The following is a 116,341-nucleotide window of genomic DNA, read 5'->3' as shown; positions in this document are numbered from 1 at the left end:
CTGCCCTATATATTCTCAGACTTTGGTTCATTTCATTACAGTGAAATTCTCTCTATACAAATTCCAGAGACAGACCGCACCCTGCTGAAAAGAAGTATCTGAAGACCTCTGTAAAAAAGATGGTCTACCTTTCTTAGATAGATACCTATCAGCTTGGCAAAAGTTACTAAATTATTTCTGAAGCTTGGGTTTCTCTAATCTATATAGTCATGATTTGGGACAACAGTGAATTTTCCCTAGTGCAGCTGTCCTGTCAAAGTCACACCAACAGCATAACATCAAATAGTGCGGGAAATCACAAAGGACCACAGAAGAACAGAAGGGATTTTCAGGCCCCTCTCACCTTGGATAATATTGGTGTTCATGACCCTACCATGAGTAAAGCACTGGGTAAAAATGGAATTCATGAGAAAATAGCAAGACATAAGCCACGGATCACTAAGAACATGGCTTGTAAATTTAAAAAACATCCTCAATATATGACATTAATTTAGCTAATGAAATTGTAGGTGGTCTAGTTTTCCCCATAAATTTCATCAATAATTTATCCAAAGAAAATATTTATTTGGGATTAACATTGGGATACATCCTAATACATAAATTAATCATGGAGCGATACTCATTTTAATAACAATTTTACCCCACAAATTTAATAGAATTTTGAACTGTCTATTAATATCTAAAACAGTGTTCTCTAAAACTTTTAACATATTTAGTTCCATGTATTTAGAAATATTTTTAGAAATATAAAGTCCTAGATACTAAATACTGTATAATCTGTAGCAATATAAAACCTAAGTCTTTGCATTGGGCTATTGCAGCATAAAGGAAGTAAAAAAGATGTATTCCAATTAATTGTATAACCTGAATACTTACCAAAATGTTGAATCACCTATATAAAATTTGGCAGTGAGTTAGTGTAATTACCTAAATTGCTAAAATATCAACAGCATATAAAGATACAGTGGTGCTTAAAAGTTTGTGAATCTTTTTGAATTTTCAGTATTTCTGCATAAACATGACCTAAAACATGATCTGTTTTCCACACAAGTCCTAAAACTAAAGAAAACCTAATTAAACAAATGAGTAAAAAAACATTATACTTGTTCATTTATTTATTGAGAAAAATTATCCAAAGCTACATATTTGTGTGTGACAAAAGTATGTGAACTTTTTACATTATCAGTTCATTTGAAGGGGAAATTAGAGTCAGGTGTTTCAGTCAATGGGATGATAATCAGGTGTGAGTGGGAGGTCCTGCCTTACTTAAAGAACAGAATTCTAGGCATCCACTACAGTCTGCTTTATATCTGCTAGTACAGATATAAAAATGTAATACCAATACCATTAAAATTATATATAAAATTAGGATTTCAAAATCAACTATGAATGCTGTGCTATATTATGTCTTCAAGTCAGTTTTGATTCCTGGCAACTGCCTGGACAAGTCCATACACTTTTCTTGGCAAGATTTTTGGAAATGGTTTGCAATGGCTTCCTTCCCAAGGCTGAGAGAGAGGGACTGGCCTAAAGTCACCCAGCTGCCTTCATGCCTAAGGAGAGACTAGAACTCACGGTCTTCTAGTCTGGTGCCTTAAGTACTACATCATACTGGTTCTCATGTAATTGGTATATTACTATATAAAACTCTATATAATTCTAACAATGACTAAATCAAAGTACATATGGCTAGCACAGAATATAAAATCACTAAAATCTACAGTATTTCAAAACAGAATACTAATGGTATGACTATGGGGCAGAACTTTAGGTGGAGCACAGAAAGGGATGGTGAAGAATTTAAAGACTAAAACCTAAAATAGCCAAAAACAAAAAATGTATGGTCACTGTCTTAGTCATTCTAATGGCTCCAATGCCTAAGAGTGTTAATTATGGTGAATAGAGGTAACAAACTGAATAAAATAAAATTAGCACCTAACTTCATTAATGACTGTTACTGACCATTTATGGCTGAAGTTTACAGATAGTATAATAGTTTTGCTACTTTTAAGGAGATAAAATATAGGGATCAAAATTTGGTATAAATATGAAGCTCATTTGGAAACTAAAATTCTATGATAATATTTATAAATATATCCCATGAGAGGGCAGCAGATTCTGTTTGACCTTCTATGTCTAAAATCCTTTGCCTTAAGGTTAATTTAGCTTGATCTGGCTCTAATAGTAGATTAGCACAACTGGAAAAGCCATAATAACTTAATTTCCTTTGGATTGCTTTTTCCCAGGAGGATTTGAAATTATCTGCCAGCGTTAGGTGGACTAATCCCACACAGTCGTGAAGTAGTTTCATCCACTAAGTAAAAATAGTTATCCAAAGACTGGTTTCAAGTTTACTGACTCATGCTTCCTGCCAAAGATGCAGCAGGTACAGTGGTACCTCGGTTCATGAACTTAATTCGTCCCACAATTCTGGTCGCGAGCCTAATTGGTCGCGAACCGAATCAAATTTCCCCATAAGGTTCAATGTAAATAAGGTTAATCTGTTCTGAACCATATGTATTATTTTTTTAACCACAAAAATGTGAAACAAAGTACAGTACAGTACAGTATGAAGAGAGAACACTAACCCTGCTTGAGGCGACACCAAAAAGCTTCACAGCAAGTGTCTGTCTGCAACCGCGATCTCACCTAGAGGAAGCCACGACCACGTGTCAGAGCAGGGAAGATGGCCGCAGGTCGTGTTCGTCACCCAATGCAGAGTTCATGAACAGAAGCAAAATTTTGCGAACGCTGCGGTTCGCAAACTGAATTGTTCGTAAACAGAAGCGTTTGTGAACCGAGGTATTACTGTACCATGGAAAATTAGTTTGGACTCTCTCTAGGGTAGCCATGTTGTTATATGGTCCTAGTTGAGCTCTGTATAGCAACTGTGCTCAAGCTTTAGCTGCAAACAATTTAACTGCAGCAGATATAAACTCTGCTCCTTGAGCAAAATCATCATCAACATCAAGCTAATGCTGATTTCTGTGCATTTATGGCTCAAGGATTAAAGAACTGGAACAACGCTAATGGAACAACAATGGTTGCGGGTCTTAACAATATTAAATACAGATGTGGCCCAAAGTATTGGTACCCCTCCACTTTTCCCCAAAGAATCCCAATAAGTTGAAACTGACACAAGTAAATGACATCTACTATTCTTTATTCCATAGTCCACAGAGCAGACACCTTGCTTTTGATGTATGACTTAATATATTCATATAAACAATAAAACAAATGAACTTAGTTCTTGGATAGGACGTCACCAGGGAATTTTAGAGTGGTAGACTGGGCTTAGAAATGGAAAAAGTATTCCAGAAAAGGCAATGGCTTGCTGTCAATACATGGAAGTGTCTATGAAGCACCAAGAATCCAGTTTGACTTTACCTTTTAAACGAAGGCTGTTGAGAGCTTGTATTATTTAGATGATATATTCTGCTGTACAAAAATGGTACAGTGGATGAGCAGAAATGGCACATCTTCCTATCACTACCACCACCATTACCAGACTCAGAGAGTGGGAAACCAATGAACAAGTCTGCAGTTTTATAGTGAGAACAAGAGATACAGGTGGAAAAGGGGGAAATCTATGGAATTATATTGCTGTGGGGTTTGATTTATGCTCAGCATGTTTGTGTAACAAAATCATATACTACAAATCCCACCCCCATTAAACCTCCAGTGATCTCATTCCATGAAAAAAGAAGTAATATCTGAATCTGAACATTCTCAAGAAATTAACAATTCCAAATTGTATTTTACAGACAAAGCCAATGGTTTTTGCACTTCTATTATCCCTCTAGTCTCCTTTCAGTCTAGGATTCCAGGTTTGATGTCAATGGGCAGATTATAAGACATCACTTAATATTTAGTAATTTATGGGTTCTGTATAAGACAACTTTAACTCCCCCTTAAAAAATAAATACAAATACAAAAAACTTTCCACATATCATTTAACTTAAGCTTCTTAAGTTAAAAGTTCCCTCTTTGAGAAGCTTCTTATGTTAAAAGAAGCAGACTAGTAACCAGAAGAGCCAGTTCAAACAAGATAGTAATCTCCAGGTTGAGGTCAACATCTGCTTCCAAATTCTAGTTGCAGGGGAACCAATGGTGGGAGAGAGATATCCGGTTGGCCATTGTAAGAAATAAAATGCTGGATTAAAATTAGCCTTAGCCTGTTCCAGCGGGGTTGTTCCTATATTCTTATGAACTGCATGCAGATAAAAGAAATGGAAGTTTTCAGCGCACTTGATAAGGGATTTGAGGTCCCAAACACATTGAGCTACAAATAAATGTTACTCAGCCACTTTAAGGATCATCTCTCCATCTTTCTTTAATTATTTGTACTACCTTCTTGCAATTGTGGGAAATCATTGTTAATGTCAGTTCACTCATTGTTTCATACACATGATAGACCAGCTCCATCAGGATACTAAGCACATATCCTAATTATCAGAAGGAAAAGGGAAATTATACAACATTTCTGCTGATACTGAAGCAACTCAACACTACGCAGACTACTTAAAAAACAAGTCCAATGGAGGTGATTATTCTCTTCTTTAATTAGGGCTTTCCAAACCATCTTTCCCAGCACTGGATCAGGGATCAAACTAGATGTAGTGACAGCAGAGCTGTTTGTTTAATCTCAGATTTTGTTGCCTATAATTATATAGAAACCAGGAGTCCAGTTATGGAAGCAGAAAGGCTGTGTAGGTGACAAGAGCAGAATTCAGCTCCCAATTCTACCTGGGGTGGAGGAATGTTGGGCTTTTATCAGAACCAGCTGATCAACCAGCTCCCTATTAGCTACAAACTGTTTTGCATCTCAATTCAAAATGTGGCATTTACATACCTAAACTGATTTGTAACTTAATTGGTAATTTGCCTGGCTGTTATGATGGGCCATAGAGACTCTGCTGAGGTGCGTCATTTCCTAGTAAGATCCCTCAGAGTAGCAGGAAGGACAATTTCTTGCTTGTAGCCAGTGACTGTGGAAATTCATCCCCCAAGAACAGGAGCTTATACTCCAATAATTAAAAAAAACAGTTTGTGGACTAGTTGACGTTGGTCTGTAATTTAACGTATGTCAATTATTTCTGCTCTCCTGGTATTAAACGTGTGGTAGCTTACTTCCACACAAATACACATGGTACTTTAATCTCTAATAGCTTATATTTTTTAATGTTATCATCTGTTTTGAATGGCCTTTATCACCCAGAAAGACAGAATATATAACATCAATAAATAAATGCAACTTCAAAATTGCTGGGGCAATGACAAGACACTGTACAGAAAGTGACTTCATTTTTTGGGGAGTGCCTTCCTGTCAGTGTTGATTCCTGACATCTCCTTGGATTAGTCCCTGCAGTTTTCTTGGCAAGGTGTTTCGGAAGTGGTTTGCCCTTGCCTCCTTCCCAGGGCTGAGAGGGAGGAATAGAGTTCATGGTCTCTTGGTTTCTAGCCTGATGCCTTAACCACTACACCGAACTGGCTCTCAACTTAAATCATCATCATCATCAGTTTGGAAATCCCAATGCTATACTGTCTGGGGAAAGGATAGCAGTTATAGTCCCGGATATTTAGAGGGGACCAACTGGGTAAGACTTTCCGACTGCTGGGAGCCACGCTGCCCAACATTTAGTGGAAAAGTCAGCACCATGTTTTCACTTGACCCGCCGCCTTTTTCCAGGGGGGCTCCGTATCCCAGTTGTGGAGAAAAAGGTTGGGAATTCCAGCGGGTGCCCTAACCGAGGCCACGTGGGTGCGCCCCGAGAGAGAGCGGGCTAACGAGAAGCGCCTCTGGAGTGGCAACCGCAGATTTAGCTCCTTCGTAACTGCGGAGGATTGAGCCCCGCCAAGCGTCACAATGGAACCCTTCAAAGACGCGGCCGTGACGTATCTCGGCTTGCCGAAGAAAAGGACTCGGTTGTATTCGCGTTCTTTTCCCCCGCCGTTCAAAAAGGGTTGGTGTGTTTTGTCCTAACAAACCAAGAGCGTTAAAACATGTCAAGGTTTCCCTCAAGGAGAAAAGGCCACCCAATCCTCTTTTTCTACATCGCCCAAAGGATGCTGCTGGCTTCCACTATAGCACCACGGCAGTCTGCAAACCCTTTTAAGTTTAGGCAGGCAGCGTTTATTTACATCTTTTCAATATGAGTCTTGGAAGGGAGGAGAAGAATGTATTTCAGAGTTGGCGACAACGTGTACATAGCAACCCAAGTTTGTCTTTTCCGCGCAGGGAAGCATCTTGCTACCGTCTTTAACTTCTCCGCCCTTCAAACTATCTTGCGAAACCAAGACAAGCAATACGCCAGAAAGGGGCGTGACTTCCACTCGGCCCCTCCCCTCCCCTTTCGCGCGCGCCTTTTGCTCTCGGCTGAGTTGCCATCTTCTCCCCGCTCGATCGCGGGCATGGGTGGGAGTGTAACACCGGCGCCCACGTGACCGGCGTGTTTGTGCAAAATGGCGGCGCCCAGGGGTGGTGTTGGTATGCTGCGGCTGTTCACGGGTAAGTGCATTCTGTGGCTGTCTCAGAACCGGCTGTGAGGAGCGATTCCAAGCGCGAGGAAAGTGAGTGCCTCGTATGCACGCCTGGAAGCTGACTTCCGTCCTGAGTGTTTCTGTCTAGCAGGAAGGACCCCTATTAAGTCTTTCTCCTTTATTTAGTAATGCTATTATTTTAAAGACACTCAGGTTAGAATTTCCAAGTTTATTGACTGCCAGGGAAAAAAAATCAAAGCGTTACAACAAAAGCAACAGTGATTACAATGTCCTCTTCTCCCCACTATGAAAGTTCTGCTTTAAATTTGCTGCTGTAATTATGTCGTCTGAAACATGCTTTCTTGTTACTTGTATTCCATCCTGGTGTAGAAATTATTCTGAATGAATTAACGATTCCTGTATCTTCATAAATTGAATGTATGCTTTATTCTGAATCAGAAAGGTGGTCTATTCACCAATCTTGATCAGTGCCTAGTTATCTAAAGTCTGGGTGATTGGTGGGATATACCTGAAATACTTTAGCCCCAGTTTGTACAAAGTTGATCCTATATCATGTTGAATCAACAGGATTTATATTCAGTTTAATAGCTGATTTTGGAAATTTAAGCAGGATTGCAGCTGGTTAGTAGAGACCCATTTGGTCTAGTGGTGAAGGCACCAGGCTAGAAACCAGGAGGCTGTGAGTTCTACTCCTGCCTTAGGCACGAAAGCTGACTGGGTGGGGCCAGTCACTCTCTCTCAGCCCAACTCACCTCACAGGGTTGTTGTGGGGAAAATAGGAGGAGGAAGGAATATTAGGTATGTTCGCCACCTTGAGTTATTGATTAAAAAAAAACTAATAAGTACTACTACTTGGAGGGACCACCAGGGAAGAAGGTAGTGGCAAACTGCTTCCATATTGCTGCCAAAAAAACCCACATGGAATATCTATGAAATCACCAGGAGTCAGATTTGACTTGTAGGAGACTTTGCCTTTGTAGTCTTGTGTATTTCATTCTTGGACTTCCATTAAAGAGTCTTATTGTTAGATAAGTAAGATAGGTTTGCAATGGCAATTGCAACAAATGTGTCTCTTTGATTGCAAAGGGCTATTTTATTGGATTGAAGGCTCTCTATTAGGAGTAGTTTGAAAGTTAGAAGAGACTTCTGATGGACTTAGATATTTTTTCTTTAAGAAAGGAAATGTGAATATAAATTTAAAGCAATATGTAAGTTGTCTGTTTAAGCTCTGGCATAGTCTATCTACAAGAATATGATTGATTGTGCTATTGGAGTAGATTGTAAATGTTCTAATTATGCATTGGAACAGTTTTCAAGGATTAATTGCATTAGAATATTATTCTAATTTTCTAATAACAAAAATCAGGATAACACCTTTTGAAATACATCTTAAAGGGGCATGAGAGACTGCAGTATCCTTATGTGTGCTGATTTGCTGATTTTGAAAAGCTAAATCATTACAAAGTAGGCACTCTTTGCATCTTCTTATAAGTGGCTCTCAATCTTTTGAAATATTCAGTTCTCAGATAAAAGCTTGATTTATGTTTGAAATCCAAAAACAAATAGGAAGGCTATAATTTATTTTATTTGTGTCTTCTTGAAAGAACAGATGTTGACCTGTAAGAAAACAATTGTGTTTACAAGAAGTAGTCATTTAATAGGTCACTTCTTGCTTCTATCTTCATGTTAGTAAAGTATGTTCATTTCTACTGCTAAGAGAAAAAAATAATTTTAATGTACTGCCAAGTGATAGTTAATATGGCCTTCCTAGTATGTATTTCCAGCTTGTGTTGACTAGTTGAGTGCCTGCATTATTATATATAGAATTTCTGTCACACCTCAGAATGTAAATGTAAGGCAAAACTTAACTTTTGACAACTTATACATATATACCCATAGGTATATATACATACATTGCATTTTTTCTTACGCATCCTGTACTTTTGCACTGGGAAAATAGAATCCCTCTGATGAATTGCTAATTGAATAAATAAGATAAGAAAATAGGAATATTGACCTAACTGTGAAAAAGGTGAACACCTCATCATGCCCTACAACATTAAAAGAGATCAGAAATAAAGTTGCAATACCATCACAGTGTATTTATACAAATAAAATTGGGTGTTCCACCCAATTCCCCCCCCCCCAAAATCCCACTCAGCCATAACCCTACGCATATTATGTTCAAGATACTACACTTCTGGTTCTCATGAGGAGATACGTTCCTAGTTAACCCTTCATTTCATTTTGTTTCCCCTAGCTTTTCAATTCTTATACGTTTGTTCAAGGCAATCGCTGAAGATCCTGTTGGTGTCTTCATAGTCCTAAAGACAGGAGAACTTAGCTCTGTGGCAAATATTCGAAACATATCCCTTGTTCAGTTTTAGGTATCTCGAGGTGAACTGTGATGGCGTTCTGAATTAACCACAAATGATGGGGTTCTGACTTATAGAGGCAGAATAGTGAGTTTTAGGTTGGTTTAATGGAAGTATTTTAGCATAATTTACTTCGTTGTTGAAATAAGGAAAGCCTGTAGGGAACTTTGATCTTGGACAAAGTTTTATTCATTTGCCATCCCCTGATTCCTTCTGTTTCCTTCTTCCTCCCTCTTTAAAGCAATTGTATCTGTTCCTGCAAGAGAGTCTCTTCAGAGTAGATTTACTCTATTCATATATTCAAGAGCAGTCCTAATCTTGCCCAATAGATGTAATTCAAGGATTGCATCATGCACATAATCCTGTACATATCTACTCTGAAGCCAATCCTGTTGAACTCAATGGGGCTTCCTCCCATGTAAGTGTCAATATGACTAGAGCCTGAAAAGATATATATTTGCATATGAATGAAACAATGGTGTCTGATTTGTGGGATTTCTGTTAACACTTTTTTGGGGGGGGGGCAACTGGATAAATTTGCCCTCTTCAAACTCTCATAATTTTCTATGCTGCAGTAAGGAGATGGAATGTTCTGATATTTTGGAAAAGAGAGGTGAAGAAACAGACACACTGCGTGATCATAAATTGATTGCAATCAGTATTAAGTCTGTATTCTCCCATGCATTGAAATGTGCTGAAGAGTGAAGCGTAAAACAATGAGAAAGGAAATCTCACTGAAATCAGCTCAAACTCCGCTATAGATGCTGAAGACCATGTGTTATAGCATTTTATAATTTTATTTTCCTATATTTATGGCCTCTTTTAGTTTAGTTTAGAATATCATCTTGGTATTCATTAAAATGAAAAGTAGTTAATAAATAGTGCACTGAAGATTTCCCTTATTACAGGATATTATGTGATAATAACCCATTCCTTTGTCTGCTAGTATCATTACTGTAGGTTAATACCAAGGCTGAAAATAGCCTTCCAGAACCCTGTACCCTCCAGATATGTTGCAGTGGAAGCCTGAAAGTTGTAGTTCAACTTCCCACCAATACAGAAATTCTGAATAATCTTTCTACATAAAATATAAATTAAATTCAGGGTCTGCTACTTTCTTTATTTCACTTTTTATATGTTTTATTCTTATGTTTTGATATCATAAAGAGTTAGAAGGCAACAAATAGGAATTCTAGTTAATTTAAAAGATCTGATCCTCCTTTTAAAGAGGGCTGTAGTCATGGAGTAATCAAGATTGACATTTCTTTCAACTGTGCTACAAACTTCTGAATAAGATCAGGCTACAAGTGGATAGACTTCAAATCTGCCCCAATAATTTGCTTTTTTAGTAGAAACCCAGGATCTACAAAAGCAGCTGTTCTCAACCTTTTTACTCTGGAGGAACCCTTGAAATAATTTTCAGGTCTCAGGGAACCCCTGCAAAAAAAGTATGAAAACTTCACAAAATAATTTACTTCTAACCTACATACTGTTTTACAACTTTTACAACAATAGCAAAGCAGTGATTAATATTACTGATTATCTTCAGTTCATTAATAAAACTTAGATTAGGCAGAAGGAGTCATTTTGTTGCTGCTGATATTAAACAATTTGGAATTTTAAAAAAACCTTTTTGATTTGCTAAAAATCATAAAGATCTACCAGCAGTTGTAGATCTACCTTCTGCTCACTATGTCGTAATCAAAAATTATAAATCGGTCATCCTCTGGGGGTATTCAGTTGGTGCTAACCTTGATATTTGCTACAGTCCACATTATGTGTTTGTGAGAAAGATGAAAGAAAGTCTGCTCAGACTTCACAGGATGATTTGTCTATGAGGTTCTTTCTTATTTAAGCAAGTGGAATAAGTTTCAAAATTCGAACATGCTATTCCTGATTATTTAAATATTGCAGTACCATGTTATGTTTGATATTTTATAAATAAAAATATATTTATATCTATCTCTACATCTCTATCTTCTCCATGATTTTTCTTTTTCAACAGTCGTTCTCCAATCTACTAATTTTCTCTGTTTTCATTCTGTTAATGAAGGGAGGTTTAGCGCATGGTTTGGCAACCTGTGGGCCACACGCAGCCTGCAGGTGGCTTGTCCAATTTTCCCTAATCAGCTGGGAGTGAACAGGCATCTGCTTCCCTTCCACTAATGGGAGCAAAGAAGCAGCAGTCTTAAGCAGAATCGCTAGGATGAAGGGCAGCAAGGCTTTTCCCTAGTTTTTCCATGACCCTTAGGCTGGGTTTCCTCATCACTCTAGGCCATGGTTTGTTGAACAAGCCATAATATCTCAGTTAAAACAACACTGAGCCACAGACATTGGTTAAGGTTCATGAACACAATAGCTGGGTTTACAGTTTGTGCTGAGAAAACCAACGCAAACTTGGCATGATGTGTGGGAAGGCCACAGGGTTGCTTATTCCTTGCTCTTGTTAGTTGCGATTGATTAGCAATCTTGAGAGAGGCTGTTAAGAGGACAGAAAAAGTCTCACTGCTTGTCCAATCATCCTGCACCATAGCACTATTTCCATTAACCTTAGAAACAGTGAACCAGCATTATGGAGCAGGAGAAAGCAGTGAGAATTTCCCATTGCATCCCTGCGTGCCTGCTGCTTATAACAGAGACAAAGCAGGATCCTGAGCAAGGTCTCTTGGAGAGATAAGCAGGGGACCCATGTGCCAGATACTGCTCATGACCTAGGACAGGGTTAGGCAACCCTCAGTTTTCTCCTGGCCACAGTGTCCCTCAGCAATACGTTGTTGGAATTTGGTGGCAAACAACAGAATTACCATGGAGCAATTTTCTGTTTTTCCTTGAAAGATAAAATAGTGGTAAGCCTCTGGTAGATTTAACAGATTAATTTTAATTGAATTAAAAAAAGAAGATCAAAAATTCAGAAAAAAGAATAGGCGTGTGTGTGAGAAAATCCCATCCCTGTTTCTCTGGTGACATCACTACCATACTTGCTGCCCTTAGTAGCCAAAAAATGGAATAGAAAAAAATATAGTAAAACCAAAGGGGGTGTGACCCATAACTTCAGAATAAATACCCTGTACTAATCTAAGGGAAAGTGGATTTTAGTTTGGGGAAATGATTTTTTTCATTTTGAAATGAACCGAGATGGCCTTTAATTACCATTATGGTTTGTTTTGTTTTTAATAAACGAGTTGTGCATGGGTTTTGTATACATGCTGGATATTCCATTCATTTGCCAACATCACCAAGTTGTAATTGAAACATGCATTTCACAAAATCAAGAAGAGGAACAGGTGGTAATGTTTGACTTTCAGCTCCATGGTCTGTATCTTGCAGTTATTGCATGCTGTGGAAAGAAGGCCTTCAGTTAAAGCAGTGTACTAATTTATTTGTTATCAGTTACGAGCTTCTGGCAGGCTTTCTGACCACCATTGTTATCTGGTGGCGCCGATTTTTCATCAGTATTAGACAGGCAGACTAGCTGGACCTAGGCCCAAATTTACCATTGTAAGTGGTGAACGTGATCCCTTGTGTTAAGGAATGCAAGGGTTAATACTGGAATTCACAAGGGAGTTGAAAGAAAACTCTGTTCAAGGCTCAGCTCCCATTTTCATCCTTCTCTTTGTGGTTGTTATACATTATGTTACGATCCTGAGTCATGGTACATCATGGGATGAAATCCTTTTTCAGGTGTCAGTAAGTCTCTCTTATGTAAAATAAATATCAACCATCAAAGATACACAGAGTCTTGATTGCTGTTTACAGATGATCTGACAACAGTGTCTAAAGAAAGAGCTTATATCAAAAACAATTAATGATATCAGAATAATTTTGTTCTAGCCATTTACATGACTCTTGTTCCCTTTGAAATCCTGTTTCTTAAGCTGGCCTGTTTGTAAGTAAAAGACAATCATTGTAGCTATGTATATTTCAGATTTGAGGAGCAGTTGTTTGGGGTTTTTAAATTACATGTTGAGCAATGGGGCTAAGTAAGATCATCTATAATCCAGGACAAAGTGCGTGCATTTGGATGCATATCATCCGAGGCCTTCATACATGATTATTACATTTATATTGCTGTAGTTGCTTTTTCTTGGTCAAAAGAAGTTGTCTGAAATATGTTATGAAAAACAGCAGAAACAACAACTAGATATCTAAAATAGAAATAATAGCAGAAACAACATCAAAAATGGCAACAAAGAATGAACAACCTCCCTCCACCCAACTTTATTCGTCACTGCAAATAATGGATATCCATTATCTATTATGGGTGGTAGTTGTGTAGCGTCCAGCAATTTTTGTGGCTGACCATATCTGTTAGTAGAGAGCAGATTATTATGCCATGTCTAGATGCTGCTGTTGTTCAGTCGTGTCCGACTCTTCGTGACCCCATGAACCATATCGCGCCAGGCCTTCCTGTCCTTCACTGCCTCCCAGAGTTTGCTCAGTTTCATGCTCATTGCTTCAGTGATGCTATCTAACCATCTCATCCTCTGCCGTCCTCTTCTCCTTTTGCCTTCAATCTTTCCCAGCATCAGGGTCTTTTCCAAAGATGTCTAGATGCACTTGAGGAAAAAATGCTGCATTGCATGGCTCAGTCAACAGGTCCAGTAAAGTGCAGCTGCATCCAGGTTCACAAAGTGGTAATGAGATAGGAAAATCTTAATTAGCATTAGGTTTTGTTTTTGGCAAGGTATTAATATATGACTTGTGTTGAGCTTCCTTGAGAGAGAATATGCCAGTAGGTTTATTTAATGAGCAAGAAATGTAAGATTCAATACGAAGAAGCTCTTCTGTAAGCAGAAATCTAACCTGTAATTCAAACCTACATTCCTGTAAAAAGTGAGTATGGAAACAAATATTTTCTATTTCCAGTCTTAAAAAAATCTGAAGAAGTGGCTGAACTCAGTAAATATATATATTTTGATTCTTTTTTGTTTCTGCCTCTCTATTTATTCTCATCAAGGAATGTAAAGTTGTCTGTTCTTGTGTCATAACATAACAATGAAGGATCAGATGAATGAAAGTATTTTTGTTTGTGAACTTCAACCACTTATTAATAACAGTGATCCCATATCTCTTCTCTGTGTTTTCCAGAATCTTGCCTAACTAGATAGAAAAGATTTCTCATCTTTTTAGTAGTTATTTTCTTTATAAAATAACTGTATGTTTGGGTTGCAGTTTGTATCTATTACATTCTGGACTTTAATTATTTAAAAATTCCTTTAATTAAACTAACTAAATGGGAAATTGGCATGCTGCAAAATATAGTACCAGGCTCTAATAGCATCTTTATTTCCAACAACACCTTTCAGCCACATGTAGACTTCATAGACTTTCTTAAGAATTAAAAATGATGTGTGGCTGCAGTCCAAAGTGCTTTGTTTGCAAGAAAACCCACCTACCCAGAAAAAAGTGCAAATAAATTGTAAATTGGTGTGGTCAAGAGGGTTATCCTGGAGGGTTAAAGTGTGTGGCAAGGAGCTTCTGAGGCAGCCCCATGTAGAGCAAATTGCAGTAATCTAGCTGGCAGGTGACAAAGGTGTTTGTCACTTTGCCAGGGCTTTCTTCTCCAGGAAAAGGTACAAAAGCCTCAGAAACTGAAGCTGAGTGAAGCTCCTCTAGGCACAGTAGTAGCCATAGATCTAGGAGGACCCCCAAGTTGGAGATCTATTGCTTCAGGGCTAGTATTACCCTTCCAGAGCTATCACTAGAGCAGAGAGTTGGACAGTTTCAATTCAACATCAATTTGTTTTTGTTTTTGTTTTCCCCAAATCTTTATAGCCTCCAGATACCAGGTTAGGACTTCTGCTCCATCAAGGCTTGACCTGGGTAGAGATGTATATTTGGATATCCTCGTCAAACTGATGATATCTCCTCCTGAACTGATGGATGACTTTTTTCAGTGGCTTCATATGAATATTAAATAGCAGGGAAGACCCAGAAGAGACCTGTGGCACTCCACACTGCAGCAGCCAGTTACTCTCCCACTACCACTGACTGGAACCATCTACTCAGGAAGGAGTGGAACCACTGCAAAACAGTGTTCCCAGTTCTCAGCCTCTGTGCGGGGCCTGGAGGGATACCATTGTTGATAGTACTGAATATCACTGAAAGATGTCACAGAAACAGGAGGGATGGACTTCCCCTATGGAGGCTTTGCTTCAGCCATCCACTAGTGCAACCAATGCAGGTTCTGTGCCATGCCCAGATCTGAACCCTGACTGAAAGGAACCCAGATAATCCACTTCCAGGGTGCTTTGCAGTTGAAGAGTAATCACTTTTTTCACAACCTTCCTTGGAGAAGGAAGGTTGGTTATTGAATGGTAATTGTTGAACATGACTGGTCCAAAAAGGCTTCTTCAGGAGGGGATGACCCCACCACCCTGAAGGAACCAGGGAGGGCAGGGGTCCAGTTCACAATTGGTGGCACTCATACTACCCAACACCCTATCCATTTCCTTAGAATCTGCAGAATGAAAGAAATCCCAGCAATATCACAGGATTCTCTCTATTCTCTCCATTGATTCTGCCTATCTAGAATCAAGAGTTGAGTTATTTTATCAGCAAAAAACTGATGCCAGGTCTTGCTGGTTCTAACCCCTTACAAGGGGGTGGTACATTTATTATTCTTGAAATAATATTTTTTCCAAGAATGTATTTGCTTGAAAAAATTCACAAGTGTGAAATTAAGAACGAGAGACCTCTACTTTATGCTTCTGAAATGTGACTTGTAGCACCTTAACAATGGATCACAGAAAATGAATTAAAACAATTAGCATAGGAAAGTGAGACTTAAGGATTTTTTTTCCTACCTCTAAAATCTAAGAGCTAGGATATAAAAGCTAAGCTATCTTTTGTGCTGTGCACAGTAAATGTATAAACTTCATAAAGAGATGAATGACATTTATTAAATGTTTAGAATATATGTGCTCTAAATCAGTATGCCTCTCAACTTTTTCTGTGACATCATTTATTTTTTACAGAAAGTTATTACTGTACCTCTCTCTTGCGGAAATAACCTGAGTTTGTAAAAATTAAAGCAGCGGTGCACAATACAGGTAGGTCTCAATTAGCGTGGTTAATGAATCCCACAAAATGGTTGCATTATTCGAATTCACTCTGTTCAAAGTGATATTTCTATGGGAAATAGGGTAATTGGTTCCAGCTCAGTGGAAATAGGCAATTAAAATTTTTAAACATACATTTGTATATGTTTATTAATGAAATACTGCATAACAGTAAAAGAGGATAAGCCTATATCCCAAGCGCGCCTGCTATCTCCTGTATTCTGCTGTAGTTCTTCAAAATGAGCCTCTCCTTTTTTGAGCTTTCCTTGAACGGCACCTTCCTTTTCTCCAATTTGCACACACGACGATTAGCGTCTAAAGCCCCAACAGCAACTGTGCATGCACTAGCCTCGCATTAACTGAATTTTTGGCTCATATTAAACATGACCTGGTATCAATTTATAATTCACACTAAATTGAATATTGTGTTACTCGAACTCACACTAATTGCAACCTACTGTACGTTGATGGAGCAGCCAGTGAATCCAGCACGTGTGGATAGTTTCTGGAAAGGGCCTAGACTCTCTGTTGTTAAATTGACTGTCATAATTATCTGTTTTGAAATGACCTTCTTCCAAATGTATTGTTTCCATAAATAATGGGTGATTTATATCACCCACATGTGCAAGGAACTGCCACTATTCTCCCTCTAACAAGTGTGCCTAAATCTCATTTAGTTAAGTGGCACTTACATCAGCAAGCAGCCTTTGCATGTTACACTGACCTTCCTAGGAGCAAAGTACAAGATGTTAGGACAACTGACTTTGAACTGGAACTCAAGAGAAAATAAGATTGTATTTCACGAATAATATATTAATTGAAAAACACATGCAATGAAGAATATGCTGGAATATTGTGGAAGTAGCATTGTGATTATTACTTACTGCAACTCCCATGTACGGCAATATCTTGTTTGAGTTCATGTCTCTTGGGATTTAGGGGATGGCTGTGAAGTTGATATCCATGACAATAATGACATTATGGCTAATATTCTCAGACAGATGTTTGCATTAAGTTACTGGCATTTTTACTGATGTATTTCAGACAAAACTGAAATTTTCCATCAAAATTGTTGTGGATTAAAATCATACTGAAGAAAAAAACTTGCTACATGTTTCAGCTGCTCATTAATACATTTACTATTAAAGATACAGTAGTTTCAGATTTAACCAAGTCAAAGGCACACTGGCTGGGATTGTATATGTTTTATTTATTTAGATTTATATTCTGCCTTTATTTTGTGGAACTCAAGTACATAGTGTACCTAGTGTTCAGAACTTCCAAGAAGCACCAGGTTGGGGAAGAATACACTATCCCTCATACTTAGCATAATCTACACAAGCCTAGGCTTTGTTTGGGAGTTGTGCCTGCTCCCCTAACCTGTGGCTACTAATAGGGATAGACATTGTTAATTCTCCATGATGATACTACACTCTGAGAATTCAACTCATATAAGTGGGTATTTCTGCAGAAAGCTGATCTTGCTTGATATGATCCATTTATTAGTAAATTTGAAACAAAGCTGTAGCCCTTGAATTACACCAAAAACTAGTTAGTTCGCCACCCAGTCCTTCAAAGGTGAGTTCAGCCTTCCCCAACCTGATCTTGTCAAGTTGTGTTCTGCCCCAAGTGCCATGTGTTGTGTTGTCATTCCAGTCCTTTTAATCTGTTCTCCTATACCTAGCATTGGTTGCCCTATTTATGTTAATGGCTGTAACCACTCATCATAGCCACTTAAATCTCAAAATTCCCTAGTTCAACATAATCTAAGAGATCCCAGAGTTCCCCATAGGGACCTACCATCCAGGAAATCCTCCATTAGAAGATATGATTACCAGACATCAGCAGGCTGTTAGAGCAGCTGAAAATCCCAACCCTTTTTATCTTACTCCTTACCTTCCTTGCCATCACGTCATCCTCTGTAACCAACATTTCTTTTGAACAGAAAGGATCCTATATTAAGCATTGGCCGCAATACATTTTTTCTTTCTTACTGAAAGGGTCTCCATTTGTACTTCTGCTATATTGTGACTCAGTCCTTTTAGCTTGTCTTTGCTATAAAGCAATATTTATTTTGGACTGTAAGAAAACACTGGAATGAGTTAAGCTTCCCATAGAATAAAAATCAAATTATTATCTCATGAAAATACTTCAAGATAAGTTGGTCACAGGATGTTGGAAGTTTTAATCTAACATCTGAAAGCCACGACACTTGGAAAGGCTGGTATAACTTTAGATGTTCCATATATGTTACCTTACCAAGGACCAGCGTGGTGCAGTGATTAATGGGCTGGTCTAGGAGGAGGGAGATCCAGGTTCTAGTCCTTCTTAGGACAGGATCCAGGTGAGTGACCTTGGGCCAGTCATTCTCTCTCTGCCCTAATCAGCATCAAGCTCTCGGACAAACCAGCTGAAAAACAGACAAACCCTCTTCTCGCCTTTTGTATTGATAGGCTGCGCTGTAAGAAAAACAAGCGGGCCCTGCAACCAAGTGGGACAAATGCTAAGAACAACAAAGCAACATATGTAATTTTTGGTTAGAGTTTCAATTTATAATTGTACACCCTTAAATAGTAAATCTGAAAACCATGGTATTGACTTTGAAATTTACTGTATTTTTACGACAATAAGACGCCCCCATGTACAAGACGACCCCCACTTTTCCAGCCCAAAATTAAAAAATCAATATTTTAAAGATAGTGCAGAACACATTTTTATTTAGTAATTAGTTTACATTTACCTGATACACTTGGTGGGAGGAGGTCCAAACCGTCTCTCTGCAGCTCTATTACCAGGCTCTTTTGCATAACTGATTACATTCAAGCACGAGTGAAACTGCAGATAGCTTGTCTCTGCAAACAGCCTTCCTCTAATTGGTTTGTTCAGCATCAGCTGACATCAGTTACATCAGGCTCGTGATTGGAGGAAGTCTGTTTGGGAGACAAGCTATTTCACTCGTGATTGGAGGCTAGCAATAGGAGGAAGCCTCTCTGCAGAAACAAAGTTTGGCAGTTTTGCAACCGTGATTCTCGGCTGACTTCCTTGAATAAGACGCCCTTCAGTTTTTAGGGTAAGGATTTTAGAAAAAAATATCGTCTTATAGTCGGAAAAATACGGTACCATGCTGAAGGAAAATGTCCTGAGCGTTTACATAGGAAACTTTCTGTCAAGATGAACGAAGCACCCAGTAGTATTGTTATCTTTCCCGCTTCTATTCCATTCAGATTCAACAATACACCTTTCTGTGAAATGCACAAATTTGTTGAATAGGGAAACTTCTTTCCATAAGGATGCTATAACCTAGTTACTTAATTGCTGTTTGTGTCTCTCCCCCTGCTGTCCCACCAACCAGTGCATATATTGTGTTGATCAGCCTTCCTTTGTAGAATGTTCAGTGGCTATATTCTCAGGAAAGCAAATGGTAAAAACTTTCCCTAAGATCCAAAATCATATGATGCTAAACATCAGCTGCTGAAATCCCGATATACCACATTATATAGATTTCCTAAGGAAGGCGACCGGCAGCAAGGTGGATGGACTCAGTTACAGTGGCGATGAGTGCACCGTTGGGAGACTTGAAAGAACAGTTAGGGATAGATCGTCATGGAGAAAATCTATGTGGTTGCTAGGAGTCGAAAACAACTTGATGGCACATGATCAATCAGTCAATCAAGGAAGACAGCATTGCTTTCATAGCACTTGCAATAAAGACAAACTTTTAAAACCCCAGGCAAAGTTCCAGGTGGCTGCTTGCAGTCCAGGAAACATGTCAATTACTGTGCACAGAACTGAGTACTGTTGACTTAGAGCCTTGTATATGCAAACCTGCTGCAAAAGAACAACGTAATTAAGACCCAAGAACATTGTCACCTTCCTTTTAAATAATGTCAAACTGTAAAGCTGACCCTTTGTGACCACCTATGGCTTCCAGAGGGCTGTCTAATGCAGCAGGAGTTGAAAACTGTTTTTTAATTCTCTAACTGGTCAGCCTGTAAACTCTGAATAAAACTATAATGGCTGAATTCACAGATAAAACTAAATCAAAAGGTTTCTGGATTCTTCTAATGATGCTCCCTTTCTGCTTCTGTGCTGTTTTTTCCACATTATTCTCTTTCCTTTGGTGACCAACTATAAATTTGCTGGAAGGGGGGCTTGCATATATTGGGGGAGGAGAATGAGTGGAAACAAATGAGTTTTGCCTTCCTTAGTTTGTCTGCGTAACAAAGGTAAGTATCACAGCAATCATGCCCACTTTTGCTTCTAGCCATAACCCCTTTTCCCCTCTCATTTTCCTAGAGAAATACCTGTTCACAAAATGGATGCTATAATGGATGTAGCTACCATTTCATTCATCTAATGGGTTTGCACAGTGTGATGAACATGGTTTGTTTAACAATGCTTCACTGTTAAATAAATCACATTTGTCTGGGTTTAGTCTCCATGCTCATAGTAAACCTTTATTATTTCCATAAATACCTTCAAGCCTACATAGTTCCTGTAGATATTCTTAGATAAAGGTGATTGGATTCAGCCAGTGCTTTTTTCCTAGAAATATGGTCACCTGTTCAGGAAAAAAAGAAAAGACAAAGATGAGCTGGAGGGCTAGAGAGGATTCTGAGGGGTGGATGAAGGTGGGGTGGGTTATTTATTTATCTAAATGTAGAGGCCACCCAACTCCAAACAACTCTGGGCAGCTTACACTTAAAAAAGAGCAAGAAGAACAAAATCATGTGCAACTAGAGAAAACAGACACATCACACCAGAACAAACCAGGGCCTGGGAGAACATTTTCAGGATTGTCAGAACATCATCAGGGTGGGAGCCATACAGATCTCTGAGGGGATGCTGTTGTGATGGAGAAGGCACGCTTCTGAGGGTTGATAGATAAATTGTTTAGTTGAAGGGACCTGAAATGCATCCACTTTGCCTGCTTTTGTTGGGTAGGCAGAAACTGTTGGAGAAAAGCAGTTCTTCAAATAACTAGGCCCTATGCCATGAAGGGCTTTATAGGTAACCAGCACCTTGAATTGAATCCTGAAGCCAGTAACCAATGCAGTGCGTAGAGCAGTGGGGTCACATGGACATACCAAGGCATGCCCATCACTGCCTGTGCTGCTGCATTCTGGACCAGCTTTAGCTTCCAAATAGTCTTCAAGGACAGCCCTTTGTAGAACACGTTGCAGTAGTCCAGCCATAAGGTGACTAGGCCATGAGTGACTGTCTGAAGGGCTTCCTGTTTAGGAATGGGTGCAGCTGACATCTAGGTAGATCCATGCAAAGGCCCTCCTGGCTACAGCTGTCATCTGCTCTGAGTAGGAGCTGTGAATCCAGGATGACACTCAGGTTGTGCACCAGTCTTAAATAGGAAAGTGCAGCCCTATCTGAAACAGTAGATTAAAAATCAGGTCCAGAGGGATCTCAGAAAATATAAACTTTGAATTGGGATGAATGAACAATGCATATATCAGAATTGTTTTTCGTAAGTGAAGAAAATACCCCTCAGATAACAAACGGGGCAATATAAAAATTAAGAATTCTCTTACTGAATCATATAGAAGGACTATATAGTCTAGCATTGGGTTCCAGAGTGATCAACACTGGCCAGTGAACAACTACACAAACTATATACACTATGCTCTGCTCCAAATATTGTGCAAAACAGCATGCAGAGCCTAAGGAAGGATTCCAGGAGCTGCAACAAATGCAGAACCATGTTGACTGTTACTCTTGTTGATAAAGTCCATTCTGTGGCAGGAACAAGCTGCCTCTGTGACTGTTTCCCACTCGTTTCTTCTATGAAAATTAGTTTCATATTGTCTGTATTGAGTGGTAATAGATTCTCCCTCAAGTAACCCCCAGTCTCCTCCTAACACAGAAGAGAGACTTACTCTCTGAAGGGAGTGAGGAGGAGCATATTAAATACATGCTGTTAATGCTGCAGTCCAAGCACTTTACCTTTATTTTTTTATACACCTGTTTTGAATAGAAAAGAGTCACGGAATAGGGTCCCCAGAGAAGCCTGTTGAATAGATGATTAATTGCCTACCTGCTGATTAAAAAGATTGGAGCTGCTGAATTTATCCAAGCCACTTTCCAAGGTTGTCACAATACATGATAGCAAAACACCAGCTGGTTTTTTTCCCCTTTAAAGTATGAGCTCTGGACACCTGTTCTTTGAACATCCCATTGTTCAATCACTAGGTCCTTTTAGTGCTTCTGTCCTGGCACACAGAAGCTTTCTGCTTGCTCTAAAAACAAATTTACAATATAGATTTGCATGTGTATTGTAATAATCTGCAAGTGCTAATTTCAGAGATGCTTGCTCTGTCTCTATAGGTAAATCTGAGTAGTCTTCTTACTGGTTATCCTTGCCTTCTCTTCTTAAAGGGAAGGACGTACAACAGCATCAGAGCTGTCCCAGCTTAGAACTCCCTTCTCTTTTTCCTGGTGTTGAATAAGAATAGGCCGTCCCCAGTTTCTTGTTTTGGGGAAAAGCAGGTAGTGACTTGACCCCTGGGTAGACCCTCTCTGTAACTTAGAGGAGATTGGTGCTAAGGCAGCAGGTGAGGCTATGATTGCTGCAGATTTCTGAAGCAGTTGTATTTATTTTCCGCAAGTGATGGTTGGGCAAATGCCATAGCTCCTACATTATTTCAAGAATATGGTAATTTGGGTGCAACAGCCTCTCTTGTCCTCCTTTTTTGACTACTCCTATAGGAATCCAGTGGGTTCCAAGAAAGTATTGAAAGATATATATTTATACTCTTTGTCTTTTTGTAAGTCCACATTTATAAAAAGTTTTGTAACTCGATGTGACTCCACAGAAAAAAGAAACCAGTCTTCCACATATACCTGTTACTGTTTAACAAAGACCTTTCAGGCAGTTTGGGTTAAAGTGGCCAGTTTGCCATCTTAATCAAAAAAGTGAAATGTCACCAGGGGGTGATGCTTCTGATAAGGTTTGGACTAGCTTAACAGGTTTGTTGTATGACTGCAAAATAACAAGATCAGGACAGTTCATTCGCCTCTCTGCCAAAACAATATTCCATGGTGGCTTTTGAGTTTTAGCAATTGTGTGAAATCTCCCATCAGGATCCTCTGTGTGCTTTTATAGAGATGTAGGGTCTTCTATTTCTGCCTCATTTCTACCCAGGCAAGTGTCCTTCAACAGCTCCTTCATCACCAGTTAACCTAGCAGGGGTTGCGATCAAATGTCATCATTCCATGCCATTGCACCCAGTGATTTGATGCAATTTATTTTTTATGACTCTATGTGGAGTTTCAGGGCTGCTTCAGAGTAGGAAAAAACATGATGGGTGAGATAATCTTTCCGACTCATATCGTGGTAGCAAAATCCTTGTGCTGTGTTTCACAGAGGTTAGTGTGCACAGTTCTCTGCTCATCCCATCTCTGGTGCAGGGAATAGCATTCAGACAGTTGGAAGATGGCATATATCTTTCTATGGCCTCCGTTAATGCAGGAATATCCTATAGTTCAATATTACAGGATATGCTTAGTGAACAGAGATTCAGTTCCTAGCATCTCCAAGTTGAGGGATCAAGAAGCAGATGATAGCAAAGATCTTTGTCTGGGGCCCCAGAGAATTGCTGCCAGTCAAGGTAAATTAGTCTTTTCCTGCATGGGGCCCCTTGCAGTTCCCATGTCTTCATTCAGCATAGCCAATAGATGATGAAACTCAACATACCCAGAGGGACTAGGTTGAGAAAGGCTGGAGTAGACAATGGCAGTTTAGGTAGGCAAACAGGGTTGTCACACAGCTTGCCCATGGTTGAGCACATCTCTGGAGGCCGGGTTTACTGATTATTCTTGCCTGGTTTACACAAAATGTAAAACTATAAAGTATGGTTTACAAATTGCAGTGGCTGGGCTCACACGTTATGTTAGCCCTAAACCATACTATATTATGGCCTAACACATGAGTGATTAGGTGTGAGGCAGGTTCTTTATGCACCTGGGTTTGGGAGCCATTGCACAGAAACTGTGTTGCCCAGAACTTGTGAAGTGATGTGTATGTCTCTATGAATCAAGTAGTTCCCTTAGCTCAGTTGTAAAATTATGGTGATCAGTTAGCTCTGTTGTGAATTGAAATTTGTACCAAGCTGTGAAATGTGTGTGTTTCAATCAGTCGTGAAAATGAAAAAGTAAGAAGGTGGTATTAATGCTGGATAATTAAAAGTAGATAATTAAAGATGTGAGAGAGAGAGAGAGAGAGAGAGAGAGGAATGTGCATTGCTGCTTGTATGATTGTGAGGGGGAAAACAGAGACTCCATGTGTTTTGAACATAGCCTACTGGCTGGAATAAAATGTATGAAGTCCCTTGGACACCAAAGAAAAAAGAAAAAAAGCCAGCAATGGCTGGGATGGAGGCGGCCACTGACTGAAAGAGTCAGTGTGTGAGCACCGGACGCTTCTTATTTGCTTTCAGGGCTGTTTTTGTTTGCGTGGCCTAGTCCACGCTCCGTCCATGCTAAGAAGGCGTTCTTTTTTGCACACTAATACTTACTCATTGACAAATTACAATTTTCCTGACAATTTGCTACGTATTCTGAGAATGGAAACTGCAGCCTTGACACTTTCTGGGAACGGCTGATTGTAAATAACCCCAACCCTGTCTTATTTTCTTCAGTCACAACCTGACTGCTTATCCATAAATGCCTCTATCTGCTTTTCCCTATGCTAGGTTTGTCACTGAGGCAAGTTTCCTTTGCGGAAAAAAACGACCAGTGGACTTGTGCGTGAGTGTGTGCTGACAGTCAATTGATCCTACCAGTCATAGTGGAAATTTAGTTCCTCAAGTGTGGACACAAATGCCTCCTTTTTTATTTTTCATTTTGACTTTCCAGTGTTTATGTCTCTCAGAGATAAGGCCAAGGATTCACTAGTAGTATGTGTGAGTGGTGTTAAAAACAGTTTTCATCTTTATTTTTCAATACTTCTTTTACATTAACTATTTGAATGATTACTGTTAATAAGAAAATAGTGTTAACCCATTTAACATTGGACAACATCCAGCGTTCAGCTGAAAAATGAAATATACACCAAACATTAAATCTTAAGCTTTCAGGCCAGTGAACTACAAGTATGTTTTAAATTTTGAAATAATTATATAGCATTTAGCACTAATGGTAGTATAAAATATTACTCAACCATGCTTATTGTCAGTATCAAAGAGGACTATATGCTAAAAATACTATTATTAATTTAGCTACAATGGATAATTTACAGCACAATCCCATATGTGTCTCCTGAGAAATAAGTCCCTTAGCTTTTCTTTCTTTCCACCTCTGCATTTTATAAAAATTCCTTGTGATGAAAACCCATTTGTGATAAACCAGCACTTTGATGTTAATGTTTTATATATCATTTTGTGTTCCACTTTAACTTAGCAATATTAATTTGTGAGAATAAAACGTATTGATTTTTTTTTCACAGAACACAGTTTATCTTTAATTTTAAAAGGCAAATTATCAATAATTGAGATGGAAAAAATCATTTTCAGCAGCAGTTAGGAAACAAAGAAAACAATTGGAGGCTTTAAAATAAAACCCAAGAATTTTATAAAGAGGGACATAATTTGCAGCATTTTAAAATAAATGCAAACTTGAAGATGCTGAACTTATTCTGTGGGGTTTCTGTGGTTACCCACCTTCTGACAGTTTTGTAAGATGTGTAAATAGATCTGTGAGTGATTTATAATTATTTGTTTCTTGTATGTTACATCGGGGACCTTGTGTTCAGTTTGCATCTAATATAGTTCACTTCCCATGCTTGGGTTTATGTATATTTTAGTGTGTATGATTGACAGTGATTGAGCAATCTTTATGGAGTGCTTGCTTTTTATCTATCATAAATGATGCATGTTGATAGTGTTCAAAAAGTAAACAATTTTACTTGGATCACTATTTTTGATAAACATGGATTCTTTTATGCAAGAAAGAGGGAAAAAAGTATAGTTTGAACAAAAAAAGTCTGTTCTTTGATGTTTGTCTGCTTCAAGCAGGTTTGTAACCCTGTCTGTTAAATGTATTCATCTAATCAAATGCCACACACGTATGGATAAATATGCTAGATATGCAAAAACACAACACTTTAATGGCGGTATGACATGAAAACAAACATTGACAATAAAGGCACCAGACTTTAGTCCCAATTGGACTTTTGCCTGGTACATCTTCATTACACAGTATGTGGTTTGTGATACAAAAATATATTTTCAAAATCCATCTGCATCTTAAAAATGTCAGACAGCTTGTTGGTTTCTGTATTAATCAGAATATGTTTTGGAGGGAGGCCTCGCCCACCACATCCCAACCCACCCGCAGCCCTTTGGTTTGAACACACCAAAAGAAATGTGAATGTCTTTGTTTAAACTTTAGGGGGAAAAATACTTTAATTCTGCAGTGGAATCAAAGATACCTAAAATATACCCCTTTTCATAGGCATGCTGAGGAATTTATGCCTGTAACTTGCATTTGTAAATTCTTTCTCGATAGGAGGTTAACCCCCATAATGTATAAAATGGTGTTTTCTGATGCTTCAACTGCTGCTTATAAAACAAGATAATATAGGTAATTAACCAAACCTGACACAGAGGAGGAAACACTCCCTGCTAGATGTCATTTCCAAACAAGCAGCATTTTATTAAAAGCTTTCTTTCAGATTTCAACAACTGTTACTGCAGTTTCTCAGGTGTATTGAAGGTAGGATCATGAAGTTGTACTTGTGGGATTGTAATCTACTTTATTTGATGCAAGAATGCTAACGATAACTTCAGTATGGAAATTCAGAAAAATATTCATCCAAATCTTCAGCAGCCGCTTACAGTTTTGTTCCTCAGTGATTTCTGTAAAGGAAATAACGTACTCATTAATATGTTTAAGGAGAGTATACAGTTTTATGAACTAACCTTAAAACAACAGTGTTGAAGGGATTAATCCCTTTAAAAAAAAAAAAAAGGTTTACCTCCCCAATTTGTATGTTTTAGCATGTAGACTACAAGGCTAATGTGTACTTTACACACAGCACAGTTTTTGTGGTTATAACTCTTTTTCCTGTTTTCATTTTTATAAAGGATAATAGGAATGTTTCTAGGCAAACTGTATGGAGATCTGCAAACATGCATTAATATGTTCCCAGTGGGGTGTTAGAGTCCCTATCTTTTAACCATTACTTACCTTAACAGCAGTTCATTAGGAGGCTTAGGTACATATTTTAAAAATCTAAATATTAAGCCTGATGAGGACATGGTCCTTATAATTGACAGAGAGGTCTGTGGGTTTTCTGATAGTGACAGTGGACATTTTTGCTTGCTATCATGTCAGACAGACTTTAAATCCTTTAATGCATCAGATATAGGAACAATTTTACCTTCTCACAAACATGTTAAGGTTTTCCCATTTTAAGAGAAGTGCTGGCAGTTTAATAGGAATGTTTTAACTAGTTTTTTAAAAGTTGAAATTTGCCAGATGTCACTGGCTTGTTTGAGTCTTTATTCCCTTGGTAATAACCATGTGTGAAACTTTTTAAAAAAATGCTCTGTCCAGCCTTTGGATCCAGTGTTTCATTTATCAGTGCTGCTGCCTTATGCTGTACAAGACGAAAAATTGCTATTTATGTAATAGTGGCAGGGGAAAGGAGTACGGAGATGTAAATACTGGATTGTTCCTTTCTTAGTAATGTTTTTGCTATGCTGAGAGTAAAGATATATATCTTTCATCGAAGAAATACCAGTGGTGTTTTTACAACATGTTAAGAATCTCAGTTTTTAAAAATAGAAAGCTCATTACATCTAGTCATGCTTTTATTAACAGACAATGGAATCCCTTTGCTGGATATGTGAATGATGGAGGCTCATAAAGCTTTGAGATGGTTATTCTCCTCCCTGGCTGCTAGAGCATTTTGTTTAGTGAAGCATTAATTTGACTAATCTTACTGTCTTCTCTGAAAACAAACCACAAAATTCTGAACAACTGCTAGAGCAATCATCAGGGGAAGATTTCTGAATTTGTTTTTAAGGGTGTAAAATGAGATGTCTTCTGTCTTCCAGGCTTGTTAAAGTTGCACAGTATCAATTGCCATTGATAAAATGTGGCTCCAAGCCAACTTCCTGACGGGGCTCTGGGGAAGGGTCATAATTTGTCATGACCCAGGCACGATTACTTGAATGTTGTTATTATTGGAGTAGAGGACCCTTAGGCTGTCATCCTTCCTGTTCAGCAGCCTTCCCCAACCTAGTGCTCTCCAGATGTGTTGCTCCAGACTTCAACCCCCATCACCCACATGGCTTAGCTGGGAATGCAGAACTTTGCGTTCAACACATCTAGAGGGCACATAATTAGGGAAGCTGCTATGCATAATGGGAGTTTAATTCTCTAGCATGTTCCAACTTTCTGCCTTCTTACTTTTTGTTTTCTTTCGGCATGGTACAATGAGTTACAAAAAAAAAACATTATTCTCAGAGATCATGCTTTCTGAAGAATGTTAAACGATGGAGTGAAGAAATTAAAATACAGTAAGCTGTATCACAAGTGAAAATTTTGTACATTACTGATAAAGAAAGCCTAGCCTAGCTGCTTCTGAATATATTAACAAAATTATTTGTTCGCTGAGAAGAGTGTCTGTACAAACCTTGTTCAATTTGAGACTGTCATGGAGCTCTAATAAGTTCTGAATTAAACCTTGATAGCTCCATCAATTTGTGTGGTCATAAAAGTACTGCTAGATAAGATTAGTGGTCCATTATACACTGTGGGTGGTCAGCCGGCAGCATGAATGTCACGTGTGCTGCAGGAGCAGAAATATGTTGCATGCTTAGACTGGTGCAGGGAGGCTTATGTGCCTGACTTTGGGATCTCAAGTTCTGTGCTCCTGTATCCTCTCTAGTGCTTTTTGGCTTTGCCAAAAACATACAGTAACCTGGAGGAAGGGATCAGAACAGCATTCATGTCTATGCACTGAGTGCTAGTGAAATGCTTTTTCATACTTGGGATTTGCCCAACATTTGGCTGCAGTTAATCTGCCTACTCTAGAGGCCTTAATCAAATATTTGAAGAAATAGACAATATCTTGCCTATTTTCTGTATTGCCATGCTCTCCAAATGGGATAGGACGTAACTCCCCAAATTTCTCAGCCATAAGGCTCATTGGAGGTCATTTGACTGAGACTTGTTCATTGGTGTTGAAATAGTTTCACATTCCAGAGAACCATCAAGAAACTATCAATGTCCAGGATCAGGTATTAGGATACAATATTGATAGAGAATATCCTTTGGTCACCACATATCAAACAGCCGCACTCTTCCTAACCTTCTCAACCTGGTAGTCCCCAAGTATGTAAGATTGCATCCCATCTCCGGTGGGAGTTGTCATTCCACATATTTGGAGACACCAGGTTGGGGAAGTGTGCCCTAGGCCTTAAAACAATTTGCTTGAGAATTCTTATATGATGCATTGAATAGTGCTGGACCTAACAAACCCTCCTGTTTCAGTTGATATGAAAATAAACCTAGGCCAGACCATTTTTCCCACTTTCACTTGCATTTTAAATAATTTACTTTATTTAAACTATTTATTTATCATCACATCTTTAACCATGCTGTGCTTTCCTTTTTTTTTTTTTTTTTTAACTTAGATGTTAACACCAGAGCAATCCCCAAACCCTGTCTGCTAAGAAAATGATGCATGTCCACTCAGAATGGATGGGTTTAAACTTGCTTCAGTGTAGCAACACAATGACTAAGTGGTGTTTTCTTCTGTTACTTCTGTTAGAGGACCAGCAACGTTTTGTAGAAAAGGATAAAAAAGAAACTACACGCAGACCCAGCCATCTTCCCCCCGCTATAAAATCTATCTCTTCCCCACCACTAGGATGCTACAGTGAGTAGTGTCTGCCCCACTGGCACCCAGGATGCTCAAGTCCTGCTCTTGGGCCTGTTCACCCCTGCTCAGACGGCCAGCCATGCTCTGAGTCACCCCTTGGGAGCACTCAGGCCTCTTGGCAAAAAAGATCAAGACTGTTGGACCCAGAGCACCATTGCTTTTAAGGCATTTGCCAAGGTTCACATCCTTGAAGGAGGCCTGCTTCTGTGGGCTAGCCCTTCATGGCCCTTCTCCTCCTCCTCCTTCATTGCTCCTGATCCACCTGTGTGGGCAAGCAGCATGGGAAGACTGAAGAGATGGCAGCATAGCATTCTCCAGTTGCCTTGAGTTATTTCCTTCTGGACAGCTATAATTACAGTGACTATGACGTCCTTTATTATAAAGGACAGTCCTTTATTTCAGAAAGCTGCCCTTTAGATTTTTTTTTTAATTATTTATTTATTTATTTTCTTGGTTTTCCTCTTGAAATTTCCTTTGCAAAGCAGTGTTATAAACAATTTTTTAAAATCCTTATGAACCTCTTTCAGATTTGCCCCCTTTTCAGGTTTGTCCTTTATTTTTTCCAAGAAAACAGGGTCACTGTAGCTATAATGGTTGAGACCAAAGGGAAGGAGTAAGCAGATGAGCACCCGTTGGTAGTGACAAGGACATGGCCTAAATTCTCCTTTCTTTAAGGCTACGGGGACAGGTATTTGTAAGGCAAAGATGTGATTGGCATCTTGTCCAGCGGCCTCCCATTCAAAAGCCGATGACTTCAGAGATCTTTTTGACTAATGCATACGTTCTGTGTATATCTTCTGTTAAATTAAAAACTGAAGGCATGAAAGTGGTTTTAAATGATTCTGAATCATTTTTTCTTGGTAGCCTAATACAGATGCATGAAAGAAGTAGGGTAGGTGGGGAGGGTTCCTGCCTACTGGATCACTCCTCAGGGATTTTCTAAGGGAGGAGGAAGAGGAGAATTGTCTTCCTTGGGGGCTAAACATTTCTTCTAAAGGTCTGTCCATAGCTATGATTTCCGGCCATGGAGCAGAAGAGTAGAAAGCATCTGGAGAAAAGGAGATTTGCTTTACCAGCTTGTTTCCTGTAAGTTAAATTGGAAGACCTTGTCTGTGCAAATAGATTTCAAAATAGAGCCTGCCCTTTGACTGTATCTGTAATTGCACAGCTCACACAGTGTTTTATTTGGCTGCCAAAGTAGTTAACCCCTAGAACTTAAAGGCTATGGATGGCGTGACCAGCACGGGTGTGCAGACATGACCATGTGAATGCCTTGTTGTTTAAATAAACCTGCTTACGCCAGACTCTTCTTATAAACCTGGGGGTGGGCTGGGGGTGAGACACACACACACACACACACACACACACACAAATTTAATGTAAAGATACAGCTTTTGGGTGTGCAGATAATGAGATGGTAATAGCTAACTTTCAAGAAGGAAAAAAAAGTTGTTTCATTGCTTTGATGTAACCAACATCTGTCAACAGGGTAAATTTGCTTTTCTTTAATTTCAAGAGCTCTTGTCTTCCTTCTTTGTCCAATCAGTTTAAGCTTCTGCCTGAGGCACTCCCGGTGTTGTTCTTTTCTTCTACCAATGCACAGGTTATTGCATGTGAAATGTGAGCCTCACTCTCTTGCACAGGTTACATAGAGTTGCAAATAACCTTTAATCTTTCATGGAGTGGCTTTCAAGCACATGTGCATTAATCCCACTCTTCTATTTAACACAGATCTGGCAACTTCAGTGTGTCACTGAGCATTTTGGGACTTTCCTTCATAAAATTTGTATTTCTTATCTGTTGCAAGATTTAGTAACTCATTTTTTGAAAACTTGAATAACCAACCAACTTTGAAAAATCTGAAAAGTAAGACTAAAAATGCACATCTTTCAATTTAATTGGTTAGAGTCCATAGTCATTCTGCTTTCTTTTTCAAATTTAAACTGTCATACTTGTTGAAAATGATCTTATTTTTTATAAAGAGAGAATTAATGAAGAAACCAGATTAAACATCTGTGTGTAATGTTAACTATGTCAGCATGATAGTCTTGGATAAAGCAAGTAATTTTATGGTTCGCTGAGCAAAGTTTGTTCATCCAGTAATCAATTGCTTATCTATGATAGCTTGATAGCCATTGTTCTGAATATCATTTCAGTTATTTATTTGGGATTTGGTACATGGTTGATATTTGCAACTTGTATTAATACAGTTTAGTGTTTTGAATAATTCAATTCTTTGCATTTGAGTATATGTGGGTGGGTATGTATGGATAGATACTGATATGGATACATAAATTATATGAGATTTAGTTGCTGCCATTACACTGAGAATCTACTGTGGTAACTTTTTAGCATGTTGATTAAAGTTTTTTAAATAGCTTGATGAAACATGAGATAATTTGCACTAATATGTGTTGGAAATTATGTGGTTTTCTGGTTCTATTTCTTATAGCTCTCTAAAACATAAAGCAATTATTCTTGCTACTATTAAATCAAGTCTAATTCTTAGGGTGGGGTCAGAATGAATCTTGTTGACCACAAGAAAAGTCATGTGTGAATTACTAAAATCTCCTTAATTAAGGGTCATTATGGAAGTACACATAAAAATCCTTGCTACTAAATGAGTGAAATGGGAGCATTTAATTATATACTTTAACATGCGTGAACAGATAACAATTAAAATAAACCTACAGTAAAGAGGTTAATAAGTGTGAGGCCTGCTATAAAATTTATAGCCTACCTGCTATAAAATTTAAAAACTGTTTTTATTATCAGTCCATTTCTGTATACAGCCCCTTTAGTCAAATCAGAGAAATGATCATCTAGTATATTTTTCATGAACTGAACTGAGGGGGAGAGAAATACTGAGGGAGAAGCCTCCTAACTAAATATTGTTTAATACCACATAAAAATATACTAACAGCTATAGCATTTACAGAAGGCATACACACATTTTTCTCTGATCCATTATTTCAGCAGTAAAGAAATGCTGATGGGGTTTTTATTTTGAACACCAGTAATTTTTATTGCAAAACATTTTAAAGGTTTTATTTTATTCACCAGTGATACTGCCATGACTTGTGGTTCCTAAATTATCAACATTGCAGCACTTTTAGGGAAATTTTTTCAAAGGAAATATTAAACCTGGTGGAAATATTTTAAAACTAAAACTGTACCCAGTTACACAGTCTTTCTGAGAAATCAGGGAGTTTCTGAAAAAAAAACACATTCAATTTCTAAAACAGTGTTTCATCCACTTAGAGAAATATACTTAAAGCACTAAGTTGTTTAATGCGTGAGGAATTATCGGCTATCTAATAAGATAGAGTAAGCAAGAATTTGACAACTTAGGAGATAGAGTTTGTGAACTGGGCTGAAGAATGTAGTCACTGATTGATGAAGTTGGTGTAACAAATTGTTGTGACTGTTAGAAGCTTGGAAAGCAGATTTGAAGTTTTAAAACTACATTCTTCGTAAGGAAAAAAATTCTAATGCAATTAGGCTTTCAGTTACTCTGAAAAGCTCTGCTCAAGATGATTTTCCTCGATCAGTGTTTTAAATCATGTTTTCTAAGGCAACATTTTATGTTAACACAGTGAAAAAAATACTCATTTTATATAGTTTAGGATGCATCGTGCTTTCTTGTACAGGATGCCTTGTCGCCGACGTTCGTATTCTTTGGTTTAAATCATGCAAAGCAGGTTTCTTTTTGTGCCCAAACAGCTGCTGTAGAATCCTCTGAGAGAAAAAAGCCAGAGCTTTGTAAGATGTTTTCCACTTGCAATTAAAAGCAAAGAAAAATCCCTTGCTACAGCTTTTGGCAGTCGCAAGAGGGAGCTGGGGACTTGATCCACACGTAGAGCATAAGAAGCCCGTCTCTTATTGATACCCACCCCATCAGCTCTCCCAAAGCAAGCGGATGCAGCCCCTATGGCCACTCCTGATTATAATCCTGTTTTCTTCTACCTTTACACCGCAACTCATAGAATCTAGCTTTCTGTGCAATGTGTTTTAAATTCTGTCTTATCAATAACAGCTACAGTACAGGAATAGTTCCCTGTGTTCTGTGTCATTTGATTACTTGTTTTTAAAAACTGTATTTCTTGGGATTGAAATGAGAAATAGAAGAAAATGTGGTCATTGTCAAGAGGAGTGGGGGGGAACCTCTGGATTCTGCTAGACTCCAATTTCCATTAAATCCTACAGTTGGCACCACAATTAGATTCACATAGATCCTCTGGCACCCATTGAAGCTGCTGTCCCTCTCTATTTCAAAAAAATTGCTTTCTCCTGAAATCTTACCAAGCTTCCAGATCCTGTGTAGCACAGGGGCACTCTGAAGAAAAGAAGATGCTGGAAAGAAAGCAAGAAAGGGAGGGCAGGAAAAGTGACTGGATAAGAAATGGGGGCGGGAGTGTGCCGCCTGTAAAAATAAAAGGGTTTAATAAAAAGAGAGGGCGAGGAAATGGCAGAAGAGACAGGTGCAAAACATCATCAGCTTTCCACATGGTCCAGATTGCACACTGCACTGTTTTTGTGCATTTTCCTTTCCTTGTCTCCAAACGATTGTCCTACTTTTCCACTCTTGGAATCTGTCTCAGATGTTTTGTGGTAACAAAAACGATGGGGAAGGAGATGGAATCATCTGGGAGAATTACAAATAATAGGCATTTTTTGTCCTCAGCTCTCTCCCATAACATTCCATGAATGAAGAACGGTGGTTACCCAAGAAAAGACTGTTTTAGAATCTCCCAGAGGAAAAACCCATCTATTCACTTACGGAGAGAACAGGGCAACACTCCCAACAGTTTTTATTAGCTGTATGTTTCCCTGGTCCATGACAGGTTATTTTTAGTGGTGGGAAGTGTCTAAATGTGTTCATGGCCCCTAAAAAGCTGGAGGTTGCTGGGGATGGCATTGGAGTTCAACATCTAGAAAGATGCAGATTTTCTATCCTTAATCAAGAATCATCTTAGCCGGCTTGAGAAATAAAATTATAAACTCTGGGTTGCTTTACCATACTTAGTCATCTTTATAGCAAGTTAGGCCATGTAGGTCTACATCTGAGCACAGGTTTAAATCCTTACAATTTTGTACTGTGACGTCTCATGAAACTTCATGTCACTTAATTCAAAGGCGTGCTGGTTTACTTCCCCCCCCCCGTCCGTCCGTCCTTAAATATCTCTACCTAGTCAGTAAGGCTATTTTGGCAGAAAGTTACTTGTTGGATAAGGAGACTCCGAAATGCATTCTGGCGGTTGGTGGATTAGCTTAGCATGATTTACAGCACAATGTAATCTCATGTATGTTTTCATAGAAAGAAGTCCCATTATGTTCACTAGGCTTTATTCCATGTACACATTGTGTCATTGTTCACATGGTACTATGACCCTGGGTCCAGCGGACCTTGTTTAGCTTTTCCCTAATTTATCTTCTGCTGCTGTCGTATGGAGTAACTATAGCTCTTCGTATGGACCTCCAAAATATTTAGGAGGTACAATGAACAATTGGACTTTGCTGCATGTTCCAGTGATGGCCAGGATAGGTAGTTGAATCAGTTTGCCGTACCAGTTGCTTTTATGTTGATAATGAACTTTTGTCAGCATAACCCTTATGCTGCAGAAGCTTCATGGGATGCAGGGTGAAGCGTGTACAAAAGTCCTGAGCAATACCTCAGTATTGATCTCCTGGGGCCGCAGAACCTGATTACTAAGCAAATCTGGGTTACCTCTATTCCAAGAAATCCATAATAACTCACCACTTCTCCAATTTGTCTCCTGATCAATACTTTGGTATTGATCTCCTGAAGCCGGGAGAACCTGCCTACTAAGTATGCAGAAATGGTGAAGTTTATAAGCAAGCATTAGAAAGCAAAACTGTGTGCATTCCTATGTCCTGAGAATGTATTGTGCCAGGAAAGAGTCTGGTAATGAATAGAGCTTTCAGCATCCTGAGAATATTGACTTTTATTAAAGTCAAAGAAAGAAGAATAGATCTCAAACCATGTGAGGGATGTCTGATAAAATCTTAGATGCTAGGTGGGAGAGTGTAAGCAGGATTTCCATTTTTTTTTTTTTGAGGTGAGGTTCAGAGGTATAGCTTTACCCTACTTATAATTAGCAGAGTAAGATATGCCAAATGATCAGATACTGAAAAGTTTTGATTTTATAAAATGTATTTGCACTATTTAATTTTTTTTAATTCTTTAATTTTTATGTACTTGGTATTAGTTTACTTCAGTATTTTTATTTTAATGCTGTGGACCTGAGGATGGATGTAATTGTAAAGAGGAAGGAGAAAAGGAATGTGGTTGTAACAGCAAGAGTGAAAGATGGGCTTAGAAGAGGTGTGAAAGTCTGTCAGAGCTGGCTTCAGTAACCCATATGGGAGATAACCAAACAGTGCTTTTGGTATGAGTTTTATATAACTACGAGGATTAGATTTTTGGTTCTGGGGCATCTCAACCAGTAGGACTTGATAAATGGCTTGAATTTGCACAGAAAAGGAAAGTTGATCAAAGACTGTGTCTAAATTTGAGAGTTTAGGAGAACTGGAGAATTACCAGTATTTCGTACAATCACAGAAAAATCTATTGAGAAAGAAAGTTCAAGATATCCCTTATTTACAAATTAGAATTGAGATTTTAACAGGATTGCTGCAGCCAGGGGACCAAATAAGGCCACTTTACAAAGAAATATAAAGGAGAAGAATGGGGTTAATTTTGTGGCATTTACTGTATGTTACATAAGGTAGCGTGCACTGTGAAAGATGAAGAGAAGAAGTCAAAGAGGAAATAGAGAAGTGATGATGGCAAAAGATCGGAAAAAGCCACATTACTATAAAAATAATAAAAATGTATTTTTATCTGTGTGTGTGTGTGTGTGTGTGTGTGTAGGTAGGTAGGTAGGTGGTTAAAAAGCTTAAGACTTCCTTGAATCAAGCCTGGCTCCTGATATGTCCCTTATTTTGGGGCAACAGTATGTAACTGAGTTGTCATTGTCTTCTGTCAATCTTTAGTTAATTTGCTTTGTACTGTAGTTGACTGCTGTTTGAAAAAAATGTGTTGGGCTCAACCAAAATTGTGGCTCCTGCTGCAGGTGGCAGTGATCAAAGAATGCATCTCTACAGTTAGTCTGGCCATCTAATTGTCCAAGTGGGGGCCCCCAATAGAGTTGCTGCTCCAATCCACGCTTAGGACAAGAGACTTTATTTCCTTGTTGGGAGGAAAATACTGGCAGTCTGTACAAAGGGAAGATTAGAGAACCAACTCTGAAATGAAGGAGGAAGAAGAACCAAAGGATGCTAAGTTTGAATCTCCCTCTCCCTCCGATGCTTCTGCTATTTTCTCCATTGGAAGGAGCACACTGGGCTCAGGAGGTCATTGTACTTTCCATCCCTGTCATACTTTAGACTCATGAGATCAGTGGGAGAAAGTGTCACCTTGCAGCAGTACTTGTGCTACTCTGGACATCAAGGTTGTTCATATTGCTTGGGCTGATATATGCCACTTCCACAGCTGCAGAGTGTATCTACCAATGAGAGATTATATATATTCAACTGGTGCCCTCTGAAATGTTGGTCACACTCAAGGTGTACATTTTCATGAATCTGTTTAGGTATCTGTCACATAAACCTGTCACTTATATCTTTACAAACTTAGGAGTCATCCACTGACTTGTAGAATCCAAGGAGTAGTCCTCTTTCCTTTGTTACCATAGAATGTTCCCTGAATATTTCCATCTTGCTTGAAAGATCTGGGTTTAAGCTCCCCACGCTCCATTTCCTCCCCATCAGTCCATGTACTAGGCCCATGGAAAAATGGAGAAAAGAAAGTTGCCTGTAATATGTTGGTCCTTGGTCATCCCTTGAGGTGCTATACAAACCTAAGCCATTTTCATTTACTTGCCTTGCCAGGTGTCAAAGCCTGGAAAGAACATTATGAACCCTGCAGAAAGTCTTAAAATGGCAGCTCCTATTCAGCCTGGCCTTTTGTTCAGTATTTTTGGGCTCCTGAAAGAAGTGTCCCACTGCTCTAATTACAATAAATGGGTATATTTCATGTATTCTGTATTTCATGTGTTCTGTGGAATACTAGGAGGAGGGGGGAGTATAAAAGAAGCCAAATATTTTATAAATGCAAAGGGAAAATGTCTCTGCTATAGCTACAAAGGAGAAAAATTAGTAGGATTGAAAAGCTACTATCAGCAAAGAAATCCGTGTTTTTTATCAGCTCTCTAAAAATATATTTTGAAACATTTTAAGCAAATCACTGCATTAGACAAGAGGATGCAGATAAGACAACTCTGGTGTCTGGATCCTCAACATGGCAGCCGTGGAGCTTATGCAGTACAGACACATCCTTTGCTGTCTGCCAGGCTTCCTGCTCCATCCGATTTTATTTTGTGCTATTTCTATTACTTTAATTAGAAAAATAAAATAAAAATCCAGCATGTTTTGAAGCCAAGCTCCGGCCATGACAATAATCTTTATATTCAAGAATGTTTCTGTGTCCCTGTATCTAGTCCATAGGCAGTCTTCAAAAATAAAACAATATGGGCTACCACCACAATTTCTTTGGAATTGTGCCCTTCTGCCCAGAAGAAAAGGAGGAAAACTGAGGTGGTACACAGGGTGGCCAGGAAGGAACCTCATTTGTATGCCTTTCATAAATGTTTTGTAATTAGCCACACCATAAATGTTTTGTAATTAGCCACACCACAATTAGAGAGCCTATGACATGTGAGTGTGCTCTGTAATATGCTTGCTCAAAAAGGTTGGGGTTCCCTGTTGTAAAATTTAGCATGGATATAGTTATGCAGCAAATCATGACTTTTACCTTGTTTTTTACCAACTTCTCTGCCTTGACGAAATCCTGCAAACTGGAAAATTCAGGTTATTTTATACTGATTCTGCAAATTGCAATCCTCAAATATCCAAACTCAGTATTCTGCTTCAAATATGAATTCAGTGAGACTTGCTCCTTAATGAATGGGCTTAAGATAATTCACAGCTTTCAATAATGGTGATTATTTGACTTATTGATTAATTAGCTTATTATTATATTATTTTTATTAATAATTATTAGCTTATTATTTGGCTTGTTGATTAATTAGCTTATCTATGCCTGTATCTGTGTAGTTTTTCTTCTTCGTTTTGGCAACTAATCTTCTACTGTATGTGTTTCTTCTGGCATATCCAGAATCTGATTATTTTGCTTGGCACAGCTCACCTTACAGTTAGGCAGAAGGGGTGTTGATAGCTGCCTTTGACGCTATCATTATATAAGGTTTGTAGTTTTTAGAGCCAGTTTGGTGTAGTGGTTAAGGTACCAGGCTAGACACCAGGGAACTGAGTTCTAGTCTAGCCTTAGACACAAAGCCAGCTGGATGACTTTGGGCCAGACACTCTCTCTCAGCCCTGGGAAGGAGGCAAGGGCAAACCACTTCTGAAACCTTGCCAAGAAAATTGCAGGTACTTTTCCAGGCAGTCACCAGGAGTCAATGCTGACTCAGGCACAAAAAAAAAAAAAGAAAAGCATTTTTATCTTCAACATGGAGCAGCCCTGAGACCTTAGGAAGCAAAATTCCTGAAAGACTTTCGGTATGTTTCTTTGACTAAAGCATAGCGCCTCGGGCAGTAAAATATTTTGAGCTGCTCACTCCTGCTGTTCATTAGGACCTCTATTAGTTCCATCCTTGCTATCATTTTGCCAGGCTCCCCTCTTCATTTTTTTTCTACAGTATTGTATAATTTCTACCATCTTTATCATAGCAAACAGGGGCTTAGATTCAGGGATGTCTTCTGCTTGCACAAAGCAGCCTCACTAGATTCTTCTTACTTCCCTATCCTGTTGCAGCCCCCTTTGCTCCATTAATCTTCCTGCCAAGGATGTTTCATTGCACAAGCAGAATTCCACTTGTTTGTTTTGAAATCTAACTTACTATTGGTGTTCTTTTCTGTAATATTATATGCATATGCACGCTGTGCAGGCGTATTGGGAATGATGGCTAAATGAAGTGGAACTAATAATTACAAAAATACATCCAGAATGCCAGTAAAAAGAGTCTATCTCTTCTTTTTAGGGGTAAAATTTGGGTGAAATCTTTTTTAATCATCAGCATAGGAAAACCCCCCCTAATATATTTACTTTGATTGGCCTGGAAAAAAGAAGGAAGGAAGAGAGGGAGAATGGATGCCCAGGTTGTCCATTAAAAGATAAAGAGTTTCCTTTGAATTAAGCTTGGCTCCTGGTGTCTTCACAGGAGATTCTCCAAGTATCGTTTTTCAGCTTCTCAATCCTTGGATTTTCTGGTGATCTCCTCTCCAAGTGCTAACTGACCCTGCTTAGCATTTTGAGATCAGCCAACATTGCATAATTGATTTTCTTTGTTTAGAGAACAGGGGATACTTTTACTCAGGATATATGGTTGGTAATACTAGAAGGCATCTATTACCTCTTTTTTAGTACACTAAATAAGCTGATTTCCTTAAGCCTGCTGTATGTCGCTTTCTCAATTAGAAGAATGTGATATATCTTGGTTCCTCCCAATTTTTCACTGGAATTTAATATGATGTGGCTGATGGTAAGCCATGATCCTCTGTTGGATGTGTTAATTATAAAATATTTATAATTTAAATATTTGGTTAAAAATATTTGGCTAATCTTCTCTCGGGCCACACTAGAAGATCTCAGTGTCACATCGCGCAATCATGGTCTCTGATTGTGTATATGGTATATTTGCAAGGGTAAAATAAAGCCAAACTTTCTAAAAAGAATTGTTGTCATTAATGTGATTACAGTGTAGTTATATGGTAATAAAAGGTAATTTAACTATTCCATTGATGCAGATACTGTACCATATATATTTGTCCACAGGCTACGTGACTGGCTGTCAGCGTGTTTTCTTCTCATCAGTTAATCATATCTATTTACACCAGTCAAGCATTCATCAAAGAAGGTATCTTTTTTGCCACAGACAAAAAAATGCTTATAAGGTAGTTTGGCCGGCTGATGTGTCTCCTGCTCATCCAGTTCCTAAGGTACTGTAATTTCTAATGTTCTGTTGCTCCTTTCTCCAGTCAATATAGAGGTTGGTTTGATGAATGATCATCTAATTCCTTCTAATTAATTAATTAATCAATCAATCTAATTCATTCCCAAAGCTAGGAGTTTGAATCATGATTTTGTCACCAGGGCTGGGAGATGATACCGGAACATTGGTGTGCAAAGTGTTCTAGTCCCTGCTGTGCTAAAGTTCAGTCAATTTCTCAGTCAGTTTCAGTCTGATACTCCTGCTGCTGCTATCACCCAGATATGACTTTTTTTGTTAACCTCTTGTTTAAAAATTGGTGGAATTGGTTATAAATCATGTAAATAGGAATTGACCATCCATCAGCAATTCTTTTTATGTGCGTTTTTAAAATTGCAAATCTAAAAACAGTTATATCCACCATAAGCTTTATTGATTAGCACACTCCCAATGAAACAATGTTCATATTAAAAATGTTGTTCAACTGTCATGATAGGTATCTTAAGCTAATTTCAAACAACTGGTATATTTCATTGTTTGGATCTTGATTCAGAAAGATTCTTAGAAAATGCATGGTGATATTGCTGTTTTGTTGTTTCATATTCATTAAAAATACTTACTTGAGTTGTGATGGCTTTGATTATTGAGGTTGTTATTTGTGTGTGTATATCTCCTGAGTTATAAACTTCATTGAGTGGAGCTTGACCCCTGAGATCTACATGGATACGGTCTTGTTGTTTTCTTTCCAGTAAGCTGATGAAAGTGATTTATCACTGCCATCTTCTCACTTTTTTTTAACAATTTCTGAGACTAATCTAAAGCCTGGGATGGGAGATTTTTTTTCAGGTTTTGGGGGTTGTGAGACTGGGAATGGGAATGGCTTGCCTCTCAGAGGATTCTGGCTCCATTGCTCCTCCGTGCTGAATGATGGAGTGTAGCCCTGTCTTTTCCAGTGACATCACCAGAGAGCCTCATATGACCCTCTAGAAGGTTCAGAAGCTAAGTTGTAACCCCTGACCTCTCAGAAATGACCTGCCCACAATGGAAGAAATTTGATGGGTGTGGGTGTGTTACAGTGTGGATATGGATGTAAAAAGGATGTATTCTGTCCCCCATGGAGTCTGTGTCTAAGTACACAGCTGTACTTTCTCTGGTGATTAGGTACTGCTGAACTAGAAGAAAGAAGAATAGAACAGTGTCCTGCTCTCCAAGAAATTGAACACTGTGGTGCCATTGTGGTGTAGGCATTACACCTATCCTAGGGGTTGGACTAGGACAGGAGAGATCTAGGTTCATCCACAATCAGCCATGGAAGGTCCCAATTACTTTGGGCTTTGTTTGCCACCTTGAGCTCCTGGAGGAAAGGAAGGATAGAAATCTAACTCACAAATAAATAAATGAATAAAATACAGGCCATTGTTGAGGTCTAATATGTTTCATGTTAGAAACCTCACAGATCAGGAGTATTTGTGTTTATAAAATTCTATACACGCACTGTCATATGAAGACACATATCCATATACGTAGATCTATATACACGCTTTATGTTATACATGATATACATGTGCAAGGGTATAGAATAACTCGAGAAAAATCAACTGCTACATTGGTAGTTCTGTCCTACATGGATCCATTTTTATGGGATTAAGGATTTATGCAAAGAGGTTAGGATTTCTCCTTCTCAGTTCAGAACTCTGTGAAGTTAGCTGGGTTGTTTTGAAAATGTGGATTTTTTTTTTTAAAGGCAAACTAGAAGTGAGATGCCATTAGGTACCTTTGGTCTGAGTGAAAAGCTGCTGTGATATCCTGAATTTCAGTGCTGCAGGGCTAGTAGGCCCTGCAAGTTGCCAGTAACAAGCAACGTTAAGTTCAAAAGGGCAGTGGGACAAATACTGAGGCAGCCTTCAGGGTTTGCCCCGATGGCTTAGGAAGGTCACTCAGACAACCAAAAGGGCAGGCTGAAGCAGGGGGCTCTATCTGAGAAAATGATCCCATTGTCATGCTCTGTGTTCTGATCTTCGTTTCTGGTCCTTTTTTTCCAAGCACATAAAGCAGCCAGACTATGTGACGACAGGCGCTCCGCCTGAGTTGGGGGACGAAATAGACCTTAAGAACGAAGATCAGATTCAACTGCTTCGTCAGGCTTGTCAGCTGGCCCGTCAAGTCCTGCTTCTGGCTGTGAGGAGTGTAAAGGTAACACAAGCTTGGCAGCTCCTGGCTTTGCTTTTTGAAATTTAGTAATATTTTGCAGAGATTTTGTTTTTCAGTTTCTTTTACATATATGTATTTAATAGGTATTTAATGTACCTCATAAGCACTGCAGACTGATTACAATAGAGTACCTATCTTTAACATGCTTGATTCAACAAAACCAGCTTGATTATTCATAAGTTGACCTCCTTGGCCCATTCTTCCACTATCTGTATCTACACAAAAGAACCCAAATCTAATTTCAATATATACCATGAAAATTAAGCAGCTTTTCACATGTTTATTTTATTTTGCTTGTATGTTGGGAACATTTTAATTTCTGGCCTTCACACTGTGGAAGGCCAGAAAGAGCAACAGTTTGTGTCTATGAGAAATATGGAAATTCTGCTGCCTTGACTATTGGAAAAAAGGAGAATAAGAGCAAAAACTCTGGATTTGCTCTCAAATTCAGAGCTGAATAGAGTTTATTACATATCTGAAGCTTTGTAAAACTTTGTGGTTTTAATAATAGGGTTTTGTGTCCAATTCTTTTGAGTAAATATATCAGCAATTTGTTTTACTTATCTGTCTGTGAAGGCAGATGAGCATCTCTGTTCTTTGGCCACAAGCAGATTCTTTGTTCAGACTTGCTGATTTCCAGTTATATACATTGGATTGGTTTGTACAGTACAGTTTTTCTAGAAATTTTTCTGTCTTCCCCTTCTTCAAGACATATTCTGGATTTGTAACTTGTTTGTGAGGCATACCATGGCATAATGTCTGTACCATTTATTACATTAAATGTATAAGAAAAAATACAATCACAATGAAAAAACAATCACATTTAAAAACAACACATGTTTTTAAAAAGCATGGTTACTTATTGCATTTATATCCCAGATTTTTTCCCAGATTTTTCAAAGCAGCATATAGGAGGTCTTCTCTCATTTTACCCCGACAACAATCCTGTGGGGTAGGTTTGGATGAAAGAGCGGGACTAACCCAAATTCACCCAATGAGCCCCATGCCCTAGTGAAGAGCTGAACCTACCATTCCTTAACTACTATTCCACATATATTGTTGGTGATATTGTGGCAATATTTTAAAATGATGTGTTTTAGCTTTTTCAAAGAAGATTTGGGGGGAGAGAAATATAAGAAGCCCTACATGCTTCCTTCTGCACTATAAGCTAGATTAATATCTCAGTATTCATAAGTTGAGGATATGCTTTCAAATTGTAAACTGAGGAATGTGCATCAAGGTGTCTATCACTAATAAGTTCTCAGGGACCAAAAGTCCATCTAACCTAATCCCCAAGGTTCATAATTTTAGTATGATGACAGATTTTAAATGAATTTTGCAGCTCTTCTTTGCACGCAATGAGCAGAAAGAGAACTTTGTAGTGGGAAGGGGCTCTGGTTATTTTAATCAGAACATTGCAAAGTTCCATTCATAACAATCCAAATAGCAAATGTGACTGTGTTTGAGCTTTGTTGAGCTATCCTTTAGGCAGAAAGTATTATCAACAAATCAACCAATACCATGAAGCCAGAGAAGAGGGGCAGAGAGGGAGAACAGAAATGGAGAGTGGAGGGCAGTGTAGAAAGAAGATGAATTAGAATGAGCAGCATGAGCCTGTTGCGATGTAAATGTAACCTAAAGAAGTTTCTAGTGAAGATGAAAGGAAAATAAGAGCTAGAATAGAGAACAAAAAAAGAGGAGTCAGATGGCTGAAATGACAAGCACTTGAATATGTCAAGCAGCTGGATTAAGGACCAAAACGAAAGGTACACGATATGAATGATGAAGCCCAAGAAGAATATTGCAGTAATGGAGATGAGGCTTCATAAAACAGTGAAGGTTTTAGCTATGTCACAGGGAAGGGAAGGACCAATTTTTCCAATGTTCCAAAGATGAAAACAAAAAGTTTGAATGACAGACTGGCTGGATAGAAAAATTAAGATGAGAATTGAGTGTTATATAGAGGTTATTGACTTGAATAGGTAAAAAATTAACCATCTTAAGAATGAAAGAAAGGTATGTGAAAAGGTAAGGTTAGATGGAAAAAGCAAAAACAATAAACATCTCAGTGAAGTTCAGATGCTGTGATAAACACGCTTAAGAAAAAACAATAGCCAAAGCCAAACTTACAAAGGAAATTAAAGCATTGTTGAAATCAAAAGAGGAGGGGAAAAAATCTAATGAAAGGAAAGAATATAGAAAAGTAAGAATAGTCAAGAATATGAGTTCAACCAAGGAAAGGAAATATATGGAGTGGGTAATGAAGAATTATAAGCTGATATTTTAAAATGTCTGTTCTGAACTGGGAAAAAAACATAGATAAAAATCAGAGAATTCAAACAAGAGGAATAGAAGAGAATGACGTGGGTGGATGCCATTTCATCAGCAGATATATGCCATTAGACACAATCCTACACCTTGGTGACTTTGTCTGGCCTTGGAAACTAAGCAAGGTTTACTAATAATAGTTGGATGGAAAATCATCAAGGAATTCCAGACTATGGGCTAGAAGATAAGTTTTAAAAAAGTGTATCCCAAAAGAAGGCAGGGGCAAGCCCCTTATATATACTGTTGCCAAGAAAATTGTATGGAGAAATTCGTTGGTAGCCAGGCATAGGGCTTGACTCAGGGATGTCTTTATTTTTTATATAAATGGAATGGAGTCAAACAGCAGCCCACATTATGTTAAAAACATTTAAGAAGAGGGAAGAACAACAGGGAAAAAATAGCAGACCTTACAACAGAAGGGATAAACATTTTTGGATGAGTAGAGTATTAACATAAGGTGAACTTAGAAGTTTGCAGAAAGGAGAGGCTTTGTTAAGTGACAGTTTAAACAACCCAAAGAGGAGAAAGGAGGTGCATGTTTATATAATAAGATAGAATAAAAGAAGAAGAATGGACAAAGTGGGACTTGAAATAGGAGTGACGAGTGGGAATGACAGTAAAATGGTATTGTGTTTCATTCTGCTGATTCCTCTTCAGCATTCCATTTCACCACCCATACCTTTTTTCAAGATAATGAATAAGCGGTAAGACTGATTTGTATCCCTCGTTTTCCACTTTTCTTTTCCATCATTTCATATCTCCACTCCTCAGTAGGTTGTGTACAGAAGGGGGGACTGATGGTTCTTGGAAAATATGCATTGTACTTCTGCAAACTTAAGGGTTTCCTCAAGCATGCCGAGATTCCACTCTGGCTTCTCTGCGAACTAATTTTGACTCCATTTTTCTTGCCATGGGACACTGAGTTGTCTATTAGAGGGAATGGTATCCAGCAAGAACTGCATGAAATAATACAAAACAAAATAAAGGGGAAAAAGGGGACACCAAAAGGAGAACAATTTAACACTTTCCCCATACTTCATTTTCTCTATAAAGCTGCCCCATTAGAACTGTTATTTGAGCTATTAGTAAAAGCATTCTACCAGTTAGGAAGATTTAAAAAAAAATTTTTTTTTTAACCCTTAAAACCATCTAATAAATTTATGACCTAAGCCATTTCTTCAAAGTTTGTGTAGGGCTCACAGTTCTTTAAAATATATGGTATCGTACACTGAAAACTGAAAACTCATTCCTTTTAAGATCATTTTTTAAATAAAAATTTTATTAAAAGTTTTACAAAGCACATAAAAACTAACACAAACTAAAAAAGAATAGAAACAGGAAAGAAGATAGGGAAAAAGCAAAAGTGCAGAAAAAAATAAAAAATAGAAAATCTTAAACTTGAACATATTTAAAACTGAATGTGAGTTTTGTGTAAAGTATCTAAGAGATACTTTAGTTTATAACAGAAAGTGTATGTATGTATGTATGTATGTATGTGGAGAGAGAGAGAGAGAGAGAGAGAGAGATTTCTATGTAGACCAAGATCTTTTGAAATTGATGGAAGGAAAAAAAAGAGAAAGGGAAAAATGTACAAGGGAAAGGAAATGAAGAAAGGAGAAGATGGGATACAGGATTTCACCATGATCCATAGACTGGAGTTAAAATGGAGGAGAAAATAATGATAAGGCAGATTAAAAAATATGAATCCAATTTTAAAGGTACATGGGCTACAGCTAAAAGGAAGGATTACATCCCTCTCATTTCATCTGCAAAAACAGTTTCCACAATGGCAAGTAAATGTGGCATTGGATTCCATTCTAAGCCCTGAATATTAAGGAGGGTGTTAATGGAAGATATAGGTTGGCCAACAGTGTTTTAGAAGATAGGATGATTACTTTGATAAATATTTATCTACCAAAACACTCGGCTGTGTTATTTAATCATTGGATTTGATGAAGGAGAAATCATGATGGTAAGTGACTTTAACAGAATATGTCATGCTGCTAAAGACAGCAAACACATTCCTCAGATTTTTTAAAAAATTGTGTGGAAAAGTTCCAATTTATTGAATTATTGTGTTTCAGCTTCTCTCAGATATACTGTATATCATACTTACACAGGAATATATTTGATTCGGGTTGCTCCTACAATCTAATATGATAGTATGATAATATATGTGATTTATTCTAGCATTAGAAAAGTTGAATAAATCTCATATATTATCATACTACGCCTCCCTAATTTTGTGAATCAAAATCCAAGATTCAGCCTGTCTACAAATGGAAATTAAATCAATTTCCATTAAAGAAATAAAAAGGGAAATAACTGAAATATTGAGAGAATTCTTATCATTGTGATACTATATAAGTTAATCAACATGCAATGTTGTATATGTAAGGCATATATGTTGTTTCTTTTGACTAAAGGAAATGCAGAATCAAAGACAGCTGTAATAAAATAATTCAGAGTTTTGAGATAGAATATATAATGTTTGAATCTTTGAAAACAAAAGAAGTATAAAATTATAAAATTGTAAATGTCACAGAAGCTAGTTAGGTCTTGAGCTTTACCAAACAGATATATTTGGAGGAAAAACGCAGGATGAATTGTTTGATACAATTGCATATGTAACAAATCAACAAAAGAAGAGGCTCATTTCATCAATATTATCTTAATGCAGTCTAATGAAAACTTAATAAATTCATAGCCTCTTTTGAGAAATGATGTGTCATATAATGTATAGAGTAAAATAATTCTTTTTTAAAAAATATATCAAAGTTAAGATTTTAAAAAGTTTTCCTCAAAAAGAAAAAATTAAAGAAATCAGTAAAGAATTCAGTGTTAAATAAAATTCCTGGTCTTTAAAGTATTCCAGCTAAATTTGATAAATATAGATGCTTTACTTTCTGACCACACTTGAATTATGCACAGAATGAGCAAAAAATAGAAGTGGCCCATACACCAGAAAGGGACCCTAATTTACCACAAAGATTTGAAAACATGATTGTAACATGCATACAACATTTATTCCAAGACTGAATAGAATTAACTGCTATGTCCAGTTAATAATGTCATTTAAAATAGATATTTTGCATACCAGTTCTTTCCTTTATAAAATGCCACAGTGAGATTCTCATAGCTGGGTTCTGCCAAAATCAGATAATCTCAGCTCTGGAAATGGGGTGTGGTTGGGTTGGCAGAAGGAACCTGGATCCAAAAGATTCCAAAACTATCCCGATTATAGTAAAATATCCCTGCTGCGGATATTTAAGAGAGCAGGGATATTTAAACCAATGTTCAACCTGATCTATACTTTTCCATCCCATTCCTCACAGTGAAAAGCAAATGGGAAAAAAATCCCCTCCAAGAAGAAAGTAATGCCATTTTACATCTACCTTGCCAGTTTGCACCTGTCAGTGGACTGGATTTTTCAGAGTAGCCCAACTTTTAGAATTTCTTTTAATGATGCAGACCATCTGTGCTGGAAATCCCTGTGGCTTTCCTTATTAAATCCTTCTTACTAAGAAGGCTTTTGATAGACCTGAATGATAAATATTTTTACCATCCACAAATTTATTATACTAAACTATTCTTTAATTGTGCAAGGTTATTATAATATTACCAATCTTATTTTCAGTCCTTTTTCTAATGATCTCTAGTGTGGAATCTACCTTTTTTCTGCACCTTGAGTTCACATCTGCACCTTGAGTGCACATCTTCATTACTCTGCCCACTCGGACCCTAATATTTTGTTCTTGGTTAGTTACAGACAACTCAGATGACCATAAGCGTATATGTAAAGTTAGGACAGTTTGCCCCAGCATGCATTATTTTACATATTTAAATTGAACCACATTTACCATTCAATTGACTTCACCCAGTTTGAAGAGATTCTTCTGGAGGTCTTTGCAGTTGTCTTTGGTTTTTACCATCCTGAATAATTTGGTATAATTTGCAAACTTGGCTTGCTCATGGCTTCCTCCTCAGTCAGGATCATTTGTACTATTCCCTGGTTAGTTTATATTCTGAGAGGAATTCCAGTTTTTATATCTGGAAAATATTTTCAGAAAATAAATTCTTTATTTAAAAATTTTTTATGGAGTTCTTCGATTCCAAAAATATCTTTATGGAAAATGCAATTATCAGTTAATGAGGGAGGATTCTGTTTTCCAAATCTGGAGCTACATCATCAAGCTTACCTATTGTCAAGTATTAAATACTGGAAGCCAATGATTGGTGTTAATTTTCCGGTTTAGGCAACTTTGGAATATACATATATAACACCTGTGGTCAGATGGACAGCATTAGGATCTAAATATACTAAAACTCTGTATCTCTGGAAACAATTTCATCAGAAAACTATGGAATGTAATGTCTAATAAAAAAAGATTTGACCCTTTTTCCCATGCCAAATTGACTTTACGGGGAAACCCAACTTTAAAAATTGGGAAAAAGATGGTGATATCGAAAAGTTGGATGGAAGCAGGGATATTGACTTTGGACCAACTGATAGATGATGATGAATTTTTAACATGTTAAGAGATAAATATCATCTATCAGATGTAACTCAATGGCGATATTTACAGTTATAACATTTGTTAACAATGTTGTTTGGACCAGCAGCATTTTTAGCTTCTGAGATACCTGGGATATCTTGTCTAGACAATGGGAGAGTGTTTTAACTTCTATAACAAGAGTGTCAGTGGACCTAAAATTACAACTTATACAACAAAAAATAATTGTTTAGAATTTATTGGACTCCACTACCTCTGAATAGAAAAGGATTGTCAAAAGCAACATTCTTTAAAACATATGTTTCTACAATGTCCTATACTTAACAAGTTTTGGGAGAGAGTAATGGACTATATAAATATGATTGTGCAAGAAAAGCAAAAATTTTCAGAGGATAATATTTTTTTGAACTATATACCTAGTACATGGAACTTGACAACCAGCCAGTGTAAATGGATTCTCCATGCCCTTACTGTGGCCAAAAGACTGATATTGCAGCATTGGAAAGATAAATGTATGGCCCCATTCACTCAGTGGCTTGAAGACCTGATTGCACTTGCCACTTATGAGCGGATTGCCTATAGATGTAGACTTTGTAAGGACAAGTATAATGAAATATGGGACTCATTTATACAAAATACAGGAGATAAAAAAAAGATAGTCATATAAATGTATTAGAAATATATACGTACTTGAATAATATTTGCATTAGATAAATATATGTACAATTGTAATCATTTACTGATATAATGACATATTAACATGTTTTTCTTTGTTATATTTCTTTCATTTTTTTGTTAAAGCACTTTCTAGGGGTTTTTTTCCTTTCTTCTTTCCAATAAAACATAAATAAATAAATATCATTTATGAACAAGTTAAGACGCACAGCTCCCAATACAGCTGCTTGAGGGATTCTATTTCTTATTTCCTTCCAGTGAGAAAATTGGCCATCTATTACTACTCTTTGTTTTCTGCTTTGAGCCACTTAGCAGTTCATAAAAGGGCATATCCTTTTATAGCACGACTGCTAAGTTTACTCAAAAACTTTTGATGGGGATATTTGGTGTAAGTGTAGAGCCACTTGCTAAAAATTATTAGAGAGGATCATATTGTTAAATTATATTAAATAACATGTATTATATGCAGGCGATTAAATCGACACCTAGTGTCTTGAGACATCATGTAAAGTTGCAGGTTATAAAAGAAAGAGAGTCAAGATGAAATTAATGGAAATCAATATTTAAGACTGTGACAATGAAAAAATAATCAAACTGAATAACTTGAAATGGTCAAGCAAGACTGAAATGTTCAGAACTTCTATCCTAAATTATGCACATTTATAGGGGGAAATACACACAATGATCTAATTTGAACAATGCTTGGCTTCACAGTGTTGTTTGATAAAAATGATACAGCTATCAAAATGTTATCATACTGCAAAAACATTCCAGTTGAGATAGCCTTAAAGACCTGGCATTCTGGCAAAATATATTAACTGATTTTATATGATCAGATAAGAAATTGAGATAGAACTTGCAATACAGGAAAAGGTGAAACCTAGAATTCTCATGTTAGATGCAAATATTACACAATATGATTCTGTTAAGGAGTTAATGGTAGTAATAAGGCTGATCACTTAAAACCGAGGGCATACAATCCTTTTCACCAAGGATGGCATTTACCTTTTGCTGGCATGCCAGGGATCATATTCTAACAAGTGATGGAGTCAGAACAAACAATACATTTGATAAAAAGAAACTTAAATAAAATACCTTTGAAACACCCGCTCTCATGTGAAGAATTACAGTTTGGTGGCAACTTTTGGAGAGAGACTACTAAGGCTTGGGCTGGGGGAGTGACAAAATCATTTTAAGATATCAGACTGCATATCCTGTTCTCAAGTATAATAAATATTGGAATGAAAGGGTTGTAAATTGCAACCATCAAAATTGTCTTGGCCTATCAGGAAAAAACACCATAACATTAGGAATGGATTATGAAAACACACTTTTCATAAGTTTTTGTGCGTAGATTTTGATTGATAGTGTGCACAGGTTTTGTGCCTAGGATTTGCTAGACAGACATATATTGCTGGTTACCTATTTAAACAAGGGTACGGTATGTGGAAAAAATGATTTTGTATAATGGACAAACAGCAGTGGCTCCAGTATATTCAGATGGAAGATTATATATAACACAGTTTATTAAGTAATGACTTTTTAAGATTAGTATTAAATACATTTTTAAAAATGAATCTTAGAAGTAAAAATGTTTAAATGTCTATTATCAAACTTATGCTGTCTGTTTTGGGCAAAATCAATTAAAAGATTATTTTAGAATATTAATAGAAATTAATATTTACAAGTTTAATGCCAAACGCTACTTGGGTTACTTTTAAAAAGAATTACTAAATTCATGTAGGATTAACAAAGTATATAAAAAATGTTATCTATATAGTCAGTTGGATATTTGCATATATGGTTATGTCTAAAATTTAAGCCTTCTAGAAGCAAGTGAAGACAGGCTAAACAGGCTTTTTAAGTAAAAACCATGTTATAATTTTTTCAGTGCCATGTACTTATAACATACCAATCAATGAAATCTAATTTTGATGGCAGCAAAATTAATCACAACAAAAATCAGAAAAATGTTACTAATTATATATAAGGTTTGGATTAGTAAATTGGGGCAAACAGTACAATTACAGAAAATCAGGCAGATTGGCATTAGTAAAATCCAAGATTTTTGAGCAAATGGAATCTGTATATTGAATACTGTACTGTACTGTACTGATTATTCAAGGAAATTAATCTCTAATAATGTTTCCATATTTCTTAACTTTTTCACAGAAGTTTAATTTAATATTAAGATGCATTTTCACTTCATTATTTTATATAGAAGAACGGATAAATTTATTTTGGAAATATTAGTATTGTTTTCTTTTCCTGATTACCATTTTATTACTCTTTAGTCAATGGTTTTATTTCAGCAATGGCCCAAAGATCATACATATGGACTGACACACTTATAAAATGTTAATTAAATATGTACAAGGGACATAATTGGAGAATTAATTAGCAATCATATATACCAATAAACAACCATTTTGTTGCCTTGTTTATTTAGAGGATGGATCTTAGCTGGAAGACACTGATCAAGCCCATCTTTGGAACTGATGGGATCCTCACTGTGAAAGAAAAGTAATAAATTCAAATTGCGGAAATCCATTGTGTTTCCCCAAACTTTGTTATCCAAGTTTGATGACACAACAATTTATCTCTTTGTTTCCCCCGTCTTCAATCACAATATCTATTTTAATGAAAAACAGAATTCAGCAATAGCTCCTATGTATCTAATTCCTAAATTTTTTGCTATGTTGCAGGTAGACGCATATCTTTGTATAGTAATAAAGGTACTGATAGTTTCTACCCATCATAATTCCTTTGTTAAAGTATCATATTCATGGGCTTATAGCTCATTCAAATCACAGCCAATTTTCGCAGGAACACTCAAAGCCACTTCTTGACAATGAGAGAGGTTTTTCTACTAAATTTCAAAGTTCAACCCTGCCTATTTCCTATCTTGGTACAGTTCCAAGAAAAGGAGTTGCAATGATAATATTTAAAGTACATTTTCCCACACTTTACTTATATTCAGACATGATCTGGACCTTTGTTGCAAAATCTTACCAGAAATAATCAATTCCAGTATAAATCAAAATCTGGAAAATTTGAGCTGCAAAAATGAATGTTTCTGGAAATGATAGGTATCTAAAATTGGGGTGCTGGATTGGAAATGCTAATACAAGAATAACAGCATTGTAGTCATTGCTGCTTACATTGATATACACACTGCTCTCAGGGATAGGTTGAAATATTAAAATGGGATGGCAATTCTAAAGGCAGGGAATAATACAGTCAGCAATGCACAGTAAAAAATAAGTTTGATGGTGGGAAAAAGGAAATTATTTTCCCTAAGCTGCTAAGAAGAAGATGGTTCTGTGGGAGAATGCAAATGTGGTTAAAATAAAATAGAGGAGAGCGATATTGTTTTCTTGTATTTGTATAGCCCTCTCAACACACACACACAGGATTTTAGAGCATCACATAAGCAAAAAGACAAGGCCTCATAACATAATTGTCTTCCTCTGATATACGACAGTGGTCTGAGAAAGCAAGAGAAATATGTAGGCAGAAGGAGCTTAAGCCATGTGAACAATGGCAAAATGGGGCATTTCCTAGGACTCCAACAACTGTATAGCAAAGGGTTCACCCTTCTAAGAATGGTGCCTTTCTTATTCTTTATGGAAGCCTCCAAGGATGCAGCACGACAGACTATCCAATGGGCACAGTCCAATTTTTCCGGCTTCAGGTCTGGGCTACCCCTGGAGCAGGGTGCAGTGGCAGTCTTCCCTCGAAAGGTCTTGAAGCAAGGGGATATGTAGTCCTTTAGAGCATTTGATACCTCAATTCTTCCCTGCAGCTAAAAAGCTAATACTTTATGTTGAGGAAGGAGGTTTCAGAATAGCTAGTTGTTTACTTGAGAGAAGATAATTATTTAGAGGAGCATTCATGTATGTGACTTCTTATCTGCCATAAGAAGTGGTAGAGTACATGTCATTATACTCTCCTGACCCTCTGCTGCACATGTAAATCAGGTCAAAGGAGGCTTGCAGAGTCTATCTTGCCTGTTAGTGGTATTTGGGAAGGGGATTTTTTTTTTCTTTTTTTTTCTTTTTTTTTTTGGTGGGCGGGGGAAGGTCCTGGAAATGCCCAAAGGCTTCCTGGAAGAATGTTCTGGTACTAAGCCTCTCTACAGAAACAGAGTGTGAGTGTGTGTGTGTGTGTGTGTGTGTGTGTGTGTTTAAAAAAACTTTAGCCATAGTTGTTTAATATGCAGACTGCACTAGGCACTTAACTCAGCACAAATTTGAAATTGTGATCTTTTAGGTTGGCATGACTACAGAAGAAATAGATTACTTGGTTCACCATGAAATAATCAAGCACAATGGTTACCCGTCACCTCTAGGATTTAAAGGTTTTCCAAAATCTGTTTGTACTTCAGTAAACAACGTGGTGGGCCATGGGATTCCTGACAGGTACTCCGTGTTTTTGTTATTGCAAAATTAAGATTATGTGGCTATCCATTTCTCTTTCCATTCTATAAGAACATACTCTCCATTCAGCCTACTTAATATGCCACATTATAGGCCTTTACATGTTCCATATGGCTGGCATGGGAGTTCTCCTTCAACCAAAATGAACGGAGATGATACAGCAGCCAGGCTCCGTTGCTGCGTTTTATCGACAGCAAGTGCCACTGGTTGCTGCGCAGTAAGAAAACGATGTTGGGGATGATAAAAGCAAAGATTGTTGCTTCGCCATCTCTTTTCCCAGCATGGTACAGCACCTCCGTCTGGGATATATCATCAAAAACAAAAAAGTCACTCAACAGAAAAATTATACTAATTTTCTAGAAATCTAAAGGTGGAGTGTGTGTGTGTTAATTATACACGAATATGTTGCTAATCATTAATGAATATTATGGGTTCTTTCTCTTATTTAAATTATTTGTACTTTCCGGTGTGGCTTTGGGATATATGGAATAAAGTGTATTTGCTTCGCTACTCTGTCTTTACTGACTCATCATTGTGTGTTGTGTCTTTTTCTCCCTTTACCTTCTGATTATGCTTAAGCCGCCCTCTCCAGGATGGTGATATTATCAACATTGATGTCACAGTAAGTAATTTTTTAAGTTGTTGTTGTTGTTATATAAGTGCCTTTGATCAACTTTTAAAATTTATAACAGTAGGAAAAACAGTAAATTACAAACATGCAAGGGTGAGTTTGGCAGTTTTACTCCAAAGCCAGAGCAAGAGCAGCTGGTTTCCTCTTGTGTTGTTACTATTGTTTTCCCCCCTCTGTGCTTATTCTGATTCGACCTAGGCCTGACTTGAGTTTAGGGCTGGAATCAGACTCACTGAGATCAGTGTTGGCCTAAGTGAAATGTCAGCCCAATCCTGCTATGTGTCATGTTTTTGAGAAGATGTAATTGTTATTGATCCACCGTGTAGTTAATGCAGAGCGCCCCAGTACTGGGGCAGCAGCTGAAGGCAGATATGTATGAGATGAGCTAACATGAAGAAAGCCGGCATTTTTCCTTCACTCTGCCAAGATTGATCTTCCTCTTCCTGCTGATTTTGAGTGGGGCCTGTCATTATCTTACTCTGTCATTAGAGGCTACATTGGCCTGTGTGTCAGTCTATTTGGACAGCAACCCTTTGGCTGGCAGTGTTCCCTACGTTTATTAAAATCCTCAAAGGTAGCGTTGTATTCTGTTTGTGGCATAAGAGCCCTGAACTCTTTACTCACGAATGCACAACTTGATCCACAGCCCACTTAATCCAAAGTACTTGGGTATCCCCATGGGGCTGATTCCATTTCAAACCCAGTTCCTTGGCTTAGCTGGATTGTAGATCCCACTGGGTGCCTAAGATATATACATGGACATAAAGCATTCAGCCAACATTTTGCTATGATGAGCATTCATTTTAAAATGCAGTCATACATGAGTAAAGAAAACATAAGGAGTTTGTCCTTAATTGCATATCTTTAAAAAAAGTAACTATTTCAGGAGATGTTATTGCATGTTTTCCTACAATTACTGTAATGTTGAATATTTTTCCTAGAATGTTGAATTGTGAAATCTTATGTGAATTGAACTATAAATTTTGAAACAACTAATGCTTCCTTGATTTTAATAGTGGTTTTAGTTTTATTCCATCCTATAGTGCCTGTCTTTTCAATTGTCTTTGTTTTCTATCATAGTCATTGTTTTTTCAATGTTTGCTTCTTTGTCTTAGAAACAGCTAAGAGTGATTTTTGGAATACTGATTTAAAATGCCTATGTTTGTGTGTGCATAACTTACGAACTGTACCCATGACCTATACCTTTGATTATGATTTAGATAAGTATTAAGATAGTTTGATCGTTGTACTATAGCAACTCTTGATTTTTGGTTGTGTGCAAAAGTCTGTGTTCTGATCATGGAATGGTCCAGGGTTCCTAGAACATTTTATTTTTTTTTCTCCAAACAAGCTGATCCAGCAATTCTTCAGAAACCACTTCCTCTTCTGGAAGATTCCTTTGCAGAAAATGATAACTACCACCAAAATGGCCAGATGGACAAATACTGGGAGAAAAACAATGTGTTCTGGGGAATACCAGTATGTTCTGTAACCAGAATATGGAGTTTTGCATGTCTCTCTTTTCCGTGTCCCTTTGTGTTTCTCAGTTATTAACTAAACATGCCTACTGCATCCTGTACAACACTAAAAAATCAATATCAACAATTTAAGTGCAAGTATTCGAAATTCATACATAGGCCTTATCCTCAAGAGTTACTTGGTGACCTGATGAAGGAGAATGGGGATGAGGGCAAGCCAAAAGCCCCCAACCCAAATATACTTTCCCAGGGAAATTAAACTCTCAGTTCAGCCATAACACATTTAGAAGGCCAAGGATTCCTGACACCCTTGGAAAAGATACTGGGAAAGCAAAATAAAATTAAAAAACCATGTTCATGAAATACTGCCTCTTTGTTTTCTCAGAACCCCCATTGTCTTTGTAGTCCTGCCCCATTACCTCATGGTTATACCCTAATTGCCTTACTGACTTCACCAGATACATGATGTACTATATCCAATCAAATACTTGCTGTTATTTATATCCAATCAGGTATCTTGCTGCTTGCTGCTCTGTCCAATCACATGTATACTCTAATTTGCCTAAATCTATAAAGAGGGACTGTAACCCCTCCCCTCTTTCATCTTTGCCTCCAGCACTGTCACTAAACCAGTTTGTGATTCAATGTAATCATGTCCTGGTCTCCAGTTCAAATGTATCCTTGAGAAAATTCTCCTATACCCAATTCCTCCAATATATTATAATCAGACTTATAGAAAGGTGTCTCAGCCTGCCAAGCATGCATGTTTCACCTGATAGGGTGGGGGCAACTTGGTTGGAAGATTTGGAGTAGAAAAAATGGAGATTGAGATAGGATTAAACTCTCTGTTCCTTCCCTAATAACGGCCACCTACACTGTGCATACATTTGAGGGGCCCAAATCTCACCTTATGAAAGCTGCTTTTCTACACAGAAAATATTCGATGAAATAGCATTGCTACATATATTTTTGTGAAATGTGTCATTCTCCCAGGGGTACCTAAGTTTCCCAGTTGCCTTTGATGGGATGATGTCAAGTGTATACTAGCATGTATCAGGGCACTGAGTGGGGAATTACATAAACGATGGCATAGGCAACCTGATGCTCTCTAGATGTTTTGAGTCCTACAAGGTCTAATCATTCATCATGCTGACTGTATCTTATGGGAACTATAATCCCAAACACCTTCAGACTGTATGCACTAAGGCAATGTATACAGCCTTTTTTAGACTTCTGAGTTTTCAAAGACTTGGAGGGAGGCGTACATGGTCCTGAGGCCTCCAGTTGTGCATTGCTGCTCCAGGTGTTTGTTGTTTAGTTACTTATATATCCAGTGGCTGGCACATTTTCCCATGGGATTCTTGCCTAAGGATTTTTCCCTTTAGAGCATGAACACCCCGTTCTCAGACATTTCCTGTAGCTGTCATAGTGCACATAGTGGGTCACTACAGCTGTTTGCATGATGAAAGCTACAGGAAATGTCTAAGAATAGAAAGCTCAGCATCTCTCTGGATCTGGCAAGGTAATCGATTCTGCTTCTTACCTGTGATTACTGCTTCCTGTCTATGTTCACTGCTTCCTAATTTTCTCTGAATTAGTTATATAGTTTCAATAGCACCCATGCTTGCATTGGAAACCAACATCTTCTGAGACTGTATGTGCCATATTTTTTGCCACTTCTTCACTCATTGGACTTATTGCTCAAGCCAGTTTTTCCCTGCTTAGGGATGACCCATTGTATGTTAGCAATAGTATGGGGAGTCAGAACAAGGTTGCACTTTAAAGCATGCTTTCCCAAGTGAGAATTTCATTGAATGCAGTGCCACTTACTTTTGAGTAAACATTTTTTGAAACTGAGAGCAAGAGTCAAATCATATAATACATTCAGTGTATGAATGCTGCTCTCTTAATGCTTTTGTTCCACCCAGATGAAGACCACAGCACGCAGTGAATGGAAGTTTAATCCCTTTCCATATCTGACTCTTCCTCTTCCTGATGTGGCCATTAAATTGAGCTTTAAAAAATTAAGCTATGCTGCAAGTATGCTGCAGCTGAACAAGAAAATATTAAACTTTGCCATGCAATTCAGCCCCCATCTACCTGCTCCATTCTCACTAAATTCTAATTAAAAAAACATTTGATCATAAAAAAATGAAATCTTGTTCATTATAAATTTATCTCTGCAATGACATGCACATTTACCTTTGTGTCCAGAACTAACATAACTCAAATGTCACTGCTTATATAGTGACTAGTATTTAAATATGAATATTTCATAATGTTAATCAGAAAATCTTTGCTCTTACTGTAAAATTATGATAGCACATTAAACATCCAAGAAAAATCACTTCTTAGTTATTGATTATCCTTTTTGTATAATGATTGGCATCCTAGTAAGCATTGCTGCTCTATAATAATTTGTTGAATTTATTGAATTTGAAGAAGCTTTTCTTGGCATTATTTATAACTGATCTTTCCAAATGGCATAACTAGGCCATTTTATAGGTAGAAGAAACTACTATGGACCAAAAAAAGGACAATTACAGTAGATGACATTTTACAATAATCTGTGGTTGTGCACAAGATCTATAAAATGATTAGATAATCAAATGCTCTTCTGTAACTGCAGATTTTTAAAGAATAAACTAAATAAATTAAAGTTCACTAATTTTTGAAAAAATAGAGTCAGTGAAAAATGTTTTGTATATTTCAGTCATCTGAACTTCATATATTGTTTAAAGAATTAGAGAAACCAATTAGTTTACTTCAGTGGCTGCCAACACATTACAGCTCTTACCCAATAATAATCACACAGTTATTCTATATGTTAATAGACAATCATAATTTTAGCAAGTGAAAACAATTACTCTTATGACCAAATCATATGTATATTTACTTGTGAATAAATTTCTCTGTATACAAGGAGTATTTTCATGGAAGCTGGTATAGAATATCGCACATCTTTCCATGGGATTGGGTTTAGTAGCTTTCATTAAAGATTAAGAAGAAACATTTGAGAAAGCAAGAGGCAGCTAAAACAAGGTTTCTCAGCTTGTTCAATTATTTTATTGTACTCTTTAATTCCAGATGTGAGGCTTTACAATGTTAGAACTAAGATCCTCACCTGTTGAGGAATCTATAGAGCACTCTAGCATAAAATCTTTTAGTTATTGAAAGTTCCACTTGCAAAAAATCACAGTGACGAGGAATGTTCTTTGTGTCTGAGAACATTCTTTCCTGTTGCATGTTAAGTCCATGTCTGGACTTATGAAAGAAGTATGCGTGCGCACACATGCGCACACACACACACACACATATATAATTTAATTTCTATAGCCACCCATCTCAACCAAGTGACTCTGGGTGGCAAACAATTCTAAAACAATTAAAACAATTAAAACCCATACAAAAATAAATATTACATACATTGCCATGGATGTGGTAAAATTAAATGAATGTAACTGTCTCATCCAAATTAATTCAGATGCAGCAGAATTATCCTTTATTTGGAGGAAACATTTGGATGGAAATTTGGTCTCTTGCATCCAAAGTCTGCTAAGTGGGAATCCCTTAAACTGAGGTTTGACTGCATGAGAATAAATAAGTGCCCTCTGCTGTTCTGCATAATTATTTGCTTTTTATTTATTTTGCACATGTGCAAATGCAAACAACAGGTGTAGCTCATGAGAGATTTTTAAAGAAAACTTGTAACCTGTTCCCCAGGTCATAAGTGCTGCCTACTGTACTTGGCCTTTTAACATCTTCCTGAAATCCAGGGCTAGTGTTGTCTGTGCTGTAAGTCCTCTGTTGGCATCACCTTATATTTCCTATCATGAGCAGATCTAATCTGATGTAACAAATAAGAGGAGGATGTTCAGGCAAGGGTCATGGGATTAAAATGTGTGTGCGTTCAGTCCTTTGTCAGTAAACGAGGAAAGAATCTCAACTCAAAACTGTGGGTGAAATACAGATGTTTGTCCATAGACCAATGACCAGCTCTAGCTAAAACAGTGGATGATGCTTCCCAGTCCCTACCTTTCCTCTTCCTTCCTACTGAAGAATTTGTCCACTGTCAAATCTTTTTTATGCCTTGACAAATTTTATTTTCCACAGTGAGATTGCTAATCCTATTGACTTCAGTGGGATATGAATAAGCTAACTGTGCAGAACTACAGCCTTAATTTGAAACTATTGCTTTGGTGGCTTGCATCTGGGAAGGAGACCTGTGCCTCCAATGTTGTTCTGATGCTGACTGTCTTCACAGCTTCTTGTATGATCAGAGTTGCAGAGAAAATGTACTATTTCTTCCCCTCCTTTTTTGAAAGTCGGTTCTCTGTTTGGTTTGGGGGTTTTGGTTTTGCAAGTTAACCTGAACTGTCCATGAAAAAAGCCCAAGGTTGTACCTTATTAAGCTTCCATCTGAAAGCCACTGTAAAAGTATTTCCTTTTGCATTTCTGCATCTGTTTAGGTGTATCTCAATGGCTACCATGGTGATACGTCCGAAACACTGTTAGTGGGGAATGTGGATGAGGCTGGTCAAAAGTTAGTGGAGGTTGCCAGGAAATGCAGAGATGAAGGAATTGCAGTTTGCAGACCTGGGGCTCCTTTCTCTGTGATTGGAAACACAATCAGGTAAGCCTTATGTCGAGGAGTAATGGGAAAGGTGCCCAAGTAGGACAAAGGCTATTGGTGGTTCGGTTTAAAGCTGATAGCACATTTTATAATTCAGAACCATTGTTTCAGTCTGATATCGCTATGTGAATTCCAGGCTGTAATGTTGTTCCCCAAGATTGTAAGAAAGGATTTTAAATAGTGAATTATGTGAAGCCAGCTCAGGGAAGATATCTAGAAAAAGCCAGAAAACATTTCTAAAACTGGCTGCACTCACCCTTTCTCCAATATAATTGCTAGCAGTTTGGACTACCTTAATACAATATGGTTGTATTAAGATTTCTGGAGGTCAGTGTTCACCTGTTCCTTGCATGATAAAAAATAGTGCCAGCAAGGTGTACCAAGGACTTGAAAATATTTCCCTTTTATACCAAAAAACACATATGAGTATAAAAAAAGGATGGCTCCTTTTGGGCACTTCTCTTCTCCTGGCCTTGGTACAACCTGATAACACTGTATTGGCCTATCATGTTCAACTTGATTAAATACATTAACAAGGTTTTTCATAATTTCTGCATAGGTCTTTTTTTAAGAGTCCATCTTGCATTTTTTGTGTTTGCTAATGCTATTAGAAAAGCATCCTAAGGCTATAAAACATGCATTGCTCACAATCCTGAGAATATGCTATTTTTATACTTTTCCCCCCTCCCCAAAATGCTTTACAAGAAATAAGAAAAAGAGCAGCAAAATATCAGTTTGATGTATTTATAGCTTTAAAAATATTGTAACAGAGTCTGAATCAAACTTTAGTAAAACCACTTTGGGTTATATCTGAGAAGCTTTTATTGAAGACTTTGTATAAAATTGTGTTTTTGACAGTTTTAAATTATAGGCTAACTAGCCTGGGGAAAAAGGATAGTGTCTTTTCTGTTCTTTCATAGGAAATGTTGAATCAGACCCCTACTGGGAAGAGAAATTTAATGCATATCTCACTATCTTACTGTCCATGAATATAATAGAAGCGAATTCAAAATGTAGTTTTATTTTTGCAAATGGGATGAGTCAATGGATGCACCTCCATATTTTTGAACACCTAGAGTTCAACAAATTTACTGGTGGCGCACTTGCATTTTAACAAAATTTATGCTTGAGTCGAAGGGGGCAGAGAAGACGAGATTCTTATTCAGGCGTTCTCTCGAGCACGGCATTCATGGCAATGTCTAAAGGGCATGTCAGCCTTTGATTCTCTCTGAGAGGTAATTATCCTTTTCCTGTCACAGAACAACAAATGATAGCTAACTACAGAGGCACATTTGCAGTAGTCACATTCATCAACTGCAGGGGAAAAAAATTCAATTTAATTGTGCAACACAGCTGCACACAGGCTTTTTGAACATTTGTGTTGTTCTCCCTGTCTTGCTATTCCTCCCTACCAGATCTATTTTTTAAACTTTTTTCCCCTCCTTGCTTTTTCTCCCTTCCCCCTCCTTTTTTTTTTTTTTTTTTCTCTTCTTCCATTTTTACTCTCTGTACTTTCTTGTTAAAGTAATTTTCCTTTGTGGCTCTCATTCTTTTTTTCCCCCATTGAAGGCTATGAATGTAGAAAATTATCACAATTACTCATATAATTGAGCCTCTTTGTAGCAAGTGCAACTCCAGTAGCCTTTCTCCATCATGAAAATGGTTTCATTATAGGGTTTTTCATATTCTCTGACACCATCTACCCAAAGGAACAGGCGTGCAGATGAGATGTACTAGGAATAGGGTAGATCAGGAAGGTCACAGTGGGAATAATTAGCTCTGCTATGGAAAGAGCATCTAGGCCTTTTACGGCTACATAAATGTACTGTCCATGGCTTTTAGGCACAAAAAAACTTACTAACAAATGGAGCTCCCGCCTACTACTTTGAAAAAAAGATTTGTATCAACACTACAATTTTCCATCATTAAGACTAATAACACAGAGCCTCGTATACATCAAGGGGAATAAAAAGAAAAATCTCACATTCAAGTGGCAACTGGGTGCTGACCTTTGTTCCCCTTTTTTGTGTACGACTTAACTCTTTACAAAAAAGAGCCACACGCCACACCAACAGGCAGGTGAACTCCAGCCAGTGCTGGCGAAGTGCTGCGTTCAACTTGAAAAATCTGAGGAGGCTCCTTGTAGGATAATGCGTTTCATTAGATTCACTCCATTAATTCTGGCTATATTAAAAGTGAGACAGAAGAAGATCGCAACTAAAAGGAGCTTTAATCTCTCCTTCCTTCCTTCCTTCCTTCCTTCCTTCCTTCCTTCCTTCCTTCCTTCCTTCCTTCCTTCCTTCCTTCCTTCCTTCCTTCCTTCCTCTCCCCCCCCCTTTTTACTTTACAATGTTGATGCAGAGGTCAGTATTTTCTCAGCATGAAAATATGTATGCAAAGCTCTGTTGAAAAGCAAATTAAACCAGATTGATCCATAGTCACAATTGCAGACAGAATAACAAATCATCTGGCTGTCTGCTCCCTCCTTTGATATTTCCTTTTGAATTTATATATGCTAGTTTTCCTTAAATCTTCATTCAGCTGAAGATTTTTCTGGCCTAAGCTGTCTTACATCTATAGGCTTTGCTGTTTTATACTCACATAAAAAAGTGTGTAGGGTTTTGCCTTCCGGATGTTTGTGGTGATATCTGTTAAGATATCTAAATGTATATCTTCTTTCTGCCATGTGTTCAGAATGTTTGTAGATTTTTTTAAAGATTCCATAGAATGTCCAATATATTCATATATAGAATAGAGGTGAATATAGTGTGAAGTCCAGAATATTCTGTACTTTTGTGATTTGATCTTAAAGATCAAATAAAGAATCATGGCATAGTTTGAGCTAGGTTCGATCAAACAAATAAAAATATTTATGATATTTATATTGCAAATTAGCCAATTCTTAGGCGAAAAATCGATCTGCTTTTGTTTAAACCCCTTATGTTGCTCACCAAAATTAAAACAGAAAATAATGGGATCATAACTGCATAGGAATGTTTTTATATATACCATAGTTTTTTTAAAAAAGTGATTATTACAATCACATACCAATTACACTTTTTAAAATAGTGAGTCTGGATCTCTGAAAGTGACTTGTAGAACCAAACAAATGTAAGCATAGTTAAATCAAGCCAGTTTTAACTCGGTTGTTAACATTATTAAGATAAGAGTATCAATAAATGGTTTCTAAATGTTTTAAATTATAAATACGATGTTTTGATATTACCTTAGAACAATACAAAGGCAGGTTTTTAAAAAAAGAAATCTGTTTCTATCAGATTATGCACATTTAAACAATAAGTGGCTCAGGCAAAATAAGTCATTTTAATGTCATCTGTGATAGATTTTCTTTGACAGCTACTGTAAATTACAATTACACTCCTTCTCCCTTGAAAGTAAGCATTGCAATAAATTATCTTTTATTTCAATCCATCATGACTGCCTTTCAGAAATGGAACACCTCAAATAAAAGTTCAGCAGCAATGTAAGAAAAATATAGTAATTTGTGTTAGTTTGAAACCAAAAATGTACCTTTCTTTACAAAGAAAGTCCACAATTGTGGGTTTTCAAAAATATTGTTAATTATACTTCATCATTCATTGTCATTAGAGGGAATCCCTGAAATTGTATATTCCATTAGTCTAGGGCTGTTACAGAAGGAAAATACCTTAAACTCTTCCCAACAGTAAAATGCAGACAATTGGGTAAGCCAGTACAATACCACTGACCAAATTAACCTAACCTAACCTTTTAAAATGTTTAAATGTCTTTAAAAATTGGATTACATCTGCATTGCCACTTGTGCGGTTGAGTTACAGAGCTAAACCAAGGCAGCTACTGAGAATATTTGGTGCTGGGCCTTTTCAAATGCTAAGGTCTAGGTCTTCATGTATTGATCTTCTACTCATACAGTGAGGTCTTCCTGTCCTCCCCTTCTCCCTCTCTGGGTGTTCCCACAACCCTCCGAGGGATCATTTGAGGCTGCATGGGCAACTTCTGTTCCTGATGCCACTAGTAGAAATTGACATTTGATTCCATCATAAAGATGATTAATCATGGCTTGATCTCCCTCCACTCTCCTGGAATGGCCTTCATTTTTTTCCTTTTGATATTAAATCACTTAAAAGGATTGTGTTGTTTTGAATTTGGTAGTTATCTTCTTTAGATTTTTTTTCTCCCAAAGTATTTTGCTGTTCCTTAAAAAAAAAAAAAGCAAATCTGTTGTTCCTCAGAGAAATACATACAAAATATAAAGAAAAGAAATTGTAAACTTCATCTTTCAGACCAGAATGTGGATCAAAAAGGGAGTTTGGCTCCATCCATGGGAAATAGATGTCTATGTATAGAAATACTACTTCAGGTTATATTTGTATGGGTAAATCGAGGCTGCTTTTCCTTGCACCATAGTAACCTAACTATAATTTAGAATCAGTTTGCACATTTGCTTTTGTGGGAAGAGGATGTGGTTCACATGGGAAACCCTGAGCAGCATTAAATAGTCTGATATTTGAATTGGGGATTCATTGATGTAGTCAGTTTCATGAACATAATTACATTTTTCCGATACATTGCAATCACATAAGCTACAGGGACCTCAAAAACTCAAGCACTGTTAACGTGAGCTATTTTTCATTAAAAATATACCCATTTATTTACTTTTATTAAAAATATTTGTAGACCGTCCATTACCCAGGGGATCTTGTGACAGGTTGAAATTTGGCATGTGACAGAAAATGTACTATTTAAGCTAGAACAAAGATTGCAAGATAATTGTACTGCAGATTTGCAATTCCAGTGTGTTTTCATGCGTGCCTCTAATTATTTCTTACCTGCACTGACAGTCTAATGCTAACAAGGCTTTGGCTTGACCTGTTATTTTCGTATGCGGAAGGCTATTTAAATCTTTCACAAAAGCAAATCCACTGTGAACTTGGGATGGTACTGTTGTATGGGGAAGTTCCATAGTACGCATTGTTGAATTGCCCTTTTGTGTTTTTGTCATCAATGTAAAAAATGTCTTCTGTATTCAGATGGCTCAAATCAATATGTTCTGGTTGCCGTGACATTAAAACACCCTGCTGTTTGTGGAGGTCATGTCCTCACCATGGTGCTTCCATCTTGTTGCCAGCCCACTGAAGCCAGTCCATGGCATTTGATTTGAAAGTAGCACTTTCCCTGCTGTTTCAGCAGAAGATCTCTCTAGTATGTATAGAGGAGGAGCCTTTGGAGGTTAGCAGCCAGCTGGAGTCCATTTGGCCTGTAGTAGGATTGTCTCTTCCAGTCTAGTTAAAGGGCTCTGGGCCTCCATGGCCATTTTTGGTGGAGCCTGATATGGGACTGTCAACCTCATCTAAGACCAACAGGTCTGCCAGGAGCTCAATATTCCCATCAGTAAGGAACCATGAGAAAGGCAGATCTTTGACAGCAACTTTTTCCCCAAAGGGCAGGTGAAGTGAGGGAGCAAATGGAAAGGAGTAAACAGAGCATCCTGATTATATTCTGACTAGGACCTAGAAGTAAGTCATGCTGAACACGGGGGGGCTCAATCCTGAGTGTATGTATATACTAAATGAGCCTTACTGTGGGATTTATTGAACTCGGAGGGAGGGGGGGAGAGAGGGAGGGAGGGAGGGACAGACACACATTCTAAAATAGTCTTCCCTTTCCCCTTCTAATAAACACAAATGGGATGTTCCATTGGTTGCATTCCTTGAAATTTGATTGCTCTCTCCAGATATATTGATTTGCAAGTAAGTCCCACATCTTTAGTAGAGGCATTTCCTAAAGCAGGTATGCAAAGGGGCAGCAGCAAGTATGATTTGGAGGGTGTGTGTGCAACTTTCCAAACAGGAAGGCTAGTTTCAGTTGGAGGGAGGGGGTCATGACATCCAACTCTGCCCCACCATATGTTCAGGGGAACGACTGGTTCATTTTCCCATTGGTAGGCATTACTGGGTGGGAGGGGAAAGGATAGGGGTTCCACCAATTGCTGCCCTGAAACTACTCCACGGTGATTGTAGGCTGTGGGGCAGTGCTTTTCAAACTGGCATGCTTTCCTCCTGACTCAAGGACAGGAGAAAAACACATTACCGCAAATGTGAGGAAGAGCTTGTTATCTCTCCTCCCTTCTCAGTACACAGTTAGAAATACACTATAGTTGAGTTCACACATCACACTGTTATGCCACAATATTATCAGGCCATAGTGACTTGGTTCACATGTCATACTAAGTAATAAATTATGTTTTCCAAATCACTGTAGTTGGATTTATGCCACACAGTAAACCCAAAGCATGCAAAACTTTATGGCTTAGCACAGTATGTGGCCCCATCACATAGTCAGAGAGCCTGATTTGTGTTTTCCAAGAGGACACACCACTTCTGCTCTTGTTAATTGACATTTTCAGAGTAGCTGCTTTGTACTTCAACCACAAAAAGTAACAAAAGTAATTGGGAACTTCTTACCATAAAATACTTCAGATGGACCTTGTTTCACTTCAGGTTCAATATCTCTTCCCACAAAGTGAATTAATGGTCTCTCCCTCACTGAGCTTTCATGTCAGTTGTTGGTCATGTGAGTTGTTAGGTTTCATAGAATCATGGGGTAGGAAGGGAGCTAGGGGGTCTTCTAGTCCTACCCCCAATAGTGCAAGATACTATTGAAAACAGAGTCCTCCATTTTCTGTAGCACATACTATACCTTGTCTGCCATTTGAGCTACCAATACTAGCATTTTGAAGCGGGGGGGGAAACCCTCACCCAATCTTTTTCTCTAAAGCTTTTATGACCAGTGTTCTCGCTACCAGGTTATTTTTCTTAGATCTTAAGGGAGTTGGGAAATGCCTCCATAGAGCCCTGTTTCTATACCAGCAAAGAGCCAATGGGCCTGTCCCCGTTTGGGCAACCTGCACTGGGCTGAGGCTCTAAGCAAGGGAATTGGAACTGCACTTAATCTTCAGAGGCTGAAGGGACTCTTCCTACCGAATGCAAGAATCATAGGCAAGATCTGGTATGACAGATCTTATGTGCTCAAAATTCCACAGAAGGTCATCATAAGACCAAGGTTTTCACACAACAGTTACTAAATGTGATAGTATTGCAAACACCTGCTTCATACAACATACTGAGCCATAAAGTTATTTGTTTTATTTTGGATTAGTGTGCTCTGTGATCCTACCCATTGTGGTTTGCAAACCCAACTAATCATGGCTTAGTCCAAAATGTAAATTCAACCTAAATATTACTTTGAGAGTACCTTGAAGGAGGACTGTACAGCCTGAAGTATGTTGAGATTTCGATATTGGTCATTAATGAAAAATAACCTTTCTACAGGCCTTTTTTTATTTTTACATTAGGTTTTGTTGGCATAAAAACCAAAACCTGAGGTGGGAAGGGGCAGCAACAGTGTTGACTAAACTACCAGTGTAGGGTAAGCAAACACAATTGTAAGGAAAACCCAAACCATGTGCAGTATATTAAAATTATTATTATTCCAGTAGAAGAGAATATCTGTAGCTCAGGGTTGAACCATGGAGTCCTTGGTGCTCCCTGAGGTTGGTTGTTTGCTTGCAGACATTTCATTATCCAACTAGGTAACAACATCACTGCGAGTGGGGGTTTGTTCCCTGTTTATATACAGTAGCTTGCCCTGCCCTTCTTAGCTTTTTTATTCTCTCTTTTAAATGGTGTGTAAATGTGGTTTATCTCTATTATCTCTTAAGGAGACAATAAAAAAGGTATTGATCAGCCATCAGTAGACACATAGAGATAAACCTCATTTATACACCATTCAAAAGAGACAATAAAAAAGCTAAGGAGGAAACAAAATGACCAGAACAGATCCTCTCCAGCAGCTTACACCCAGATAAGCAGGGATTAACACCAGACAAACAATCAAGCAGAAAACAATACCCTAATCAAGGAACTACCAAGGAGAAAACCACACCCCCACCAACACTGGCAGGGCAAGCAACTGTATATAAACAGGGAGCAAATGCCACACTCACTTGCACTGATAATGTTACCTAGTCAAGTAATGAAATGTCTGCAAGCAAATAACCAAGCTCAGAGAGCATCAAGGACTCTACAGCATTATTATTGTTGGTTGCATAGTCAGCCAGTTGTTTAGACTGAATTTGGCATTTTTATCCACCTATTGAGTCCTTTCCGAGGACTGGGATAGGCAGATGTTGTTTGATGGTGTTAAAGGTATCATCGCAGGATGTAAGCTGTTCCAAGTAAAGCTGCCTTTTGCAATTGACTGATGGTGATTTTGTCAATGTCGATGGTCTTCAAGTGGTGTTCCAGATGTTTTGAGATTGCACCCAAGGTGCTTATTACTATTGGTACTATCTTTGCTTTCTTTTCCCATAGTCATTCTACTTCTATTTGCAGGTCTTCATATTCTGTGATTTTCTCCAGTTCTGTCTCTTCTATTCTGCTCTCTCCAGGTATTGCAATGTCCACTATCCAGACTTTTTTTTGTCATTATTATTGTTATTGTTATTATTGTTACTATTTAAAGTTGCACGCCACCCAATTCTCAACAATTCTGGATGGCTCACAACAAAGAAATTACAATCAAATCAATAAAACAAAAAATCAATATAAAAGATGGCCTTAGAAATCTGTATCTGTCCAGTGTGGAGTAAGTGCTTAATAAGTGTTGAAAACAAATAAATGCAATGCCGTTCCTGTACAATTTTGTCTATATGCATCACATTTGTCTGCGTTGATAATGTTAAACAGCCTTTATCTTCAGTACTGCTGTCGTGCCAGTAAAACGTAGCAATAGAAAGCCACATATATTGGTCAGCTTGATCCAGTTTGGTTGAAATGTTTGTTACTTTACACATTATTGATCCAGATAAGAAAACAGAAATGATTTGTATAAATCCAAGTATTCTAAATTTACTCATTTGGGATAAACTTGAAAAAACTGTTGGAACTGAATTGGTGCAAACCACAATAATAGAAAAGTTTACTATCGTCTTTCAAGCTAATAAAGATGATGATTCTAGTTCCAGTTGCTGGCATTTGGGGCCATGTAACATTTTTGTAAAATAGTAAGCCAAATAAGAGGAATTTGTCCTCTTCAGTCAGGTGTAATTTGCAGTACAGTAAAACAGCATGAGACTTCACTTAGGCAGATACCCGTCTATTGTTAGAATAGATGCTCAACAAGATGCATCGTGCAGAAGTACGCTACACTGCCGCTCTGATTATTTGTACATTAGCCCCTGCTTGCTGCTGATCCACAAAAAAGAAGAGGAAGCTGACTTGCAATAGAGTGATCCAGCAGACTTTATCTCCCACCCTGATGGTGTTCGGGAAGGCCTTAAAGATCTGGTTGTTCTCCCAGGCCTTGGGGTGGAGCAGATAACTCCTGGTTAGCTGTGCTTGACATAATGCTGCATATGTTTTGGGATCAGTTGTCTGAGTTTTCCATCTTGTTTTTTTCCCTTTATTGTATTTTTCCTGACTGTATTTTTATCTCATTTTCTTGTTATGGTGAGCCACCCAGTAACAAATGGTAGCACCAAAATCAAATCAAGTAAATAAATATTGCTATTTGCGTTCATCTTTCTCCAGCCTGCCCCAATCTGTTAATCTCTGTGTTTTGGACTACAAATCCCATAACTGTCAATGCAGCACTACTATAGCAAGTGGGAGGAACTGCTACCATAAATGGAGGGCCCTTTAACACTGAAGTTGCGGTATTGATTGCCTCAGGGTCTTGTCCCTAGTGCCGTGGAGTAAAAAGACATCTCTGACAAACTTTCCAGCAGAAAATATTGAGAACAAGGCACATTGTCACCCAATATCTACAGAATGACAACCACAAATCAGACTGATGTTAAAGACGTGGAGATCTTTGAAAATGTATGGATATGTTTGTTTGCTGTTCTCATTATCCATCCATAAGCCCGATTTCCTCTCTCACTTGTACACAGGCACATACATCATTTACCTCACCTAACCGTCGATCACCACCACAATGCAGCAGCACATAGTAGATCTCCTCCACTGGCTGTGTAGCCTTTTTTGCACTCCCAGTACCCTCAAGCATTCTTTTTGGGTATTGGGCTGTGTAAAGCATTCAAAGGGATACATCACAAAAAAGTATGTGTGAGCCAAGGCTCCAGGCAGCTGTTTCAAGGGCATTCCCAGGAAGGAAGGAAAGCAGCTGAGTGTGCATGTGGAGATGGGCTGGGGAAGCCCTCAAAACCAGATGAGCTTTCTGGAGGAGGCAGTTGCCCCAGTGCTTGAAGGAGGAGGGATTTACTTTCACTAAATTACTCTGGAAAGTGCCCCCTTGAATCTTTTGCACAGAGAAACATCACAGGAATTCAGCAAAAGGCAGTCCAGAGGATTCGTTTCAATGCAATAAAGCTAGGGAGGCTTCAGTTCCTATAGCCAACAATTACTACACACACATGTCACGTGTCGCATGTTATGAGTGCTTCATTTAATATTATTCCAAATTAAAGAATCACTGTTTTTCTCCAATACATTTACAAGTTCTGTGATCGATTTGACAAATTTTTCATATTTCTACAACTGGCTTTTACATCTCTGCTAAGAGATCAGCTAGAGGCTTTTAGCCAAACAATTATTGGAGTAATTTGAATTTATATTTACATTTTCCTTTGGAATTCAGTGCAGGCCTACTTAAAATTCAGAAACTAAGAACTCTGATTCCTTGACTTCCATGTTTAACTTCTCTACAGCAGTCTTGCCACTTTATTCTCTCTATAATTTGTATGAAGTTTGGGATATTACTTTGCTTCCTTTCTCTTTGGCTCTTCCTTCACCCATCATTTCTTTAGCTTCCTGTTTTTCAGTTTCTGAAACTATCTGGCTATCTAAATCTAGACCCCCTACCACTCCTGTCTCTCTTCTCTTCCCTCTGTCCCACTTTATGGTGTGTCAGTCATGACTTAAATCTTGAAGAATTTCTTTAGAGTTCCCTCTCATCCCATTCCTATGTCTTCTCCTTCCCATCCAAATTCTTGCCCCAGGTTCCCTGTCTTCTACTTTCTTGGATCTTTTCCCACTTTTCAGATGGCCATGCAAAGCTACTCTAAGAGTTTTATTCTAGTCAGACTATAAACCTTTCTTTCCTTCAGTGTAATAGGATTGTACATATGGATAGCTGCGGTCCGAGGAGCTATTGTTAAACACTATTCCATTCATCACAGTCATTTAGCTAATCAACTTTAAAGGCTTCACTGCCAGAAACTCAGTGTAAAGCGGGTGTATCTGTCAGATTATATGGGGGCAGATCTTTAGATAAATTGTTCTTGGTGGAGTGTGGTCACTTTGTGCTGCAAGTCAGTCTTGCACAATAGCACATCCAATGTTAGTTAACTAACTAAATGAGTGTGAGATTCCTGTTGATCTAGATGGACATTAGATTTCAGACAAATATTAAAAACTGCATCCAAATGAATGGCATTGCTTTGATTGTAGTGGTGGTTATATATGAACTACATAAATCATGTGTACTAAAGTTTACATATCTCTTGCTTTATCTGTGAATTAGGAATGTGCAAATCATTCAAGATCTTATTTGAACGAATTTGGTGGCAATTAATTAGAAGGGGTGAGTTAGTCAAAGCTTTGAATGGAGGTTTGCATAACCCTAATAACATCTCTCTCTGGCCTGCTGATTTAATGCAAGGATGGGAAAACTTCAGCTCCCAGAATCTTTTTTGTGCATGTGTGTGTTTTAATTTCAACTCCAAAACTAAATGGAGCCTAGCATAAAGGATAAAGTTAGGATTAAATAATTTGGAAGTCAGAAACTTGTTCTAAGACAGGAGTCTATTCTAAGACTCCTGTCTTAGAATAAGTTTTCTTTTAAAAGCACTGTTAGCGTTGCCACTTAATAGGCATCAACAAACCCAAATAGAAAATTAATCTAATTATTTTGGCACTAGCAAACATGGAGAAAAGTATAGAAGTATAAAAAGGCTGTCACTCCATTGTTCAGGAAGCAGACTCATTCTTTTCTCTTTAGCCTGTTCATTTTCATGCACGAGTGAGGACACTGTTAACTTTCTGGCTTCTTTTCATTCTCATTCTCATTTTTCTTGAGGACTCCAATTAAACCTTTCAAATCCTATCAAGACTGATTTTCTGCCCATCTTTTAACTTCCCTGTTCCTGCTTCTTTGTGTCATTACTTAACTCCCTGTGAGTATTTAGGGGATCCATAAAGACATTTCAGCTATCATGCATTTGAGATCTATATTCTGCTGTGCACCAGAATCACGCAAAATACTGTAATAGCTAAAGATTTTTGTTGGTGTGTTGGTAGGCAAACGGTAGCTAATCTATAGAACCTGTTCAGAAAAATCCATTCAAGGTGTTATCTATGAACATCATGAAAAGTTATTGACCTAGTTCTCCACTTTGCAGTAGTTGGGAGCCTTCTGTATCCTGGCAGCACTTGATTGTGGCCATGCGCTCTTGAGCAGTGGGGCAAAGTGCATGGCCTGATGTGATGAAGCCATGTGTAAAATAAATGGGAGAAAAGAAATCAACTCCTCACCTTTACAGACACACAGGTTGGCTTCTCTGAAACAGAACCAACAAGAATATTCACTTTTTTTTTTTTTTAATATAAGCTCTCTCGGTGCCTTGAAATTGTAGTTTTATTGAGCTGATAAAATGCTGGAAATCTCATGCCAACTGAACCTTCACACAAACAATTCTGTCAACAGACATAATTATACATATAGATGGCACCATTTAAGACTGCTGTTTCTTGTGCATGTAATATCTTTATACAAAGAGTACTGGGCTCATCTCATGAGTGGCAATGGTAACAGCCATCTCTATCATGTTCTTGGTGCAAGGTACAGTATATGCAAATGGCGGCCTTTATTTGGTGAAGGAATTGGAGCAGATAAGGTCCTGAACATTCAACTGTCTTTTCTTTTACATGACTGTTATGCTGCTATGGCATTATTACAGTCTTAAAGGATCTTTGCCTTGAATACCTGTATTCTATAAAACATGTCTTCAGATTTGAGGAATTTGGAATGTGAAAGTATATGTAACAGCAATTTTTGCTACAGTGCCTATAAAAAGGAACTAAAATGAGACCGCTGAGCAATAACAAAAACGTCACTGTAGATGCATTCATATGCAATCCTAGAGAACTGAAAGGGGGTCCCCTCTTTCTTTGTTTAAAAAAAAAAAAACTAGTCCAAAGAGAATTAAACCTAGTTTGCAGCACTAGGAGCCACCATGTGCTGAGTGAGTTGGAAAATGTAAAGACAATGGGAATTGAATTAGCTTGTTTGAGCCATTAACAATTTATTAACCCAGAGGAAGATGCATCCTGTTAGTGATTATGTTGTTGTACTGCAGAGATAGGCAGCAGAGTGCCATCCAGTTGTTTTCAACTATAACTCCCACAGATTCATAATAATTGGCAGGCTTTGCCATAATTACTATTATACTTTCAACATATTATACTGGACAAGATGTTCATCCTAGTTTAAGCAATGTAAAAGATCATTCTAGTATCCCTAGCCTAATTCTTATATAATGTTCATTTATATTTAAAGCCACGGTAGTCTAACCACACAAAGCCATTAACAGATCCTTAGCCTTTGCAAGCATATGCTACTATGGGTCAATGCTGCCTTTTAAAATATAAAAAATCTCTGCTAACTTCATTGGCAAGGTTGGCCACCATACATTGCCAGGCCTCAGGTTCCAGTGTAATCTGGTGGAGATGGCAACATAGTTTTTTATCTGAGTACATGAAACAGGATTTGAAAAGAGAAGTTCATCTGTCATCTCTACTACCTGTAAGCATATGTGTTCTGGTAATGGCCTTTAAAGAAAAACGGCAAGCTTGTTTTTACTGATATCAGGTTTCTGAGTTTCTTCTGAGTGAGAAGCAACAGCTCTGTTACCCAGCTCTTCTGATTCTGCAAATTCTGGAGGGCCATTGCTGGAGATAAAGCCAACTCCACTCAACTGAAGGGACCGTGGCTGTGATTCTGTTTAAGGCCAGGAATGAGCCTGTCAATTTGGGGTTGTCTTGTTGGGTCTTTCTCACTTTTGCAAATAGATTGCTTGCTTCATCAAACTTAAGGACTTTTTAAAAGAAATCTGCACTACAATGTATGTGTTTTAACACCCATTTCTCCAAGCGTGCATTTTTCTTTCGTATAATGTAATGCATTTTTACCTATTTTATTTAATATATGCATTTTGTATAGTCTTTTCCCTAATATGTTTTTAATTGTTGATGAGCTGCATTGAAAAATTCAAAGAACTGCAAATTTTGAATGTTGGCAAAATTTTGGTTCATGTAATGCTTTGAAACTGTGAAATTAGATAGGTTCATATTCAAATACAAACTAAACAAAATTCTCTCCTATCTCTATTTAAGGCAGCGTTATAGAAAGCACCAAACAAGAATTGGGAGCACTAATGCTGCAAAATCTTTCTCTTATAAATGCTTGTATGTCTAAAATAAATGATTTTGTGAGCAGTTTTTGAGCTTTAAAAGTGCTGATCTAATGCTTGGTGGATTTAAAGCAATACTAACTTCATGATCCTCTGTCAGTTCCTGGACAAATGTAATTATCGTTTTTAAAGTTCCAGATTTTTTAGAGCCAGGACAACCCTCTGAAAGACAGAATTATCTTTGCAAAGCTCTTACCATAAGCTAACACTTTCCTGGTCCATGATGGAGATTCCCATTCATGGCATTCCCCATCCCCCCTTTTATTAAAGAGAGAGGAGCAGGGTATTCATCCACTTCATAAATGAGATGAAGTCTCAAGTTTTAGGAAAATATGGGAGTGCCCTTTTCTACCACCAGAGTACTGTCAGGATAATCAGCAGTGTTCTTTTGTGAAAATGTGGTAATAATGATATCATTAACAAAATGTATGTTATTTTTTTTAAATTTGGAAATCTTTTCTTCTGTTAAACATTTCTGTGTTTTCTCTTCTTTAAAGCCACATTGCCCATCAAAATGGTTTTCAAGTCTGCCCTTACATTGGTGGTCATGGGATAGGAACGAACTTACATAGTAATCCTGAAGTTTGGCAACATGGTAAGAGGGGCCCTCCTTAATTTTTCCATGGTCCTTGTCCTTGAATACCTTACGTTATATTTGCATCCAACTGCAAAAGGGTTATGCTCTTGCCAGTACACAAAATTTTTGATAAGTAATCTTGTCACTTCTTAGAAATAGTTGTCACTTCGCTTACTCAGTGGAAGTATTGGGACTTTGGGGGAGAATTCAAATGAACAAATCAGAAACATGATCAAACAGAAGCAATGTCCTGACAAATTCCAGGGTTGTGGGAGGCATTCTTTCCTTCCAGGCTAACTCAAAATGTTGACTATTGGTGCTAAGCCTCTAGGCCTTCTGGTTTCCCAGAAATCAAGGCTTGCTTGACAAATACTGAGCAGGCTTTGGGGTTCCAGCTCGTAATAAACTATAGCTTGTTGAACAAGTCATAGTGATCAGGTTCTTGGCAGACACTAAGCTTATGACAAGATTTGTACTGTAATTAACTACTGTATTGCTTATAACTAAGGTTTGCACACTGCATTAAGCCAAACTAAATCACATGTGGCTTCATGCAGCCTTGTCCAAACTAGTGCTTCCAGGTGTGTTGGAACTGCACATCTGCAGGAGACAGGTTGGAAAAGGATGGCTTTGTACAATACATGGCCCCCAATTGGTATCTACAGCAATTGACTTAAGACCATTAACTTCAGATGTCAATGGAAGAAAGAGCACATATGATAGGATTGGCTCTCCTCTAGGACATGGCTTCTGTGCAAATAGCAGCATGGGGGAGCAGAATCAAAAGTTCTAGTTTCCCTTTGATACTAAATGCTAGACATTTCTTTTGTCTTCTGTCTTCAGATTTTTGCAGATTTGTTTTGCCTATAAAAAATGCATAAAAGACAGCTCCTGGCAATAATCCCTCATCACCCCACACTTTTGGGATTGGAACAGAAGGAGCATTTGGGCCTGACTCTGAAATTATTAACTAAAAACGGGGGGGGGGGTAGGGGGAGAAAATTAGCATATTTTCACATCTACTTGGAAATAAGTTGTGTTATTTATTTTCAAGTAATGATACTGAGGAATCCAGTTGTGAAGATCACATTCTATTCCATATAAACGGGTGCATTGGACTCCACTCCTTGTCTAAAATAAAAACTCATCAACCTAGATCTGCTTCAATTTCTTTTACTCCCCACTCCCCAGAAATAGAGGGTAATTTTAATTTAAAGTCTGAATGCATTTCCTTCCTCTGATAATTTTTCATTCTGACTACATGAATATTTAGGGTACTCTCCCCTCCCCCAAAGTAGTTAATTTAAGCTTTGTTCCAGACTGAAGTGAAGGCCGCCTCAAACTGGCCAGCATTGTCTTAAAATTCAGAATAACCCAGGGTGGGTGACAAGCCTTGCAAGGGGAAAGGTGGGCTTAGCTAGGGAATGGATCCTGTTTGAGGGACACTAATTTCCTAGCAAAAGATCTTCTTTATATTTAACCTAGGTAATTAAAAGGTTTCTGTTTTATTTTGTAGCAAACGAAAATGATTTATTAATGGAGAAGGGAATGGCATTCACAATAGGTTAGTTATGGTTTGTATTGAAACTGGTGTAACATCTTTATCAGAACAAATAAAGTCTTACTACAGAATTTGATTTCCTTCCTCCGGGTTCATTAGGGTTGCTATTGTTTTAATAGAGCAATATCCAAGTGCCTCTATTTGAATTTTTTTAATGACTTGGTAGAGTTATTCTAAACTCATTGGATAGTGTCCCTTGTCTGGATATTCAGGAAGCTGTCTGTGCTTTGTTGGTTTTGATCTTTTAAAAAAAAAATGGTCCAGCTGCTGTAGTTCAGATGGGACCTTGCGATCACCGGCTTCTGGTTTTATTAGCTGAGATAGTTTTCATGGGCTGAGGATTTGCCAGGGCAGAGCTGCTGCTCACACCCACCCTGTGGAGTAGAGTGCTGCGCTGGAAGCTTGCAGAAGAGCCTACTTGGGGAGGCATCAAGCAAGGGGGGGTTGGAGAGCTGACAGTCCCTCAGTCCATCCTAAGGATAGATTTAAATTGTGCCATGACAGCCCTGTGGGGGCGGGGGGGGGGAAGCTGTGCTCACAGTAAGAGGTCAGCTTGAAGACTGATTCCCCCCAAATATCAGATTAACCACCCAACTCTTTGGGAACAATTATGCCCCTTTACTGGAGCCCAGGGGTGGCCCTTCTGTCACTTTGGCTGAGTAGCCAGTCAGCATCCCTCGCCTGGAAGATGGAACCTACTAAGTACCAATCATCAACAGCTTATGGGGGGGGGGAGAGAGGGGAAAAATGTATTCCTCACTCATGGCGTGCCTAAATGGTGCGGCAATTAGGGGGAAATAAGAAAATTGTTGTTTTGCTGATTTAATGAACATTTTAAAGCCTGCCTTAAAAAAAAATCAAATATTTCCATCCTGCCTGCTCTTTGGAAGAAAGTGGCTGGGGGCTTCGGTTGTTATGATCCATGAGGATCTTAATTAAAGCTTGATTAAAATGCCCTTCTTCTGCCTTTTGAAACGGGAGACATCCAAGTTCAAGCTTGATGGTTGCTACTTTCCTCCACAGATCAGTGGCTGTGCTTTTGCGTTTGGGTTTTTTGAGGGATGGCTCAGTAAAATTCAAGATGGTTTACCTGGGCAAACAGGCGCTTTAGGGTTAGGAAGGACAAGCTTGCAAATCACTGTAACAATGCTTATTTAATTCTCTGTTTGTTTGCTGTATCAGAGCCTGTAATAATGGAAGGAATGACTGAATGTTATATCCTGGATGATGACTGGACTCTGATAACGGCAGACCTCAAAAGGTGCTACCTTTCCTGTTGTCATTTTAATTCTCAATTTAATTTATAATTCCCTAATTGGATGTTTTCTTGTTGGATCTCCCTCATACATTTTTCCTTCGGAACAGAGAATTCTTGGGCTACAGGATCACCATGTCCCCAGCTCACTGCTTGCTGCTTCTCTTTCAGATCAGCCGTGTTCGAGCACACCATCGTCATTACAGACAAAGGAGCAGAAATCCTGACCCTCCTGGCTGAGGAGACTTAAGAGCCACCAGCTGGCAACAAGCAGGCAGAAGAACCTTTTCCTGTGGGGCTCCTGGGAGAAGCTGGCACAAGGGGCTGTATCAACCCATTTATTTATTTGCGGGGAGTTGCTTTCTGCAGGATCCTCAAAGGACAGTGATATAACCGGAGAATCTTTGGACAAAGCTTGTAACCTATTCTACCCCACGCTAAAAAAAAATATAATCCCCCCCCCCCGCTTTCCTGAGAAAAATGAGGGTGTGTTTCTTCCCACCCACCCCTTTTTTTTGTTTTGTTTCAAGGCTGTTCCTAGTCCCTGTGGCAGTACCCACATATTTACACAGTCAAAGGGGTTTTCAAAGACAGGGAAATAAAAGCACAGCAAAGGGGCAAACTTGCCAGGCAGCTGCTTCACTTTATTTCTTGTGGCTTTTTTTAGCAACCACTTACATTTTTAGCACCATTCGGCGTTAAGTATACCAGAACCTTCAGACCAAACAACCATCCTTTACCAGAAGGAAAGAGTGGTTCTTACGATATTACTGTTACTCTTCATTATTCTGATGACGACATTATTACTTGAGGATGATTTTGCCCAAACGGGAGCCTCTTTTCCCAGGACTCCAGCCAGACCGAGGCCTGCAGCTTCCCTGCCAGAGTGATTGTTTGAGCTGGACCTCCACGCGCCCCAAATCCCAAGCCGAGCCCTCCGAGGAAAGGTCTTGAGGACCGGCAATTAAGGGCTTCCTAATCGCGCGCCTGAATGCCGAGAAGGAAGCCTGGGACGAAGGGGCTGGCTCTGGCTCGCGCCCGCTCCCCCTTCTGGCTGCGAGAAGCAGCGTGGAGGCGCCTTCTGCGACTCGCCCCCCCTCCGACCCCCGCGGCCCACGCTCAACACCGGGAGGGGACGGGAGTCGCTCGCTACCTTATGCGCCGGGGGGCGTTAAGGGGCCTTCCCCGCGGAGTTGCTGGAGACCTTCTCCCGGCCGGCCCCAAAGGCTTGGTGTATTTGAGGCCGAGCCGGAGGGGTCCCGCGCGCGCCTGAAGCAGGATCGGCTGGTTAAGCTAAAGGCGAGCCGCAGCGACGGAAGAGGCGCGGGAGGTAAGGAAGGTTGTGGGGGGCGAGCGAAACGCCTCTGCAGGCATCTTTGCCGGGAAGGCGGCCTGCCCGGGGTTGGGGGGACGCAGTTTCCGATGCAAACGAACTCCTTGGCTAGTGCAAATAGGTGCGCACCGGGGAGGGAGAGGGGAATCTCCTGTGTGGACTCGGCGTCAGGCGTCTGAAATCCACTTTTCCGGTCAGTGCCCCGGTTGTGCCAATCCCGCCAAAGCACGGCGCTCATCCCCTGACCCACGCAGTCAAAAGTTACGGTACTCACGTAGTTTCACGTCGGGGCTAAGCTGAGTAGCTTTCCCGGTTTTGCCTAAACCAGCTATGAACCCGGCCACTGTAGCTTCTTCAACAGTCACCATCACAGCAAATCATGGAATGACGGACAACCCCATAATTGGCTTCATTTAAAACAACACGCTAAACCAGCTTTTGACAAGATTGTTGACAAGCTTTTTTTCCCCCACTCCAGCGCACTCTAAAAAGTAGTGGGAGGGCCGAGACAAAAATAATAATTGACTTAATTTTGTTTAAGTGTAAAAAAAAAAAAGTTCTGATTGTACTCCGGTAATAAATTATTTTCGAATACTGGTCATTTTGAATTACAATTTGGTAATGTGTACCCAGCTAAGAGAGGTCTCTGAGACAGAAGTCAACATTTGGCGGGGGTGGGAATGAGGCCCTGGGAATATGCAGTTTTGTGGTAAGCCATGGTTGAGTGAACAAATCAGAATTGTCTGGGTTCACACAAGACCCTAAGTCACAAATCCTGGTTTATGAATGGCTGAGATTTCACCACATTGTAAATATCGAGGCCTCCTTGCTTATAAATGAGTAGAGGATCGCTGCTCCAAGATTAAAAGTAGTAGCGGCTCTTTTTGCTCCTTTGAGCCAACCACAAGGACGGTAGATCAGTCTCTCTCAGACTGGAGCTCCTCCAGAGCCACTAGACTACAGTCCCCGTTGTTTTGGTCCAGCGTGGCTGTCCATGACGGAACTTGAGTCTGGAAGGACTCAGAGCATCCCATGTGGAAGATGAACTTTCTTGGCTGGATTCTCACAACAGCTCGACTAGGTCATTAAAGACCTCGCGGCTCATGTGAACTAGTTGCAAAACTGGGTGAGGGCGGGAGCTCATCACGCTCGGCAAACCCAATTCGTTTGTTCAGTTGCATGCGAATTCAGAAAAGGAATTAATTCAGCAACCACGTTAAGAGAGTGCTGCTGGATTCCTCTGCAAGTTTGATTCCCTCACCTCCTGGAGACCTCAGTGGAGCAGGGGGGGGGTTCTCCCACACACAGACACAGACAGCACCCGCGTGCTTTAAGCAACAGACGTTGATTTGGGAGGGTAAGAACGGGAATCGTGAGGTCAGCCTAAGAGTCCAATTGGGCAAAGGTGAAACGGTTAGTCCGAGCCTAAACCCGTTTGCCTCAAAGGACCTGGTGATGAAGACGACCACTAGTCCATTGTATCCAGCAGCTGGCTTTAAATTTCATGGCCCCTCTTGAGTTTATAGTACTGGCTGGCTGTCAGAGAGGCTGGACTTCAGCCTGGATACTTCCCAAGCCACCTTTCTACTAAGCCTAAGGACATGTACCAGGACATCAGCTCTGGCAACTTATAGTCCATGGCACTGCAATCCACAAGCTTTCAGCCATCAATAAATGTGTAAGGCTTTAAGGTGGCACAAGACCCTTTGATTTTTTTCATTTTCTTGGAGATTCCTCTGGGAACTTTTTTCACAGACTGCATCTGGAGTCACACAGAACACCAAGCTATCATACTAGCCCTTGGATATTGTGATTGGAGGGCTTATAAACTATGTTTTATGGCTTCTCTTGTGTATGAAACCAGCCACTGTGGATTTATTTATTCAATAAACGATTGGTAAAATCAAATCAAGGCTTAGCAGGCTATACAAACTTACGTGGCTTTAGATGAGAAAAAAAATGCTTATAAGCCTTGTTTGTGTAAAATAGGACTACATCTGGCATTCCACACTGGGTTGGAGTAAAAGGACAAGGCCACAAATCTTGAAAGATTGCCCAGGACTTTCTTCCAAGCAAGTGCCACTTTTGAAGTGTCCAGTGAGTTGGGTCTGATGTAGACAGCATTGTGCTCCCTACTTATTTCAGTGGAAGAACTAAGGTGTGCTTTGATTACTATATTGGATTTAAAAGCTGCAAGCCTCTCTGTATTTCCAGGAGAGTCAGTGCTATGGAACTCAGGGAGATTTACTACTGAGTAGCTACTGTATGCCTAGGCTTAAGGGTACACCTTCTGCATTGGGCCAGCATCTCTCTCAGTTTAATTGCAGCCTTCCCAGAGGGTTACTCCCCCCTCAGGTTAATTTTATTAGGACTGCAGGATTTTACCAACTGCTGTGGTAACAAGCTGTTTGCCTAGCAATTAGACTGAGGTAGCAGCATTTATGGTACACATTTATAATCCTAATTATTAAGGTGATTGCAGAAAGGTTTATAGTGTGTGTGTGTGTGTGAGAGAGAGAGAGAGAGAGAGAGAGAGACTTTGCTGACATTGGGACAATTAAAAGAATAGCAAAGTTTGGAGAGTTCAGTGCCTGGCTGACACCTCCCTCCCTCCTCTGAATCTGAACACAAAGTTTGATGGATTTCTGGATAAAATCAACTCTTTTCCTTCCCTGTTCTCCCACCCCTCCAGCAACATGAGCAGATTTCTCACAAACACGTCCACGATCAGGGGCTTTGGAGCCCCAACCACACAAAAATAGTTTGACTCAATTACTTAGCAATGCCTGTTTAGTCCGGTCATAAACAGGTGCAGAAAACGAACAAAATTGAAGTCTCGCTCTATCAGAGAAGCACACTTTCTCTTGTTCTCACTCTCTCACACACACACACCCATGCACATCCTGTCCTCTAAACGTGCAATCTCTACACGTGTTTCTCTGAAGTCCTTAGGGATGAACAGACTAGAGTTTCCCAGGAGAGCATTAAATCTCAAAGCAGTTAAGCTTCAGGACATTCAGAATCCATCGGGTTGTGGCTTCTGTCAGCCACGGCATTACTGGGTGGAGGGGAAAGGGGGCAGCCACTGCAGGACCTCGGGCACTACTTCAAGCACTGACACTTCTCATCCGCCAAGTCTAAAAGCCAGAATTGGACAGGCTTTCTTTATTAGAATTGGCCAAAAAGCTGCCTCACCAGACCTAATTAAATGATTGGCCCGCTTGTGGATTTTCCCTCCCTCCCCTATTTTCACAAATTCTAAAACAGCCCTTGACTGAAAGGACCACCCGATAGGTTTCGACCTAAAAGTATGTCTGGCTGAGTTCAACGGGGTTACTTCAATGTAAGGGCCCAACGGATGCTGCCCCGTGAGCCCTGGAAAATTAATTCTATGCAGATCAAAGGGACTTTCCGCAAGAAAATTCCATGATTTAGACCAGTGCATTCATGCGAAGTAAAGGATCAGTGCAGATTTCCAACACATGAGAGAGAAATACAACAGCCCCCAGCCCGCATTTACCCCTTCGGTTCCCTCAACCCGCTTGGCGAAGGCTGGTGCAAGATTAACCCTCCTCTAGAGCATCTTTGGAAACCGGACCAGATGCTTCATCCGAAAACCCTTCTCTCTTGCAGGAAGAAAATCTGCACGTCCGGAGAACTGAAGCTTTTGCGGGGGATACAAGAACCACCCTCCTTTTTTGCTCAGCCCACCACCGGCCAGGCGGTCAGGCTGACTTCATTTCCACCGCAGCTGGAAAAGCCATCCGGATTAGCCTCAATGAGGACTAGGAGGGAGAGTCCGCACTCAGATGTGATCCCATCCAAGAAGTGCCCAGACTTCTTGTGGGTGGGAGGGTACTTGCCCCCTCCCTAAGCTCCAGCCAGTCCCAAACTTTCTCCCCAGTTTTGAAACACTTTGGGAACTTCAAAGCTTGAACCAAGGCTCGATTTCTAGGCAGCTGAAACTCTCGCTTCCCCGTGCTCACTCCGCAACACCCCCGCCCCGTGCCAGACCGGTCTTAGTGGCCACCACACTTACGCGCTCCGGGTCCAGGTGAGGAAGAGCGGCGAGGGCGGGCTGGGTCGCCAGGTGCGTTGCGGTGGGCACCGAGGGCGCCGCTCTTTCCTTCCGCGGTTGGGGGGCGGGAGGGAAGAAGATGCTCCCAGCCGCGGAAAGAGTTCCAAGGAGGTGGGTGGCCCCGCTTCAGCCCGGCTCCCGAGAGCCCCTCGGAATTGGAAGCTATGGGGGGCGGGGGGGGGGCGGCGTTATGGGATGCTCTCTCAGCTATCGCTTCTCTGTCTGCCCTCCGCCGTCCCCTTCTAGCTCTCGGCAAGCGCTGGAGCTCTTTGCCGGCGTCTGAAAAGCAACCAGCGGGGAGGGGAGGGGAGGCCTCCCCATTAATATCTGTAACGCCACCAGCAATGCAATTTGTCTTGAATGTTCATTTTTATTGGTGATCTCCCTTTGCCAAAAAGTGGGCTTGATTACAGAGCTGGGGTTCCATGCGCGCCCTCGACGCGCCGAGGTGGAACCGAGCGGGGCGGGCGGGGAAGGGAGAAGAAGTGGAGCTTGGGCCAAAGAGGAGCGCGTGCGTGTCTCGGGGGGATCGTGCGTGCACGTGTGGGTGAGTGAGTGAGTGTGCGTGCGAGATTATATATATATATATATATAAATATATAAATCTTCCGACTGTTTAAACACGCCAAAGGCCTCGTGCGCCGCCATTAGTGTTTAAATATATGGCTAATTATGCGTATGAGAATTAAACATCAGTGTTATGCTAATGGGGGCGCCTTCAGCTGTGGATCAGAGCACTTGAGACTAGCATTTAATCAAGTGAATCAGTTACTAATACAGCTGCACGTGTGAACTTTCCGCAAGATCAGCCCTTTCCCCACCTCTACCCCCACCCCCCAAGGACAGCACACCCCGCCCGCTCCGTCGGGCATCTCAGTCTCCCCCCCCACACACACACACACAGAGATCGTGAAATGAGGAGAGAAATAATTAGCTGCCGATGCTTTCTAATTATTAGACCTCGGAAAGTCAGTGGAGATTGCACCCTGGAGGCCTCGCCCGACGACAGCGTTGAAACTGTTTTGCTGCTTTGCTCGACTGGAGGCAATCGAAAGGGAATTCGGAAGGAAGGCAGGAAGGAGATAGTTTGTAGAAACAGATCAGGTCACTTCACACACACACACACACACACACACACACACACGTCTGTGCGACTTGAATGCCAAAGTAGCCCTGTTGTTCTCCCAGAGGCGGGGCAGGCATCAAGTTGGCAATCCCACTCCCACCCACCTCCATTTCCACTGGCTTTGCCTTCAACTCAGGCTGCTCAGACGAACTCGTAGGAGAGCAAACGTGCCCATTTGGAATTCCTCACCAAGAGCAGCAGGTTTTCCTTCTTAATCGTCTAATACTTCAGGTTGAATTCTGAAAATCCGTCTACAGCAACCGCTATTCAGAAAATTAGTCTGCAACTGACCTGCTGCTCAGGGAGTTAGATACAGCAGCTTTCCCGCAGCCCCCTCCCCTCCCTTGTGAGAGCTCAACTTTTAAAGGAACCGAGGTGGCCCTGGTCTGCAATAGATTATTTTTGAATAGAGGTCGCAAGGAGCAAAATTCCGCCGCCCAAGGCTCTGACGAAGATTTCTGTGTAACTCTAAAGTGGGCATCCTCGCTTGGTTGGGCTAATCCAACCGAGTCGAGCTTAGTCCACCCCTTTGGTCTGAGCTGTGTCGCTACCAGCTTGATGGGTGAAGTGGTCAGATGACCCGACTTGACCCACGAGTGACATTTCTTGTCGGGAGTAGACCTGTTGTCCGGCGCCCCTCCGCGCTCGACTGCCGCTTCGGATACCTCCAGCTCGCTGCTTCTTCGGCCTTGTTCGGGGCTTGGCGGCCCTCCTGCTCCCCTGGCCTCTCTCGCCCACAAAATGCACCCTCGGGAAAACCTGCCCCCGCGGATTGCGCGCGCCTGCAAGGAGGGGCCTGGCCGGCCTCGCCCCACCACACCTGCCGACTGCGTTCACGTCGCCTTGCTGCTTGGATGGTCGGCCCGCAGCCAGTGGCCGCTTCGCGGCTCCAGGAAGCAGCTTCCACCCACCCACCTGAGAGGCTTTAGGGGCAGGAGAGAGGCAAAGCCGGAGAAGGGGGGGGGGCTGGGGGAGAGGGAGACCTTTCTCCTTCCTCTCTAGCTTACACTTAGTTGCTGTGGAGGATTAGTCACGAGTCACACCGGTGGGGGTACCCAGAAAAGTCAAGCGGAGACTGGGGCATGGAGCCAGGGATCCATCCTCCGCAGCGGAGAAGAGGACTGCCGGAGAGGGCCCGCTTCCTGGTCTGCGAACCTTTCCGTCTTCCTCCCCACACCCGTAGCGAGGGGAGGCGGCTGGAAGGGTCCCACGGCAGCATCTCCTCCGCCCAGGCGAAGTCCGTCTCTTGCTCGCCCGGTCCAGCCGGCGAGCCCCCTAAAAGCGTCTCGGGCCAATCGCGAGCGCTTCTGCCAGACGGCGGGCCAATCAGCTCGGCGAGCTCATGCATATTCATGGCGTTTGGCTGAGTCAAAGCTTTTAGGCGAGTTTGTGTAGATCCCCCCAGCATCTCATGCCTTAGAGACACTTTTTCAAAGAGCCAAACTCCATTTTCTTATGAATGGAAAGTGAAAAGCCCCGGGCCTCTTAAATTGGGTCCCGAGAACGCGAGGCCGGGAGAGCCCCCCCAAAGACGAGAGAGAGAGAGAGAGGGACTGAGAGAGGGAGAGCGAGAGAGCCAGAGCGAGAGCGAGCGAGGCGCCCGAGTCAGCGGCGAGCAATGACCATGACCGCCATGCCAGAGAGCCTAAATAGCCCCGTCTCAGGCAAGGCGGTCTTCATGGAGTTCGGCCCGCCCGGGCAGCAAATGCCTCCGTCGCCCATGGCCCACGGGCACTACTCCATGCACTGTTTACACTCGGCCGGCCACTCGCAGCCGGACAGCTCGTACAGCGCCGCGTCCTCCTTCTCCAGACCGCTGGGCTACCCCTATGTCAACTCGGTCAGCAGCCACTCGGGCAACCCTTACATGAGCTCGGTGCAGTCCTACCCCAACAGCACCAGCCTGGCTCAGACTCGGTTAGAGGAGACAGGTACGTGCCATTTGCCGGCGAGAGGGGAGGGCAGGGCAGGGAGGGGAGGGGGTCGGTAGGGAGGGGGGCAAGGGGAGGGGAGGGGAGGGGAGAAGCCCTAAATGGACCCCCCCCGAAAAATGCGGAGATGGGGAAGAGAAGCAGAAAGAAATGCAGCCAAACTGAATCAGGGGGGCAGGTTTCCCCCCCCCCCCAAAAAACCCCAACCTTCTGGTTTCTGCCCCAACTACCCTCAAGGGAACAGCCCAGTTTCCAAGATCTCTGGAGTTTGCACACAAAGCCACACCAGGCCCGGCTGGCAAAGCCCCGAAAGCATTTCCTCTGCACTCTTCCAACTCCCCCCCCCCCAGATGTGCGCCTATTAGGCTCGGCAATTATTTATTGCGTCGCGCTATAAACAATGTATGCAATTAAGGGTAATTAAACCTAAAGTGCCGCCGCCTGTAAAAATAGAAAAACTTTTCCTTTTTTCCCTCTCCCCTTCCCCACGGGCGACGGAACTCCGGGACTGCCAACAACCTCTCCTCCGCTGCAGAACAGCCGCCTCATCTCCGCCCGACTTCGGGGGCTGCCGGTGGGGTTCGGGACTCATTAAGCGTGACTGACTGGAGGGCGGAGGAGGGAGCCTGACCCCGCTGCTCTCGGGCCCCTTGGAGGCCAGCGGGGGCCAGGGCCAGATCTCTGACCCGGACTGACTGCGAGCTGCGTCGCGGGTGCTGATCCTCGCCCCTCCGCCTGGCTAGCGAGGCATCCAGGTACCCCTCACGAGCCTTTTTTTGTCGCTTCTTCCAGGGACCGAGACGGAGAAAAGCACCGTGGTGGAAGGCGGCGAAGTGCGCTTTAACGGCAAAGGGAAAAAAATCCGGAAGCCCCGGACGATTTACTCCAGTTTGCAGTTGCAGGCTTTGAACCGGCGCTTCCAACAGACCCAGTACCTGGCTTTGCCGGAAAGAGCCGAGTTAGCCGCCTCCTTGGGCCTCACCCAGACTCAGGTAGGCAGAGCGGTGCCGTCTCCCCTCCCCATCCCGGTCCTGGGACGCCCTCCCGTCCCCCAGGCTTGGCGCCTGGCCTGGCCTTTCCCGATCTGGGCTTCCTTCGGCGAGGAAGCGGCGGAGAGGTTCGGGGCCGGAGAAGCTGAACAAAAGCTCCCCCGAAGGACTCCCTCCTCTCTATCGCATCCCGCTGCCTGGGCCAATCTGTCGCCCCAAATCTGGGATAGCGCCCTAAAAATACATTAAAATATGTTATTTGCTTTACGGCGCCTTTCTTTTCTTGTTCTTGAGCCGTTCAGTTCTGAAGCCTTGGTCGAGCTTACCTCTCCTCTTTCCAAGGTGCCTTTTGCTCTCTAAAATGGGACTCTACTTCCCCCAAATAGGGCCCTGAGGAGCCAGCGGTTTTATGGCTCGGGTTTCTCAGGGTCCAGAGATTCCCTTTCAGGTCTCGGAGGAAGCCAGGCCAGAAATCATCAAAACAATCCGGCTCCCTTTCCGGGTGTCCGTTCCAGAGGAACTCTCGCTTAACCTAACCCTCGCCCCTACCCTACCATTCTTGTCTCCCCCTCCCCTTTCTGGGTCGAAACATCAAACCCCGAAAAGAACCCCCCCTGGGCTTTTTATTGAGGCGGCGTCCTCCTTCGGCCTGGGCCCTTCTCCGATTAGGAGCTGGGCGCGCTTAGAGTCCGCTGCCTCTGGCACAGTTAGTGGCTATCCTGTCCCCGCATCCCAAGGTCTTAATAATCGCAGCACCCTGATTCTTAGTCATGTGTGGATGGGGGAAATTAAGTTGTTGCCCTTCCTTGGTCCATGGGCAGAACCAGGCAAGAGGAAAAGATTAAAAACGACCCGGGCTAGTCTGGGAACAGCAGCTGACTCTCTCCCCCATTAAAATAGGAAGCAGAAGTCGGAGTGCGCCTCCGTTCCCAGCCATGCGCCTCCAGCTCCATCGACCTTTCTGGGCCGGGGTCGCAGCCGAGCGCTGCCTGGCGCCTTGGGGCCGAGACCGGATTCCTCTGAAGATGGGGGGGGGGGAGAGCAAGAGGGGGGAGCCCTTTCTTGGATCGAGGGCGGCTTGGGCAGGGAGGGCTAGCCTTGCGGTGTGGTTTGAACGTTGCATCTCCTGCGGGGGGGCAGGTCAAGATCTGGTTCCAGAACAAGCGCTCCAAATTCAAGAAGCTAATGAAGCAAGGAGGAGCCGCCTTGGAAAGCAGCGCCCTGGCCAACGGGAGGTCGCTGTCGGCAAGCTCTCCGCCGGGACCACCAGTCTGGAACACCAGCTCGTCGTCGGGTAAGAGCTCCACGGGGACCCCGGGCACTTACATCCCCAGCTACACGTCTTGGTACCCTTCGGCCCACCAGGAGACTATGCAGCAGCCTCAGCTGATGTGAGGAGCGAAGGGTTGGCCGGCTCCAGTTTGTGTTGTTTTGCTTTGGCTTTTGTGTTTGTTTTTTACCTTTGCAACGTTGAACCGACAAGCCGATCGCCCCATCGGCTGGAACCACCAGACTCCGAACGCACAGACAGACAGACAAACAAACGCACCCTGTTGGTCTGGGGGAATCGCATCATGGAAGGAAGTCGCCTTCGTCCCGGCGAAGCCTGAGCCAGCCGGGGCGTCTCTGGGCCGCCGCCGGTCTTGGGTCGCAGCTCCAGAGACAAGCACAGATGCCAGGCGGGGCTGGTTCCCACTGCAGACAGCTGGCGCGGCGGCCCCAGATCGTCCCCCAGCCAAGCCGGACGACAGCCTGCCAGCAGCACCGCAGAATCCGACCCTCGGCTTGGGTGGACGATCAGGACGCCGGCAGCAACGAACCTGTTTGTACGAGGAAGGGAGGGGGAGCAGGGTCCTCTCTCTTGACGTCTTTCTGTCCTGTCCTAATGAAACGTAGGCCATTCCCTTCAACTCATCCTCCTCTTCTGGCTGCCGCCAAGGGACAACCAATCTTCCTTCCTTCCCTCCTTCCCTCCCTCTCATTTTTTTCCTTCTCGGTGTTCGTTGTAGTCCTCGGTGTACATTTTTTCTTTTGTCGAATGGGAAAAGGGGATTTTTTAAATTATTATTATTTATTGACTTAAACTACCACTATGAGAGTCCTAAACATTTTTTAAAATAAACTTATGGGCGGATCTGTTTTGCAAAAGTGACGCTGTGTTCACGCCGTTTGTTTCAAACCAACCACACACACTCAAGAGATTGTCTCATTATAATTGTTGTTCACCTTTCTGTTTGGGGCATATGTACATTGGATCGAAGGAAGGCAATGGGATTTGGACTGCAAACACACATGCAGAAAACGAGTCTTATAGTTCTTTAAAACCAATCAGTTTTATTTCATCAGATTCATTCTCATGGATCTCAACCTGAAATGGAATGAAATGTAAAGTGGGTTGTGATCCACAAAATCTGATGTGGTGAAAGTGGTTAAGCATACCACATAACTTTATTTTATGTTATTTTATTTATTACTCAGAGGAGTAACACAGTACCTTTCAAAAGTCATGCACGGGGGTATAATCTCTTTCCAAGGCTGGAAAACTTGTAAACTACAATCTTATGCACTTTGCTTGACAGGGCGTCATAGAACTTGATGGCGCTTAGATCAGATGTATTCGGCTTTAGGCCATTTCAAAACCTCAACTTTTTGACTCATTTCCCACTCACGAAACAGCCAACAGTCTTTTTAAGCCCGCCCTTCCCACACCTATTCTCCAGTTCAAGGACTAATTCCTGTCAATGTATCTCCCTAATTAATAGCATTGTTTAAACTTTGGGCTTTTAGCAAATGCTTCTGGTTTCTCTCTTGCTTTCTTCTTCCTCCACAGGCCCATTTGGTTGGGTGTGGCTATAAAAATACCCGATTTTTAAAATAAAAACTGAGATCCTTGATGAATTTGCTTGGGCAAAACAGAAGCAAACCAACCAACCGAAGAAATTTTCTCCCACGATGTGATAATGTGGAAATCTGCTGTACTTCTTTTTGAGGTTTATAGGCCGATGTCTGGTTTTAGAGAATAGTCTTAGATTGCTTTATTGGGGGGAGTGGAAAAGGGAACAGAATGCAAGACAGAGAGGGAATTCTCCTTACCCAGAGTGCACCCAGCACAACAGTCGCATTTTTACACGTGTTGTACAAGATGGGAAGTGCCGATGGTGGTGCTTATTCCCAACCCTGGCCAAAGCGGGAAAGGCTGGGGATCTTTGAGGATTGTGTTTTTTCCCAGGGCCCTGCAAATATGCAGAAGGAGCGTGGCAGACTTGTCGGCAGTGGACAAGCAGGCACGCTAGACAGGGCAAGGGGTAAGCCCCACCATTTCCCCCACTGGCTCTCCCCAGTGTTCCAAGGACGGTGGGGCTGGTGCTCAGGGTCTGGATCTGGGTGTGGGTGTGAGAAGGGACAGCCTGAAGGAATATGCCCTTTGGCACCCAGAGATGGAGATCGCGCCCGTGATGGGGGGCTCTAAAGGAAAGGAAATAATTATAACAGCAGCAACAACAACAATAATAATAAGCATCAGACCAGGATAGTATTGGTTTTTTTGTTGCTGTTGTAGTTATCCTTGATTTAGCATAAGCTGGTTTGCCTGTCCACTGCTACAGTGTTCTGCTAGGCGTATACTCGTCCTAGAAGGCTAGGCCAGCGGCACGAATGACCTCGTGTCTGATCCTGATCCAGCGGAGGGTCTACGAGGAGATCTCCTTTTTGCCCCAACCCTGATGAAAGTGATGTTTTCACTCCTTCTCTTCCTGTCTGTTCTTTTGGGTAACTTAGTGGTGATGCGGTAGTTTTTCCCCAGGAGCCAGGACAGGTGGCCTGCGGGAGGAAAGCCACCTCTGAGGGAGCCACTTTAAAGGAGCGGGGGAATTTGTCAGGAGTGCAAAGAGGGTGGGGAATGGAAAGTTGCGCGGCCCAGGAGCGTTGGGACCAAGCAAACAGCCGAGGCCCTTGTTGCCGGTGCCTCCCGATCTTTGGGGGCCAGCGCGCGCGCGCAGAGACCCTCTCAACTGCCTGGAGCCTCGTCTCCTTTCCTCCAGTAACCCATAGCCTCTTGTCATTACCTCCGGCTCTGTTGATCAAGTCACCCTTCCCGGAGAGAAAATTGGCCACTACGGACTTGTCCAGCCTTCAGACCTCACCCAGCCTGGAAGCGGCTCCAGGGTAAGACGCCGGTGCCCCGCTGGAAACAGCTGGTCGCTGGAAAGGCTGGGGGTTTGCCGGCAGGGAAGAGCAGCCGGCAGCACCTTTCCCCAGGGCCGCGGCAGGACCTGCGCCTTGCAACTAAAGTCGGGGAGAGTTTGTGAGGATAACAGGAGGGGCAGCGGATAAGGCGCGCTGCGGAAAGACTAGGGGTTGGAGAGCTGGGGCTGTTCTGGCTTTCTTTTCTGCTTGCTCGTTTTTACCAGCGAAGTTGCTTTGTGGGACGGAGTGGACTCTACGGAGAACGGGTTTAGAATAACTTGGAGATCTTTGCCTCTTACTTTTTCAGCCTCTTGGCAGATTTCAGGGGACCGAGAATTTAGATCGATCCTTCCTTCCTTCCTTCCTTCCTTCCTTCCTTCCTTCCTTCCTTCCTTCCTTCCTTCCTTCCTTCCTTCCTTCCTTCCTTCCTTCCTTCCTTCCTTCCTTCCTTCCTTCCCACTGAGAGGAAATGGGCAGACAAAATTTCTGAGCTAAAGAGGGAACTCTCCCAAGGGTGCCTTATGTTCCGTGAAATCTCTGTCCTCGGCTCAGTACAAAAGCAAAAGGCTGGCAGCCGTTCTGCTCCAAAGAAGGACCTCTGCGCCCCTGGAGCCAAGAGAGCGGGGCCTAAAAACCGGCCCTCAGGCTGAGCCTGGGCGCAAACGAACCCCGCTGGCAAAGATCACGACGACCTACCCGGCGGGGGGGCGGGCGGATCGAAGGACAGGTTCTTCGGATCGCGGCTGGGATCAGAGCTCCCGGCCGTGGTGCCAGCTCAAACCGGCTGGCCGGGCACATCAGGAGCTCGGAGCTGGAGAAAGCCGCCCTTGCCTGCCTGCCTGCCTGTCTTCCGGCTGAGGTGCGCATCCGCTAGCAAGTTTCTTCTGGGGTGGGAGAAAAGCAGGAGGAGAGGGAGAGGCTAAAGTGGGTGTGGATCGGGCGGGGGTGGGGAGTGGCTTTCCAGGAGGCTGCTCGAGGAGGAAGGAAGCGGGTGAGAAATTGTATCGATTTTTGTTTTGACACGCACCCATTTTTCAATTCTGGGCGATGAGTGATCGGATGACGGGGCTCCGGCTAATGCACTTCCTTGCGAGAGCGAGAGCGCGCGCGAGACGGAGACGGCGCAAGAGCGCGGGGCTGCTCGGGGCCGGGGCCCGCGCTGGGAAGAGAGGCGACGCCGGCCGTGGGAGAGTCCCAGCCTCCTTGTTCCTTGGGCGGCGAGGAAGGAGTTGCCTGGAGGAGCTTCCTGCAAGCCTCGGGACTGCTCTCCTGTGTCCAAGATCGGAGGCAAATATCTGGAATCTGGCTGTAGCGATCCGGACTTGCCGGGGCGGCCCTTCTAGCGAGCAGGCCTGGAACTGACTCGAAAGGCAAGGCAAGGATCCAGGCCAGGCGAAGGGGCACGTGAGAAGGCCCCGCGGTCAAGCAGACTCGCACTGGAATCCTCTCGAACGCCTCGGCTTTCCTTAATTCAATCAGGTCGAGCTAACCCGTCCAAATAGAGAAATTATTAGTTTTCTCCCAATGAAGGCGGGCTTGAGTTACGGCGTATTATAACTGTACCATTTGCAAATGCTAATCTCGCCGCAGACCTAATTAATTCTGCCTTATTCCTGACAAGTAGTTCATCAAATATCTGATTCGAAATTCATCATAATGAGGATATTAATTAAACTCTGAATCATCCGAAGGGGCTTCTATTGAAACAATACCTCATTACAATGATTAAAAACTGATGCCGAGTATTACGCCTTTTTCAACCGTGGTCTCTCCGCAAACAACACAGTCCTACCGGATAAATCTGTCAATGGTAAAACGCAATTTAGGAATAGGTAATTTCTCTCCCCCATGGGGAGGGGGGGGGAAGAGAAGCGTCTGCCTCTCATTTCCCAACACTTCTGCAGTAGGTTACACACAGCTTAATGATAATCAGAATGACTCCTTTTCTCCTAAAAAAGACCCCAAAGTGCGCGTGCAGCTGCAAAACCCAAGAGGGTCAGCATCATTTCACTGTATTCTCTTCTTGATTACAAGCCGAGCCCATCAAACACAACATAATTACAGTAATTTCAGGTTTATTTATTCTAATGCAGTTTCCCCATCTCTCTGGTAATTATGAGCAATTTTTTCGCCCAGGGAATCTTTTTGCATTAACAAAAGAGATAACGCACTGAAAGCCAAATTTGCTGTGCATTGAGAATGGGGGAATAAGGGAGGAGAGAAAGGCACAGAGAGAGAGAGCAATGAAATCGGTGCGAACTGCCATCTCTCCCCCTCTATACTGGAGCGCACCAAATTGCTCGCAGGTGTATGGCGCAGGGGCTGTCAAAAGGAAGGGGGCCTTCCGCATTAGCAAATGCACAATGTTGAAGTAATGAAGACAGATTCCCTCGAAATGGGCAAACAGACCCCTCTTTCATACGTCCAAAATCCCCCCAAATCGAATCTCACTCCTCTCTCCCTATTAAAGGGCCCTCTCCATAGCTGGAGAGGCGTCGGCCTCCCCCAGCAAAGGCAGCTGCATCCTAAATTTTGAAATAGTTAAAATCTAAGGATCCAATCCAGATGACATCCATCTGCCTTCTGCGTGTTGTCCCACCCCCAGCTCGCCGAGCGGGTACCGAGCGGCTTTCTCCAGTTGTCTTCTCCATTGTCTTTCCCCTTTTCTCTGAGGGAGGGGGGCGGTAGAGAATGTTATTTCCCCTGCCCGCAATCTTTCCCCAGGTCTGCAACTGTCACCAGGCGTGTATATGTGTGTATATGTGTGTGAGTGTCTAGCTCTAGTTCTGGACACACACATCTCACATCTTGCGCATGCACAAAGCCATGCGAGCCCCCTCCCCCCCCTTTTTAAGCATGGTCAATTAAAGTTACAAGACAAAGCTCTTTAGATCAGCACAGATCAAAGATGAACGAAAGGGCAATCAAGAAATAAATGGGCTTCCTCGTTCAGAGGCTCGCCTTACACTTCTCCACTATACATCCTGTCCTCTTTTCTTCCCCCTATTAAAATCAGATAGGGCAAAGGCGGGGGGGGGGGGGCGGCGGCGGCAAATCATTGGTCCCCCGGGTCAGCTGCACTAGCCCCAGAGCTTCACACAGTCGCACCCTCCTCTCCTCTTTCCCTCTCTTCCTCTCTCTTTTTCCAACCCCCCCCCCCCGTACCTACAGCTTAGTTCACAGGCGACACCGTTACTGTACAGAACCGCACAAACCCTGAGTTGGCTTCGGTTGACAGACTGGACAACTAGGTGACACCAAGAAGCCAGGCGTACCCCTCCCCATTTTCCCTATTCCACTATAAACTTCTAGGGATCGAACAACGGTAGCCCTCTCCTCCCAACCTTGCACACACACAACGCGCGCTCGCGCGCTCATACATACACATTCCATTCGCACACTCTGAATAATCCGGACATAATCGACAAGAAGTTGCGATCGAAGAATTAGCAGATGCAGAACGAATCCTGTTCTTTTTCGTTCTCCTCTCCGTATCGAGAAAACCGAGTGTCAAAACGCATATATAAAAGGGAGGGGAGAAGAGACACTGACACCCCCCCCCCCCGGGAAGCCGTTTTCCCACCACCCTTACTTACCTCTTAGGCGTCAATGTTCAAGCAATCCCGACCCAGTTCATTTGCTTTATCTCAAGGTTCGATACAGCAAATTGCTGCAGGGAAAAGTTGCCGAGAGACTGGAAAATAGAGGGCTGGGTCTGGGGGTGTTGGTGTGAGAAATAGCCATGCCACAGGAATAAATATCCAGAGAACATCCGGAAAAAAAGTGGGCTCGAGGGTCCTTGGAAACTGTGCCGCTGAGCGCAGGAGGGTTTTCGCAGCCCGGCTCTTGCAGAATATCACTGAAATTTTCTGCTATATAGCCTCTGTCTTTATAGCTGATGGGAAAAAAATTGCAGATTATTAGCATAAATGTTTACTCTTCATTACGCTGATGACATTGTGCACTCGAGATCTTGGTAATCTTTGGGAAAATTATGAGTAATTTTTTAAAATTTTAAAGCAGCAGCAGTTACCGTGCAATTCAGGCTAATTCTGCGTAGGCTCCGAACGGATATAATTATCGAGGAGTCAAGATGTTATGCTAAAAACTATGCATTGATATTCCCATTTATTATGTACATACAACTTTGACAATGTTGATGCTTGAAATAGCAGGAAATTGTCTTGCGCAAAAATTACAGTCCATATTAGGACATGTGAAATTGCGAAGAATTATATAGTAATTGCAGGCTTTCAGATGGGAGAGCCAGAATGCTCAAACTAGTGCAAATGTGGATAAAATTACAGATCAGAGCAAAAATTAGGGGAAAAGGGGGTCTGGGATTTTTCAAGTTGGCTATAGGATTCCGGAAGTGTCTAATGCCACATGATTGCTCCAGCTTTAGGGGAGATATTCATACCTCAAATAGCTCTTTGGCCAGAGCGGCTTTAATTGAATTTCTTGGGTGTTCTATCTCCCCCCCCCCCATTTTAATAGGGCTAAATTAGCAAATTGCTGAATGGCAATTTTTTTTTACTAGGTCCTCCCCCCACCATGTCCCCCCACCATTTTTCAGAGGAAAATTACTCCCTTTACTCAAGTTGCATTCCAGGGTGACCTCCGCCCCCCCCCCCGGAAAATGTGTGGGGAGAAATTTAATTACATCGCTTTACCTCCCCCGACTCCTCTTTCTCCTCCCCGTTCCCTGGAGGGCCAATGTAAGCAGCAGGCATGGGAGTCTGTTCCCAAGCTGGTACTGTGGTGAGGCAGGGTAGAGGGAAAGGGAGGAGATGGCCCCTCAGCACCTCCAGGAAACGGGGTACAGCTAAAGACAACAGGGGATGATTGGGGCCCAATCAGCAGAAAGTCAGGCGGTCCGATCTCTCTGGAAAAAGAAATGAGACAGCGGGTTGGTGATTGTGTGGGGCTCAACAAGGCCCACCACGTCCCCCTGTTTTCCCAGCCCCACTGGCTGTAAAAGGCCAGAGAGTTAGTGACGAAAATGAGCCCCTTTTCCTTCTGACACATCAGCTTTCTCGGGCTGCCTGTCCCCCCTCCCTTTCCCATGATGGGACTTTAAAGAAAAGCGCTGTAGACTTCTCCAGAGCATGTGAGGTTCCTCCTATCTGCAGCGAAATCATTTAAAGACAAATAAACGCAGCCACAACAGGGCGAAAGGTCTGAAAGGGAGCCATTGTGCTAAAGGCATCTCCTTCGCGGGCTAAATTCCATCGGGTTCCTCCCCGCCCTTTTATTTGAAAAACCAGGGTGGGGGAAAGAGATTGCCTGTATGTTGACAGTGAAACATCTATTCTGTCTCCGAGATGTTCTCAGTGTATTTTGGAGCCAATACAACCACCACCACCACCGTAGTGTAATATAATACAATGCAGTATAGCCCAATACTATACTAAAGGAAAAATGGATGGTTGGAATCGTAAAGTCAGGCTGACCCAAATGACCCTCTAAGATGATACGGTCTTGACGTGCAAATGCCCATATCTGTCTAAATATCATTTTCAAGGGATGATGGTTGGATCTGTCTTCCAGCTGCGATCTTCCCCGTTTCTCTGCCTCCTGGAGCTCCCGGGGACGGCTGGAAAGGAGGCGATTTTACCACCCCCAGAAGCTATGGGATGATTTCTTCTGGAGCAGATCGGGACCAGGACCCAGGCGTGTCCACACTGCAGCCTCATTCCGTCACAGTCTGGCCCCTTGGTACCCCGAGGTCCCTGTCCCTGCAGTTCCTTTGCCCAGGTGCTGATATGCAATGGTCTCTTCTTTGGTGTCCGAGTAGTAGTAGTGGTAGTAGTAGTAGTAGTGTTATGTTATGTTATGTTATATTATATTATATATTAATGTCATATTATTGATATTTCCATTACAGGTACTGAGAAGCAAAGCTATGGCACAGAATGTTTCTCACACAGGCACGCATACCAGGTCCAAAATTACTTTTCTCCACGGGTCAGTTTAGCTTCCTAATATTGACGCAGTCTTTAGACCATAACCTACACAGGTCTCTTCCTTCCTTCCTTCCTTCCTTCCTTCCTTCCTTCCTTCCTTCCTTCCTTCCTTCCTTCCTTCCTTCCTTCCTTCTTTCCTGCCTGCCTGCCTGCCTGCCTGCCTGCCTGCCTGCCTGCCTGCCTGCCTGCCTTCCAACAAGGGACCCAAATATACAGCCAAGTGAACAATTTTCAAAAACTATGGTCTAGTTTTGTTGGGCATCTAGACCTGAGAAAATTCAGTTCAGAACACTTCAGCTTAATTCTTAGGGCTGACCTTGAAAATAAGCCAGATTTCTCTACCTTCTAAAAGCATCGCATTCAGAGAAAATCCCATTCAAAATCCCATTAAAGCTGAAATTTTATTTTGAGGACAAAATGAAGCCGGTTCTTCTTCAGAAGGGTACGATTCTAATGCACGGCCAAAATGTCATCGTGAACATCATCACACACACACCACAATGCCCCCTCGCTCCCAGACTATATATTGCTTTACTATTTTAAACCGTAAACCACCCTGTGTCTTGGAAGAAAAGCAGAATAACGTTTCTACCCATCATTCCTGGGGCCCATTCTTGTAAACTTCATGAAATAATTGGACTCATCTGATTAGTCTGGTGGAAATCTTTTATTTACCAAGTATGTCCGTTTTCTCCGGATATGGTGGAGAGATCACGGTCCGATGGGATCCGATGCCTTTTGCCCAGATCTGGGGAGCCAAATCAGGCTCCTATTACTTTTGGTGTGCCTGTGTGTGCGTGGGCGCATCACGTTGTTTAACTGAGCAATGATTACCAGGTGAGCAGTAATTTAACAGATTATACCTCCCTTTCTGACTTGTACAAGGCAGACTTAAATGTAATTTGCTTTCCCCCTCCCACTTAGGGGATAGGGGCTTATCTGTCGGTGTGAAGGTACTCCGAGCCTGCTAGTGTGGTGAGTGATGTGGGATCTCAGTGTGGTGTCCTGGTTTAGGTGGTGGGCTAGGAGCGGAAAGACCCGCAGCCTCGGAAGCTTCCTGGGTGACTTGTGGCCGGTCACTGTCCTTCAGACCAAACTACTCGCAAGGTCGTTGTTTTAGAGAAACATCAGAGAAGGAAGCACGATTCACTCTGTCTTGTGTTCCTGTTTAAAAAAGGACAGAAATAACAACATCATCTAGAAACGAATATGCGGCGGGGTGTCTTGGGGGAAGGCACGTTTTTCGGACGCACGTGGGTGGAAGCGCTTGCAACGAAGCCTTTGGGCGACCCTGTCTGGACTGGTGTGCGCGCGCCCAGCGCTTTGGGCCCGTCCCTTGGTAAGAACAGCTAGTGGGTGTTCGAGAAGTGGGCGCCTTTCTTTCGGCCTCTGGACTCTAGGGGAAGGGCTAGTAGCCCTTGTTTCCTGCGGAGGCAGAGGTGCCTCGTTTCCCGTTTCCATTTTTCACCAGGCCTGGTTCACCACATTGGAAGGGGGGCTCCTCGGAAGGATCACAGGGCCCGTTGTCTCGCAAGGAGCTGGGCTGTGTGGGAAACACTTGGCAGCGGCGCGCCTCAGGCGGCCGAGGAGCTTCGCTCAGGCCCCGCCCTCGGGCTCTCCCGCCCACGCTCCGGAGCGCCGATTCTCCCACGCTCTCCTCCCCCACCTCGCTCCCGTTTTCGCTTCCTCCAGCTGCCCCTTCCCTCTCTCACCGCCCCCCCCCCCCCGCCGCGTCTCGCCTTCTTCCCGCTGCCTCTTTCCTTCTTTGTTCTTCGCTGTGCCCTTCTGAGATGGGCGCCGGGCGGGCTTGCTTCAAGGGAGACGGGGGTGGGGGGCGATTGCGCGTGCGTTTGCTTTGCCGGAGTTTCTCTCTGTGTGTTGTTTTCCCGCCCCCGCCGTCTGGATGGGTGGGGGGTGCGCGCTGTGGCGCCCGTTTTGTTTCGCGAGATTCTTGCCCGAGGGAATCTGGGCTTTAAGGGGCAGTAAGTAGCCAGAGACGCGCACGGTTCTGGAACTCCAGCGCTCCCTCTCCGCGGCCAGAAACTTACTGAAGCGTGGCCATTTTTTTTCCTTCCTAAGCACGAACTTTCTCTTTCTGCAAGATGGGGCTGAGTAAAACTGACCTGCTTTGCCCGGGCGGCTTTTAGCCTGACAGCCTTAGGAGGTTGGTAAGAACGCTGCTGTTGTTTTTTGACGAAGCCAACCGTGACAGGGCTTTTGATTGGGGCGGAAGAGGACAACACCGCCCACACCCCGCTATCTTCCGGATTTTGTCCGCCCGCTTGTTCCGCGCCCCCCCGCCCGCTTCTCGTGCCAAGGCGGGTTGCGTGATTCCAAGTCAGGCTGCACATTCACCGCCTCCGGCGCGTTGAGGTTTAGGCCCCTTAATCATCCCGTTTGGCAGCGCATTCATCTCTTCCTCCCGCTCCCCCCGCCTCCCCACCCCAGGATGGCGCGAGCGGGCAGCCTGGCGATTCACCCCTGCACTCTTTGCTCTTCGTGCAGCTTCTGGAGGACAAGGAAAGCCTTTGCTGAAAAGGCCGCCTCGGCCTGGCCCCGGGCTCGCAGCCAGTCTCTGGCTCCTTCGCCGGCTCCTGCCACCTCCCCGGCATCTGCTCAGGTGCATCCTTACCTTTTCTCTCGTCCGAGCACAGTCTAGCCAAGCAGCACCTCCTAAGATGTCAGCAGAGAAAGGGGGTGGCCGTTTCTTAACCTTTCTACTGACGCCGCTGCTGGCATTGCCCGAGGAGGAAGCGGCCCTATGTCTCGGCAGGCGAGTAGAGATCTTGTGGGGCTTTTAATCGTTTCGCGGGGCGCTCGTCCCACAAACCACCTTGGCAAAGACCGGGAAGTAAAACGGAGTTACCGAGAGAGACTTGTACAGCACGGAAGGAAAATAACCAATTTGCCTTTAAAAAATGAGGGGTCCTCCACCTAATGTTTTTCTTACATCTTAGACTCCAATAATCCTTATTCTGTCGGCTGGGGATTATGGGAGTCGAAGTTTAATACACAGAAAAGACACAATGTAGGGAAAAGCAAATCTTTACTGAGTGAAATCATATGGCCCCCCAAATCGATCATGCTCATTGTCAGGAAACGAAGAGGGCCGTTTTTCTCCTAAAAACTGAAGCTACGCAGGATGGGGTAGTCGTGGGGAATCTTGAGTCATGGAAACGGATCTTCAGAGTAATAAGGGGAGGGGTGGATGAGTGCTTTAGTGCATGTGTCGCAGCGATTCAATAAGAAAGGAGCCAGTTTAAGGGCTTTCAGGGTTTCATGTTTATGGCTACAAAAGCAACAGGAAAACACGAAATCTGTAGAAATAACCAGTCAAGGTATTTAAAGTCAGTGATCACATTTGTCACTGAAACCAGGCAAGTACCGGCTATTTGCTGGAAGTGAAGCAAGTAATTCTAGATGCTAGTTTGGACTTCATACTTAACAGTTATTTGAAGTATTATGGAATAGATACTAACTATATTCATGCACATCTCCCACGGGTCAACTCATAGCTATAAAATGTAAGGAAAAGAATCATCATCCTCATCATAAAGAAAGGAGGCTGCCAGAAGAAGCATCTGCCCCAGTAGACCCCAGTTGCATAACGGTTTTGTTCCAGGTACTGCTGCTGGACCCCCTCTGTTGCACGGTGCACCAACATATTTGTAAGACCCTGAAGAATCGTTCATGGAACCTTGGAAGGTTCCCTATCTGATTTGAGCTTTGGCGGGGGGGGGGGGGGCAGTGAGAGCATCCTTTGGCCTCTCCTGCCAAATACAGAAGCCAGAACAAGCTTTTTGGCGTTAGTCTTCAGGTGCCCAGCCTCCTGCAAGACTGACAGATGCATTGTGGCATAAATCGTAACAGATCTGTGAGCCTTTCAGGTGACAGATTACTAATATATCACCTTTATAGATTGTATAGAAATATGCTGGATTTCGAATACAAGTGCAGTGGGTACTGTCAGCAGGAGAAGAGTGTCACCCTCATCCAGGGAAAGCCTGTGAAGTGGGGCAAAAATATAAATAACCGGAGATGAAGGCAAAACCAAACAACTACAGAGTTGAAGCGCTGTTTCCCAGACCTGCTGTAGTTCCACGTCCCGTGTCTGGGTTTGCCTCGCGTTTGTTCATAAAGGAAATCTTCAGCAAGAGCAGCGGCTGTTTAGTTCCGAGAGGTTTTCTGGCAGAGGCGGCCAAGCGCGCAAGCAGGCCAAGCCGAAGGCGTTCGGGACTCCTTTCTCCCCGCTACTGCGTGGGCCTGGGGCGCATCCGCGGGGGCTGATTACGGGGGAGGTCGGTTACCAGCAGCTTCAGGAGCCGCCGTCACACTGCCGGGATTGCAGCGCGGGAAGCCGCCAGGAGCCTGCCCGGCTTGCCTCCCTGTCTACTGGCGCCAGAGCGCAGTGGGGTGGGGCCGAGTCTAGGCGAGCGCGGAGAAGCGTTGAGTGATCCAGGCTGGGTCGCCGAGGGGAGGCAGCCGCGGTTCTCCTGCCTCGGGGCGCGCGCGCGCGTGCGTGTGGATGGGACGACGCTGAGCAGCACCGCATCTGCGTCCTCGTGGCTCGAAAATGCCCTTCAAGAAGGCACGGCCCCGTCGCTCAACAGGTGCCGGGCTCGCAGCAGCGGCGGAGAAGCGAGGAAGCCCGCCCAGATTCAGGCCCTCAGAGCGACGACGAAGAGCAGCGGAAGCGGCGTCTTTCTGCCCGAAGGGATGATTGATTCCACGGAAGGAACTAATTGGTGGGTGGCAGGAAGAACTAGGATTTCGTTACGGGAAAGAGATGGGAAGAAAATGGGCGCCTCCAACGTCTGCAGGCTAGCGGGTTTCTCACCCAGTGCACAGTCTGGCCAATATGAAGATACCAGAAGAAGACAGAAAAATGATTCTCCAAGACACTACTGACTGAATCAAGTACGGTGCAAACAATAATTTATTTAAATAATCTCTTCATATTGTAAAAGTAACATTGAGTGATTTTTTTTGTTTGGTTTTTGTAATAAATAACCAAGAACATACGTTTTAAAAAAATGTTTTAAAGGTTTAAACTACGAACTGGGAAAATTCAGTAGCTTATTCTTTGTGATAGTGAAGTTGAAAGGTAAAAAACAGAATAACAAAGAGGGTATGGAAGCTGCCCAGAGAGAAAGAGAGAAAACGATGGCATAAAAAATTCTTGGTTCACAAAACATGAACAAATATAGCCTGTCCAATGAAACTACCCCTCCTCTTTTTTAAGACAAAGAGGTTTGGGGAGAATTAGCACAAACAACTCTATTACAAACATATATATATATATATGTATATATTTATATCTTTTTCTTGCGAAGAAAAAGTCCTGCAAACATTTAAAAAAAGATAATTTAAACACAGCTGGGTTTCTTTTTTTTTTTCATTTTAAATATCTACATATAAAAATTATTTATCTTTTTTCCCCCCCAACATCAAAATGAGGTCATCTGCAAAGGCACCTATAAAAACGTATAAAAAAATAGACAAAATTAAATAAGAAATTTTGCACTAGCGATTTGATGAAAAATGGGAGAAAAGTGGACCTGTGTGCGCCGCATGCACAGTTTTTAACGTCTTATGGGTGTCAAAGATTAGGTTGAGGTGATGGAGTGGGTGGACAGAGAACCCTGAAGGAGAAAAACAATCACTGAGGGCTTTTGACCAAGGGTGTGACCACAGCTTTGCCCGGATTTCATGCTTGTCAATAAGAACGTTGTCAGCGACTTTGGAGTCACGGATTGGATTGGGTGAGTGGTGTTCTGAGCGGAGGTTTGGGGGGAGGAGAGCTAGATTCTCATTCAGTCTGAAACTTCAGGGATTATTGCTGAAGTTTCAAGGTGCTCGTCCCGTTTGGCACCACCAAGTCGGGCGCTGCTGCTGAGATACTTTGGGGTGGGGAAGGAATTATGGACTACTTCCCAAAGCACCAGGGGAACACCTCTCTGCCCACTGGAACAGAAAAGCCTTCCTTCTCCACCCGGGAGGATCCCTTGGAGAGCAGAACTGAGTGCACGGGCCTACGCGATGGGATTAGAAAATGGTCCCTGCGCTGACAGCTGCGCTATGGTGATGGGGGTGATGAAGATGGGGGTGATGCTGGTGAGACTGCCCTTGTTGCAGGATTGGGGAGGCTCCTGGCAGATGGGAAGCTGCAGCGGCACTGGATGCCTGGTGATACCATGAGTAGTTACCCAGGAAAGCAGCCGCTCCGCTCGGAGTCCCAGGGCTTGAGCCGGCACTGCTCCCGCTGCCGGTGGCACCACCGTTACTCATTCGCTGCGGGTGGGGAGCAAAGTCCCAGGTGAGGGTGGCTGAAGCAGGAGGCGAGGCGCATGTCGGAGAGGAGCTACCACCACGCTGCTGGTCTCCTGGGATTTCACCACTTTTCCACATCTTCTTGAACTTGGATCTGCGGTTCTGGAACCAGATCTTCACCTTGCCGAAGAGAGGAGAAAAAAGGAGGAATGAGCGGGAGGTGGTAACATCCCAGCCTTTTTCCACATAAGATACACATAAAACAGAAATGCCCCACAAGAATTCCCCTTCAGTTCATTCCGCTTCCTGACTTCTACAGATGCTCCCACCCTGCTCTACTCTGAGTTTACAAGGGGAGATACTGAATTCCCGCTTTTTTGCTAGCGCCTCGCCAAGGGCTACTTGATTTGTTTATGGCGGGCTGGAAGTGCTGTCACCCGCAAGACTTGCTGCTAAGAGGAGGAGACCGGTCCCCAAAAGGGATGTTTGGAGGCTGGGTCAGGGTAACCCACGGATCAAGTGGGGGTGGTCAGAAGAGGGTACAAAAGGGTGAGGAGTTTGACCGAGGAAAGTTTGATCAGGAAAGTCTCCTGATATTTTGTGATGTCTTGAGATTAGGCATAGTGAATTCTTTGCATGGTTGATGGGGCACTAGGGTTGGGACATGCTCAAGAAATACCAGAGGCCCGCCTGCGTTTAATAGGCGTGTATGTAGAGATTCTGCCCTGATAAGGGAGCTGGAAGAATGTCAGCTCACGAGGATATTCCATAGGCACAAATTGAGATGACGTCCAAGAACATGCTTTTTTTGCTGAGTCTCTTGGGCAAACTCCAAGGCATTCTTTTCTTTCTGGGTTTACTACTCCCGTCTGACATCCCTCATCATGGGATTTAAATGAAAATGTCATGGGACTGTGCCCAACTATGGACCAAAAGAGCAGGAAAGGGGGAGGAATGGCCATCTGAACTGAAAGAAAATGTGACGTTCACATTTAATTTCAAATATGAATTGGCAAAAGATCCTGGCCTTAAGTTTCCCAGATATTTGAATTCTGACACTTCCCCCCCCCCCCCCCCCCGTGAATACTATAGGACAGGATCCAGCAAAGAGTCAGGGAGTGCTAAATTCTGTGAAGAGCCTCAGCCTCTTAGGAAAGAGCAGGATCCAGTCAAGCCTCATTGTTTTTGAGCAATGATTTCAATGGGACCCAAAAGAATTTGACAGCACCTGGATCAGGAACCAATATTGGGTAAGAGACAAGGAAAACCTTCCACACAGTCTAGGGCTGAGGCCACATCTACATCAGTGTAAACCATTCTCGTTTTCATGAAAGGATGGCAAAAGATCGTCTGCAAAAAACAAGCTGCCAGCCTCTCTGCATGGAAGCAACTCTTCTAAGAGCCGCTTCTGGTGGGCAAAATAATGTGGCAGGGCTGTGATCCTGTCTGCACAAAGAAGGAGACAGGAGATCCCACCTGGCACTCTTAGCGTTGCCTTCACCCAACACGCCTAATCTGATTGCTGAATCCTTTACTGGATTGGCACAATACGTTGGACCCAGAGCTGACCAAATGAGATGGATCTGGGCAACAACAGCCACACTCACACATAACTAGCCAAGGTCACAACACATCAAACTTGACATGCAGCATAGGCATTTCATGATCTGGTTACGGAAACTCTGCAAACTTTGCCAGTGTGTCAGATGGGACGCCTGTTGGGCTCCCTGACTCTCTTCTCATTCCTTCTTACCTGAGTTTGGGTGAGGCCTAGCGAAGCTGCCAGCTCAGCTCTCTCGGGCAGTGCCAGATACTGGGTCTTCTGGAAGCGTCTCTGTAAGGCTGCCAACTGAAAACTGGAATAGATGGTTCTCGGCTTTCGCACTTTCTTTGGCTTCCCGTTAACTATCCGGATCTCAGGCTCGCCCTCTTCTTTTTCTGTTGCAAGAAAGGAAAATGGGTGAATAATCTGGTTCCAGCCAACACACGCTGTTTTGTTATAAGCGGCGGAGCCTGGATACTTGACTAGGAACAAAACGCGGCCACAATTCCCTGCACAGGAGCCTTAAAGGGATGGGTCAAAAGATCCCAGCTCCACAACGCCATCCAGGAGCTTCTTGCTCTCCCCCCCTCCCCCGCATTCCTAACTCAATCACTCAGGCTTAAGAAATCAGAGGAAAAGCAGTGGGGGAGTTTTCCCCATCTCCCCTGTGCCCTGGAGTCTTACCGGGGTCATTGTTGATTGGGGGCGTCCTTGTCCCGTAGGTTGCATAGGAGCTATAAGAGGCGGAGTATCCCAGATCGTAACTCCCAGCTTTGGTGGAGTAGGGCACTGCGCCAATGCCACTCGGGTGATACTGGTAAGAGCCCATCTGAGCGTAGGGCGACCCGCCGCTTCCGCTGCTACCTGCGCTGCCTCCCCCGCCTCCACTGCCGCCGTGCTGTTGCTGGTTGGTGTAGTAGCTGCTGTCCGTGGCCGTGGACACAGGCAGAGTGGGGGATTCCTGGGGCTTATGCAAGCTGTGGTGCTGCTGCTGCTGCTGCTGCTGCTGCTGCTGCTGGTAACTGCTGGAGGTAATCTGGTTTGAATGCATATCTGAAACAAGGCTGTCAAAGACTCCAGTCATCCTGGTCCTCTATCCCCGCCCCTCTCTCTCTCTCTCTCTCTCTCTCTCTCTCTCGCTCCCTCCTCCCTCGCTCGCTCACTCGCTTGCTCCCACCCTCCCTCGCTCCAAGGGTACAGAAGGACCACGAGCGGCAGGGAGGGAAACCGGCCCGGAGTGTCCTTTTTCCACAGGCCGAGCCGCGAAGTCTTGCCCTCTTCCTCCCCGCTGGGAGGTCCGAGGAAGAAGAGGGGAGATCACTGGAGATCCCCGCGGGTGGCAGCCGCCGCCGCCGCCGCCGCCGCCGCCGTGGCGGGAGTCGCGGGAGGAAGAGGACAGGAAGTTGCCATCGTCGCCCGGCTCCGCTCCAACTTTGGCTCCGCGTTTCTTGAGGCGGACGGTCCACCCCGGGCTGCAAGTCGCAGCGACGCCCGGCCCCGGCTCCCCAGCAGCGGCTTTACGATTGTCTGCGGCTCGTGGATGCTGCCAGGTGGGCATTTAACACCAGTCACGTGAGCGCGGGCTACGTCACCTAGCAACGGCCAATCCGCGGCTGCGGCCGCGCTGCCTTCTTTCCCTTTCTTCCCCTCGCCCCTCCCACCCCCTCCCTCCCCCGCGCCTTCTAATCTCTGGATCCCCGGGGCGGTGGAGGCGCCTCGCAGATGACACGCGCTGGGGAGGAAGGGGGGGGGGGACACCGAGAGAGAGCGCCCCCGTCTTGGGCGCTGCGGAAAGGGAAACTCAATGGCCAGAAAGGAAAGCACTGTTTGGGCCGCTTTTGCTGGGTGGCGTTTGAGAGCTTGCGCGGCTAGAGGTGACCGAGTCGGTTCAGGTCCGACCAAAGCGCTGCGTGGATGTTTAGCCTGGAGGAGCTTCCTCTCGCTTGGGGCCCCATTCACGACCCCGTCGCGGAAATCCATCGCAGTCTCTTCAGCCGTCTCCAAACCCGTGTTGCTAAACTCTAACACACGCGAGGAAAAATCCTTGGGACGTGCTGTCCGTATACCGAGGATGGCATCAGTGCATTATATATGAAGTCTCTAAACTGAAGTTAGGGTGCCTAGAAGAAACGAGGGCTGTAGCTCCTGACCCTGGTTTGCCCGTTTTGGGGACGGAGCCGCCTTAGCTCTTCCTTTTCAAACAAGGCAAACTTCAACAGACCCCCTCCACGCCAAACCCCCAGCCCTACCCGTTTCCCTCCCAAACCACAACGGGCAGCATAGCGCGTGGAGAGGGCGGGGCTTGTGACTGTGCAGAGGTTTGATGATATTTGGGCAAACGAAAGACAAGTGCTTACAAAACGAAAGGAAGATCAGAGTCTCCTACAGTAATCCAGGCTTCACCTACCTGGCGCCCTCCAGATGTCTTGGTTTCTAACTCCCATCATCCCCAGGTAACACTGCCCATCCTCCCGTAGAATAATAGGGCTTTCAGTCAAACACTTCTTATGGCGGGGGGGGGGGGGCTTAGTCTGGATCTGACGCCCACTCGCCCCCCGCTTTAGGAAACACGGTCTCGAAAGGGACCGCTTTGTGGCTGCGTTCTTGGCCTTACCTTGTAGCGCCACCTAGCGGGCAACTGTCGCCACCGACGCCCGGGGGAGACGGGATAATCGCACCTAGGCGCCAGGCTCTTCAATCACCGAGCCCAGCAAAACAGTAATTAAAAGCCACAACACTGAGCCAGCGCACATCCTCTGAAATCCTCAGAAGAAAGAGACATACCTGTGTCTTGTTGCAACAACTTGTTGCAACAGTGGCTAACGGGGAAGGCAAGTTAGCCTCTAAGAAATTATGAAAATAGAAGAAAACCCATCTCTCTTTCTGTCTCTTATTTCACCTACATTTTTAAGAAGTGAGTTGGCAGCATCAGCCCTGCTGCAATGCAATGGATCCCGAAGGACACCGTGAAGTCAGTGCTTCCCATTGACAATGGCAAGATCCCCCTAGAATACTGTTTTTGGTAGGCAGCTTTCTTAGAGGCTATTTGTTTGATTTTTGTCCACTTCTTTCTTATACAACTGTAGAAGGAGAATACCCTTTGGAAAAGATGGTGGTGGTGGGAATGATCTGGTTTAGGAAGAAATCTCCCCAGCTGGCTAGGACAATCAAGTAATTTCCCAGGACCACCTTGCTTTATCATAGGTTACTGTGAAAGCTATAGCAGCAAAGTTTGGGAGTTGTTCTTCAGCCTGCCACATCCTTTCAGTTTTGATCTTAATTCTGATCTTGGATTTCTCCCTAATTTTGCTGACTTCCCAGCCCCACTCACCAAACCTGCTCCGTACTAGCCATGCCCCACTCTCCAAGGGGCCGTATTTAATTTCAGCTTCCCTCACTGCATCTCTTCTCCCCAGCTTGTTTTGGACCACTTCTAGCCCTCCTTCCCTCCCTGTTGACTCAGGCTTGGCCCTCAGACTGAGGAGGCTCCTTTGACCGCAGATGCCCAGCACACCAGGAAGTTTGGACTAATGGCAACCAGGAAATCGATCTGAAAGAGAAAGAACATATTTAGTGACCCCAAAACTTTAGAAAAAGCAATAGGCTAGTCCACACCGACCATTACTTCATTTAAGACCTTTAGATCCAAGAACAAAAGAGAAAATTTATAATTATACTTTGTTTGATACCTAAGCTGTTTCCTTCCTTCTTCTTACAAAAAGTTTACTGTTGTATAACAGGTCTTTGTAACATGCTCTGACCCCATTTTTGACAGCAAGTTTATCTGGACTGCAGCCAACTGATACTCCTCTTGCATATAGTTCAGTTTACATCTAGGTATTTCAATCTAAAGGGGACACGGTGGCGCAGCGGCTTAATGATGCTGAAAGTTGCCGGCCAGAAATGGTCAATGCTTCAGCAGTTCGAGTCCAGCCTTCGCGTTAGCAGGGTGAGTTCCTGTTTCCTCCCCAGTTCCTGTCAACCCAACAGTTCGAAAACTCACGTGAGTAGATAAATGGGTACTCGCACTCCGGTGGGAGGAAAAATGCTGGCGGCGCCTTGCAAAAAGGAGTTGGGAGCAGTTGCCGGTAAGCGTGAAAAACCGGGCGCGCCCAAAAAGGGTGCAAAGCAACGGAAACCCCGCCTCCTGCGCTCTCCAGCTGGGCTCTGCTCTAGGAAGGAGGCTCTGGCAAACCACTTCCGAAACACTTGCCTTGAAAACTGCAAGGACTCGTCCAAGCAGTCACTGCAGAGTCGGTAACGACTGAGCGCAGATAAAAAAAAAAAAAATAAATCTAAACAGTGCATGGTTTAGGGAGACGTAGCCCAGACCTTCCCAGAAGTGGGTCTTCTTCCCACCATTTTTTTCTCACTGGGACCAAGTTGTCTTTCAGCATTTTGGAAATAAATGGTGCAGTCACATTTATTTCTGTGGAATAAGGTGTCTCTCATGTCACAGCAGATAAGCAAGAGTTAACTCTGATGCCTCTGAACATCATGAGATGGAAGACCACGTGTATAGGCACATGGATTCAAAGACTCTATGTAGACCAATATCCCCGAGGTTTGCAGGAAAGTGGCAATAGTCTAAATGTTGACTGGACTCCATCCAAATCTTAATGAGAGCGCATGACTAACTGAGGCTGATCTTTGGGCTGTATGTGCAACATATTAATTTTTTCTATTGGGGAGGAAGGAAGGAAGGAGGGAAGGAGGGAAGGAGGGAAGGAGGGTTTGTTTTTGCTTGATACAACTTGTTGAAATATTATATTCAGACAGACAAAAGATGCAAAGAACAATAAGTGTTTTGGAGAATAATGTTTAGCAGGCATAACACTGTTGATGTTTATTATAATTTCTCATACTTTGCTACCTTCTGAATGGAAACTGGGCTGAAAAGGTACTTTTTGCATAGTACATTCTCTGATGTTTTCACCCCAGGAGTTCTCAGTACAACAACAAACTGTATACAATTTCCTCCTGAATAGTTAAACAAAACTATCATGGGATAAATGGTATGACCTGAAAAAAAAATCATATTAATTTTATTTATTTCACTGTAGGGCAGGTTTTAATCACCTTGGCCTCAGGCTAGAGAACAACCTGTTTGGTGGCAGAAAATCTTAACAAGAGACATTCTTTAGCCTGGGGCCAAGGTAATTAATGAGAGTACATGACTAGGAGGCTGATCTTTGGGCTGTATGTGCAATATATTATGTTTTGCTATTGGGAAGAAGGGAGGGAGGGAGGGAGGGAGGTGTAATGACCATTTGACTGTGATCACAGTCAAATGGTCATTACACTTTCCAACAGCATATTTGAATGTATTCCCCAGACAAATATATTTGAGACAGAGCAGCAATAATATTGCCTTATGTCAGAGACTTGGAATCTGAGGGCCAAGAACTTATATCTGCACTTTTAGCAAAATATGGGATAAACTGAACCCTGGCTCCTTTTCATTACAAGGAAAGTCTGCTGCCTGAGTTGACTGGTTTAGTCTGTGCAATGGTGGCTCCAGTCCTGTTGAAAGACAAATAACATAAATAATAATAGATATTATTAGGCCCTATAATACTATTGCCTGAGTAGGTATAGGGACACAGTGGTATCTGTATCAATGACAGAGTCCAGTTCCCCTGTCCATATATTTCACATAATCTGTTGTGATTGGTGAGTAGCTTTTTGTCTGAGAGTTACCTATAAACAAGTGTAGGCCTATCATTCAGGCCTTGTGAAACAGACATGTAATTGTCCAGGATGGACTGCAGGCCATTGATATGTCTTGACTGTTTTTTGGTTGAAAAGTGACAAGCGATATTCTGTTGTTTTCTTTCCTGGTTATTCCCTTTAGATCTTTCTTAAATACCAGTGAGCCCTGGTATTTTTTTTTTTTTAATATTGTTGGGTAGATACTGTACTTTAAGAAATGTCTGATTTAAATCCTTAACTTGTGGGTCTGACAAGTCTGAACAGATGTGGTGGTGTTATAGGGGTTGGCAGTAGATATTGGATTCTTTCTGTATTTCAAGCAAAAAGTAGAAAAATCTAAGATGGTGTTTTTATTTCCTTTCTGTAGTGGGATAGTCATTTCTAGGAAGTGCATGGACTGATTCTACCCCAGGTTGATGATGTGAAATTTATTGAAGTCCAAGTAGAACTTTGCTAGGAACTTCTGGCCATGAGTCTAGATTTAAAAAATGTCATCAGTGTTGCTCAGATAGAGAAGTTGTGCAGAACAGGAACTTTGTGGAAACATGATCATAATTCAGGTGTTGAGATGTGTTGTTGCATGCAGCCATGTACATATTCATGGGAATGTCACTGATTTGAAGACATATGATTTGTCTAAAGTTGGTAAGTACAAAGTCATAGGGTATGGAGGCTTAATGTCCTGGAGAACAACTAGAAATGAAAATCCTAATGGCTTTTAGTTTATCTTTCTGGGATAAGTTGCTATAAAAGGACTCAACATCTATGGTAGTTAGAATGTTGTTTCGTGGGAGATTACCAGTCAGCTGTGTTTTCTTAGGAAGTCATTTGTATCCTCTATGAAACTTGTAATACAGTCAGAGAATAGCAACGTTCAAAACAACCAATGGACAAACACTGCACCCCTTCGGGCAGTTTGACACTGACCTTAAGAACAAAGCATTTCCAAGACAGATTAGAATGCAAAGGAACTGAGTGACAGTTCATAGAGACCTTTAATTTTACTTCCTGTGTGAAGTAGGACAAAGCCCTTTATTTAAACCATACCAGGGCATGGGCAGTTGCACATGGCAGCCTGAGCTGTTTCTGGCTTCTCCTGAAGCCAGTCCACACTGCGGTGGTTTGGCAACGGGGTTGGGTTGGTGCTCAGCCTGGACTATGGCCACTGCAGGTCCTCAGCGGTCATCCCCCTCTTTCTTGCCCTTTCTATCCACACAGAGAAGTCAAGCCCCCCTCACCGCCCCCAGCCAGCTCCTGGGGCACGTCTACCTGTGCCTGCCCTCTTTTTAGGGACTGCTGCCCCCTCATTAGCCTCTTCTCTTTTCTTTTGATTTCACAGATGTTTGCACACTTTCCTACATTCTCTCCTTTGACACTAACACGGACACCATGTTTCTTTCCTCCCTTCCTATACCATTGCTGCTTTTGTGCTGTAATGATTAAAGCACAGGGAATGTGTTACTCCTTCACTCCCTCACTCCACTGAGAAATTTTGTGGCAATGAAGAACTGATGCTTTAAGTTCACAGAAGCAAAGAGAAGAATCAGCGGATGCTTTGTGAACTCAGCCTTCATTCCAGTATGCCCCTGTTGTAATTTAAAGATATTTTTAAATGGCTCTGTAGGACAGTGGCCAGGATTGTAGGGGAGGGCTGAGGATGTCATTAGGCTAGAATGAAGCAGGTAAACCAGCCGCTCCAAAGGGCAGGAGAGAAGACAGCTCAGGATAGAGAGCAGTATTTTTGAAGTGGAGCTGAGCAGGGGGGTGCATTTGCAGTGGGCTGGGTGTGGGTAGAAGACTGTGCTATCTCCTTCTACACTCAAGAAATTGTGAGTGGCCAGTACAGGCAACAAGGAAAGCAGAAGTCCAGTTGTGGCCTCTATGAGTTAATCACTTCTGAGGATTTCAAGGATGCTTGTGGTATCCCCGAACAACTCTTTTTGTGAATGGCCACAGTGCTTACCATTTTTACTCTGCATTGTATGCATATATGCTTGGAAAGAATATTGTGAACAAATGATTTAATTGCTATTTAATCTTTCCTGGTGTGGTGTCTCTAGAAGTTATTGCTCTGCAATTTCAAGTACAACCTATGTTTAGATATTATCTGCAGGCCCAAGGTGGGAAGGAATGCTTGCACGATCTATGTAATCCTATTTATGCACAGGCTATATGAATGTATTCAAGTCATGATACAGGCAGTATAATCTATTAGTGGAGAAGGGAAAGGAAATACTTATGCAAATCACTAATGTTGAAGAAGAAAATGGGTCATGTGTCATCCATTTTAAAGTGGTGTTCCTAATTATTTATTCTTAAGAAACTAAACTACACACTGCGAATATAGTGTACAGTTACTGAAAGCTCAGTGGATTGTTCTGGCAATTATTATTATTATTTGTTTGCTCATCTCACAAAAGCAAGCAGGAATTAGATGGAGTGGAGGTACTGTGTCTAGGGTCAATTATATTTTTCTGTTACAACTCAGCATTTCTTGGCTTGCACCTAGCGTTGACTTGACCTAGGTTTATGATTGCTTGTTGTATGTGTTATTTTGCTATAGTAATTTGGAGCAGTTCAAAAATATTTGGAGGAATATGAGTGGAAAATAGTTCCCTTAAACTGCAAAAGAAATGGTAAAAAGCTTTAGGCTAGATTTGAAATGGATGTCAAAAATAGATTGCAGTTCTGAATTTCTGAATATGCAAGATCAGCGGAGAATACAGAAAAGCAATGCATGTTTTTTACATTTCCAAGAATTCAGTTTTGCCATGATAAAAGGGTGCCTGGTGTCAGTTTTTGAGAGATGTTTCATATTCTTCAAAAGTATTCTACATTTGATCCAAAATAATTTGACTGGTTTGGAATTTAGACTGGTTCATTCTGTCTGTGGCAAATTTATTTCATCTCCAGTGTGTGGGTTTTTTTTTTTTAAGTGCTGATATCACCACCACAAAGACAATTAGCTAGCAAGAAAGCTGCCAACATCCTTCTCTCTCTCCCCGCCCTCCACTGACGATTCACCACCAAGAAAACCATCAGCATTCATTAAAAGCAACACCGAGCAGGGTGACTGAGTTGTTTACATGCCAGCTGCTTGTGAGTCATAAATATGTTTAGGATCCAGGATCTAGCATCATTCACTGGGACATAATACTTAGTTTTTCTTCAGTTGTTTTTGTAGGGCTAGTTGGAGAGTTCATTCACTGTTTATGGCATAGTTAATCTAGTCTGGGCCAGTTATCCATTAGTGGCCTCACCTTGGAGAAATCTGGAGGAATGTCTGTTGTGTTGGGAAGATAATCTTAGCAAGTTATTGAGAAAAACAAAAACAGAGATAAGGGCAGTGTTGTAGAGGGAACAAGGTCATTCATCTGTGGTCAGCATTTGGTAAGCAGCAACACAAGTTTTGTAATTTTGCCCAGAAGTTTTTAGTTATTGAGTGCATTAGTAACAAATAATAATAAAACAATATTTGCAAAGAGCAGAGCAGATGATATCCACGCTCCTCCTCTAGCCAAATAATTAACTTTTCCTCATTGTTCTTA

The 116,341-nt window shown here is 41.8% G+C and overlaps 3 protein-coding genes across 6 annotated transcripts; 2 read left to right on the top strand and 1 right to left on the bottom strand.

Moving 5' to 3' along the window:
• Window positions 1-6,370: 6,370 nt before the first annotated feature.
• METAP1D (methionyl aminopeptidase type 1D, mitochondrial) lies at window positions 6,371-81,588 on the top strand. Of its 4 annotated transcripts, none has more exons than XR_015795224.1 (10): window positions 6,371-6,508; window positions 40,714-40,877; window positions 42,911-43,060; window positions 54,868-55,016; window positions 55,614-55,656; window positions 61,613-61,776; window positions 70,170-70,225; window positions 76,765-76,862; window positions 79,588-79,666; window positions 79,832-79,889. XR_015795224.1 is itself a non-coding variant. In XM_007437634.4 (10 exons), exons 1-10 carry the CDS (start codon window positions 6,463-6,465, stop codon window positions 79,908-79,910), a joined length of 1,020 nt encoding a protein of 339 aa, XP_007437696.1. In that variant the 5' UTR covers window positions 6,371-6,462; the 3' UTR covers window positions 79,911-81,588. The 4 variants fall into 4 exon arrangements, 2 of the variants coding, with proteins under 2 accessions (XP_007437696.1, XP_007437697.1); XR_015795223.1 differs by lacking the exon at window positions 79,832-79,889 and adding an exon at window positions 78,361-78,408; XM_007437634.4 differs by lacking the exon at window positions 70,170-70,225 and adding an exon at window positions 78,361-78,408 and having other exon boundaries at window positions 79,832-81,588.
• A 6,114-nt stretch (window positions 81,589-87,702) lies between these two features.
• DLX1 (distal-less homeobox 1) lies at window positions 87,703-91,234 on the top strand. Its single transcript, XM_088135833.1, has 3 exons — window positions 87,703-88,128; window positions 88,921-89,120; window positions 90,258-91,234. The coding sequence occupies exons 1-3, from the start codon at window positions 87,816-87,818 to the stop codon at window positions 90,510-90,512; spliced, it is 768 nt and encodes a 255-aa protein (XP_087991959.1). The 5' UTR covers window positions 87,703-87,815; the 3' UTR covers window positions 90,513-91,234.
• Window positions 91,235-103,601: 12,367 nt separating this feature from the next.
• On the bottom strand, window positions 103,602-108,597 carry DLX2 (distal-less homeobox 2). The gene is made up of 3 exons (XM_007431083.3): window positions 107,766-108,597; window positions 107,292-107,476; window positions 103,602-105,718 (listed from the first exon to the last, which is right to left on the bottom strand). Exons 1-3 carry the CDS (start codon window positions 108,163-108,165, stop codon window positions 105,314-105,316), a joined length of 990 nt encoding a protein of 329 aa, XP_007431145.2. The 5' UTR covers window positions 108,166-108,597; the 3' UTR covers window positions 103,602-105,313.
• Between the last annotated feature and the right edge of the window lie 7,744 nt (window positions 108,598-116,341).

This window comes from Python bivittatus, unplaced genomic scaffold (genome assembly GCF_059951505.1).
Source record: "Python bivittatus isolate LINGU-HERP-01145 unplaced genomic scaffold, Pbiv_v1 ctg000200_np1212, whole genome shotgun sequence".
In the NCBI taxonomy this organism is placed as follows: Eukaryota; Metazoa; Chordata; class Lepidosauria; order Squamata; family Pythonidae; genus Python; species Python bivittatus.
The sequence above is the reverse complement of the archived record's forward strand: the minus strand, read 5'-3'. Positions and strand labels throughout refer to the sequence as shown.

Excerpts from the sequence above, each read along its gene's own strand:
- DLX2 (XM_007431083.3), bottom strand. The coding sequence starts at position 108,165 with ATGACTGGAGTCTTTGACAGCCTTGTTTCAGATATGCATTCAAACCAG. Across the intron at positions 107,477-107,765 it reads CCCAATCAACAATGACCCCG|AAAAAGAAGAGGGCGAGCCT; the intron begins GTAAGACTCCAG and ends TTCTTGCAACAG. Across the intron at positions 105,719-107,291 it reads TAGGCCTCACCCAAACTCAG|GTGAAGATCTGGTTCCAGAA; the intron begins GTAAGAAGGAAT and ends CTCTTCGGCAAG.
- DLX1 (XM_088135833.1), top strand. The coding sequence starts at position 87,816 with ATGACCATGACCGCCATGCCAGAGAGCCTAAATAGCCCCGTCTCAGGC. Across the intron at positions 88,129-88,920 it reads GACTCGGTTAGAGGAGACAG|GGACCGAGACGGAGAAAAGC; the intron begins GTACGTGCCATT and ends CGCTTCTTCCAG. Across the intron at positions 89,121-90,257 it reads TGGGCCTCACCCAGACTCAG|GTCAAGATCTGGTTCCAGAA; the intron begins GTAGGCAGAGCG and ends GCGGGGGGGCAG.
- METAP1D (XM_007437634.4), top strand. The coding sequence starts at position 6,463 with ATGGCGGCGCCCAGGGGTGGTGTTGGTATGCTGCGGCTGTTCACGG. Across the intron at positions 6,509-40,713 it reads TATGCTGCGGCTGTTCACGG|GCTACGTGACTGGCTGTCAG; the intron begins GTAAGTGCATTC and ends ATTTGTCCACAG. Across the intron at positions 61,777-76,764 it reads GTGATTGGAAACACAATCAG|CCACATTGCCCATCAAAATG; the intron begins GTAAGCCTTATG and ends TCTTCTTTAAAG.